Source organism: Vanacampus margaritifer, chromosome 16 (assembly GCF_051991255.1).
Source record: "Vanacampus margaritifer isolate UIUO_Vmar chromosome 16, RoL_Vmar_1.0, whole genome shotgun sequence".
Taxonomy (NCBI): domain Eukaryota; kingdom Metazoa; phylum Chordata; class Actinopteri; order Syngnathiformes; family Syngnathidae; genus Vanacampus; species Vanacampus margaritifer.
The window spans coordinates 17,423,069-17,567,247 of record NC_135447.1 but is presented as its reverse complement, the minus strand read 5'-3'; the positions used below and the strand labels follow the sequence as shown (position 1 = coordinate 17,567,247).

Genomic DNA, 144,179 nt, shown 5'->3' with positions numbered 1-144,179 from the left:
CCCCATAAAACACAATTTTCTACTAAAAAAGCTTTAAAACTACACAAAATATACCTTATTTTATGTGTAATAAATGTGCTATTGTATTGTAATTAAAGAAATACACTGTACTGTATAATAAAGTGTTTTTATTTGCAAAACTTGCAACTTGCCTTTGTGATGGTACAGTAGTTAAAGGCTTGATGGAATGGAGTGGGAGGAGGAGGGAGGGAGGGAGGGAGTTACTGTTTGGAAGGAGAGTCCTCCGGTGTGGCTTCTCTTCTTTGCTTCTTAGGAGACTCTTTATCCTTGTTGCTGACTAAAAACCTCTTAATTGACACCTGTTGCTTTCTGAGTTGTAAGGTCTTACGAAACTGAGGCATCACATTGTCATTCATCATGTTGATGATTCTCATAGCCACAGTCTTTTCTGAATGGTACTGTTCGACAAAATCCTGCACATCACTCAAATTTGCTAACATGGTCTTGATGCTCTCACTTGATGCTGACAAACGCGCACCTCGTTCGTGTTTGTCGATGATCTCCTTCTGCTCGACCGTAATTTTCTTCAATGTCTTCTTAGGCTTAACACTAGCCTTTTGTGGGGTCTTTTTCGGTCCCATGGTAGCAAAAGTACACTCCAAAAGTACTCCAAAATGATCCAAAATGTCTACCGAACACAAACCACGTCCGCACTCAAACAAAGGGGGCGACGAACTGGGACGTCGTGAGCGTGCGTCAGCTTCTCGTGATTTCTCGTGTCGCGAGATTTGGTTCGTCCGCCGAAAACTAGTTCGTCAGCCGAGACAAAATGCTCGCGAATTTAATGTTCGTGAGGCGAAAAGTTCGTGAGCTGAAGCGTTCGTGAGCCGAGGTACCACTGTAGTTGATTATTAACTCATTGGCTCAGAAAAATGTATAAATATGTTCTATTTTAAATATTTTAAGTGTCCCAAAGACGTATTTATACGTGTTTAGGGTTTTATATGCTAGAGCATCCAGAATGATTTGATGCAGCCTCTGAACTGCAGAGAGTGGGTGAAGCAATGGTGGTAATTACAAAAACGGCCAGCAGGTGACAGCAGAGTGTATGAGATCAGCCAGAGCCATGTTGCAAACAAACTAATTTACCCACAGTTCTAAACAGATTTGTGAATAATGATGAAACTTAGCTATATTCTAATTCTAATTGCTACAAAACAAAAACAGATACAAATGTATATTTTTTTCCAGATGAAAGAACAGACTCTAGTCTTTCTTTAGTTTTTTTTAGCAATAGAACACAATATTCTGTGGGGCTGCAAAATCAGTCAAAATCCAGCACAAAAAATAAATAAATAGCCAAGGAGCGAAGGGGGTTGCTTCAGTGAAAATGGCTGGAAGTCAATGAGTTAATAATGACAAATGACATAAAAAATAATGGATGTGAAATAATTTGCCAATGAATATTCAATATTGCATTTATACTAAAGAAGTTGTCCAAGCGGGTTTGAACCCAGGTACACTGATCACCACTCCTTTCTCTTAACCACTGGACCACTTCAGCCAAAAGATAGAAGTATTCATGACATTGTTTGTAATTGTAGTGAATATGTCCTTATATACTGAAAGCTTGCGTTGAATTTGAATTTTGAATATAGATCAGAATAAAAACTTAATAATGATGAATGGCATCAAAATAATATTATTCAGAATTGCATTTGTACTAAAGAGCGGTCGAAGTGGGATTTGAATCCGGGCACACCAGTCCTTTCTCTTAACCGCTGGACAACTTCAGCCTTAAAAGAATCCGTGACATCGTAATTGTAGTGAATATGTCAGTATATACTGAAAGCTAATTGTTTAATCATTTCAGTGTAATTATAATGCATTTCCTGATATGATAGTCAGTTGGTTAGCTCTCAAACCTGAGACGTGCCATGGCGTGGGTATGAACACTGAGGGTGGACACACATCCGTGACCCGCCCCCGATAAAAAGGTCAGTATCAACATAGGTAATGGAAAAAGCAGATTGGCGCATCCCTAGTCCAAAATAATAAGATACTGTCTAATTGCCATCTGCAAGTAAAAAGATATGTGAGGGTTTTTCCGCCTCCAGCTAATTTTTACGCTGCCCCCAGCCAGAGCGACTCATATCGCTCAACACAGCGCTCCAGCTGTGTTGATTGGGGGACTACAACATTGAGCTAAATCTGGTGCAGTGTTTTGATGTTACTGCACACTGTCCTTTTACTAAACTAAACTCACACTCAAATTAAAACTCATTGAGCTCAGCAGCAATACTGCTGCGATTTCTGCTAAAATACTTAACTGCAGTTGCATTGTTGCACCACTATGGAGGCGCTATAACAGCAGCAATGCACCGGAAGACCTTGAAACAACAAGTAAAGAAGAAACAGATCACGGAGCAACTCCGTTGCACATGCCCATTTCCTGGTTTCAAGCAAGGCAGAGGCACCCTCCAGCTGTCGCCAAAGTCACACAAATACAGTAAATACACAAAACATAATAGTTTTACAACAACGCTCAACTATAGGGGTGCACCGAATAATTTAAGTGGAGGAAATTTTAATGAATGTAGTAAAAAAAAAAAACATTTAAAAAAATGTGAGCGCACACCGCTCCCGGGTCGCGGCAGGGCCATCCACTTGAATGAGAGAGAGCTCCAGCCATTTGCAGCCCGTTGCCTCTTCCCCCGGCCCATGGTCATGGCTCCAGCTTCGGGAATGGCGGCTTTGGTGGCCGCTGGAGGGCTTCGGAGACGCTGGAGAGGGAGGACGGCAAGCTGACTCGGAGAGACGCTCAAATGAGACTTGAGTTCCATTCAGAAAGAATGAGCGCTCGTGGTGAGCTTCACCTGCCGGTAACGGTGGTCTATATGAAATTATAAATAAGGTTTAATGTTGTAAAATGTAACATGTTTGTAGTCTGTATATATTGTTTATTTTTGTCATGACGCTGGCCGGCCAGCGGGTTCTTGGTTGTGTCTTGCTGGAAATAGCTTTTTCGGGTCTATGTGAAAGCTTCTGTGCACTTGATGGGCTGCACTTTTCGACGTCGCTACATCATGCAATGGAAATTCATATTTTGAATCCTGGCAAAAACAGTTGCCGAGACGCCACTGCCACTCATGAAATGTTACGGCAAAACCGTCTTAATGAATTAACGCTTTAACATGATACGTCATATTCAACTCTTAAAGTATGTTGACTGTAAAAGAAAGTGAGTCAGTTGAATTCACAGAATACACGCAAGTCATGGTGCATGGTCAGGATTAGGGATGTTCGATACAACTTTGTTTTCGACTGATACATACTCAACTCTTGAGTAGTCACCAGGGTTTCATTTTGGGTTTTAGTTTTTTAAATTTAGTTTGTTTTAATTAGTTTTCAGGGCAGCTCTGTTAGTTTGTATTAGTTTTAATTATTTAAAAAATGCTTAGGTTTAGTTTAAATATAAGTTTTCATTGGAAAAAAAAGTGTATTACTTGTGTGCAAGATTTAATAAATACCATGGTGAAATAAAAAAATGAATGTACTTTCTACCTAGTGTTGCGTTTTGGCAATTCTCGAATAAACTCCACTGACTCACACTAAGGCTGTCGGAGAGCTTGTTTTCTGTACCATAAATTAAACTCCATTAGATTGCTTTTGGTCGAGCGCACCATATACAGCGTGCTGTTCCAACAGGTTGGTACATTCTGTGCCAGTTTTCTCAATGGTTTTTGCATGTCCGTTTGGTTGTTTTGAATCTTGAGGATGTTGATCTGCTGTCTAAATCAGATTCTTCACACGCTCGGATTGTTTCCATTCCTCCAATGATGAGTCGGGCTGTGCAGAAATGTTTGGTTCACCGCGCATGGTCTGTGATCAGCGTCCCAAGCCGGTGAGACTTTATCATGGCGACACAGCCAGCGCGTCACTGCTTCAACTCAGAGCAACCTAAGTCACTCCCCTCAAGTTATCTACCATTGGAGCAAGCTGACCTTGCCCAAAAAAGTCTAATCTAATGGCCATAGTTAGTCATGACAGCACTTGATCAGTTTCATGAGTGCACAGCTGGCCAAGACTTTTCGTCTGACAATTAATAATAATAAAAAAAGTAGTTTACGGGAATTCCCGTCTATGGCACTATACGTTAGGGTTGTCAGTGACTGAAATTCCCGATGACGGCAAACAAAGAGTTAATACAATGCTGACGTATCGGATCGGGACTCGGAATCGGACGATCTTCAAAATGAGAAGTGTGATCGGGACATCCCTAATCAACACATTCACTCCCAGCCCTTGTCACTGAAGCAACCCCCTTCGCTCCTAGCTGTTTTACTGGATTTTGACTGATTTTGCAAGGCCCACGGAACATTATGTTCTATTGCTATAAAAAAAAAAAGCACGGAACCTACCAAAATAAAGATTAGTCTCTTCTTTCATCAAGAAAAAAAAAGTATATTTCTATCCGTTTTCGTTTTGCAGCAATTAGCATTAGAATACAGTATAGCTAAGTTTCATCGTTATTCAAAAATCTGTTTAGAACTGTGGGTAAATTAGCTTTTTCAACATGGCCCTGGTTGATCTGTTATACTCTATTGCCATCTGCTGGCCGTTTTTGTAATCACTACCATTGCTTCACCCGTTTTCTGCAGTTCAGAGGCCTTCTGTATGCTTAGCATAAAAAAACACGTGAAAAAAAGGTATAAATATGTCTTTTGGACACTTAAAACATTTAACATAGAACGTATTTATACGTTTTTGGGAGCAAATTAGGTAATTTATAATAGCTATTTATTTGCATTTGTTTGCTCTATTTTACTCCCTAGATTACTTAGTTTTTAGATCTACACAATGATAGGTCTCAAAATAGTACTTTTGTTTTTTTTAAATCAATTTAGCTTTGCTACAGGGATGTGGCTATATTTATGCTATGTGTCAAATTTTATTACATAGAAAAAAAGTGGACATATGTTTATTGTTTACATAAAAATGCAAAATTTGAATGAAAAGAAGAGAGAAGAACAACAACAGGAAATATTGATTTTTCACATAAAAAAAAAAAACGGGATACTTCCATTATAAATTTTTCTACTTAGGTTTATATCACGATAGGTAACTTTACTGTGAGGGGATTCATTTCATACCATGATATGACAACAAATTAATAATGAATAAATAACAAAAGCCCTGACTATGAAGCACAAATATCCGTAATAGGGGTGTGCATTTTGCCAACAAAGGGTTATTTCCACCAAAGTGAAATTGAGGATTGTGATGTGACACTAATATTGTGCCAAATCAGCACTATTTTAATACTTTTAGTATGCCCACATGGTAGGTGAAAGCTGTTGGAACAGACAGACATTACTAAAGCTATGAGGATTTTCTTTTGGCTGCTCCACTTTTGGCCTAATCCTCTTCTCATTGAAAATGTACATTATTAAGAATCCTAGTCCTGATCCCCCAAAAAATTCCATTGTAATGACACAAACATGTCAAACTTTGTAGGAAATGAAACAAGAAGAAACGTGTAACACAAATTACATGTATGGAAACAACAATAATGACAACTATATAAAAAAAAAAACCACACACACACAGAAATTCCATAATTGTCACGTTATATACCACCAAGAAATAAAACAACCAGATAAGGTATGCACAAAAATATGCAAGTTCTCCCTATTACCACATCAAGGTTGTGAGATTATTCATGTGTACCAGAGAGATGTTTGATTTAAGTGTGACAGAAAGACAGACTTGCACAAACTCACGGTTCAGCGAATGTGTCCTTCCATACTTGTCATGTCTACATTAGCTTGACTCCCCTTCCTCTGATTAATGAGCCCAGAATAATGTCTTGTCTGACTGCTCTCTGTCCACATAAGTTCACTGACCAGAACTACACTCCACAATTGGTGGCATAAATCCTGTCATTTGGGCCTATTAATCCAAGAACAACCTATACACATTTTATGAAGCAGATTCCTGAGCAACCCTCTGCCATAGGGCAAAGACGTCAAATGGACATCAACTGTCATATCACTCACACCAACTGGCAACAACAATGTCAGATATGTTGAGTAAGTCATTGCTATAGCACTGTCACTTCATCAAATATTATATTACTTAGGGCTGTTCTGAACAGGGTCATATTCTACCAATACAGAAAACATGTATGAGCTCCAATTTTTTCAAATTTAGAGCTGCTCACGAGCAATTATTGAATAATCGATTCATCTGTGAGCTGCGGTGGATTGTTTTTAGTAATTTGCAATAAAACACAGTCGAAATATACCAATCATGCACTTTTCCAAGGAAATCGTTCAATCACGATCAGTGGCCGAGCTATGGAAGCACCATTAGTATTAAAAAAAATTCAAGTTAGATTGCAACCATTTCTTTGTCCGAAATAGCCTAAGCCAGGAGTTCTCTTTTTATTAGCTCCAAATAGGGCAGGACGATTAACAAAAATTTTATCATGATTTCTATATTGGCTTCTCTCGATCATTAAAACGCAATGATCGAAGAAAAACGATTAATATGCAGAATGCCACGGCGCGTTTACAAGTTCCCTCCGATGTGAAAGTACCATGCACCGTGTAGCTAGTAGCAGAGCGGAGAAAATCAGTGCGATTCTGCCGTCCTTAAGTGTCCTTTAAGCTGTTAAATGACACTCCAGTTGGAGTTAACTGTACAACTAAACACACAATAAGGAGAATAACATACAGTGTGTATTTAAATTCAAAACATGCTACGTTTTTAAAACATCCTAGCCTAGTGCTAATATTAAGGAGCTGTCAAGCATGGCGGATCCCATTCAAATGCTAACAGCAAATAGTCCCTCAAATAACGAATATTCACACACAAATGCTGCGGAAACATACCCAGTTACCCACAGGTAAGATAACACTACTCAAAGGCACAGAGTCTTCCCAATTTGTGGAAAACAAATTATTTTAATAGAATTCAATCTCAACTTTCTTCTGTTCTTAACTTCTCATTGTAATGCTATGTTCAGATTGAACCAAAAATATGGCGACGCTACGCTGGTCTTGCACGTGTTTGTTCGCGGGGTTCTCAATGGAATTTGCTTCACCGCAACGGAGGAAGAGGAGGGATTTCCGCTTTGGTAGGTGGTGCTAACTTTATTGCAGCATTGCTAGCTTGCTTCACACTTCGACAGTTAAACAAACTTATTGGATAAGCTGACCTCCATGCTTCTTCCTCCAAGCAATCACCTTATTGGCTCGGTCCCGGTACACATAGATCGCAGTGTCGTACAGCTTCAGGTGCCTGCAAACTGCGTCGGTCAAGCAATCCTCTATTGCTATGCTACACGTTCTGTACATAACCGCTTCCTGTGTTTTGTCTGCTGTGTGACGTATTTGGTGACGTGGACTCTCTCGACACCGATTGACTGTCGCGATGGTGCCAAAAGTTCAATTTAGCCAACGCCAGCGAAATGTGCAAAGTAGCAAAATGCTCACCGGAAACGTCCCAAACACGCCGCCCAGCACACCATCGCGTCCAAACCCCCCACAAGCACCCACCACGCGCGAAGTCAATTGAGTACAATGCAATCGCGCCGCCAGAAATGCCTCCCCAACTGCTCGTCTGAACGTAGCATTAGCGTGTACCCCATGGATGCACAGCACCACACTGACCCTAAAAGGCCAAAACGCATAGGAACACAAAGTATTTGTTTTCAATTGCTATTTGAGTACAGTATATTCTTGTTTTACTTTCTTACACATTTTATCACTGTCATATTTAATTCAAAGTTTTCAAGGGGTTCAAGAAATTTTCCTACACAGATTTTTTTTTATGTCATGCCAACACACATTACCCCATGACATAGCACAAAATACCATCCCTGAGGTCCCAAGTTAGCCCATTAAGTCACCAGACTTATGAAAATAACATAAATATGATAAAGAAGGTAATGTAATGCTTAAGTTTGATAATGAAGAATGCAAATGCAAGAGGCTTGAATTTCACATGATATTTACAATGTTATTTTATACTTGACAAAAAGAATAGAATAAGAATAAAGAATAAAGTGTTCAATGTGAAGAGATGAATGTTCGTAAGGCTATGATCAGAGTTGAGAGTTGAGTTTTAGTAGTTGAAAAAAATGAGTTTTAAAATCAATGAATACCGTACTTGTTTTATTAATGTGATATCAATCTAAATCAAAAAAATTATCGTGATTATTATTATTTCCATAATCGCCCAGACCTAATACTTGATCCTTTTGGGTACAAATACAGGATTCACAGACTGCAATAAGAGGCCAGGAAATATTGACCCTAATGCACCCAGCCATCATGACACCCATCAACCTAATTCACAGAATAGCAATGGGGCCATTCGAAAGTGGGTGTCCATTGAACGCATGTGTGAACAACTAGACAACTTTACAAGGCTTTGCCTGACTGGTCCTCTGATGTTTAGAGCCCTCTTCCTAGAAAGTGCCCCAAAAGGGCAGAAAAGCATTACACTGCGAGGAAAAGCATTTCAAATTACACTAGGAATTACGGGGGAAGCACCAATACCCTTGGAAAGTTTAAATTAAAAATTATCCATAAAATCTTCTAATCTCCATATAGAATTTAGAAAGGAATGTCTGTCCAGCCATCTTCAACACCGCTTATCTTATTCAGGGTTGTAGAGGGTTCTGTTCACTTCACTTTAATCCGATATTGATTAATAATAGCACATCAAGTCTTCTTCTACTTTAATAAACCTTGTGGTGCAACCTGGACACATCGTCAGTGATGTACCCGGGGTCATACGGTGTTTCAAGTCTTGCATCAGACACCCTCACCTGGGCGACCCAGCCGGGGGTGATCAGGTCCTGACTTGTGTCCAGGTAGCGCACTTTGCCACGTGTCCCCCCCCTCCTTAACCAGAGGCACCGTGAAGCTTTCTCAGCAGCCTCCAGGATGTTTTTGATGGCTCTTCGCCTGTCCAGTCCACAAATCCCTAAGGGTCCCAGGACCCGGTGTAGAGACTGTCCTGCGAAGCCCCTGCAGCCCACTTCAATAGGCTCACAGCGGGCCTTCCATCCATTCCGTCGACAGTCCGCTACCAGGTCTGCGTACTTGGCCCTCTTCCTCTCCTGGGCTTCCTCTACTCGATCTGCCCAGGGCACAGTTAGTTCAAGCAGCACCACCTACTTGCTTACCGCGGACATCAAGACCATATCTGGTTAAAGTGACGTGACTGCAATGGTGTCCGGGAATCTCAACTGTCTCACTAGGTCAATCAGGATCTGCCAGTCTTTTGCTGTAGCGAGCAGGGCCTCTTGGGTCTTTCTGGGTGGTTGAGGCTTCTCACCTGCTCGGACAAAGGCAATTCGAGTCTTGGATTGCTGTAGCTGCTTGCTGATGTTGATGCCAGAGCAGATGGTGTCTGCTACTGCCTTCAGGACCTGGTAATGGCGCCAACGATAACGCCCGTCTCCCAAGGCATTTGAGCAGCCGCTGAGGATATGCTCTAATGATCCCCTTCTCTGACAGAGTTGGTAAGCAGGTGAGTATCAGGCCCCAGGTGAACAGGTTGGCAGGGCTAGGGAGGACGTCATACGCCCAGCCACCTGCGCAGGAATCGGCTGACCTTCTGCTCAAAGCCCTCCACAGTGGTAATTGGGATTTCATAAATAAGCAGTGGCCAGAGGAGACAAGGGAGGATGACATGCTGGTAAATCCAAGCCTTAAACTTTCCAGGAAGTCCTGACTTGTCCACTACTGAGAGCCATGTGTCGAAGTCATCGCTGGTCCCCTGCATCGGTGTCCTTCATGTTGCCAGTAAAAAGCTTGCCCAAACTCTTCACTCTTCGCTTTTTTGACACTAATTGAATTGTGTCTTCCAGCATAAAGCGGAACTGATCAGAGACTTTCCCTTTCCTTAAGACTAAGGATCTAGATTTTGCAGGCTTGAAGCTCATTCCTGCCTAAGTGATGAGCTGTTAGAGGCCTTGAAGAAGCCACCTGCATCCAGGCACTGAGGTTGTGGTCACAGTGAGATCAACCATAAATGCTCTGATCGGTGATTGTCGGGTGCCCGATCTGGACAGTGGACCCCTGCAATCAACTTCTGCAGACTTAACGAGCATGTTCATGGCCAGTGCAAACAGAGACACAGAGATTGTGCAGCCAGTAATGATGCCCTTCTCGAGACGTCGAATTGTTGTAGTAGTCAAGGATGAGATTTCGAAACTTCTCTGAAACATAGTATCTACTCAGGGCCACTCCCACCAGCTTGTGTGGTATCGATCCATAAGCGTTGGTAAGGTCCAGCCACAGAACTGCCAGATCTCCTTTGCTCTCCCGTGCCTCCCTAATCAGCTGTGTCACCACCCCTGTATGCACCCTGGGACCCCTGGGACTCCTCCCTTCTGCACCGAGGTGTCTATGTAGTTTTTTAGGAGAAATCCCCTCAGGCAATTGGAAACAATCTTCTATTCATTTCTTAAATAGGACATAATAAAAACTCCACAAACATTAAATTTCAAATTAAATTTTGTAAAGGTTAAATGATTTAGTGTTATAATCACTTAAGTGTTACACAAACATTTCATTGCCCCTATGTGAAAAACACTTTTTCAATGTCAATTTTTTGCATTTTTTTGATTTTTATGTTTTTGGGATGTCTGCATTCAGTTTCATCCCAAAAAAATAAAAAAGACAAAAATGGAGATAAGTGTTTTTCCACATAGCAGCGACAATTTGCATCACCAAGGATGAAATGAAAATATTTTCATAATTCTAATTCAATAATTGTAATTAAGATTCTGAATTGCTTTAAAGTACAATAAGTCAGATCTTTCATCAATGTAACAAAATACTTTTAAATTAATGTGAACAGTAAATGTCAAGAAAAGAGTCAAATTCAACAACAAAACCTTGGCCTTTAAAATTCTATTTTCTTATAAATGTATCTATTTGTTAGCCACTCTGTAGCATTTTGCAGTATTTGTTAGCATTAAGCTAGCAGACATTTGCAAAAAGAAGCAATGTGTTTGCTCATATTTACAGTACAATGGACGCATCACTATTTTGCGGTAGTTAAATGGCTTCAAGCACGCGCAAACTATTTGTCAAACTGCACACTGCATGCTCAGGGAGAACATAGCATATGTAGAAAGGCTGGTATCATGTGTCGTGCTATCAGAGTGTTTCTAAAAGACAGCACAAGTGCAGCCGTACGGTATCGGCACACAGCATCTCTGCACAGAGCAGAGTAATTATGCCTGCATGAATGAATTTGATGACTGGTCAATTCATGTGGAATAGCAATATGACAAAGTTAGGGGAAAAAAATGGACATTTTTGAAGATTAGAATGGGAATGTTCCTGAAAAGTGTTGTCCTTTAGCACACCTCATTTCAGAAAAAGTCATGAATGGAAACCATTTGGTTGAATCCTGATCTCATTATTTACCACTGTGCCTTTGTGAGAATACTTTCACAACTTCCTAATCAGCGCCTGTGTCAATGCCAGGATTGTTTACAGGAGATTGGCAACTCGTTGGGAATGTCACGGCACCCTCTAAGGCTACAAGAAAGACAGGGGGCCACGAGGGAGATGCTTTTTCACACTAAGTTTGAAAAAGCTGTAGCTCTTTGCATGTGTAGGAGAACTTCTGAGGACAGCCTGGCTCGTACTTTGCATAATTAAAAAGTGGAGGAAAGGAAACACAATGCATGCCTGGCCTTCACAATGCAGCAGTGTCTAAAGCTTGAGGCCAAAGGTCAAGGCTGGATTTGTGCATGACCTCTAAGACAGAGACAAACAAAGAAAGATGGTAGATTGGGACATTTTGTATATGAAAGAAAGAATAGAAAACTAATCCATTTGCACTAACCCTAACCCTATTGCGATTGCAATATTATGTGCGATTATTTTTTTCAAGGTCCTTTTCAATGAATTTTTTACCCAACAAAAAGTTAATTATAATAAACAATATCAGATCTATTATAGATTACAGGATCTTAAGATAAAGGCAAATTAAGCTTTAATATCACAGTTTTTTTCTACTACAATTAGTTAGTTACAATTTACCACTTCAACATATCCAACTTTTTACATTGCATGAAACATGACAGGTAAACTTTTTGAACACTGCATTAAGTGCATTTATCAATAAATAAATTCAATATACATATTTAAAAGATAAAACTTAGCAATCTCCAGTCAGTAAACTCACACATGTTAAAGTGTAGGCAAAGTAAAATTATACCTGCATACATGACGTAACATTTTCCGATTTGATTTAAAAAACCACTAGCTTTCTGAAGCAATCTTTTTGGGTGGGTCGCAGGTTGCATAGTTTCCCATGGTCTGGATGGGCCGTGTTTTGGTAAGCTTAGCACGTTCAGACGGAGCTGTTGTGTTCTGGCGTGATTACTGCAGACAGTTACTTGCAAATTGTCATTAAAGAGTTGTTGTTTGTTCGCCGCTTGGCCCGATTAGTTCACCAACGCCACAATACATGAACATTAAAAGAGGCTGCGGCGGCGGCACCTAAATGACGGTGAGTAACGACAGGCAATAATCATTTTGTCCGTCCTAATTTTCATTCGTGAAATTGGACGACACAACATACCTATTTAGCCTCAAAATATAGGACAACTCAAATTTATCAGCAGCTGCCGCACACTTGCGTGTACACTCAGTTTACAAAACGTGCGACGCACCGGCAGCCGAAAAGTTATAACTCACAACAGTGAAGTGTTGTTTTAAAATCAAAATTAGACACTCGTCTCAAGGTCTCATGTGACAAAAAAAAACCTCACCAAAATTACGTGCACTTATGGTGTCAGGCTTTAGTTACAGCGGTGACGTTCCTGCTACCCCCCCTTTCCCTACTTCCGCTCTCTTCAAAGAGCAATGATGATGACATGTCGAATGAACAATACTGAGCTCTCCCCCCCCCCTCCCAAAATCAATGCACATTTAAATCGCAGCTTCTCACAATTACGTAATCCTGTTTAGTCAAACCGCAATTTAATTGCAAATGCAATTAATCGTTCAGCCCTAATCAAAGCAGTGTTGTAAAACAATCGTGGCGACGTCATAAACACATATTTGTATGTATGCTATGCATGCATACATAATATGGCTGCATATTTTTTTAATAGCAGTACTAGTAAATGGTGAAGCAAAGTAGAGAGCTGATGCAAGTGGATTTAAACCTCCATTTCAAAGTGACACTTAAACGGCTGAATTCAATCACATGAAACTTCCATATGCTTGGAATGCTAACATGGCTTTCAGTGCCCATATCTATTTACATTCATAAAACCCAAACACTGCCTGTTGCACGGAGTACATACCGAACCGTGACCCTGACAGCATAACAATAGCATGTAGCATGGCTCGTCAACTATTGTTGGTAATCATGGCAGAAGTAGCTATGCAATGTGATTTGGAGGTTGAAGCAAATTAGTAATTTGTCTTGTTGGCTGAGAAATGTTGCACAGGGAAGATAATTGGCAAACACTTTGTCCCCCAAGAATACTTTGCTCACACTGCCTTTAAGCAAGGCATTTCCTAATTAAATTATCAAGTAATTCACACCATTTGTGTATTTGTTTTTTTTTGTTTTTTTGTTTTTTCTCCAGGAGGGCACAGTATTGTTCATTCGATTTGACATCATCATTGCTCTCCTTTTTTTTTTAAAAAACAAATAAATTAAAAAAAAATTAATAAATGTTTTTTTTTTAAATATACAGTATATACATATATATACATATACACACAAATATATATATATATACATATATATATATATATATATATATATATACATATATATATTTATTTATTTTTTTGTATGTGGGTGAGTATGTGTGGGTGAGTATGTGTATGTGCGTGTGTGTGTGCGTGCGTGCGTGCGAGCGTGTGTGTATTCATCAGTTCACCTAAAGCCCATTAAAAAAAATCCCATACGAATAATATAATATAATAATAAATTGCCAAATGCAGAAACATCAATGTAAGTTATCACGATGTAGTGGCTCTCGCTAACAGACAGAATTAAGTAACCAGAATTAGGTTGAAAAATTCTATATACGTAGACCATGTTTCTATAAATTTTGATATTTGGTTTTTATTTGAGGCAGATATTTTTTCCATTAAAATGTGATTTATGAGGAGGTTAGACCATTGGTCGATATTCAGAGTTTGTTTATTTTTCCAGTTAACAAGAATTGTTTTTTTAGCGATAGTAAGGGCTACAAGTGTAGATTGAAATTGTTTATGTGGTAAGTCAGTTGTTGTTAGGTCACCTAGCAAACACAAGTTTGGAGATAAAGGTATCCTACAGTCCAAAATAGCGGAATGTTTTTCTAAGACTTTAGTCCAGAAATACATAACCGGAGTACATAACCATAAAGCATGAACATAAGTGTCTGTAGTGTTTTGTAAGCATTGGAGACAAATGTCGGAGTCTGAGTCCCATTTTCTTCATCATATATTGAGTAATGTATGTTCTGTGAATAATTTTATATTGGATAAGTTGTAAATTTGTGTGTTTTGTCATTTTAAATGCGTTTTCACAAACTTGAATCCAAAAGTCAGGTTCCGGTGCTATAGACAAGTCTGTCTCCCATTTCGAGATGGGTAAAGACATTTTATCAGTATATGAAAGAAACTTACATATTTTTGAAAGTTTTTTTGTTGTTGTCGGAGAAAGCTTGTTAATATCTTTAGCTAAAACAGGCGGTTGGAGCGTACCCCGAAGTGTTGGAATTTTTTTCTTTATCATATTTTTAACTTGTAGATAATGTAAAAAAATTCAGTTTTTTATATTGTATTTTTGGAGCAAGGATGTATATGATATAAACATATTATCTGAGAAGAGATGGTGGAGATGTGTAATTCCTTTCTGCTCCCACACAGCTAAATGAAACGGTTGGTTGTTAAGTTGAAAGTCGGGGTTATGCCATAGGGGAGAAAGTCCACAGGGCTCCACTTGGGCTTTTGTCGATTCTAGTGCCTTCCACCAGGCAGTCACGGTGGCGGAAATCATTGGGTTTTTAAAACAATTATGACGCTTAATCGATGTTGTAATAAAGAGTAAATCTCGAAGTCTGAGGTTATTACAATCCTTCTGTTCTAGTTCCAACCAACAGTTAGTGTCTCTGTTGGGTTGTGCCCATAGAACGATATATTGCAGCTGGTTAGCTATATAGTAGTACATAAAATTTGGTGCCTCTAGACCACCTTTGGATTTACTTTTCTGAAGAGTAGATAGACTAATCTTTGCTTTTTTTTATTCCAGTAAAATTTTGTAACGGCTGAGTCCAACAACTGGAACCATTTAGCCGTAGGTTTAAATGGAATCATTGAGAAAAAATAGTTTATTTTGGGTAAAACTTTCATTTTAATGGTGGCTATTCGTCCTATTAGAGAAATAGGAAGATTATTTCAGCGCTCCAAGTCACTATAAATGTTATCCAGAATTAGAGAAAAATTTAAATGAATTAAATCAGTTAATTTAGGTGAGATTTTTATGCCTAAGTATTTTAAATTACCTATAGGAAATGAGTAGTGTGGGTCCTGGCTTGCAGGGTTCCATGAATTTTCTGTAATAGGTAGAAGTGTTGATTTTGTCTAGTTAATAGAATAATCTGATAACTGTGAGAATTTAGTTATTAAGTTAAATACTTCCCCTAGCGAAGTAGCCGGCTTTTCTAAATAAAGTAAGATGTCATCGGCATATAGATTAATTTTATGTTCTGTTACCCCAGAGTGAATTCCTTGAATCCTTCTTTCCTGGCGTATGGCTAATGCAAGTGGCTCAATAAATATTGCAAATAATAAAGGGGATAGTGGGCAAACATGTCTTGTGCCTCTCTGTAAAGTAAAGCTCTGAGATATAATCCCATTAGTAGTAACTGTAGCTTTTGGAGAATCATATAATACTGATACCCAGTGGATAAATGATTTCCCAAAGCCAAATTTATTTAAAACAGCAAAGAGGAAGGACCAGTTAACTTTGTCGAAAGCTTTTTCTGCATCCAGTGATATAATAACTGCCTTTTTATCATGCCGCTGTGACATGCTAATAAGGTTAAAGAGTCTCCTAATATTATTAGTAGAGTGCCGATCTTTAATAAAGCCTGTTTGGTCGCTATGAATGATTGTCGAGATTACTGTTTCTAGTCTAGATGTGAAAGCCTTAGTGATAATTTTAATATCAGTGTTAATTAGTGAAATCGGACGGTAACTTGATGGAAAGGTGGGGTCTTTTTCTGGCTTTAATAAAAGTTTAATTGCTGCTGTATTCATGTGTGGGCGTATGTAACCCTTAGTTTTAATTTCTGTTACTACTCTTACGAATAGTGGAGCAAGCATTAACCAGAAGTGCTTAAAAAATATAGCCGGATAACCATCCGGGCCAGGTGCTTTGCCATTAGGCATACTATCTAGAGCACAGTACAACTCGTTTATAGTAAGTGGTGCATCTAACATGTCTTTATATTCAGTAGTTAACTGAGGTATATTTAAGCTACTGAGGAATGCCCCAATATGCTCAGGGTTAGGCTTGTTAGTTTCTAAGTATAGGTTACGGTAATAGTTATAAAAAATGTGATTAATTTCTTCTGGTGATTGTGTGCATTCACCAGTTGTCCTTTTAATAGCCGTTATTAGAGACTTTTCCCGATTGCGTTGAAGTTGGTTTGCAAGAAATTTACCTGATTTGTTATTATATTCAAAGTTGTTATATCTCAATTGTTGTATTATAAATTCTGTCTTTTTAGTTAGCATATCGTCTAACTGTATTTTTGTATTTTGTAAGTCAGTCCATATTTGGTTATTTGGGTTTATTGCGTACTCATCCGTCAGTAATTAAATTTTATCTTCCAAGTCTTTTTCTGATTTTTGATCCTGTTTCTTTTTATAAGATGAATATGATATAATTTTACCTCTAATTACTGCTTTCCCAGTTTCCCAGAGAAGAGATGGCGATAGGTCTGGAGAGTCATTTATTTCCAAAAAGTCTGCCCATTCTTTTCTTATAATTTTGTCAAACTCTGCGTCGTTTAGCAGTGAGATGTTAAACCGCCATGTCGGTGGTGGTTTAAAGGTATAATCAACTTGTAGGGAAAGGGAGACTGGTGCATGGTCGCTAATAATAATAGGATGTATTTTTGTAACAGTTTTATCAGCAATAGAGTTATTTGTAAGAAAATAATCAATTCTTGAAAAAGACCGGTGCACAGCGGAAAAGAAGGTAAATTCCTTCTTATTTGGGTTTTTAAGTCTCCAGCTGTCGACGAGGCCAAAGTCATCCATATATTCCCCTATTACTTTAGTAGATTGTAATCGCCTACATGTTGTATTATTAGAACGGTCAATTAATGGATTTAAGACTGTGTTAAAGTCTCCTCCAATAATAATATTAGAGTTCGCTGCTAAATCAAACAGCTGAGAGAAAAATTCATGGAAAAAGGCCGGATCATCATTATTAGGGGCATATAAATTACCAAGTGTATATATTTTATTAAATATAGTCACCTGAATAATAATGTATCGACCCTCTGGGTCTGTTATTGTATTATTTAAAGTAAAGAGTAAATTCTTATGTATGAGTATACAGACTCCTCTTTGTCTACTATTATAAGGGGCAGAGTACGCTTGGCTAAAATTCTTATCAATAAGTAATTTTTCTTCTGATTTTTGTAGGTGGGTTTCTTGTAGGAGGCAAATATCTGCTTTTAATTTTAAGAGATGGTTTAAAGTTTTTATTCTTTTTGCTTCTGAGCGAGCGCCACAAACATTCCAGGAAACCAGAACTAATTTATGCATACAAACAATATAGACTCAGTCCTGTGTATATATCTGCATAGGCCATTTGTCAATATTAGTATGTTATAGGATAGAATCAAAGTGGTTAGGTGGTTTATGTAATTTGTGTAAAATATAAGGTGACGAGTAAGTAAATATGACAGTGAAAAAACATTTGTGTATTTGTATCCACAGAGAAAGTTTGTGTGGCCATGTACGGTGTGCCACGAAACAGTTCTGATTAATCTGACTAGTTAAACAGGAATTAAAGGGCCTCCATGTATATCTGATTAAGACCTAATCTAATATGTGGTATGAAGCATCAGAAGCCTGAAGAACTCTGGATCAAATAACATGTGGGGGGGAAAGAGGATCTTTCCCACAGTCTCTCAGGGATTCAAGACCTTATTTAGAAGTCTGATTATTTTAAAAGAGACTGACAAAGAGAAATGTATAATATACACCATAGGTTTTTCCAAATTTAAGGTTGAACACTACGTTAGGGGTCAGTTTGTTTTTTTATTGGACTGCTGACTGTTCAAGGAATAGGCTAATCTTTATCAAGACACATTTTCTCTGGATTTTTTTTATTCATATTTTTGGGAATTAGTGTATTTGGTGTCATTTACCAATAGTTTAATCAAGTGCATACAGCACACGGGCACAGTATAACAACAGTATGGCAATGTTAATTTAGCAGAGGGATGGCTTGCAGTCAGTGCATTTCATCTAACATGTAACTCGAATGAGATAACGACGCAAAGCCCATTCCATTAAAAAACAAACATGTAACTGATGTAATTTTTAAATTTAAAAAAACATCTATTTAATTTACTGACTTATGTTCATGCCACAATTGTTTGGTAGAATTTTGTTTGAATTGTAGTAAAAACCTAAACGACTGCAAGACAAAAGTGTTTAGTTGTAGGATTTTTCCTGGCTCAAATTGAGGCAGAGGTGGTATTATCTTGACTATGATGGGTGACTACCGATACCAGGTATTAGTGCCAATACCAGTCTTATTTTAAGGTATCGGTACTCATGGCGGGGACTGATACCATTGTCGGCCGCCCTCGAGCGTCCGTTTTACGATCAGGGACAGGAAGTTAGAAATAATATGAACACAAAATTGCCATTAACTTCATGCAATTTTCAGGAAAAATAATATAGCATACCATAATAATGGTATTCGTATTTGGTATCAAGAGTTGCATATCGGTCGGGAAACATGTGGTATCGAACATCCCTAATCCTGACTATGCGCCATGACGTGCATATATTCTCTAAAATAAACTGACTCGCTTAAATTTTTTATATACAAAATATTCCATGTTTCAATAATAGTTCCAATAATAATATGACTATTATTATGTTAAAGCATTCATTCATTATCAGTCACTCAGGATGGAGATGGCGAGCAAATAAGGTGGAGGTGGCCGCCTCTGAATTTTGTGCACAGGAAAAACCCTGGTAAATTAACTCTGATTGAAGTAAACAAGCCGTCTTTGATATTTGCCTTTGTTTTAGCGTAGACCTAACCTATAAGACCAATATATCTATGTATAGTATTGTTAATTGTAATTCAGATTAATTTATTGCTTGTGTTTTTAAAACACATGAGAAAGGAACCTGGGGGGGGGGGGGTGGAATTATAGCGTATTAAATCGCAATCACAATAGTGAAGGGGAGTAAAATTGCTCAGCCTTACTGTCAACACAAATATAAAATATATACTCCTCCTACTAGCCTGTCTCACCAGACAACATGTTAGATAGCATTAATGACAGAACACAGTACGTACTTTTGTAAAGGAACATTAAACAAGACGGTAGCCGAAATAAAGGGTCCTGTCCCCATTGCTGATGGATTAGCCAAGTCAGTGCACACCACGAGTGGTGGGGTGAGAGGTTCTTTCACACATGCACGCCATTTCATTTCACATGAGCAGACTGACTCCATGTCGGGTCTAGTACACTAGCTGAAACTAATATGGAGCAATACCGTATCAGACAGAGCCCACATGACAAGCGGGCAATATGAGTATACAGAAGCAGAATTACCTCAGTTTTTCGCGTTTGACGACCACTCGTCGGATGGCGAGACAAGTTTAGCTTTCGCCGTCTGCCTCTGCTCCGTCCCTTATCACCGATTCTGTCCACATCCAGCTTTAGTCCGAAAGGGGCCGATAGAACGTATTTTGTGCTAATTTCAATGTGCTTCCCATCGAATTGCAGGAAACGGCGCCAACAACATAACACTAAACAAAAAGCCTCCCCCGGGGCTCACCGGGTTCTAGTCAAATATCTCTGTGTAGAGAATAACCTTTCAAATCACATATCTTAACGTACAACATTGGGTTTAATAGCTTTTCTTTTGCTTCACGGCTGGCTGTTTTCATATAAAAAATAAAAATTAAAAAAAATAAAAACGTGCCCGGTTGCTCCTTCCATGTGCAAGTCAACATGAGCACAAGTAGGAAAGTGATTACTAGCTGTGTGGAGCAGAGGAGCGGCGCTCCAGCAGTGTTGCGTTCGTGACAATTGGAAATATTAGCTTCGACATAATCGCCACAACCACCAGGAATACGAAGAATTGGACATTGTGCAGTATAATACAAAACAATCCTGCTTTCTTCTTCCTTTCTTTATTTTTTTTCGCATTTTCTTTCACACCACTCAAGTCCTTCTTAAATAGGTAGGCAGGGTTACTGGGGGTATGGTGCATGTCAGGTGGGGCGTGTGGCCCCAGGGAACAGGTTTTGTTTTGTAGAGTGCACAAGGAGTATTAGTTTAGACAAGTGATTTGTTTAATTGAACTGAATGATCCATTTTTATTCATTAGATTTTTTCCCAAACATTTATTTTTATAACTTACACTCCTTTTCAAATCTGAATTTTGCAGTTTCAAGTTTGAATAAATGAAATTCAATTTTGTTGACATGTACTGTATAAAATAAAGTAAAAATAATAAGAAGATTTAAAGGTACAGTGTGTAAAAGTTGACCACTAGATGCTGCTAAGTAGTCGAATGCAGCCAAAGCTCGAACATTTTGAAGCACGCGCACTACGCTAACTCAGAGAGACCAAACTTCTCAAGCCTACTACCGATTATTATCTCTTTGACTGCCAAAAACTTTAAATAATGTTTAGTAAAATCCTACGGAGGACTGCCAAAGACGTTAAAAGACGTTCACTATGTTTTTTTTTGTTGTTTTTTTTGGAAACGGGTGGAGGAAAGCCTTGGCCAGCTGTGCTGAAAGTATCAAGCAGATCTAGTTAGTATAATGCCTATTTTTGGGCACTAGATGGCAGCGATGACTCTCTTTGGACAAGATTGAGTAGGCGTCAGTAGAAGACGTGAGGAGCTAGAGTGTTGAGAGGAGAATGGCTGGGGAAGTGAAAATGGCGACCGGTTGCAAGCAGCTCACGCTTGAGCATTTTTTTCAAAGACGAAAAGCATCGACCAATGCTAAAGAGCACATTGATGTCGACGATGATGATGATGGTGACTCCGAGGTTGACGCCGAAGTTGGAAGCGTTGACGCGGCTATGATCACGTCATAAAGCCTCACCGGCTAGCGATGCTAACGCAGGAAAACGCGGAGCACAACCGAGCACTTCTGCACTGGCGGACGTTCAATCGGACGACGAAGAGTACCCCGAGTCCAATGCATATTCATCGGAGGAGTGGGTACAGTCTGATCACGGAGAAGACACTGGTTATGGTCTACGATGCCACCATGAATGGAGTGGATAAGATGGATCAGAACATCTCCTTACCACCCGGTATATGAACTGAAGGACATGAGGAAGCCAGACGTAACACCACCGTAACGTCACCGTATCATGATCCTGAGAGTAGACTTGATGGCAACATGGCCAAACACACACTGCAGTATATACTTGCTATTCCCCGGAAAAAAAAGCCGGGAAGAAAGTGTAGCGTCTGCACGCGAAGGGGCAATCGCAGTGAAACTAATCTGTTGTGGAAATCCTGCTGCGTCCCCTTGCACGCAGGGGAGTGTTACAAAAAGAAAAACTGTATTTGAAACATCCACACAATTGTAAATAGTACCACGGTTGCACACATTTGTAAATAGTTTGCCAAATTGTTTTGTCAAATTGTTACACTGTTGAATGTAAATAAACATATTTTGCTATCAAAAAAACACTTTTTCATTGTTGGTGGTAGTGTTTTACAGAAGTAAAGCACTGTTTAGGTGTTTGTGGCATCATTCATGGAAAAAAAAGGTGTCAAATTCACTAGAGTGCATGAAATAATATCATTTCACAAAAAGCTTGATTTCTCCGTATTTTGTTTCAAAACAGAGCATTTGGGTGAAACTAACCATTTTCTATTGTTGATTACTGAAAAACGGAATAAGGTAGAAACAAACTTTTTTTTCTGATGAAAGATGAGAGTCCAATCTTTCATTTGGTAGTACAGTATGTGTGTTTCCATAGTCCAAACACAAAATTTTCTGTGGACCTTGAAAGATCAGTCAAAATGCTTAAATCGGCTGGCACCCACAGCATCCCTTTTCTGAAAACGTCTGGCAGTCAAAGAGTTATTTGGCCTAAGCGAGCAAGCATCTTGACGAGTGCAGCGACTTGGCAGCCGGCGAGAACTCCGGCAAGCGACAACGAAAGACCGAACGAGCTAGAGTTAGCCGGAGCAGCTAACAAGAGCGGCTAAAGTGAGCGTTAGCCCGAGCCATAGGCTGGATTGAGCAGCTAACGAGCGGCTAGTCAAGTCAAGTCTTTTTTTTTTATATAGCAGTGGAAAAAGCTAGTAAAAGCTTGCAAGAGCAAAGCAGAGGGCGACAAGCAGCGGGAGCCCGAATCACGGGATTTAGCGATGACCAACTGCAGGCCCCAACCGTGGAAGGTAAGCAAAGATAAGTCGATCCACTGGGTCAGATACTATCAGGAAGCAGGGCTAACTACGTTCGCAAAGTTGTCCTTTGGGCATCCGTAGCAGGAAGATGACGGCGAAACATGTCAGCCTCTTGTAAGGTGAGGCTCCAGCTGTGTAATATAATTACCGGTTACTAGACCTATGATTATATATTTATATGTTATAAAAATGTACATTGATGAGGTAGCAAATATTTTTTGCACATGATTGAAATCAATAGTGTATTTTTAAAATGAATTAATTATTAGTTCACCACTAGATAGCGCTAATTATTAGGTATTTTAAAAAAACAAAAAACTAAAATGCAAAAATATATGAATTATAAACATATGTAAAGTATTTGTAAAAAAAAAAAAAAAAAAAGAAGAAGCCAGGTGGAACTGTGTTTGTGAAGTTACAGTATTCTCTGTTGGTAAAGTTATTGGCACCGTTTCAATTATAGTAGTTTAGCATGTTCTTAGCCACCTATGCTTGTTGTAAGACCCACGCTATCAACATAGCCTACAGACGAAGTTGGTCGCAACACGTTAAAGCTTCTACAAATTCCCATTTCTCAATGTGTGCGTGCATTTGCGGGCAGGTGCCTTAATGTCAGGTCTGGGGTTCATTTCGCAAACATGATCAACACCGAGACTAACCCTGAACAGCTAGTTGACATAGACTGAGAGAGGAAATTCTGCATTTTGGTTCCAGGACAGCTGATTTGAGGTAGTTATATCAACGCAGAGTAGTTTTACCTCTTTTTCTCTGGTTTCATTTACCTCCCTTTTTGAAAGGGATAATGCAGTTTCCCACCTTTCAGGGTTTCTTGACCCAGAGTTCTCACTAAACCTGCTTTCTGAAATAGACCCCAGGTGTTACTAGTAGTTATAAGTCATATATATTCCTTTAAGTAAATGGTACTTGTACTAATTTGGACTTTATGCACAGTTAAGTAGTTCAGCTAAGCAGCATTGTACAGCCAAAAAATCACTCATGTTTAATTTATATTGTATTGTATTGTATTTGTTTTACAGAAACCACCCCCACTCCACAATTAAACAACAGAAAGAGATAAGCTGGTCTGGGGTTCATTTCACAAAGCAGGTTTAGTGAGAACCCTGAGTCTGTTAACCCTGGATTTGCCATCTTTGTCAGAGGTGCTAACCGTGCTATGTTGACCTTTCCGTGACCAGTATGAGAGATGTAATACGAAATTTAACACGCCAGCTCCCTATTCAAACCTGAGACCTTGCAACACTAGCAAATCACATAACACTGTCCAGGAAAAATGACTGTACTCAATTTGGACATTTTCATTTGCGTGTGTACTCGCTTTTGTTGTTAGGAGTTTAACTGTTTTTGGCTATGCAGTATGTTGAGTTATTTTGATGTAACAATACATTTACACTGTTACATAAGCTATACACTGACTACTTTTCATTTCATCGAAATGTACTCAATTTTGTGAGATACTGTACATCACATGGCTGCCAAGGCAAGGCAATTGTATTGAATCATTTTCTTGATCAAAGTATAAAAGATGTCAAAATTAGTGTGTTAATTTTGAGTTCATTTAAAGTTCCTTTAACGCCACAATTATTTTAAGTCACGATTAATGACTGCTCCTTACTTGGAAAATCTGTACTGGGGGAATTCTAATTGCAACGCAGCAGATATGTCCATTAGATCGCTTCAAATTTTACCTTTTTGATCAAACATATGCAAACTGATATTGTTGCCATTCTCCAAGGTCTAAAATAACTAAATACACCAGTTATTTTAATTATAGACCTTGGCTATGCCTGCCTCAAGAGCCATGTAGTTTTACTGTTGAAGTTTTTTTTAAAACGTTCCAAAATTCGGGATATTATGTCCTTGTTTTCATTGTAGCTTCCCAGAGGTTGATGCTATAGCATTGTAAGTGGTACCAAATGAAAGCTAATAAAATGTTCTTCCATATGGTAGAAACACATGAGCACCTGTGTAAATTGTAACAATTTTTAATGCACACTCTAAAAACAGTTGGGTCAAAAGTAACCCAATTATGGATAATAATAAAAAAAGGCCCAATCCACTTTATGGGTAGTTTTACACAAATTGACCCTTTTTTTTTTTACCCAAGTAAAGGATATGACCAATATGTATGAGTTGTTTTACACTAAAAGACCCAATTCTTGACTCATAGTTGGGTCAAATTGACCCAAGTAGAGAATGGGTCCATTTTTGACCCATAGTTGGGTTATTTTTGACCCAACTGTTTTTAGCGTGCACAAACATACATATCTGTATGCTTGTAAAGGATGACATTATATGATGCATAAAACTTTATCTAAAAAATATTACTCTTAATGCACATATATCACATATCACTAACTATGTTTTATTTAATTAATTTATTAATTAATTTATTTTAATTAAGATTAATCTGTTGAGATTTGTAAACAGTTGACATCACGGCATCTGGAAGACAAATACGCAGCAGGAAACTGGTCAGCGGTACAAGTGAACAGGATGAACCAACTGAGAAGAGAAGAAAGGTGGCAACTACTGCCCCAAGGTAATTTAGTGATGTGTATCTCATTGGGCAACCCAGCTCCAGCTTCAGGACCTCTAAACTACCAATCGCCAGGTGTTCCAGTATTTCCTGCATTTGAGGAATGATAATCCCAACAGTGACCATAGGTCTCTAGCCCATGATACAGTGGTTGTAGTATTGCCATTCTGGAGTATGGCAAGGTTAAAAGGTAACCTTACAACAATAACAATTAAAACATTCTCTCTTTTCTTTCTTCTCTAAAGCTTTTGTCTCTAAACTTCTTCTCAAACACCTTGTCATGACCTGACGTGTGCCAGGCGAGTGGTCTGGTGGTCCAAGTAGAAATTGACATCCTCTTCCTTGGCCTCCTTTGTGAGCAGCCTGTTGCTTCTTATCTCCTCCACATCATCTTTTGCTCCAATATCAAATATCTTGGCGAGGTCCTTCAGAAAGTCAGTTTGTTTCTCAACTTGTGGTTTGTTGTCTGTCCCTTGTTTTGGACAATTTTCCTGTACTTTCATGGAGGATCATGAAGCGGTTGACTGCATTTGGTCTAGTTAGTGTTTTAATCCTTGCCATATTCCAGATTGGCAGTACTACGGCCACCGCATCATGATCTAGAGACCTATTGTTGCTGTTGGGATTCTCATTCCTCAAATGCAGGAAACAATGGAACGCCTGGCGATTGGTAGGAAGTTGAGAGCCCCTGATGCTGGAACTGGGTTGCCCAATGGGATACACATCATTGAGTGACATTGTGGCAGTAGTTGCCACCTTTGGTCTCTTCTCAGTTGGTTCATCCCCTTCACTTGTATCGCTGACCACTTTCCCGCTACGTAGTTGTCTTCCAGATGCCATGATGTCAGCAGTTCACAAATCTTAACAAATCAATCTTAACTGACCATCTGAAATGAAGAGATAAAACATAATTAGTGATAATGTGTGATATGCAGTACAGACCAAAAGTTTGGACACATCTCATTCAATGTGTTTGCTTTATTTTCATGACTATTTACATTGTAGATTCTCACTGAAGGCATCAAAACTAAGAGAGAACACATGTGGAGTTAAGTAATTGACAAAAAAAGATAAAAAAAAATGAAAACAAGTTTTATATTCTAGTTTCTTCAAAATAGCCACCTTTTGCTCTGATTACTGCTTCGCACATCCTTGGAATTCTCACATCTGGGAACTCATTCAATATTGTTGGAAAACCATTTTAAGTGACTACTCTTGAAGCTCATCGAGGGAATGCCAAAAAAATAAAAAATCAACAGAGCAAGAGTGATTATTTTGAAGAAACTACACTATAAAAGATGTTTTCAATTATTTTACCTTTTCAATTATTTCACTTTTTTTAAGTACATAACTCCACATGTATTCATTCATAGTTGTGATGCCATCAGTGAGATTCTACAATGTAAATAGTAATGAGAATAAAGCAATTAACACATTGAATGAGGTGTGTCTAAACTTTTGATCTGTACTGCATGTGCTTTAAAAGTATTTTTTTGTAGATAAAGTTATGCATCATATGATGTCATCCTTTGTAAAGATAAAAAATATGTATGTATGTGCATTAAAATTAGTTACAATGGTGTATTTAGTAGTTATTTTAGACTTTCTTGGCCTATTGGCTATTCAGTCATATATTCAGATGAGTGTCATTTACCTGCTAGGGAGCAAGCTAGCTAACACCCATGGTGCTTGTTTACCTGCTTGAGAGCTAAAGCCAAACTGGGGCAGGGTTTTTACTTTCTGGACCTGGATTTGCCACCTCTGATGAAGATAGGCCTCTTTTATTTTTCTTGACACGTTTACAGGCCTTGTTGACAAACTGCCTCAAACTGAAGATAAAAGTGAAAAGCCTCCGTAAATTCTGTCCTCAGCAACACAATGCGCCAATGTTTATATTTGACTGAATGAAAAAAATTTTTTTGATCCTTGACAATTTCCAAGACAACAGAATGTGGTCTTTATTATGAAATTTATAAGGATCTAAATAACCCTGAACTTACGTGACTTGAGTGCTTATTCACTACCCTTCACTTATTTTTCTATTTTTGTGTCTAAAGACTGGCCCAAACATCCAGGACTAAAATTATTTTTTATTGTTCTGTATTATGAATGTATTTATTCAGCTGCGACAACTGCAGTCGGCAGATAATATTGTAGTCTGTTCTCGCAGTGTAATCTCTATTTTAAAAAGGTTTAGCAGCTTACACAAAGACAATAATCATGTAGAGGGAAGATGAGTCTGCACCCAAACTAGGTTCTCTGACACTGCAGGCGCAGCTTTACCTCGTGATATGACAATATTCAAATGATCATTTTACAGGCTTTTAGTGAGGGCAACATGATGTCATAATGGTAAGCATGCCTGTACTCACATTTGAGAGGTACATTTGAATCTTCACTCCGGTCTTTCCTAGATGGAGTTTTCATGTTCTTTCCATGCTTGCGTGCGTCTTTAGCTTCCTCCCAAAACATCCATGGTAGCTTCATGAAAAAGTCAAAATTATCCGTATTTGTGAATGTTTTTTTTTTCTTCTGTATGGTTGTCTCCCCCGACTGAGTGTATCCCGCCTCTTATCAGCTGGTGTATATGCTCCAGTACATGTGCAACCCTGTATAAGTGATATAGACGATAGATGGCTCAAATGTAAGCACCATCCCATCCCACCCCACCCCTAAAAAAAAAAAAAAGACTGTTAATGGATGGTATGATATGACTTCTAAACCATGTTTGCTTTCAATAGTGTGAAAATAAGATTTTGATTTACATGGACTGCAAATGTTCTTTTGGTTCAGATCAATTATAAATGTATTGTTTAAATATGTAGTGAATATAAGTTAATTGTGGTAGAGTACCAAGGAACAGGAAACAGGTATCCACATTTTCTGGAGTGGCCTGGCCACCAGGTAGATTCACCACTGGTCAGCCATTGTTACAACTAAATGGGATATTACTAATAAGGCTAACTCCACCCAAATGACCGATGAAGCTTGCTCAGATGACAGGTCAAATGTCTTGCGTGTCGCCATGGACCTTTACGTTTTCAGATGATATTGTGATCCGTGGTGACTGTAGGAAGCAATTGGAAGATGAGGAATGAAATCAGTCGCATCAATACAGAAAGCATGTATGTAGATGAAAGGGAGGCCAGTGGAATGGTACAATAACTGCTGGGTTAAAACTGATCCAAATCGGGTGAAATAGCTAATCCAGCACTGGGTCCAAAAGGGACAGAGCCAATGGTGGGTTATTTATACCCAGCACTTTGGGTCAAGGTAGAAGAGGAAACAACCCCCCCACCCCCATCAGGTGTCACCACAGCAAGTTACCGTCCGTCCGTCCGTCCGTCTTCTTCCGCTTATCCGGGGTCGGGTCGCGGGGGCAGCAGCTTTAGCAGGGAAGCCCAGACTTCCCTCTCCCCAGCCACTTCAGCCAGCTCATCCGACGGGACCCCAAGGCGTTCCCAGGACAGCCGAGAGACATAGTCTCTCCAGCGTGTCCTGGGTCGTCCCCGGGGCCTCCTGCCGGTAGGACATGCCCGGAACACCTCCCCAGGGAGGCGTCCAGGAGGCATCCGAACCAGATGCCCGAGCCACCTCAACTGGTTCCTCTCAACGTGGAGGAGCAGCGACTCGACGCTGAGTCCCTCTCGGATGACCGAGCTTCTCACCCTATCTCTAAGGGAGAGCCCGGCTACCCTGCGGAGGAAACTCATTTCGGCCGCTTGTATCCGGGATCTTGTTCTTTCGGTCACGACCCACAGCTCGTGACCATAGGTGAGGGTAGGAACGTAGATCGACCGGTAAATCGAGAGCTTCGCCTTTCGGCTCAGCTCCTTCTTCACCACAACGGACCGATACAGCGTCCGCATCACTGCAGACGCTGCACCGATCCGCCTGTCGATCTCCCGCTCTAACCTACCCTCACTCGTGAACAAGACCCCAAGATACTTGAACTCCTCCACTTGGGGCAGGACCTCCTCCCCGACCCGGAGAGGGCACTCCACCCTTTTCCGACTGAGGACCATGGTCTCGGACTTGGAGGTGCTGATCCTCATCCCAACCGCTTCACACTCGGCTGCGAACCGCTCCAGCGAGAGCTGGAGGTCACGGCTTGAAGAAGCCAACAGCACCACATCATCTGCAAAAAGCAGAGATGCAATGCTGAGGCCACCAAACCGGACCCCCTCAACGCCTCGGCTACGCCTAGAAATTCTGTCCATAAAAGTTATGAACAGAATCGGTGACAAAGGGCAACCTTGGCGGAGTCCAACCCTCACCGGAAACAAATTCGACTTACTGCCGGCAATGCGGACCAAACTCTGACATCGGTCGTACAGGGACCGAATGGCCCGTATCAGGGGGCTCGGTAACCCATACTCCCGAAGCACCCCCCACAGAACTCCCCGAGGTACACGGTCAAACGCCTTCTCCAAGTCCACAAAGCACATGTGGACTGGTTGGGCGAATTCCCACGCACCCTCGAGGATCCTGCTGAGGGTGTAGAGCTGGTCCACTGTTCCACGGCCGGGACGAAAACCACACTGCTCCTCCTGGATCCGAGATTCGACCTCCCGACGGACCCTCCTCTCCAGCACCCCTGAATAGACCTTACCTGGGAGGCTGAGGAGTGTGATCCCTCTAAAGTTGGAACACACCCTCCGGTCCCCCTTCTTAAAAAGGGGAACCACCACCCCGGTCTGCCAATCCAGAGGCACCGTCCCCGATGTCCACGCGATGCTGCAGAGACGTGTCAACCACGACAGCCCCACAACATCCAGAGCCTTCAGGAACTCCGGGCGGATCTCATCCACCCCCGAGGCCCTGCCACCGAGAAGCTTTCCAACCACCTCGGCGACTTCGACCCCAGAGATAGGGGAGCCCACTTCAGAGTCCCCAGACCCTGCTTCCTCAAAGGAAGGCGTGTTGGTGGAATTGAGGAGGTCTTCGAAGTACTCTCCCCACCGGTTCACGACGTCCCGAGTCGAGGTCAACAGCACTCCGTCTCCACTATACACAGTGTTAACGGTGCACTGCTTTCCTCTCCTGAGACGCCGGATGGTGGACCAGAATTTCCTCGAAGCCGTCCGGAAGTCGTTTTCCATGGCCTCACCGAACTCCTCCCATGCCCGAGTTTTTGCCTCAGCGACCGCCAAAGCCGCATTCCGCTTGGCCAGCCGGTACCCGTCAGCAGCCTCCGGAGTCCCACAGGCCAAAAAGGCCCGATAGGACTCCTTCTTCAGCTTGACGGCATCCCTTACCGCTGGTGTCCACCAGCGGGTTCGAGGATTGCCGCCACGACAGGCACCAACCACCTTACGGCCACAGCTCCGATCGGCCGCCTCAACAATTGAAGCGCGGAACATGGTCCACTCGGACTCAATGTCCCCCGCCTCCCCCGGGACAATGGAGAAGCTCTGCCGGAGATGGGCGTTGAAACTCTTTCTGACAGGGGATTCTGCCAGACGTTCCCAGCAGACCCTCACAGTACGTTTGGGCCTGCCTGGTCGGACCGGCATCTTACCCCGCCATCGGAGCCAACACACCACCAGGTGGTGATCAGTTGACAGCTCCGCCCCTCTCTTAACCCGAGTGTCCAACACATACGGCCGCAAGTCCGATGACACGACTACAAAGTCGATCATCGAACTACGGCCTAGGGTGTCCTGGTGCCAGGTGCACATATGGACACTCTTGTGCTTGAACATGGTGTTCGTTATGGACAGTCCGTGGCGAGCACAGAAGTCCAGTAACAAAACACCACTCGGGTTTCGATCGGGGGGGCCATTCCTCCCAATCACGCCCCTCCAGGTCTCACTGTCATTACCCACGTGAGCGTTGAAGTCCCCCAGTAGAACGAGGGAGTCTCCAGGGGGTGCGCTCTCCAGCACACCCTCCAAGGACTCCAGAAAGGGTGGGTACTCTGAGCTGCTGTTTGGTGCATAAGCACAAACAACAGTCATGACCCGTCCCCCCACCCGAAGGCGGAGGGAGGCTACCCTCTCATTCACCGGGGTAAACCCCAACGTACAGGCGGCTAGCTGGGGGGCAATGAGTATGCCCACACCTGCTCTGCGCCTCTCACCGTGGGCAACTCCAGAGTGGAAGAGGGTCCAGCCCCTCTCGAGAGGATTGGTACCAGAACCCAAGCCGTGTGTGGAGGTGAGTCCGACTATATCTAGTCGGAACTTCTCAGCCTCGCACACCAGTTCGAGTTCCTTCCCTGTCAGAGAGGTGACATTCCATGTCCCCAGAGCTAGCTTCAGTAGCCGGGGGTCAGACCGCCAAGGCCCCCGCCTTTGGCTGCCACCCAACTCACTGCGCACCCGACCCCTTTGGCCCCTTCCACCGGTGGTGAGCCCATGGGAAGGGGGACCCACGTTGCCTTTTCGGGCTGTGCCCGGCCGGTCCCCATGGGTATAGGCCCGGCCACCAGACGCTCGCCTTCGAGCCCCACCTCCAGGCCTAGCTCCAGAGGGGGGCCCCGGTGACCCGCGTCCGGGCAAGGGAAACGAAAATCCAATGTTTGTACTCATCATTGGGGTCGTTTGAGCCATGCTTTGTCTGGTCCCTCACCTAGGACCTGTTTGCCTTGGGTGGCCCTACCAGGGGCATGAAGCCCCGGACAACATAGCTCCCAGGCTCATTGGGACACGCAAACCCCTCCACCACGATAAGGTGATGACTCACGGAGGGGCACAGCAATTGCGACAGCAACTAGTAACAGTAACAGCAAGTTACTTGCATGATATTGTAAGGTTCAGAAATGAGTAAGATTTAAGTTAATTTGTTAAAATATATATTTACTTATACATTTATGTTTCCATAATCATTATTTACGCATTTATAAATTTTGTTGTTTTTAAATACAAGTAGCTAAATTGACTGTGGAATCTGCTGTTTTGTTTGCTAGCTCCTGATTGGTTAGTGTTGGTCAGTACAGGAAATGTTGCCGCTGTAGCTGGCAGCTGCGTATGTGACGAGTAAACAACGTTGTTCCAGAAGAAATCCGTCTCCATCCTGCTTTCTTATCTTATAAAAAGTGTTCAATTAGCCACCAACGAACGCTACAATATGTTCTGACCAGGATTTGAATCCTGAGCCCTTTGCCAAAAGTTAGCAGTGAGCCTTCCAGCTACAACCAACAACCAACCATGGCGTGTCGCAAGAAAAACACCCAACTGGCCCTCATCACGTTTAACTTTGTCCAAAATGTTGTTCCATGATATTGGTATATTTCTCCTCTTCATCCTTGTTGTATCAGAGCAGGGGACATCTCAGGATGTAAGTAGATTCGAGTGTTTTAAAAATCACCAAAAAAAAAAAACGTGTTGTACAGTATGTAGTACTACAGTGTATTACACTTTTAGTAGATATTTGTTTAGTATGTAAGCTTACTACAGTGATCAGGGCCACATAAAATGTTATATGTGGAAGTTTTTACATTTTCCTTAAAATGTACTTTTAATTACGTTACCAATCGTTACTATCGCTCCAAATATGCCAGCGTGCCCAATAACCGCGTGATTGTCAACTGCTGGTCACATGACAAATAGACGCCATCTTGTTACCTTTGCCGAAAGCGAGTTGGCCAAGCTCTCTCTATACTGTATACGACTCGGGTGTACCTGATACAAACCTGCCCTCTAGTGGCGCACAAAGGAAACCTCTCCAGTATAGTGACAGTGTACTGAATCTTTTTTTTTTTCAAGTGTAATTACTAAGTTCACATCTTGAATTATAAAGATACATCGATCCATCTGTTTTTCAGATTTGTGGGTTGGAACTTGCAGGTGAGCTGGAGCCTATCCCAGCTGATTTTGGGCGAGAAGCAGCTGAACTGGTCTGTATAGGCAAACACAATCTTTCATAACATGCATGTTTGTAAGAGAAGCCAGAGCACTTGGAGAAAAACAAAAACCTCACACAGAGATTTGAAACCAAGATGCCTCAAATGTACCTGCTAGCTCAAAATATTAAATAATTTCTGCAAATATATCTTAGCTACATATAGGAAACCCTAAACAGCAGTGAACATTTATAGATTCTGTTGTTCATCCTTTGAGCATATATTGTGAGGAAAATTTCATTTACAGATATAGACATTTGTCATTTTCTACACAGAAAACTTTCCCATTGCTCCCTTTAATTCAAGGTAAACTGAAATACAAAATACTTAAAATCAGCTTTAAGAGAAAGGGGAGGAATATCATAAAAATTAACAACAGCGCATCATTAACATTGTTAATTTATAGTTTATATTTATTCAATTTCAAATTACAGGTTTTTTTTGGTTGTTAATTTTTACAAATTGCATTAGACAGGCTTTTGTCATCAGGGCTGGAAAAATAAAATATACAAATAAAGAACCCAACAAATAAACATACGTTGTATACACAGCAAAGGTGATCCATGTTTTCTAGAATGTATTTTCAAAATATATTTCAGTGAAGACTGAGAATCAATCAGCAAGTTAAACCACACACAAGTTAAAGGGATATTATGTAGAACATGGGGGTCACCAACATGCTGCTCACCGGCCACATGAGTATATGTAACCGGCGGGCACATTGAAAAACAACAAACAAAGCTCACCAGTTAGATGTGGGTAATTTTCTTTTCTTTTTTTTTTTAAACAAAAACAACAAAAGCACCACTTTTCTTTTTAAATCACACTTCCATTGGTGTAAGTTCCGGAATGACAATAGTTTATGTAAAAAATATTTCAATAGAGCCTGACCAAACCATAGCAAGAAGTAGCTCTGTTTTTAAAAGGCTGGTGACTACTAATGTATCATATCCAATGGAGATCAGTTGGCACAACATCGTGACAAAGGCACGACAATGTGCCTTTTTACTCTAATGATGAGTGTGAAATATAAAAATATATTGAACTTCAATATAATCCATAAAGAAGCTCACAGTTCAACTCACTTCCGTGCTTTTCTTTTCTGACTTGATATGTGTTCTAAAATAAATGATGACTTAAGACAGAGGTGGGCATCGAAAGCCGAAGTCCTGCAGGTTTTGCATGTTGCCCTTCTCCAACACAGCTGATATATGATCAGCTCATCAGCAAGCTCTGCATATCCGGTTATCTGGTTATCCGGCTATATTTTTTAAGCACTACTGGTTAATGCTTGCTCCGCTATTCTTAAGAGTAGTAACAGAAATTAAAACTAATGGTTACATACGTCCACACATGAATACAGCAGCAATTAAACTTTTATTAAAGCCAGAAAAAGACCCCACCCTTCCATCAAGTTACCGTCCGATTTCACTAATTAACACTGATATCAAAATTATTACTAAGGCTTTCACATCTAGATTAGAAACAGTAATCTCGACAATTATTCATAGCGACCAAACAGGCTTTATTAAAGATCGCCACTCTACTAATAATATTAGGAGGCTCTTTAACCTTATTAGCATGTCACAGCGGCATGATAAGAAGGCAGTTATTATATCGTTGGATGCAGAAAAAGCTTTTGACAAAGTTAACTGGTCCTTCCTCTTTGCTGTTTTAAATAAATTTGGCTTTGGGAAATCATTTATCCACTGGGTGTCAGTATTATATGATTCTCCCAAAGCTACAGTTACTACTAACGGGATTATATCTAAGCGCTTTATTTTACAGAGAGGCACAAGACAGGGATGCCCACTATCCCCTTTATTATTTGCAATATTTATCGAGCCACTTGCAATAGCCATACGCCAGGAAAGAAGGATTCAAGGAATTCACTCTGGGGTAACAGAACATAAAATTAATCTATATGCCGATGATATTTTACTTTATCTAGAAAACCCGGCGATTTCGTTAGGGGAAGTATTTAACTTAATAACTAAATTCTCACAGTTGTCAGATTATTCTATTAACTGGACAAAATCAACACTTCTACCTATTACAGAAAATTCATGGAACCCTGCAAGCCAGGACCCACATTACTCATTTCCTATAGGTAATTTAAAATACTTAGGCATAAAAATCTCACCTAAATTAACTGATTTAATTCATTTAAATTTTTCTCCACTTCTGGATAACATTCATAGTGACTTGGAACGCTGGAATAATCTTCCTATTTCTTTAATAGGACGAATAGCCACCGTTAAAATGAAAGTTTTACCTAAAATAAACTATTTTTTCTCAATGATTCCATTTAAACCTACGGCTAAATGGTTCCAGTTGTTGGACTCAGCCGTTACAAAATTTTACTGGAAAAAAAAAAAAGCAAAGATTAGTCTATCTACTCTTCAGAAAAGTAAATCCAAAGGTGGCCTAGAGGCACCAAATTTTATGTACTACTATATAGCTAACCAGCTACAATATATCGTTCTATGGGCACAACCCAACAGAGATACTAACTGTTGGCTGGAACTAGAACAGAAGGATTGTAATAACCTCAGACTTCTAGATTTACTCTTTATTACAACATCGATTAAGCGACATAATTGTTTTAAAAACCCAATGATCTCCGCCACCCTGACTGCTTGGTGGAAGGCATTAGAAATTACAAAAGCCCAAGTGGAGCCCTGTGGGCTTTCTCCCCTATGGCATAACCCTGACTTTCGAATTAACAACCAAACGTTTTATTTAGGTGTGTGGGAGCAGAAAGGAATCACACATCTTCACCATCTCTTCTCAGATAATATGTTTATATCATATACATCTTTGCTCCAAAAATACAAAATAACAAACGGAAATTTTTTACATTATCTGCAAGTTAAAAATATGATAAAGAAACAAATTCCAACACTTCAGGGTACGCTCCAACCGCCTGGCTTAGCTAAAGATATTACCAAGCTCTCTCCGACAACAACAAAAAAACTTTCAAAAATATATAAGTTACTTTCATATACGGATAAAATGTCTTTACCCATCTTAAAATGGGAGACAGACTTGTCTATAGCTCCGGAATCTGACTTTTGGATTCAAGTTTGTGAAAATGCATTTAAAATGACAAAACACACAAATTTACAACTTATCCAATACAAAATAATCCATAGAACATACATTACTCAATATATGATGAAGAAAATGGGCCTCTCCGACTCCGTCATTTGTCTCCAGTGTTTACAAAACACTACAGACACTTATTTTCATGCTTTATGGTTATGCACCCCGGTTATGTATTTCTGGTCTAAAGTCTTAGAAAAACTTTCCGCTATCTTGGACTATAGGATACCTTTATCTCCAAACTTGTGTTTGCTAGGTGACCTAACAACAACTGACCTACCACATAAACAATTTCAATCTACACTTGTAGCCCTTACTATCGCTAAAAAAACAATTCTTGTTAACTGGAAAAATAAACAAACTCTGAATATCGACCAATGGTCTAACCTCCTTATAAATCACATTTTAATGGAAAAAATATCGGCCTCAAATAAAAAACAAATATCAAAATTCATAGAAATATGGTCTACGTATATAGAATATTTTAACCTAATTCTGGTTATTTAATTCTGCCTGTTAGCGAGAGCCACCACATTGTGATAACTTACATTGATGTCTCTGCATTTGGCAGTTTGTTACTAATGGTTGTGTTTTTATAGTCAGGAACCCAGTTGCTGCCAACAGGATCGAACAGATTCACCTCCAATGGGCACTAAAGGCTAATATTCGGATTCACTGCATGCCAGGGGACTAACGCTACAGGTGCTGTCCCCCCTGGCTGGGCGTGGGCGGGTCTGCCCCTCTGTTGGCTGCTGGGTGGCGGCTGCGTCTTGGTCGTTCCCTGGGTCTCGTGGTGGGTGCTGTGTTGCGGGGCTCTCCCTGGTGTCCGGGGCGGCGCCGCCCCGGCGCGGTCCGTCGCTCTGGGTCCGGCGACGCGGGTCGGGGCCTGTGGGCCGCCGGGGTGCCCCGTGGTTCCCTCTCCCCTCCCCCTTCCTCCCCCTTGCTTCCTCTCCCTCTTCACCTCTCCCCGCCCGTCCTCCGCCTCCCTGTCCCTTCTCCCTCGTCGCCCTTCCTCCTCCTCTCCCCCTCTCTCTGCGGCCCTGCTGCTGCCTCCTGCCCTTCCTGTCGTCTCCTTCCCCCGTCCCCTCCCCCTCCCCTGTCCGCCCTCCTCCCCCTCCCCTAGGCCGGGGGTTCCGTCCGTGGCCCGGGTCTCGGCGCTCCGGGAGCCGGGGGAGTGGGCGGGATTGGTGTTGTGCCCGCCCCGCTCCGGTGGGCCTCCGGGCACTTCGGGCGGGCCCCGGTATCCGGGGGGCAGGCCCCGCCGGGGTCCCGGTGGGGTGGGTGGGGGTTTTGGTGGGCGGGTGCGCCTCCCCCCCCCCGCCCGGTTGGGGGGGGCCCAGCTGGTCGCTCCTCTTAACTCACTGCACTAGTTTTGCACAATACATTTTAGGGCACATAACACACTTTGGGGGGGAGTGGGGTGGGGTGGAGACACCGTCTCCGCCCTGCAGCTCCCCTCCAAATTTTAATGCACCACACAACTGGGGGGGGGGGGGCATCGGTTGGGGCGGCCGCGGTATGAAGCAGTGCTGCGGTCGCCTGTCCGTGTGCACCCCCCCCCCCCATTAATTTATTTTAATGCACCACATACGCTCATTGACATGCCTGGAGGGCGGATGGATCGGAGCAGGGGGGGATATCATTTCCCTCTGCTCCGGTTCACCTGCCCCCAATTTTAATGCACCACACACACACACTTATGTATATACACTGGGTGGGGTCACACACACGGTTTAGGGGTAGAGTTCGCCAGTCGGCGAGCTGGCGAACTTAGTAACAGGGTTAGTTTTTCACTTTGATCGTTGGGGTGACGACCGGGGCCTCTCCCCGCTGGGCCTGGGGTTCGGGGATGCCGCCCGTCCTCCGGTGCCCCCATCTCCCCTTCTGCCCCTGGTGTTCCGTCCCTCCGCGTGGTGGGGTGGGCGCGGGTGCCCTCTCCGCTCCGCTGCCCGGCCCCCTCTTCGGCGCGGATGCCTGGGTGCGGTGTGTCCCCGGGGTCTGGGGTCGGGGGCTGGGGGGCTGTCGGTTGGTGGGGGTGGGGGCGGGGGGCGGGGGCGGCTTGGTTGGTGGGGGGGTGGTGGTGGGGGTGCCGGGGTGGGGGGTGCTGGGGTGGGGAGGGTGTCTGGGGATTTGGGGACCTGGGGGCGGTTGGGGCTGGGTTGGGGTGGGTGGCGGGGGTGGGGGGCGTGGGGGTCGCGGGGGGAGCGGGGGTTGTGGGCCGGTGGGGTGCCTGGTGGGCCTGCAGTGCCCCGTCCTGCTGCGTTGGGTTGGGGGCGCGGGCCGCGTTGGGGTGGGGGGCGCTCCTGCTCCGGGGTTTGCTCTCCGGCCGGTGGCCCCTGCGGGGCCCGGGGGTCGTCCTTTGGCGCGGCCGCGGCCTGGGGGGCCCTGAGGTGTTGCGCTTGCTCTGTCCTGGCGGAGGTCGACGGCTCCCCTCTTTGGTGGAGATTTTCATGCATGCTAGATCCACCACACCAGCATCTATCGAGACTCAGACACAATTTGTTTCTCCCTCAGGTCATTGATTCGGTGGAGGCTGGTGTCTGTGGATCTCACTCTGCTTCGTCTGTCCTTTCTACCTTTCCTCAGTTTCTCCTTTGGGCCCTTGAGGTTTCCCTGATTTGTTGGAGTTGGGATGTCTTTGGGGTTGGTGAAGGTTAGTGGCCCGGTGGGTGGTGTCTGGTCGGTGCTGGGCTTCGCTTTTCTTTCTTTTCTTTGGTCCCCCTTTGGGTCTCCTGGCGGCCCCACGACTCTGGCTGGATTTTGAAGTGTTCGGTTTAGGTGAACGGTATGGGAATTCTTATTTATTTTTATTTTTTTTCGCACGCACGCACGCACGCACACACACACGCACGCACACACGCACAAACACACATACAAAAAAAAAAAAAAAAAAAGGGAGAACAATGATGATGACATTTCAAATGATCAATACTGAGATCTCCCAAAAAAAAAAAAAAAAAAAAAAAAAAAAAAAAAAAAAAAAAAAAAAAGCAAGCTCTGCATAAGCCTGATAACGATCTTGTTAATTGGAATCAGCTTGTGTTGGAAGTGAGAAACCTCCAAAACCTGCAGGACTCCGGCCCCCGAGGACCAAGATTGCCCATCTCTGACTTAGGAGGTTAGAGGGACAGTGCATTTGCGGTTGTAGCCTGGCACTGCATCCAAAACATTTTTGGCAATCAATCCTGAGGCACAAAGCAGACTAACCATCAAAGCGACGGCCGCCAATAGAGTACGACCGACAGACCCCCCCCAAAAAAGTGTCTGGGTCGGTTTAGTCAATAACACTTGTGTAACACCGTCCATAATCGATTGGAGATGGTGGTCCCAATCAGAAGAGGTTTGTTGCTGCTAGTAAAGTACAGCGAGTAGGACAAGAGATCAGAGTGCAAATAAGAGATAGGAACTTCAAAAGTAATCACAACCTAGATAAAAACGCATGAAGCAATTCTCACAGAAGAACTGCAACCAACAATTCAGCAAATGTGTGAAACATGCTCCCCTGGGAGGTGTTGTTGCTTGAGATAAAAAATAAAATTAAAAAGTCTTATGCTTTAGTTGTGTTCATGGCAAAATGGATTGCCTTAGACCCGCTGTCCCACACTTTGAAAAACCCTAAAAATTAAAGTAATTTTTGATTGTAGATTATTTATTTTAAAAACAGGAGTCATTATTTGGTCTGCAAAAGCAGGAAAGAGTATTTTTTTTCTGGCAAGGCTTTTAACACAGTGTTTCCTTCAAAGTATTTTACACACACGCACACACTTCCTTCAGCCATCAAAATGTCAACGGTTTTTTTCTTCTTGAACTCAAAAGTGTCACGTTTTTTACACAAAAGTGACTTAAGTTAGTTAAGGCATTCAGCATATATGATATGGAGGACCAAAACAAAAAATACATAAATGACTAAATAAAGAAAAGTGAAAATAAAAACTGAAATTACAACAACAGCAACAACCAAACCCAACCCAAAACACCCTTAGGACCGCCCCCTCATTTGAATAACATTTCAACCTGACAATGTCTGCAGCATGAAATAAATAAATGTGAGAGCAGAGCATTTTTAATTTTTGATTGATATTTAATTATATTTATTTTGGTATTTATTTAGACATTAATTTTTTAAATCTCATTTTATCTATTTTTTTACTTTTATTAATTTGTGTGTGTGTGTATATATATATATAGTATTTAATTTTTTAAATTATATTTTCACTTGAATTAATTTTTAATTTTGGCACCTCTGGTCCTATGATATGATGCTATTAAAAAAAGTAATTTCTGGTGGAATGTAAGAAAATATTAAAAGCAACACACCACTGAAAATGTATTGTCTATCATTCAATTAAGCGGTATCAAAAGTAATATGTAAGCTGATTATGTATATTAAAAAATATATTTCTGCATATTTCTTGAACTCAAAATGACTAAAAGTTGTTTCCAATCCAGCAATTGTAATATAGACTAGGTGCAATTTTTGTAGAAATTGCGTGGGAATGCTGAAAGCCGAATGCTGAGCTGAATGCTTATGAAGTAAATAGAAAGATAAATTATGTGAAAATTACAAAGTATTCATTGTAGTTGAAAGAATGATAATGCTTTTCAGCATTCCCACAATGATTGGTTGATAAATGGTTGACCACAGTTGCAGCACAAAGAGGCTCGAATTAAAGGCTATGTTTGAGACACGCACATACACACACTTTAAGTCAAAATGTATTTGCAAATTATATACAAAAGCATGGAGATGCTGATGTTAGCTAAGCCAATACAAACTCATTACTTAATTTGGTGTTTATTTTGTTCCGTCGAGAAAGTTATCCATCACAGTAAAATAAGTCTCTATTTGGTAAACTCCGGCCATTGGAAACCTCAAGGTGTTTGAAACAAACAAATATAATAATTTGCAAGTACAATTTGAGCTTGCCCTGTTCCCTCGACAGTCGGCACACCCTTGTACATTAAATAAGCACAGCACATTCACTCCCGACGCACACAAATGAATTTCATATTCACAACTAGCGGGCTGGGGCTTTTTAGCCGCCCTCTTCATCAGCCTGGCTTTTCTCCGGGTTGGAGGAGCCTTCGAAGCGTTGGGAGGCAAGGATGGCTTGATGAGACATGCTCTTCCTTGCAACATCGCTTTTCCTCCACAGCGTGATTTCCTGCAACATCACAAAGTTTTTTTCCCCCCCGAATAAAAATGCAACTGCTAAGTGTAATAACTCAATATATTTAACCATGACAAAAATGACTCATCAAGGTCTGTTGGATAGCATGCTAACAGAAAACAAACTCATTCATATTCGTAACATGACAATTCTAGCGGTTTTGTTGTGTGTTCAAATATGTGGATGAAAAAAATTAAATGTTCCAATCCATCAAAATCCAACTTTTTTTTTTTTATCCCACTGTTGTATGCATAACATAACCACGCATGCAGACACATGCACACACATTGGTCAATTCGACATTGAGTGCTTTCTGGATGGCCGCAAAGGGTGTCACTTAAAAAAAAAAGAAGAAATAAAAATTCAATGGATCCAACACAATGCAACGGGAGTTGTCCCCGGAGATGGCTCTGACCATGGAGGGAAAAATCTCCACTGCGTCCAATGACCACGATCAGGATACCGAGCAGAAAAGGATAACACTGTCAATTGTGACAAAAAGGGCAAAACTGAAGTCGCACAAGCGTCGCGGGAGGACGTGGATCAATATTGGAGCAGCGTGAATATTGTAGTATGTGGAAAGACCTAAGAGGATGAAACGGGACCCACAGCTTGCTAAAAAGGTAAGACCTTGTCATGAAAATGCGCAATAAACAATAAAACTACCACTAACTAACTTCTCGACACTCTGGGCATGTGCACATCACTGGCTTCTATTCCGCTTTTTGCCAGAGGGGTCACAAATCTGCAAAAACTCTGTATCTTGCAACATGCAACAGTGAAGCAATGTTAGTTATTACAAAACACGGCCAGCAGGTGGCAGCAGAGTATAAGAGATCAGCTAGGGCCATGTTGCAACAAGCTCTTTTTAACTGTTTTCACCAGGAACGTAAAGACTGATGAAACTAAGCTACATGCTAATGCTAATTGCTGCAAAACGGAAACAGATACAAATACCTTTTTTTTTCCTGATGATAGAAGAGACTGTAATCTTTCTTTTGCTAGGTTCCATGTTTTTATAGCAACAGAGCAGAATATTCTGTGGGCCTTGCAAAATCAGTCCAAATTAGTGATGCACCGAGTATTCGGCCACCGAAATAAAATTAAAGCCGAAAGAATATGGCCAAAATAGGTTGTTGTGACGCAAGCAAAAAAACGCTGCAAGCAAGCGTCTGTTTAAATTAAACAGCGAACGCGGGGGTGAGTGTCCGCCTCGCTTCTCGCTGGCTTTTCACGATGTGAGTTTGCAGCAGCTCCCGGGGTCATTGCGCACACCGGAGGAGAGGGGCGTCGCTTGGTGTACAACATTTAAGCGGATCGAAAAAAAACAGAACTGCCGTGTACTGGATGGAGTACAGGTGAGCCACTCTTTCTCCTGCAGCACCTTCCACTTTTTTTTTTTTTATACGAGCCACTCAAACGCTTCACTTTTTCACCGGTATCCCGGTGGCCGTCTTTAGCTAATGCAACATGTCTGCGGTGTGGGCACATTTCAATTTATATTGTGCTTGGTTAAAATACCAGTGCTAAATAAATATTTTATAATAATATTCTAATTTTAATTAATTATAATAAATGCAATGATAGTAAAAAATTATATAATTTTTTTACGCAGTTTCGGTTTTAGGCCAAGCATTGTTCATTTTCGGTTTCGGACAAACATTTTCATTTCGGTGCATCTCTAGTCAAAATAAAGTAAAACGGCCGGGAGCGAAGGGGGTTGCTTCAGTGAAAATGGCTGGGAGTAAATGAGTTAAGGAGTTCAAAATAACAGATGCCTAAGACCAACTAAAATAGCTTATAAAATGACATGGGCATTTCCAACCCAGATTATCTTGCAAACCTGGTAAAGTTACATCTAAGATTATAAAAGAAAAAAGTGACATGGGACCATTAAAGATTTTAGTTGTGATTTATTGACGGATATAGAGAAGACTTCGATTTCCACATGTAATTTATTAGTGCAAAGCAAACCCACAGGCTTAAAAACAGGTCCAAAATTCCGACGGGTCACAAATTTCCCCTTAACAATGTTAGCTGGCGAGGCGAACAACAATGGCAGAAACGTGTGGTCACACCAATAAGAGACAAAACAACCTAATCTTTTAACGTGATCCAGTATGAAACTGCATTTCACCTAACTGCACATTGTTCACAAGTTCAGAAAACAGCACAAGCCTCCGTAAAGCACAAAACACCCTTCACCGATGGCAGGATCATTCAAGATCTATGGCTGTGGTGGCGGAATCATTATTTTAGGACCATAAAAACAAGACAGGTCGACTTGACATCTATGCGAGTCAGCTTTTTCTGACATGAAGGTCATCAAATATAAATTCCAAACCTGACTTGGTGAAAGTTTTGAGAATGTGGCAGGCATCTGCTTGTTACATTAGTCACCATTATTTGAGTTTTTAAACAGATATGATGTTTAAAAAAGCACCAGGTAAACAAGGTATACAATTTTATTGTAAGAGTTGGTTTTGATGGAATCTATGGCATTGCATTAACAACATTTATGTATATATATATTTTAATGTATAATGGACGGTATGATGAATTTTAATGTATTGACCATTTGCACCGACGTCACGAGATCACATGACTGCCCTATGACGGACGGCGGAAGGAAATGATTGATGAATGGAAGTGGACGTGGACATGACCCGGAGCGACTTAATGACTTAGCGACTGTTATTTTACAAATTAAAAGTTACTATTGCCCATCGAGCCATGGAATCTATTACTTCAACCGAAGGTCGCCTGTCAGTCGAAGTTGCACAGTTAGTCGGTACTCACAGAGCGCGATATTTACTTAAGTTGGAGGTCGCTAGTTTGAAAACAGTCCCTTACCTTCTGCCGTCTGCTGTTTTTACCAAGTTAATCAAATCGCCTACTTTGGCGAAATTCACAGCGCACGACCTATATCATTATCATTATCATTATCATGTCAATGCCAATGTCCAACCGGCTCGCCTTACACCGGGGCTGATTTAAACGCTCGTCGCTGGCGGTCTCAGGGACGAGATGTTACGCTCGCATCGGGAGACAATATACCTCATAATGCGAAGGTAAAACTTGTTGATCATGCTAACTGACTTATTTTGACACAATCCATTCTATATTGAAACGCTGTAATGATGTTATGTTGAGCAGCAAGACTATTGTAGAGGCAAGCTATGCAGTCATTTCATGAATATGAGTCCGCCCGGCTCCAGCGTGAAAAACTCCAAGCACAAAGATGAAATCCCCCATTATTAAACAGTCAAATGCACTTAATAGTTTTAAAGAAGCTATATTTTAAAAATAAGCTGTGTGTACGTGCAGTTGGAGTGGACGCTAACTATCTGGCTTGTTAATGTGATTTGAAACATTCGACACCTCTGTTATAAGAATGTATGTTTACAAGTAAAATGTATGAACATTTATCTACTAACCTCGCAAATAGATATCGCTACAAATCCGTGAATAATATGTGGGCTGCCAGTCGTTTCTGTTGATTGTTGCTATCCATCAACGTCTTTTGTCTTCATTAGTGGGTATGCGATAAAAAAGCAATAATTGGTTTACTCCCTTGTCTATTTGTACAACCGACCGCACAGCAAGATATGACCATTTTATGAGATAATTGATAAGATGAAGGACTTTACGCTGTACCAGATTCAATGTACAGGCAAGTGGTTCTTTTGCCGTCCAGCATCCCGGAAGGGGCATTCCCATTAGAGTGGTGACGTCATGTGCAAAAGGTCAATAGTAGTTTACACATTTATAAGTAAGTTGATGACTTCCTAACATTCCTACATTTAAAATAGTTCTCACTTTAGTGAGTCAATTTAGTGGCCAAAACATGCCTAAAACTGCACTAATAAACTAACCACCAGAGGGTGCTAGAACTGCACAAATTGGAGACAACCAGACCTTTTTAACTGATTACTACTTTTAACTCATTCACTCGCAGCCATTTTCACTGAAGCAACCCACTTCACTCCCGGCTGTTTTACTGGATTTTGACTAATTTTGCATGGCCCACAGAATATTGTGTTATATTGCGATAAAAACATAGACCCTACCAAAAGAAAGATTAGAGTCACTTCTTTCAGCAGGAAAAATAGTATATTTGTACCCGTTTCCATTTTGCAGCAATTAGTATTAGAATATAGCTAAGTTTCATCAATATTCACAAACCTGTTTAAAACATTAGGAAAAAGAGCTTGTTGGAACATGGCCCGGTGTTGATCTCTTATACTCTGCTTCCACCTGTTGGCTATTTTTTGCAATAATTAACATTGCTTTAAGCCACCTCTTCAGGTCAGAAGCTACCTCAAAGCTTCCTGTAAGCTCTAGCACAAAAAATAAGTGAAGGACAAAGTATTATAAAAAACTTAGTTATAAGTTTTTGGGTTTGAATGAGTTAATATTGCAACATGACAATGCTGATATTGTTATAATTTTAACTGCGCAATATCACAATATATGATTTTACTGGTCCAGTTCACTTAAAATCGTGTCGTTTGGACAAAAACGCTCATAGTATGTAATCGGCACAAAAATAATGAAACAATGAATTGTTTTGATGTCGCCAGTAGACAAGCAAAAGTGTAGTATGTGTACCTGCTGTTTGAAATACCGTCTTTCTTCTTCATCGATGAGGACCAGGTTGAGGTAGTAGCGAACTGAAAATTTCTTGTTGATGTCCCTCATGGTGGGCGTTATCTCATAGCCTGCGAGGAACAGCCTGATGGGGATGGACTCTCCTGCGGAGGTCAAGGGCAGTGTTAGAATAAATGTACATTAGTTATCCCATATTTACTCTTATAGTATTGCAAAGCATGACTCATGCTCTTGCAGCTGCATAACAGGAACTGTGCTCTTATCACAAGATGAGGACTGAAACATTTTGTTGTTGGAACGCCCTGCAAAAAAAATTATAAGAGAGGGCTCGGAAGAGTGTGCCTCAGAGCGGGTAGGAGATTTTAACTGAGCACATCTCCATTCTCCTCTCGAACAAAAAATAATCTACGTCTTGTATTGTCTTCCTTCCTTGTCTGTTGTTCATTAAATGTTTTAGATTGATTGAACCAGACAGGCATGCGTAGTTAGAAAAGCAGAAAATAGTCATTTACAAGTGCCATGCAATCTGCCAAATTACCTCGTACTGGTGCACCATCCATGATTTCATACTTGGCTATGGTATCGTTCTCATGGTAGACGTTGGGCCCGGTGCCAGTTGTTTCCCGCTTGATGATGTCAATCTCCATATGCTTGATTTTAATGCGCACAAGCAAAAAGTAAATCTTGCCGACAATTACATCTTTTAGGTGATACCTGCAAAGGACATGATCACCCTTTATCAGTAAAAAATTAAATAAAATATACAAACGATATGCATTATCAGTGAAACATATTCATACTTGGATTTATTGTACTCAAACTCTATGTGTAGACAGTCCTCGATGCCTACTTCCATCTTGATGGAGGAGTTGATATCAGGGTAAGTGCTGAGAGTGTGAACCACAATGTCCAACTCTTTGGTGAGGTCACTCAGTCTACGGCCAACTGTGGCTCTCAGAAAATAGCTGGAAGCAAAAGATTAGTCTTGAAATCAAAATAGTTGCATGGAAAACACATTTTCCCTAGTATTTTCTATTATAAAAAATACCTAAATAATAATTTAGGTCACGCTCACACTAGGCAATCCATATTCAAAGTTGCACCATAAAATAAATAAATAAAAAAGGCTGAAATTGTTAAGTAGAAAAAAAATAAATGACATTGTTTGAGACAACACTAACTTGACCTACATTTGTTAAAATTACAAATGTGTCACTTTTACAAATCCATGTTGTAAGACAATTTTTCATATTTTACATCAGAGGTGCATTGGTTAATCAATTAATTGACGACTAATTGATTGTCAAATTCATCAAAAATTATTTTAGACAAATTGATAAATCATTTAGATAACTTTTTTAATTTAAAATGGTTTAATTTCAGTGTCTCAACAATCAAAGGTAGTCCTCAACTTATGGACACAATGGGTTCTGAGAGGTTGTTTGTAAGTCGAATTTGTTTGTAAGTTGAATGACATTAAATTTAAAGTTAAATTTTATGTTTGTTTTTTTTTTATATTAAAAATAAAAAAATGAAGCAAATTATATACCGTATGTACTGTCTATATAGTACATAAATGTATTTAAAAAATGCATATATATATATATATATATATAGTATTATTATTTTTATTTATTTATAATATTTGGTGTATGAAGAGTGCATGCACCATGGCTCTTGTGTTGCGCATCACAGAACAGAGAGGTATATGAATTGCGCAAATGACACGCTGATGCTCGGTGGGGTTGTGGCAGAGAGGGGAACTACAGTACATTACTGTACCATAATGTATGATGTGGCGCGTATTTATTAACTTGCAAGCGAAATATGTGAAACGTTGGAAAGTTTAATGTTCATAACTAGAGGACAACCTGGGTATATAGGTGAAATATACTTATTTAGTTTGTGCAGCCTTAATATATATTTTATTATTCTTTTTAACGACCTTTTATACATGTACAGTACAGTAGTCATACTACACATTACCATACCACTTTATTTATATAGCATGTTTAACTCTTTCACTGCCACTGACGTTTAAAGACGTCAAGTAAAAACCTACGCTTCACTGCCAATGACGTAAACCTACGCTTCACTGCCAATGACGTCAAAAGACGTCATCCAATGATTTTTTTTTTTTTTTTGGAAACGGGTAGAGGAAACCCTCCCGCATGTCTGGTGAAAGTTTCAAGTCTGTCTGTTGTGCCTAAGGACTATTTTTGGCCCCTAGAGGGCAGCGATGACTCTCTTTTGACAAGATCGGGTGGGCGTCAGTAGTATAAAAGGCCAGGCGGGGCTAGAGCGTCGAGGAGTAGACGAGAATTGAGGAGAGACGAAAAATGGCGACCGACGGTAAGAAGCAGACCACGCTTGATCGATTTTTTGGAAAAGGAGAAGCATCAACCAGTGCTAAAGTGCACCATTATGATGACCGCGATGATGATGGTGATAAGGAGGTTGACGCCGAAGCTGCAGCGTTGACGCGGCGGCAGCTTCGTTCACGTCCTCAGGCCTCAGAGGCTAGCGGTGCTAGCGCCGGAAAACGTCGTGCACGACCGAGCACTTCTGCACGCGAGGACGTTCAATCCGACGAAGGTGATGATGATGGCGACAATGAGGTTGATGCCGAAGTTGCAGTGTTGACGCGGCGGCAGCTTCGACCGCGTGTTAAGGCCTCGGAGGCTAGCGGTGCTAGCGCCGGAAAACGTGGTGCACGACCGAGCACTTCTCCGCACGAGGACGTTCAATCGGACGACGACGAAGAGTATCCTGAGTCCGATGGATATTCTTCGGAGGAGTGGGTACAGTCTGACCACGGAGAAAGTGATTCGGACAGTATTTCATCCGCAGAAGACGTCGAAGGTAAGCACAAACTTGCTATGAGATACTTTTCCAGCACGCTGCTAGCACCTCGTGTAACGTGAATGTGCATTCATAGATCGTGGATCGTGCTCACAGCGACGTCCCACTGCAAAGACGACAAAGAGAGGTATAAAAAAAGTGTTTTCAATACACCGCAACAACAAAAGAAAACGCTCTTTCGATATTATTGTAATTGTATATATTTCTTTCAGCTGCAGCTCAGAGTGACGCTCCTCAGAGTGAGCAGAATAAAGGTCCATCAACCAGTGGATCCAAGAAAAAACGTAAATATATATATTTATATATATATATATTGCATCACACTGATCTAAAATGAATATTATATGATATTGAAATGTATATTTGCAGATCCCCAAAAATCTGGCTGGCATGAAGCAGGCTGTCAGCCAAACTCATTCCCCTTTACTGTGGAGCCAGGACCAAGAGGTGCCGCAGCAGAGCTGAATTCAACCCGGCCAGTTGACTTCCTGCAGCTCTTCATCACAGACGAACTTCTGCAGCACATTGCTGATCAGACAAACTTATTTGCACGTCAGTCAATGCAAAAACGGGCTGAAAGTCTGCCACACTGCAGGAGTCGTGCTTGGAAGCCAGTGTCTGTGTCTGAGCTCAAAACGTTTTTTGCACTCCAATTCCTTACTGGGTATATAAACAAGCCCAGTATCGAAATGTATTGGACTCAGGACGAAATAGAGACGACACCATTCTTCAGTCGCGCAATGCCTCGAAACCGCTTCCAGCTCATCTGGAGTTTCCTGCACTTCAACGACAACGAGACGGCACACAGTTCAGACGACAAACTATTTAAAATTCGTCCTGTGTTCAATCACGTTGTAAACAAGTTCAAGGAACTGTTTCAACCGGGCAGGAATATTTGTATTGATGAGGGAATGATGAGTTTCCAGGGACGTCTTTCGTTCAAAGTGTACAACCCCCAAAAGCCGGTCAAATATGGGATCAAATCATACATTTTGTGTGACTCCCAAACCGGCTATTGTTTCAATATGCAAACCTATGTTGGCATTAGTTGTTCTCTCCCCGATACAGTGTTCAACTTACTGGATCGTCTGCCAGGAAATGGGTACACACTATTCATGGACAATTTTTATAACTCGATTGCTTTGTGTGAACGTCTCCTGGCAGCGCGCACCAATGTTTGTGGAACGCTGAGGAAGAACAGGGGTGAACCCAGTGAGATAACGTGCCTAACCAACACTGGCCTTGGGGTGGGGGGGAAACTGGTAAGGCACAACACAAATGTTTTGATTGTGGCATGGCAGGACAAACGTTTGTTGAGGATGGTGACAACGTTTCACAAAGATGAAATGCGGACAGTGGAGGTGTGGCGGAAGGCACAAAAAAAAAAGTGCCTTTCGAAAAACCAATTTGTGTTGTGGACTACAATTCCAAGATGAATGGAGTGGACAAGATGGATCAAAACATCTCGTACCACCCATTCACACGGAAAACGTTGAAGTGGCACAAAAAGTTTGTTGCCTATCTTTTCCAAATATGCATGTTCAATGCTTACATATTGTACAAAAAAAAAATCCTGGCAGTGAAAGAGTTAAAAGACAACAGAAGTTGACACCAAACATATTAAAAAAATATATATATTAACTCTTTCACTGCCAGACGTTTTCAGAAACGGGTTGTCCCCACTGCCAGCCGATTTAAGCATTTTGAGTGATCTTTCAAGGTCCACAGAAAATGTTGTGTTTGGACTATGGAAACACACATACTACCAAATGAAAGATTAGACTCTCAGCTTTCATCAGAAAAAAAAGTTTGTTTCTACCTTATTCCGTTCTTCAGTAATCAACAATAGAAAATGGTTACTTTCACCGAAATTCTCTCTTTTGAAACAAAAAACGGAGAAAAAGCTTTTTGTGAAACAATGTTATTTCATGCACTCTAGTGAATTGTACACTTCTTTTTGTTCATGAATGATGCCACAAACACCTAAATAGTGCTTTACTTCTGTAAAACGCTTTCACCAACAATGAAAAAGTGTTTTTTGATTGCAAAATACCTTTATTTCCATTCAACAGCGTAACAATTTGACAAAACAATTTCGCAAACTATTTACAAATGTGTGCAACTGTGGTACTACTTACAATTATGTGGATGTTTCAAATACAGTTTTTCCTTTTGTAACGCTCTCCTGCGTGCAAGGAGACGCCAGGACTCGCACAACAGTTTACTTTCACTTTCACATTGGTCCGTTTTGCGTGCAAACGTTACACTTTCTTGACGGCCTTTTTTTCCGGGGAATAAAAAGCAAGTAGCAGACTGTACACACTTCCTCCGATGAATATGCATTGGACTCGGGGCACTCTCCGTCGTCCGATCGAACGTCCGCCTGTGCGTGCTCGGTTGCGCTCCGCGTTACGACACCGTCATAGCCGCCGCGTCAGCGGTTCCAATTTCGCCGTCAAGCTCGGATTCACCTTCATCATCATCGAGGATGATCACCGTCGTCATCAATGTACTATTTTAGCGTTGGTCGATGCCTTTCGTCTTGTAAGTGTAGAGCTGCTTGCAAACGCTCGCCATTGCCCGTTCCCTCCTCGATCTAGCTCCATCTAACGTCTTCTACTGCCGCGTCAATGCTTCTCAACCACGGAGTCACCACCCTCATCTTCATCATCGATGATGATCATCGTCGTCAACAATGTGCTTTTTCAGCGATGCTTTTGGTCTTTGAAAAAAACGTCTCGGGCGTGAGCTCCTCGCGACCGGCCGCCATTTTTCCTTTGTCTTCCATTCTCATCTCCTGCTCGACGCTCTAGCTCCGCCTCTACTGACGCCCACCCGATCTTGTCAAAAGAGAGTCATCGCTGCCCTCTAGGGGCCAAAAATAGTCATTAGGCACAACAGACAGACTTGAAACTTTCACCAGACATGCGGAAGGGTTTCCTCTACCCGTTTCAAAAAAAAAAAATAATAATCATTGGATGACGTCTTTTGACGTCATTGGCAGTGAAGCGTAGGTTTTTACTTGACGTCTTTTAACGTCAGTGGCAGTGAAAGAGTTAAAGTAGAAAAAGACATATCTGTGAGAAAGTATTTGCGGTTGGCCAAGTATTGAAAATATTTGCCACACGATAGCCTAAAGCAGTTAAATGGAGCTCACCGTAATTTGACGTTCTGGCCCGTGTAAGCCTCATAGGGCTTTTCCACATGTGTGAACTCAAAGTCAAACGTCTGCGACTGCATGAGGTCCCCTGGCCGCGCCAAGTCTTTCACCAGAGACACAAACTCATGGTGGTTTCCCCTGTCGTAGTAGAGCTCTGGAAGAGATTAATTAATACCATCAGACAGCTGCAGTGGAGAATCTTCATACCTTCTAGTTTGTGCATGCTTGTCATTCACTTCTGACAACTGCTACCTGCTCATTGCTGAAGTCTAACCTGACATGAAAAGACAAGTTCAACACTCTGTATTAACCTTGACAGTGGTTTACATCTTTTATAACATTTTTTCTGGACTCATTTAAGACAATTGATTTAAAAACTGAGTGTATACAAAATAATCCTGAATACTATAAGGTGGTGAATCTAGTGATGGACAAATGAAGCTTCATGAAGCACTTGTGATATTTTTTTGACTCCACTAGTTGGCACTTAGTTTAAAGATGCAGTGGAAATTTCTTAAATTTCCATCACACTGACTACTACTAGCCTGTATCTTTAAGCCAAGACCACCATCTAGAGGAGTACAAAAATATTGCAAATGCCTCATGAAGCTTCATTATTGGGCGTACGACATGAGAGAATATATATATATATATATATATATATATATATATATATATATATATATATATATATATATATATATATATGTGTGTGTGTGTGTGAGTGTGTGTGTGTGTGTGTACAGTAGATATTTAAAAAAAACAACAACCAAAAAACAGTGAAGATCCCGAGACAAGTGGAACAGTTTGTTCATTGAAGAGTTGGCCAAAATACCTTCTGAGAAGTGCAGAAGTCTCATAACAAAACTTGATTACTGTTATTGCCTAAGGTTGAGCAACAAAACATTAAGGGGATCATCGTTTTTCTTCAGGCCTGTTTCACGAGTTTATCTTTTAAATAATTCAAGTTGAACCATAACACAATTCAAAAGCAATGTCTGATTTTCATTGGTTATTGTTTTTTTTAAAGATATTTGTATTTATTATTGCTTTTGGCAGATTCAAGTTATTTCTGCATCCACTGTAGATGGCTCTTTCATTAAGAAAGGCTCCCGTGTGGAATTGGTGAAATGGAATTGGTGAAACAGTAACGAAAGTTGATCATGCAATAATAAATACCTGCAGATCAAAAATCAAAATACAAATAATGAGAGCTGTGTAGCTCAGTGTAACAAAGTAAATGTAGTGTTTTTTCTTAATAAACAATACTAAAGTATAAGTAAATATATGTTGAATTAAAACTACTCTTGACATGTACACTTGATAGAGTGAAGTTACATTAACAGAGTAAATATAGCTCGTAACTTACTACCCACCGCGGGTATATGTAAATTCAAGCATAAAAAAAAAAGAAATAGTTGATAGTGTGAATAAGAATATTCGCAGTACCTCGTCATGACCTCGCGTTGACGGCTAGCCAATCAATGGCTGCTGTGTCAGCTGACCTGCGAGCTCGTACGACCTGTCACGAGACCTGACACTTGCGCACAATTTTGAAAGCTCGTGTGAGGGAACGTGCCGGTATTTTAATCCAGGGTTTAATGAATTCTACTGTAAAGTCATGCACTTTTACTCTGTGAGTGATAGCAAGCGACTATTCGCCATCGCCCGTCAGACGTCTACTTCTGCTGCTACTTCTCGACCAGGCTGAGTGTCGTGCAGACGGTGCAGGCCCCCGCCAGTCGCTTACCTATCTGGCCAATAAACTCGATCTTGATTCCGTTGTGCTCCAGCCTCTTGCCAGGGTATTTGAGCGTGACGTTGACCTTCCCCGACACTGTTTCCCCGTCGTAGAAGAGGAAATATTTGTCCTTCCTGCCGTCCTCGCTTTTATGTTCAGCTTTCTTCCTTGTTTCGGCATCATTGAGAACTATATCGATGTCCGCACTTTGGCCAAAACCAAAAAAGTTCATCGCTGCTGGGCAGGTTTTTTCTCTCCCGCAAATGGAACCTGTAAAAAAAAATGCGCCTCCTTGACCTAAAGAAAGAAAGATGATCGCTTATTTGTGTAGTGCAAGCAGCTTCCCAGTTAGTTTACCAGCCGTAGTTTCAACTGAGTAACTGCGCATGCGTCAAAAGCAATGCCGCCTACTCGCCGACCGGTAGCAGGAAGTGAAGCCACCGGCAGCCATCTTGCGTTGCCACTCCTTGACAACTCCGAGCCTACTTCACAAGTCAAAATGGCGGTCTTACTCGGTGAAATGACTCTCCGTCCGTTGAGAAGCTTTTGATTTTGGATCACTGTAATTTGATTTGTGAGGATTATTTTGATTTCAAAATGTGATGTAATGTCGACTTGTTTGATTACTAAAACAACTACTATAACTATCTGCCTGTTTTGTATGCAAGTCGCAGGCAAAGACTTTGGCGACATTTGTTTTCACTGTGTAAAGGAAGCATTTGCATTGTGTTGCATTGCGGAAATATAAAAAAATGCCCGGATGTTGGGAATTGTCAATTTACTGAATTATTTGCTGCGCTTTTTCGGTGTCCATGGCGAAAATGCTATAGTGCATGCCGGACAGTTGTACCAATACATCTGGGAGAAAAACTACGTGTATATTTCAGGAGTAAAAATGGGATGATATTATCTTGTAATCTTCGAGTGCTACTCAAAGATTCATCTGTATCATTTTGTCAGAACCATCAATAATGAAATGTAAGCAAAGCTCATTTGAAAAAAATAAATAAAAATACACCTGTCAAAAATAAACCTGTTTTGTCTGTAACCCGTAAATCACAACTAAAATACTAACGGTCGATGCAAACAGTAAAGTCCATTCTTTGAGTGACTTTCATGGTCTCATGACTCCACACCGTGTTCTCGGCATAAAACACGAAATGATAACAGCATTTTCAGCGAAAATTGAACAGATGTTGTCAGTAGCAGTGGCAACGCAAGATGGCTGCCCTCTGACTTTAGCAGCGAGAGGCGGATTGGATTCCATCATCCGCCTGTTTGCGGAATCTTATCATTAACAAGAGTAGTTCTCCCCCACCCTTTTCTGTTCCCCTCGTCAAACAGTGTATTGTAATAAAATGATGTAAATATGTAATGTGTTGCGTTTTACAAAAAACAAGTCTTTGTTGTTTTTTTAATATAATGTTTCTGCGCTTTTCTTGCGCAATATAATTAGTTTGTATTTATTTCCATCTATAATATATATATATTTTTTATATATAAATATAATATATATATATATATATATATATATATATATATATATATATATTAAATTTTGAATAGTATTTTATTTATTTATCTTTGTATTTATTTATTTAGTAGTAGTAGTAGTAGTAGTAGTAGTAGTAGTAGGAGCAGCAGCAGCAGCAGCAGCAGCAGCGTACTAGAAACTACTAGCAGTATTGGTATATTATTTAGAAGTACCGTGACCCACCTCTCGGTGTACTTGTATAATTGTAAACTAAACTCTGTGAAGGCCGATTTTAATTTCTCATACTGGATCTTACATCTGCAAAATTATTAGGCACAAATGCTCATTAGGTCCAGGAAATGTTTGTTATCGTTGAATAGGCTACATATATAGCAAAAAATCGTTGAATATTGTGTACAAAAGGCCGCAGTAAGCCAATTCTGCATAGTTGAATTATTAAAGCTGTAGACACTCCCAAGTGAGATGTTCAATTGATTTAATGGTGGAACTAAAGGTTTGCGTGTAATTGCACACTAGCGCCTGTAGAGGTCCAACTTGAACAGGCAATGTGTGACAACATGGAGGTCTTTAGTTCAATCGCAGTATATTGTAATGAAAACGGAGACGCAACTTCGTTTCCGCAGAAGGTGGTCAGTTATATCACCGTGTTTATGGATTTTCGTTTACGTAATTATATCCCCCACACAACACCGTATTCATTCAGAATATTATAAGTTTTGATTATTTCTCCCCACTTTCATTTCATTTTTTAAAATAATTAAACGAACGGTAAAAACAACAACAACAAAAAAAAAACATCAGTATGTGTGTCGTATCATAATTACTATAAAGTATTTTATTAGATGCCCTTGCAAGCATGTCCTTGTCATATGGTGAAATTCCACAAGTCATTTCCAAATTGTAAGAAAGTGCCCTTTAGCTCTTCAGATATGGCTGAGGATGTTATTTATGATGGGATGCCAGCAGTAGACAAATCTTGTCAATGTGTCAGCTCATCATAGCATGCTGGAATATTTTGTAAATAGGTTTCATCCTTGTGTCAAGTATGATTTTCTCCTTAGTTTTCCCTCTTCACTTGCTTTCCCACTCACGCTATTCTGTCCTGATCATTGCATGTGCTGAAAAAAGTGTACTGTCTATTCAGAACCTAAATCTCCATGTCAGCCCTCTACACAACGTTGTCGTACGAGTATGACCATACAAAATAGTTTGTAATACGCACACATGCACAGAACAAAAAAACACAGGAATCGTTACTAATATTAGAAGTGAGTTTTATTAATCACAAATAGAGTGGTTCTAGAACAGATAAATCCCCCCAGAAAGCCCTCAAAAACATGAGTGAGATGACAGCATTTTTTTCATGTCATAGTGAAAAACAAACAAAAATAAGCGCAGTGCTGCTTGACAGCTCAGTTAGATTGCCCTTGAATATATTAAAAAAAACAGTTAACAGCGTGATGATAGAACCTTTAACACTGTTGCCTCCTACATCAATTGACATGTAATTGTCATACATGATACAATATGAGTTGTTGTTTGTGAAATTAAAAAGCTTCATTTGCAACATTGCGGCAATAGTTTGTACAAACCACAGCCAATACAAGCCAGTAGTATCCTTTTGCCTAATAGTGTGTTCTTACCAAAAATATTTTCCACTATATTTAGGCACTACAGTACTTTTATATTTACGCTAGTCTAGTGTAATCTAAGGGAAAACAAATATATACAAATTTGCAGATATGTAAAGATGGAAAGCTGAAATTTGTGGTTACATCATTCCTCTCAAACGCCGTTGCTTGTGGATAATTGAATGAACAACATGAAACCTCAGGCAGAATAACAAGTGAGCGAGAGAAACTGATCTATTTTAATAGCAGAAGGCACTTGGGAGGAATAAATTTGTAAAAAGGGGGAGTCTTGCATGACTCCTTTACCTCAGTTTGGATCCATTAGTGATCTCAAATGAGTTTGCCCTAAACTCATTTTGGTTAGCAAGTTGACTGTCTTCATATTTGAACAAAGCGGCACAAACAAATTCCATGTGCAAACACTTGGGCAGATTTTCTCTACCATGATTGATATTTGGTGAACATTTCTCACACATTCATGGATAAAGTGATCATAAAGGAAATATGGAGGTTCATTCTTCAAAGTATGACAAGAAAAATGACGAAAGTAAATTGCTCAGCTGTTAAAGAACAGTCAAGGCCCGGCAGTGTAGTGGAGAGACGGTGTGACATTATGTAATGCTTTAATGTTGCCTTTTATCAGTCATATAATTGGAAAGAGTTTCATATTGCCTTCTAATATGATCTTTTTTCCATTATCGTGAAAGGAATTAAACAACACAAAGTACCTTTACACAATCAGTAAATATGTTAACCTTCCAGAGCCCTAAGAGGAATGAATATGATATCTAAGATGATACATTCCCCCGCCCGCAGTATTTGCAAATAAATATGTGAAATGTTAAATGTACGGAAACATATTGCATTCACTTGGGAAAAAAAAAAAATCTTGACAATTTTTTGGGGGAGACCTTTGTTTTTTGTGTGTTTTTCTGAATATTTTTTTTCTGACATAAAAAATATTCATAAAAACAAAAGGAAAAATTACTCAGAAAAAAATATTCATAAAAACTGGGGAAACAGTTATTTTAAGAAACGGGAAAAAATATTCGGGAAAAACAGAGCACCAGCTTCTGTTTTTCAAACAAATTTTTAAAATATATTTTTTTAAACCTCTGAACTCCAAGTGCAGACTCGCAAATCACTGACACTTTCCCGCATACCTCCAACATACCTTCAACTATATGACTTACTGGCTCAGTTAAAGTAAGGCATATGCCATAATTAGTAACACACACAGTATTGGTAATGTTTTGTGCTTTTTTTTTTAACTGTAAAGGATATCGCTTTATGTAGCATGTAAGTATATGAACATGTCAATTGATCGGCATGATTTTAGTAAGCTAACAGTTAAGTTTCTATGGAAATGTATTGCATGGGGAAGTGTCCGCCATTAGTGAGTCTGCAAAAAGTCACTTGGAGTTCCGAGGTAAAAATAAATAAATATATATATATATTTTTTTACTCCAAATTATATATTTTTTCCAGTTTTTTTTAAATATATATTTTTTGAATAATTAACCCCCCCCCCCCCAGGAAAAAAACCTGTAAAATAGAAAAAAATTGTCAGAAAATCAAAAATAAAAAATTGGGGGGAAAAAGCCAATTGACATGAGAATAATAAAATTTTATGGGAATAACACACCTACTTGATAGTGATTTACCGTCAGTAAACTACAACTCAACCTGCCAAGTTAAATGTTGTTAAAGATGAACAATTGAGAGTTTCTAGAAGAATATTCTAAGTCAATCCAAATTTGCGAGTTGAAATCCCAATTTACAAAATTAAGTCCACAATCATGGTGCAAAATAAAATATTCCAGCATGTTTTTTCTTCTTCTAAGGAGCAAGGGGTCTAGACGGAAGGCTAACTCACACACCCAGCCAAACTTGTACTGTATTCGGATAATGTAATACTGAACGCACATTATGTATGACAGCAACAGGGCAGCAAATTCAATATATACAAGATAAACAGCAAGCTGAGAAGGACACTTGAAAATCAAGACAACGCAGCACTGATCGTTGACAGTGTTTCACAGCATTTGACTGGCACTCTTCAAAACCTCATTCTAAGACTACAAACAAAACAGAGGCTTTTTGTTTTTTGACAACAGACCCTGGCCGATCCCAGCGGAGAGTTCGTTATGCAATGAACCACATGTTGATATGTTGACACAAGTCTGATTTGATTCATTGTTCTTTCTTTCGGACAAATGCTTAAAGGTTGATGCAAAGTGGTTAAAGTAACATATTTCAACCCACAGCCAAATAATAATTACAATAAAAAAACAGTTAGTATTTTACAAATATTTAAAAAAGTAAACCTTTATCTATAAGCATTTAAATATATCCCATCAAAAATAGTCTTGACAAATTTCAACAGTAGAAAATAAACGTAATACAAATGACAAACGGTTTGAAGAGTCATGTAGAAATGTGTCATGCTCGACTGAATTTGGTGGGATGTGTTGTCAAATATTTCATCCAAGTTGATTTGATTTTGAACCAGGAAATAACTTTCACGTCCACGCTTTAGTACAGCAATTCAAGAAAACAGTCCCCTTTGTACTGATTATGAGAATATCTTTGCAAACTGTTGTCTTTGTCACCTTTGGCAAACTTGAAAAAGTTGATTTCAGTCATGGCGAGAGCTCAGAGCATAAACTGTGGCAGCTCTGTGATGAGACTGCGAAGACTGCAGCCGCACATGTCACTTGTTTCACTTGGCACTTTCCCACTGTCGTCATGGCGTCACCTTCAGATCACAAATGACGACTTATGTCGAAAGTCTCCCTACAAGAGCATAAAAGACAGCATTTTAACTCATTCAAACCCAAAAACCTGTAAATACGTTTTTTAATACTTTGTCCATCACTCCCCAAACGTTTTTTTTAGGGGTGTCCAAAATAATCCGTTAATTTTGAGTTCCTTTAATGCCATTCATTTTTTTAAACGCGCGATTAATTACTTGGAAATCGTCTACTGGGGAAATTCCAGTCGCAAAGCAGCAGACACGTCAAAATTTAGCAGTAAATACATTTAATAATAATGCATATATTTGTGGAGACTAGGGACAAGTTGTATTTTTGCAATTTAAAAAATCTGCAGAATTTCACAAAGGATTAAGGATTAGATAGCTCTTAATATGAAAAAAAAGCGAAAATGACCTCAACACAAATCAATATCACACTCGTTTTTTCACAGAACAGTACATCTTTTTAATTTGAATTTAATTTCATGAATTATTATGAAATTACTGTATCAATGACTAAACAATGCAGCCATAGTTCTATTAGTTTAAAGGGATACATGACTACGACCAATCATGGCTTACCAGGTGAGCTATGATTGGTCGTTACCTACTTGCTCAGCGCAGGTGATGTCATCATCAGTCAACAGCAAGTGGAAAAAATAGTTTTTAAAGGTATTAATTGTCCATGAAAAATAATTAAGTTATCAAATTAATTCTGGACAAAATATTAACTTTTCACTGCTGAAAATGGCTCAATGAGTCAAGTATCCCTTTAACATTTTCCCCACTTTTTTGTTGAGTATGAAAACTTAAGGCTTAAACTTAGAAAAAATATTTTATTGTACATTTAAAACAGATATAAAATTTGCGATTAATCGTGAGTTAACTATTGAAGTCATGCGATTGATTACGATTAAAATATATAATTGCCCCTAAAATATATATATATATATATATATATATATATATATATTTTTTTTTTTTCTTCTTTTCATTTTCAACTTTAGATGAATATACGTACTTCATCCTCCGTCCTGACATAGTCCACCCCATCTCCTTTCGCTGGAACTTTGTAGCTACAACACACAGGTCACATGGAAGTCAAAACGTGTACAACGTGTAGTAGCCTTTGATCATCTGTGTGGGATGATGGGCCGACATCTTACTTGTTCCCCGTCTGCTTTTGACTTGCGAAGTAACCTCGCTTATATGCACAGCAGATTCCGGCCGATATACAAATAAGTACTGCAACCACCACCACCACTCCCAGTATGATCCCCACAACGTCAATATCATCTGGGGAGATGAAACATGATAATGCAACAACGACATATGGTTCAGAAAGACAGTGCAGCGTATTATATACTGTACAGATACAGTAGATCTATGTAGTTTATGAACCCTGATGAACTATTGGGATCTTGATTTAAATTATGTGTTGATGCAGCACTTACAGACTTCCATCTTCTGAGGCGCACACTCAGCATATCCTGCATCGTTTCTCGCTCGACAGTAGTACTCGCCAGCGTCCTCTTTAATGACAGAGATGAACTTCTGCATTGGGGAAAGAACAAAAGAGCCAGTCAGTCAGTGTTCTCGAGTGTATAGCCGTCTCGCTTGTCAGACTGAATGATGCCAATCTTTGGTAGCACTCAGATGTCATACAAGATTTTACCCAAACACATTGAGAAAAATCTTTACTGAAAACAAATTAAACTCAACAGTGACTTTGTGTTTGACTCCAAACAGTAAATGTGATTAGAATGTCAAAGTTTTACACTCACTTTGTGCAGCCTATGAAAGTGTACACCATTTGTGGAGCAGTCAACCTTTACACCAACATACCAACCTTGGGGTGCAATATTACATTGGCCTTTAAAAAAAACTTGCGCAAATGCTCACTAAGTAAAACGAATAACAAATGTGTTGATTTAAGTAAATCTTTCCAAATATTTTATTTTATATATCATGATTATTTTATATACTGTTATTTCACATATACCCTTCAGAGGTGGCAAATCCAGGTCTGGAAAGTAAAAACCCTGCCACAGTTTGGCTTTAGCCCCTAGTGCTAGCTAGCTAGCTTGCTAGCAGGTAAACGAGCACCATGGGAGCTAGCTAGGAGCTAATTAGCACCTAAGGCTAAAGTCAAATTGTGGCGGGATTTTTACTTTCTGGACCTGGATTTGGCACCTCTGGTCCCCTTCAAAAGTATTGGAATGGCAAGATCAATTCCTTGGTTTCTGTTGTAGGAAGACATTTGGGTTTCAGATCAAGTGAAATAAAAGTTCAGAATTCCAGCTTTCATTTCATGGTATTTAAATATACAGTAGATGTGTTAAACAACTCAGAACAGAGCACCTTCTGTTTGAACCCAGCCACTTTTCAATTAAGCAAAAGTATTGCAACAGACATTATTAAGTTAATTTAACCCCTGGCCGTTATTTGACCATTTTTGGCTTTTTGTTGGTTCTGACCAAGCCATTTCAAAATAAAATAACGCCCAGGGGTTAAAGTGAATAACATGTCATATTTGGTGGCAAAACCCTGACGCAGTAACTGTACCGAGCCTGCGAGCCATTGACTTCACCAGACTGTTGCGTTCTTCATTGGAAATGCTTTTCCAGGCCTTTATTGCAGTCTCTGTCACTTGTTTGTTTCTGCTTTCAGTCTCCTCTTCAGGAGCTGCATGCTCTATTGGGTTTAGGTCTGGTGATTTACTTGGCCAGTTTAAGACCTAGCATAGGTGGAAGGTGGTCCAGTCAATCATTGTCAAGTCAATCTCTTTGATACAATACAGCCTGCATTTCACCTCCTGAAGGGAGAAAGCCCCAGAAACAAACAAAATCAGAAAGAGGCTGCATGATGGCCTGGAAAAGCATTTCAAATGAAGAATTTAACAGTCTGGTGAAGTCAATGGATCACAGGGTTGATGCAGTCATTGCAAATAAGGATTATGCCACCAAGTATTAACGATAAATGTTCTTCATTTTAAGTTAATGTCTGTTCCAAAACATGAGTGGGTACAAACAAAAGGTACTCTGTCTCGAGTTGTTCAATATCTAGGTCTAAATAACATGAAATAAAAATTGAATTCTGAACTTTTGTCTCATATTCATCTATTGATGTAAAACCCAAATGGCTTCAGTATAAAACAAAAACAAAGGAATTGATGTCCTAACGGAACTGTACATGCAGCATTAAAAGCTACAAATATGTAGTATATTGTCGCTGCTATGTGAAAGACATGTACATTTTTTCATAGAATTTTAAATTTTTTTGATTTTACATTTTTGGGATGTCTGCATTCAGTTTCATTTCAAAAACAATAAAAGTGTAAAAAAAAAAAGAAGAAGATAAAAATAGACTTAAGTGTTTTTCACATAGCAGCAACGATATGTGAGTATGTTTTTAAAAGTATGTTTTTAATGATTATTTTATTCTATTATTTTATAACTATATACAGCCTTTTTCGCTGCACACGTGCAATGTGTGAATGTTTTATGGTATGTTTTTTACCTAAAAAAGTGCCATTTTGTTAATTTTTACAATTATGATATAAAAACACCAAGTAATTTCTTCCAAATATTGTAATCCAAACCACCATACAGTTAACTAGTTCCACGTTATCCGTCCGTTAGTGTGCATTACTTTCCCACGAGGAGAGCTATAAAAATAAATAAATAAATAAATAAATAGCTGTCCGACGGTTATAAGCGCAGGTGCAGAAGAAAGATCATCCAAACCTCATTAGTTTACAGCTGGTACTTTAAAATGCTGTCCCAAGTTAACACTTGCTCTGGAGTTTCACACAAAGGCGAAGAGTGCAGTACGGTGTAATATTTCACATCCAAGAAGCCAGCATGGAGGCTGGCAAGAGGGCCTTTGGTGGTGGAGTTTGTGGAATTGAGCAGCGTCCTCCAAAGCGAGTCCATTGAGGAATGTGCAAGCGAGGGCAGTGGATTCCCCTTGTGGCTCGAGCCCTCCTGCACCATTAACTGTCTACCCAAAATATCTGGCCCACCCCTGGGTGTCAGGCCACCGTCCTTGCCCCACCCGACTCGCTCATGCGTGCACTTGTCCAAACACATGCACACATACTAACCAGAATTCCTGTTTCCGAGTTGAGCGTGTACGACGAGTTGAAGAACTTTGTGCTGCTTTTGGGGTCATCAGGAATTTCCTCTTTGTTCTTGAACCACTGGTACTGAGACTTGGGGAAGCCCTCTTCCTCCACACAACTCAGCTCAGCTGACTTGCCAAAAGGGACCGATTTGGGGACGTTGCATTTTGGAACAACTGGCTTTACTGTAGTGTAAAAAAAAAAACTAAAGAATATTGTGACAATACTGAAGCATCCAATGACATGAGAAGTACACTCTTTCGAAAAGTAGATGCAGTGTGATGCTGCTGGGCCTTATTCGCAACTAGGATGCCCTCGTAAGAAAAGTCTCAAATTTTTGGCTTTTTGCTTTTTATTAATATGAAATTGCACCCAATGGGCCAAAACATGTTGAAGTTCAAAATAGCACCGTCCAAAATTTCAAAATTATTATTGTCATTATTATGTGTGGGAAACAAATTGTTATAGTACACGTGATTAAAAATGTCAACATTTTGGCCCATTGACTCCCATTCTAAATCCAAATTTTTCATGCTTTTTGATGCACTGTACACCTGGTGTGTTATAGTGCATTTCCCGCGATTACAGTAATTTCTGGACAAGGCGCACCTGACTATAAGGCGCACCAGCTAAATTTGGGGAATACTACACATATAAGTCGCACCCGACTGTAAGCCACAAGTCTTTTTAGTGCTACCGCATCGGGTTCCCGCGACATTTCCATAATGAGGGTGCAAATTGTCTCGTTCTCGTTCTGTCTCTCCTACTGTATTTGGGCTTGCTTGGTTTGTTTTGCTCTGCTTGTTGCTCTTGCGCTTCCTTTATAGTGCGCCCCCTTGTGATCTGATGGATAAGCCACACCTCTGTATTAGCCGCAGGGTTGAACACAAGTGAAAAAAGTAGCGGCTTGTAGTCCAGAAATTACAGTACCCAATTTATCCCTTCACTGGGGCATCAACTAAACCAGAAGTGGGCAATCTCGGTCCTCGAGAGTCCTGCAGGTTTTGGAGGTTTCTCACTTCCAACACAAGCTGATTCCAATCAACAGGATTGTTATCAGGCTTATGCAGAGCTTGCTGATGAGCTGATCATAGATCAGCTGTGTTGGAGAAGGGCAACATGCAAAACCTGGCTCCGGCCCTCGATGCCCACCTCTGAACTAAACGTAGACATTTTATTTATTTCATAAAAGCCATAATACACAAGGTGGCCCTAGAGAGCTAATTATCATTTTTGGTTGAGCTGACTTATGTGCTTCTTATGTCCCACCATACCAAAAACAACAAAGTACGGCCCAGGCCTGTGTGTGTGTGTGGACGCAGTAACTAGGGTTGTCACGAGAACCGAAACTTCGGTACCAAGTCGATGCCAATATTATGAAAATGTGACAATACTGCCTTTTCTACAATACCCGAAGTACCATTGGTACCGAGGCGGCAGAGCTGGCCGCGTCTTTTGTGTTGTTTTGGGGGTGTAAATGAGCGGCTATCTGGCAACCCACGCAACGTCTAATGACGTCACGTGACTACACTGCCGCTGCGACAATAAGGAAAGAGAGCAACAGTCAATGCATGCAACATGGCAGTAGCCCGCACATCTGCGTCGTCTTCAACTGCAGCGACAGCTGCCCCTCTATTAGTTGAGAAGAAAAATGCCAAAAGTCACGTATGGTAGTACATTGGATTTGAGGTTGATAAGCAGGGATTAATAATCAATCCTCAAATACCTGTATGCAAAAGATGCCGAAACAGTTTCCAGTCGTAAGGGGGAAACACATCCAATTTAGTGAAACATCTAAAAGATCGACATCCAGACTTGTACAAAGAATTCAAGGTGAGTGCATTTGAATTCCTGTGTTATCATTGTTTCCCATATCTAATAACGTTAGTATGATGACCTCTACACTAAATGAGCTGCCTGGCGAAATAACGTTAACGTTATGTTCAGCCTCGTCTGTCCCGCATAATAAAGTTAGGTCATGTTACCAGGCAGCTAATTTACTGAATCACCTAAAGTAACATTAAACAACCCTGAAATAATATATCAAACGTTATTTGTTATTTTGTTTGTGTGTGTGTGACTGTGGGTGTGGGCAAGACTGACCCAAGAAAACATTGATATATGTTGGTGTTCCTTGCCAAAAACCTTGAATTGGCAAAGAAAGAGTTCAATCAGCCAAGAAAAGTGACGCCATCCTTATAAGAATCAGGCATCTCCACAAAATGGTAGCAATAGCACATAATCATTTTGTATTTTGATGCACATTATTTTTCTGTTTAAAACTTGAAGAAGGCTACGTGCTGCAACTGGTTGGTAAATAAGCACAGTATTATATATATATATATATATATATATATATATATATTTTAATGCTGCATGCACTGTGATGCACAGTATTGTTTTTTTTATTTAAGTGTTTAATACTTAAAGCTAGCCTGCTTGCTATACATGCACAGTATTTTATTTAATTGTTTATCATAATGCACAGTATTTTATTTTAATGCTTTAAAGCTACATGACAATTGTTCTGTTTAAGAACACAGTTGTTTGTTGTTCACTTCTAATAAAGGAGTGTACGTTGAAGTACATGGGATTTATTATTTATTTTTTATTTTTACCGTGGTATCGAAATGGCATAGAGAATCGTGGAATTTCAATGGTATCAGCATCAACTACTAAATTTCTGATATTGTGACATCCCTAGCAGTAACAGTGACGTGCACACGCGTATGAGTGTGTGATTATGTATACTGTGTATGTGCGCGTACGTGAATATTTCAATTTGAATATGTTTTATATATATATATATATATATATATATATATATATATATATATATATATATATATATATTTATATATACTGTATATATATATAAAGATGATAGTTGCTCTTAGGACATGGCATGAAAAACAAATAAATAAATACAAACTATATACGTATGGATAGGTCTGATATCACACTTCCAATAGTGAGACAAATTTTGGCTCATTTTACTTTTGTGCGAGGTATAGTGGGGTAAGAGGGTATAGTGATACCACCCAGGCCCATGCTGATTGTTCATGGTTTAGATGGGAACATGATTTTTGAGCGATGCCAAAAAATGCTACCAAAACATGTGGCGCTTGCTTTCTTTAGCACTGCGATTCCGAGCAGATGCAGTTTCAGAGGTTTCCCCTTATAGCCCGGAACATGCCTTTGCAGCTGGGTAGGTCTAGTCTGGTCACAAACACATCCTCACATGTATGCGAAAGGCTTGGTGCGACCTATAAGACGGTGTCATTTTACTGCATCCAAAGTGTGAACTCAACGGGCAAGGTCTCTCTTTTAAGGGCAAAATAATCATGTTATTATTAGCCGAAATTCTGAATAATATTGTGCTGTCATTTATATCACTTGGACTCTATACATAACAGAAAAATAAAGGGCAGGTCATTTAGAGCAGTGTTTTACAACCAGGGGTACGTGGAAACATTTAACAATTAATTTCTAAGATCAATAACGTGTGGGACATTGGTGCCAAAATCAAAATATGTCAGCTCAAGTGTCTCATTAATGCTTAGATGACTGATGAAAAGAACTGCTATAGTGGGTCTGAAGATTATTCTTAAGGGTTTTGTTCATGATATGTAAAGTTTAAATATTTAAAGGGGACTAACTCAAAAGGTCTTAAATATTGCATTTATGCATCTTTTACTTTTCATTCTTTTTTCCCCATTTATATTATTGAAAAATCCTGTGAATACCCCCCCCCCCAAAAAAAAAAACTGACCAAAAAAAAACATATCAAGGGTGAGTATTGGCTTAATAAGAAACTGACATTTTTCACATTGTGAATTTTTTTTTTTAAATCACTGATTTATAGCGCCTTTTATACACAACTTAACTCAATATGTCACATACTGTAATTAAAAGTCCAATATTTAAAAACAGTTACAGTGTTAAAGTGATTTAAAAGCAAATTAAAGAAATTTAAAAAACGCTTGATAAAATTACTAAAAGAGCATACAGTGCAAGAACAGAAAAATACTTTGAAAAACCTTAATCATACGTATGAGATAAAAGCATAGTTTTTAAGCATTTATGTGTTATTAGTATGTTTTGTATCTTTATTTATTCATATTATTCACTCTGATAATAAAGGGCACCAGCAAAGTAGTGCTTTTGCAGTGTCATTTTGGAGGGTGTTTTATACACGGGATTTTAGGGTACTTATTTATTTTCAAGGCAACATATTCTTAGGTTTAATTTGTGTTAAAACACATACACACACACACGCACACACACACACACACACACACACACACACACACACACACACACACACCCTAACCCTAACCCCTAAAATGAAATTGTCAAATTAAAGATATATATATATTTTTTAAATCCCTTAATCTGCTGTGTTACAGTACGTTCATCTTTTGCATAATCAACATGTATGAGTGAGGGAGTACTCATGGTATGACCCAAAAGACTTGGGGGTGCACAAGTCAAAAAATATTGGAAACCACTGATTTAGAGTGCTGTACCTCGAACAACAAGGTCAATCACTATCTCGTCAAAGGACCTCTGGTCGTCTGCAGCTGTGACCTCACAGCGATATTTCGCCGTGTCCATTCGAGTCGCATTGGTTATCACTAACGTGGCTGGTTCTCTGATCACTGCTCGGTTCTCCAAGTCACCTGCACAAACAACATCAAGACCATAGTGAATAAACAGTGAGACAGTCGCCTAGTTTTGTTTGTGTATGACTAATTTACCTGAAACCTTCTGGTTAAAGTACACATAGATTGGTCCCTCCTCTTTAATCTTCTTCCACTCAATTCTAGGATTATTTGTGGAAATTGAGTCGATCAAACATGATAATTCAATTCCTACCGAGTAGACAAGAAGATGTGATGTCACGACAAGTAGTGAATACAAGACAATTCATTTTTGCCATGGTACTTACTGTCAAACTCATCCGTCCACGGTGAATTGTTTTCTGTCCTCAATACAACTGCCAACACGCTGAAGTAGCCTGCAAATCAAAGAGACAAGGGAATGCAAAATAAGAATTTACGCTGCATTAATCTTCGAGATAGTGATGATCTCACGCTAATTTGCACAATACCAGCTGACATGCGCCGATGTGCTCTGTTCATTTGAAGACTCTCCTTGGGGATACTTGAGCATATGCTTTTCTGAAATACCGTAAACTCGGTTGGAGGAGATAAATGTCAATCCCGTATCAGTGACATGATTTTACATTCTGGCACTCTTTGGCCTAATTTTGTTTTTGTTCATCTTTCATTTATAGTTGTGTTGGTCAAACTATTGTCTGTGTGTGTTGAGGGTGGGGGAGTTGTTTCCATACAGTGGATAATTGTGCACAGAGGCATGTGCTCTTTCAGGGCAAGCTCACCATGCCAGTAGTTCAATTGGCTGTCGAGCCCTTTTCTCCCCCCCCCCCCCCTTTTGTGGGCCTGATGCTATTGCCTGTGCGGGCCTGATGGTTGAAAAAACACTGGCCTGAGTAGGGAGCGCCAACTGAATCATCCTGACAGCCATTAGTCCGCATGCAAATTCATGCAAAATCCCTTCCACAATAATGGGAAACAAGGAGCACACTCAAAGCTTATGATCACACTTTCAAGGATGACTGTCTGAATGTTCTCAGATCCCAAGGTCAAGGTCAAAAATGAAAATCTATGGGACTGTAGATTGAATTTAAAAGCTATGTGAAAGGGACCATCTTGCCCACGGAAGATGATTAGGGCCAATGAAGAGGAAAAAAAGGGTTTGCAAGATTTTCACTTTATTCTCAAAATTCTCACTTTAGAATTCTTACTTTAATCTCATCATTCTCACTTTATATCACTTTAATCTCAGAATTCTCAGAATTTTCACTTTAATCTCAGAATTCTCACTTTAAAGTGAGAATTCTGACTTTGTGACGTAGAGCTATGAATTGTGGGGGGAAGTCAAAATTCTAAGAATAAAGTGAGAATTCTCACTTTAACTCTTTGACTGCCAGACGTTTTCAGAAACGGGATGTCGCCAGTGCCAGCCGATTTAAGCATTTTGACTGATCTTTCAAGGTCCACAGAAAATGTTGTGTTTGGACCATGGAAACACACATACTACCAAAGGAAAGATTGAGCTCTCATCTTTCATCAGAAAAAAAAGTTTGTTTCTACCTTATTCCGTTCTTCAGTAATCAACAATAGAAAATGGTTAGTTTCACCGAAATGCTCTGTTTTGAAACAAAAACCGGAGAAAAAGAGCTTTTTGTGAAACGATGTTATATCATGCACTCTAGTGAATTGTACACTTCTTTTTGTCCATGAATGATGCCACAAACACCTAAATAGTGCTTTACTTCTGTAAAACGCTATCACCAACAATGAAAAAGTGTTTTTTGGTTGCAAAATACGTTTATTTCCATTCAACAGTGTAACAATTTGACAAAACAATTTCGCAAACTACAGTATTTACAAATGTGTGCAACTGTGGTACTATTTACAATTATGTGGATGCTTCAAATACAGTTTTTCTTTTTGTAACGCTCCCATGCGTGCAAGGAGACGCAGCAGGATTTGCACAACAGATTAGTTTCACTTGCGATGGCTCCTTTCGCGTGCAGACGTTACACTTTCTTGACGGCCTTTTTTTCCGGGGAATAGCAAGTAGCAGACTGTACCCACTCCTCCGATGAATATGCATTGGACTCGGGGCACTCTTCGTCGTCCGATTGAACGTCCGCCTGAGCGTGCTCGGTTGGGCTCCGCGTTTTCCGGTGTTAGCATCGCTAGCCGGTGAACCTTTATGACGTCGTCATAGCCGCCGCGTCAACGCTTGCAACTTCAGCGTCAACCTCGGAGTCACCATCATCATCATCGACGATGATCATCGTCATCATCAATGTGCTCTTTAGCGTTGGTCGATGCCTTTCGTCTTTGAAAAAAATTCCCAAGTGTGAGCTTCTTGCAACCGGTCGCCATTGTTCGCTTCTTCAGCCATCTAGCTCCGCCTCACGTCTTCTACTGCCGCGTCAATGCTTCCAACCTCGGAGTCACCATCATCATCATTGATGATGATCATCGTCGTCATCAATGTGCTCTTTAGCGTTGGTCGATGCTTTTCGTCTTTGAAAAAAACTGCTCGAGCGTGAGCAACCGGTCGCCATGTTCTCTTCCCTTCCCCAGCCATTGTCCCCTCTAGCTCCGCCTCACGTCTTCTACTGACGCCTACCCAATCTTGTCAAAAGAGAGTCATTGCTGCCATCTAGGGGCCAAAAATAGTCATTAGGCTAACTAGATCTGCTTGAAACTTTCACCACAGCTGGCCAAGGCTTTCCTCCACCCGTTTCAAAAAAAATAAAAATAATAATTGGATGACGTCTTTTAACGTCATTGGCAGGTCTCCGTAGGTTTTTACTTGACGTCTTTTAACGTCCATGGCAGTCAAAGAGTTAAAGTCAGAATTCTGAGATTAAAATCTGTATCCTGCCAACCTTTTTTTTTCTCTTCAATGGCCTTAATCCTCTTCTGTACTTGCCAGAATGGCCCATTTTTCCACTCTAAAACTGTATAAAAAAGATAAAAAAAGAAACTGGCTTCCATTTTAAATGTTATCAATTTGTTTGGAAACTAGCTTCCATTTTCAATTTTATCTATTTGTTTGGGAGAAATCTGTAAATTAACTACACAATTTCAAAATTCTACTTTCTAGTCTAAAACATAGCTACACCCCCTCCCTCTTCCCATGTCTTGGCGAGTCTGTGGAGGAACCGGACACAATTTGTCCATTCAACGTCATTGCACGTACACATTCAAAAACAGTGAACAATCTGCACCAAAATGTATGTGGACATCTTTCCTTATGCCCACATAAAACTCTGAAACTATTGCAACAATAAACCTCTCCATGACTATTATATGAAAATGACGAAATGAAGTGGACACAAGTAAGGATATGCATATGAATTTTGGTGGCGATTGGTCATGGGTTTAAGACACTGGGTGACATGAATCGTTTTTATACCTGCACAGATTTAGTGGTGACAGTTCGCTGCTGGAGTCGCTTCAGCCTTAGCGAGACAAGAAAGTCGGAACAATCGTACGGAGACAATGAGCATGTTTACATGCAGCCGGCAACCTTTTTAAATATTCAGGTTTTGAAAGGCCACGTAAACACACGAAACCCCCCCAATGTAGTTTCAATTGGGTTTTGAGCGCAATGACCATGTATACGGAAGTAACTGTCCGCTCACGCCTATAAACGAATTATCTTTAATGCTTCAGAAACCGGGATTTAGCCCTTCACCCAAATATTGACTGCATGTAAAGTTGTAAACATAGTCAATGATGCCAGTGGAACGAGTGAGGTGTCTGACAGCAGAATCCATGGACCCGCTTGGATGTTAAAGGCAGCGCTGCTGTTTAAGCAGGAAAGAAGGTATTGATGCGGAGGGGTGGGGCTGTCTGTTTAAAGTAAGCCATTTATTTTCAAACTTCGTCTTGCACGTCAGAATAATTAAAATACACAATAAAATTACACTCATCTTGCTAGGTCCATCCCAAGATTTTGAGACTGAATTTCACTGACACTTGAGAGGTCCAAAATTTTCTCAAACCCTCTTTTGGCATGTTGCTATGTGCATTGATCCATGTATAAATGCTCAAAATTTGTTCGGGAAGCGGACTAATAAGCAAGCCAGGAAATACGCCAGGAAACGCTAGAAATGCTGCTGCCGTCCTTTCACTGACATCATCAGGCTGGTGTGTCAATCGAGCAGTCCCCACCCAATTTGTGGGAGTCCTAACATGCTGAAAGCTGTTACAAAAAAACAACAACACTTTTTAGCGCTGACATCATTTTTACATACAGACCATTACATAAGTGTCTATATTCATTCAGCCCATTCAACGGCCTCTTTAATTAAGGTAAGACACACAATCAGCAGTGACGCCATGTATGCAGTCTCAAACAAAAAGAGGATAGGATAACGTGACCTGGACACATGGATATGCGCAAGTGTCTAGGCTCTAGGGTCACCAGCTAAAGCAGACAATCTAAGCTGATTAGCCCACTGTCTTTTTGGAGATCATGACAAGACGGCAGCTTGTTTAGTACAGACAATAGCAACATGACAAAATAGGTCACACTTCTATTTGAAAATATTTTGGAGTAACTTTCAAAAAACTTATTAAAAATGTCTGAATGAAGGATCAACTTGTTTTCAACGTGTTTCCATATCAAATTTATGCTTTGGAAAAGGTAATGTAAAAATGAAAGCTAGTGGCCCAAAACAGTTCTGTGAATGGGAAACAATTAGGGCTGGGTTTAAATTTTTTGGGGAATCTTTTATTTTATTTTTCGAGCCTAATATTGATTTATAAAACCACAAAACAATTATTTTAATATCGCCCCCATAAATTAGTAGGAAAATAGAATTTTAAAATCCCAATTTTTTTTTGTATGTTACCATTTTCTTGAAATTTACTGTTGACATGAATTTAAAAGTATTTTCTTACATTTATGAAAGACCTGACTTATTTCTGACTTACACTTCAAGACAATTCAGAATTCTCTTGCCAATGTCAGTGTTTGAGTAACACTTATGTAGGTTATGTTACTTTCATTAATAAAGTAAATCATTGTACGAGTTACTGCCTACACAAAATCTAATTTGTAATTTAATGTTAGTACAGTTTTTATCATGTCCTTGATATGTAAGAACAATTGATGTTCCTTAATTAATCAATATCGGATTGAAATGAATCACATGAATCACATTAGGAAAAATCGAAATCGAATTGAACTGAACTCTTGAGAATCCATATCAAATTGATTGAGGAAATTTAGAATCTATACCCATCCCTAGAAACAACTGAAGGGGGGAAAAAGGATCAAGTTTTTTAAATTTACTCCATCTGATATCTCCGAGTGGTGCACTTAAATACTCACAAAAACGCAATTTAATTTTCTTGACACAAAATATACTGGGGTCTAATATTTTTAGTTTGGGAAACTGCATTTCTTGACACAAAATATACTGTGCTCTGCAGCATGTTTTTAGTTTTGAAAAAGCCTCTTTTTTTGGGCCAAAATATGCCTTTTTAGTCTTTTGACAAAAGCCTGCGCATGTGACACATGACTGCACTTTATTCTAAGATTGAATATCAAATGCACTCCATGTACTGTGTAACTCTATACCAAATAACTAGGCCAGGCATGCTTAAGTCCAAAATATCAGAATATGCCTGCTGAAATAGAAACCAAACAAGATGACACTAAATTATTCCACGTGATTAATTTAGTACAAAAACTTTCTATTAAATGTAGAATTTTGGTTGCCTCTTTGGACTGAAAAAGTGTGGCCAGTTTACCCTCTGTCCTCATCACTAATTCGGTGGGTATTAGTACAGATTAGGTGCCTAAGTGTGCTTGACGCGGAGATAAAAAGCTTGAGAGCTCTGCCATGGAAACAGCTGTCCAGGAAAACACATGAAAGCCATGCACAAAAGGATAGGTCACTGAACTTATGAATGACGGGAAAAATATACGTACCAGTAATGAATGTGACTTTAGGCAACTATTTCAGTCTGATAAGCATGATGTTTCAAGGTATAAGACTACCATTATAGTTAGCAGACAAAAATATATTACTATATAATTCCTGGCACTTGTGTGCTCGACTAGTGTTAATTTCGTCAACGAAGACTAAACAAAAATAATTTCTTCAACACACATTTTTCACCAGACTAAAACTAGACTAGATTTGACTAAAACCCTCATTAATAAACAGTAACTGGGACTAAAATTTTCGTCAACAAGTGAAGACGAGACGAAAATGCACTTCACTTAATAAAAACTGGACTGAAATCTGTGGACATTTTGTTCATAAACAAAATCAAGACCAAAATTATTTGATTTTGTAAAATCTTGTCTCTGCTAATCTGTGACTGTGACACTATCATGTGACACACAGTGACACAACCCCTTTCAAATCTGCAGCTAACGAGTGCAACATGCACAAACACATGGGACAGACAGGAGGTGGATTCATGGTTAAAGGTTAAAAAAAAAAAGAGTATAGTGTAACATTAATCAAACAAACGGCTATAACGTTCCAACAATAATGTTAATGCGACCGCTAACTAATGCTGGCTAACTTACTAGCTTGTAGCATTGAGCCATAGTAGCCACTTGTTGATACACTGTAATTGTGTGTGGAGTTGTTTTTCTTCAAAAAGATGAGAACATTTTACGTGAATTAGTTTTAGAATCCGAAATGTTCAACATAAAATACAGGGGTTAAATAATTGTCCTGACTAAAACTAGTCTAAAACGTTGACAGTTTTTGTTTACTTAATTAAACTAGACAAATTAAATTATGTTTTCTTGGACTAAAATAAAGGCTGAAATGCTAGATTTATAGTTGACTAAAAATGTACTAAATAAAAACGGGATGAGGTTAATTATGATTAAAAACTAACAAACATGATTGAAAATTGACCAAAACTGAGACTTAATCTAAAAATAAATAAATAATAAAAATAAATCACAGATCCACCACCAAACACAACAATGGGAAGCAAACAAACTATGTGCAGTAGTAAAGCATAAACAAAATTAACAAATGCAGTAAATATGTACTAACCACTGCACAGAATTCTGAGAATAATTACACCATGATTGGTGTCCGGGTGGGATCAAAATCTTTTTGAGAGATCAATTGAGAGAGACTTTATTACAAGCATCCCAATGATTATAAAGGTTTTTAAGGTAAAATTAGCTCATACTAGGCTATTGCTCTAATGATATGCAGCCCTCATTACGTTTTTAGTCATGATTTACTGCAGTCTATAAACTCTTAACCTTAATGTTTGAGCTGTCTTCAGATGTTGATGCGATAGTTTCAGACTTCTCTAAGATGTTGACACGCACATTTCAGACTACTGTATCTTTTCTCTGCTATACTACCAGCTACTACTATTCTAACTATGGTTGTTACTCTGTGTAGCTCCTCCCAGAAGGCATTCCATTTTATAAAGAAATATGAGATTCAATCATCAGTGAGTCTTTCGATTTCTAGACCAAGACGGTGTCAGTATTTATGGTTGTTTATTCCGAAACTAAGTTGTGTTGACAGATGCACGGAAGACAATTGCTGACTCGGATGAGTTTCGATAAGTCCCAAAAAACTTGATGAAGGTTGAAGAAGTTCTGACTTTTTTATGGTAGAGGTGTTTTCCATCTTTTTAGAGTGTGTGACACATATTCTGCTGATCATGCCAGACTCACCCTGTCTTGTCTCATTGGAAGGAAATGTAACACCCTCTTTTTCATACTAACAGTGCCAAGGATAGGTCAATAGGGCCCAACACAGCCCCCCACCTACATCCTACTGAGTTGCTTGCTTACCAAAGACATTTAGGTCAATTGAAACATTGAAGAAGCGGTTTGGGGAAGGATCTTTCTGACCTGGAGGTGCATTTACTATTCTTAGTTCCAGGTGACTAAAACAAAAAACAAAAAAAAATTGTTTTCTACATTTTTGCCTCGGCCTGAGGCACTACTAACCAGCACTACTCTTCCAGTCAAGTAGGTGGTAGTAACAAGCAGACATAAGCTATTCAGCAACAGCGATGCCATTATAATGACAACATCGTAAACCATTTGCTGTTTCTGCTCTAGTTGGAATCACTGCAGACATTCAAGTATCTAATCGTTATCCAATCAGGTAATAATTAAAATCACGTTTAGGACAATTGTTTTTTTGGTTACAAACAAGAAAATGTAAACACTATAATTATGCGTGTTCCTTTTGGACCAAACAATATTAGTATTAATTAATATTAATAATCTTTTATTTTTGCTTACGATTATGCCGATTTTGTAATTGTGGGGTGTAATAATTGAAATTGTAATTGAATTTTCAGCCCTAGTTGGGAAAAGTACTTGCAATTGAAATTCACAATGTAATACATGACAAAACACCTTTTGGACAAACTGCAAAAGTTGCTTGTGAATCAAGCGCTCTAATCCAACATCAATGTTTGACCTAAAAAAATACTCTTTTGGACAACAGTGGGGAAAAGTGTCTGTGGCAAGCACCATGGGAGCTAGCTAGCTCCCATGGTGCTTGTTCACCATTTAGGGAGCTAGCTAGCTAGCATCAGGGGCTAAAGCCAAACTGTGGCAGGGTTTTTACTTTCTGGACCTGAATTTGCCACCTCTAATCAGGTATCATCTGTTTTACAGATGATGTACATCATGAGCCTGGTAGCAATGTGGATCTCCAGTGACCTATATTTCGGATCACATTCTTTTCTCTGCTGAGTGAGATCTGGCAGTCAACAAATGTGTATCAAAGTTATTTTCTAATCCTTCTTGCCAACCCCACCATGGGCACAGGGTTTTCTCTGTAATCTTCTTGTCTAATTCCTTTCTAAACCCCGCCTCCAAGTTTTACATCACTGAATAATACAATGAGCTGGGGTTTTCTTGATTTCTGCACTGTGTAATAAATCCCTCCTTGTTCTGTTGTTCCTCTTGGGGAAAATGCTCTCATTCGCTGTAGAGTTACGTGTTGAATTCAGAGAGGTGAGGTCGTTATCATAAATAGAAAGGTTTAATTAAGCAACCTAGTGATATTCCCTGTGAAGCATCTCTGCCTCGTGCATGCAAAGACTATTCCCACGCCCTTTCAAAGCACCAACATCAAAGTATAAACACACACATAGACAGACACACACTTCCACTAATATCAACCAGTTGCTGTTTCTAAGTGAGCAGTGCACTGCTCATCTACAATGAAATGAGCTCTTGTTATGACCAAATATGGAGCAGTTTGGGATTTTATGTTTTAATCCACTATATTATTCATCCAGCTGAGTACAGTCAGTTCAATAAATGTACACAGAAGATTAATTTTCTCTACTAGTCTAACAAAAATCCGTGTACATTCCACTGACTGCTGCTCTTCCCTGATCACCCTGCCAGACGACGCACTCACATCTCCAAGGCTGTGTCCTCCAACTGATATATTCTGTAACAGTTTATAAAAATGACAACATGACATACTGCATGGGTCTAAAAATGTCTGACCTTGTTTGAACTTATCAAAGGTCAGCAGAGGTTTTACCACCTTTTCGCATGAGAGGTAAAAGGAGCATGTGCATTCAGCAACACGTTGCAGGCCAGGTGCATGTACAGCGCACCAACGGCACATGTCCTGCATAACCCATAATTATTCAGTGCTGCACTCCCAATTTAAACACAGCTAAACAGGCAAACGTGAATTCAAACTGCAGGCCAAGGACACATTTTTGGGTCTAGTCTGTTCAACATAATAAAAAGGTTTTCATTTTTTTCCATTCTACACCTTTTCTTGTTAGTGTTCACCAGTTAGCAAACAGTGGTAATCCCAGAATAAACCGGATGAATTATACAAGTGATTCCCAAACACTATGCTGCAGCACATTAGTGTGTTTTGTGGGATATCATTGAGTGTATTGCGGAAAATGATCCTATTTGACTTCATTTGTCTGAAAGCTATTCATGTATAAATAACATACAATATCTGTGCCTGCAGCGTATAATCCGACATGGCTGAGCTAGACAGAACTGGACGATCGCAAACCAATTCCAAACTACAACTGACCCTCACACCCGTACCTACTTAATATCAGAAACTAATGTTTTGAAGCACCACCTGTATTGTTTTTAGGATTGGGTTTAGAAAATATAATCAAATAATCAACATCGAATCGATTTTTGTTTTCAACCCTGATATCGATTCATAAAACCATGAATTAAGAGAAGATAAGATAAGATCCACTGATTGTCACAATTGATTATTTTAATATCTCTTTTTCGCATACATTCATAAGATAAGAGAATTTTAAAAGCCAAAATGTTTTTGTATTGTAGGGTTTTCTTGAAGTTTACGGTTCACATGAATTTAAAAGTATTTTCTTACATTTATGAAAGACCTGATTTATTGCATTTAAAGACAATTCAGAATCTTTTTAATTCCTACTTAGTTATTGAATTAGAATTAGGAAAATATTTTGTCCTTGCTGTTGTCAATATTTGAGTAACACTTAAGTGATTATAACGTGTTACTTTCATCCGTCCGTCCGTCCGTCTTCTTCCGCTTATCCGGGGTCGGGTCGCGGGGGCAGCAGCTTTAGCAGGGAAGCCCAGACTTCCCTCTCCCCAGCCACTTCAGCCAGCTCATCCGACGGGACCCCAAGGCGTTCCCAGGACAGCCGAGAGACATAGTCTCTCCAGCGTGTCCTGGGTCGTCCCCGGGGCCTCCTGCCGGTAGGACATGCCCGGAACACCTCCCCAGGGAGGCGTCCAGGAGGCATTCGAACCAGATGCCCGAGCCACCTCAACTGGTTCCTCTCAACGTGGAGGAGCAGCGACTCGACGCTGAGTCCCTCTCGGATGACCGAGCTTCTCACCCTATCTCTAAGGGAGAGCCCGGCTACCCTGCAGAGGAAACTCATTTCGGCCACTTGCATCCGGGATCTTGTTCTTTCGGTTCTTTCCACAGCTCGTGACCATAGGTGAGGGTAGGAACATAGATCGACCGGTAAATCGAGAGCTTTGCCTTTCGGCTCAGCTCCTTCTTCACCACAACGGACCAATACAGCGTCCGCATCACTGCAGACGCTGCACCGATCCGCCTGTCGATCTCCCGCTCTAACCTACCCTCACTCGTGAACAAGACCCCAAGATACTTGAACTCCTCCACTTGGGGCAGGACCTCCTCCCCGACCCGGAGAGGGCACTCCACCCTTTTCCGACTGAGGACCATGGTCTCGGATTTGGAGGTGCTGATCCTCATCCCAACCGCTTCACACTCGGCTGCGAACCGCTCCAGTGAGAGCTGGAGGTCACGGCTTGAAGAAGCCAACAGCACCACATCATCTGCAAAAAGCAGAGATGCAATGCTGAGGCCACCAAACCGGACCCCCTCAACGCCTCGGCTACGCCTAGAAATTCTGTCCATAAAAGTTATGAACAGAATCGGTGACAAAGGGCAACCTTGGCGGAGTCCAACCCTCACCGGAAACAAATTCGACTTACTGCCGGCAATGCGGACCAGACTCTGACATCGGTCGTACAGGGACCGAATAGCCCGTATCAGGGGGCTCGGTAACCCATACTCCCGAAGCACCCCCCACAGAACTCCCCGAGGGACACGGTCAAACGCCTTCTCCAAGTCCACAAAGCACATGTGGACTGGTTGGGCGAATTCCCACGCACCCTCGAGGACCCTGCTGAGGGTGTAGAGCTGGTCCACTGTTCCACGGCCGGGACGAAAACCACACTGCTCCTCCTGGATCCGAGATTCGACCTCCCGACGGACTCTCCTCTCCAGCACCCCTGAATAGACCTTACCTGGGAGGCTGAGGAGTGTGATCCCTCTAAAGTTGGAACACACCCTCCGGTCTCCCTTCTTAAAAAGGGGAACCACCACCCCGGTCTGCCAATCCAGAGGCACCGTCCCCGATGTCCACGCGATGCTGCAGAGACGTGTCAACCACGACAGCCCCACAACATCCAGAGCCTTTAGGAACTCCGGGCGGATCTCATCCACCCCCGAGGCCCTGCCACCGAGAAGCTTTCCAACCACCTCGGCGACTTCGACCCCAGAGATAGGGGAGCCCACCTCAGAATCCCCAGACCCTGCTTCCTCAAAGGAAGGCGTGTTGGTGGAATTGAGGAGGTCTTCGAAGTACTCTCCCCACCGGTTCACGACGTCCCGAGTCGAGGTCAACAGCACTCCGTCTCCACTATACACAGTGTTAATGGTGCACTGCTTTTCCTCTCCTGAGACGCCGTCCGGAAGTCGTTTTCCATGGCCTCACCGAACTCCTCCCATGCCTGAGTTTTTGCCTCAGCGACCACCAAAGCCGCATTCCGCTTGGCCAACTGGTACCCGTGTGCAGCCTCCGGAGTCCTACAGGCCAAAAAGGCCCGATAGGACTCCTTCTTCAGCTTGACGGCATCCCTTACCGCTGGTGTCCACCAGCGGGTTCGAGGATTGCCGCCACGACAGGCACCAACCACCTTATAGCCACAGCTCCGATCGGCCGCCTCAACAATTGAAGCGCGGAACAATGGTCCACTCGGACTCAATGTCCCCCGCCTCTCCCGGGACAATGGAGAAGCTCTGCCGGAGATGGGCGTTGAAACTCTTTCTGACAGGGGATTCTGCCAGACGTTCCCAGCAGACCCTCACAGTACGTTTGGGCCTGCCTGGTCGGACCGGCATCTTACCCCGCCATCGGAGCCAACACACCACCAGGTGGTGATCAGTTGACAGCTCCGCCCCTCTCTTAACCCGAGTGTCCAACACATACGGCCGCAAGTCCGATGACACGACTACAAAGTCGATCATCGAACTACGGCCTAGGGTGTCCTGGTGCCAGGTGCACATATGGACACTCTTGTGCTTGAACATGGTGTTCGTTATGGACAGTCCGTGGCGAGCACAGAAGTCCAATAACAAAACACCACTCGGGTTTTGATCGGGGGGGCCATTCCTCCCAATCACGCCCCTCCAGGTCTCACTGTCATTACCCACGTGAGCGTTGAAGTTCCCCAGTAGAGGGAGGGAGGCCCCTTCCACCGGTGGTGAGCCCATGGGAAGGGGGACCCACGTTGCCTTTTCGGGCTGTGCCCGGCCGGTCCCCATGGGTATAGGCCCGGCCACCAGACGCTCGCCTTCGAGCCCCACCTCCAGGGTTACTTTCATTAATAAACTAAATCATTTAAAGAGTTACTGCCTACGCAAAATTTAATTTGGAATTGAATGTTTGTGGAGTTTTTATCATGTCCTTGATTTTAAAGAAGAATTTATGTTCTATAATTAATCAATATTGATTGAACTTAAGTGAATCAAAACAGAAAACAACAAACTCGAATCAAACTGAACTCTTGTGAATTGAAATCGAATCAATCGAGGAAATTAGAATCGGTACCCAGTCCTAATTATTTTTGTTCAATATATTGGTTTGTTGATTTGTTAAAGTTCAGTAATGGTTATTAATACACCAGCATGAACTAGCTCTTCAATCAAATATAGAAAATTTAAAGAAACCAAATCGGTCTATCACTAATCTCTGGCTATGACCAAAGACCCACAGTTGGCTTCCTTTCTACTGAGAAGCTAAGATATGATAACAAATATACATCAAAATAAGATGTAAACAATAATGATGACAAACGAAGGTGGAAATCAAAAGCTAATATTGCTTATTAGCATGTTAAATGTGATCAAGATGACGTGATCAGTGTATGGCTGCTCCATAAGTATTGTTCGCATCTTCAGCGTCTTTCCAGTCAACAATTTATATAAACAGAACAGATACACTTTTCCAATGCGTTTAAGAATACGTTTTAAATAAAGACTAGCTTGAAATAAAGAAAGTCACAAAAAGTTAATTATAAATTCAGTAATGTGTCACACTGTCACTAGCGCTAGGTACACATGTAGAACTATTAGTGAAGGCAGATACTGTAAAAAAATAAATAAAAACAAAATCACTGATTTCTAAATATATATATACCAGAGAATTTAATTGTGTGATTCAGAGATGGATGAGACAGTGTGACTTTGCTGTCACGACTTCAAGTGGTTGTTGGGGCTTTTATGGGGTAACGTTCATGCCAACTATCAATCCACTTAGACAATTTTGCTCAAAGTACATGCAACACCTTTTAAGTGAATGTTTATATCTTACAAAAATCATGTTACACTTTTGGGCACTGCATTCATGACTGCTCAGTTTATGGAGCACAAAAGGTGAATGCTGGCCTCAAGCGAAATGTATGACCAAAGCAGGAACGAGGGTAGGACAAAACTGTTTGGAGGCAGCATACAAACAAGACAGTCACATCGCTGTCAGCACTTCAACAGTTAGTGCGAGTGATAATGTTGTAGTCTTGACCCTAATAAATACAGAAAAGACACACCCAAATCCAATTATTTTACCATCAAGCTTTGAGTCTCCATATAAATCGTATATGCACATCTCTGTTGAAAATGTGTTCTAGTCCATTTAATCTGTTCCACTCTAAACCTTGATAAGCACCATAGTTGTGTTTTTGTTTTTTACAGAAAGAGAAGCACACACGTACAGACTCCCACACAGTGGATTCCGTCCACTTGTGAGATGGCAGGATCCCACCTGTTCCAAGTATCTGTGGGAGAAAGTGAGTGTGACCACACTCTTCCATACAAATAATAACCTTGTGACACACCAACAGCGATGGGAAGGTTTAAGGGCAGAGTTTGCAAAGGGAATGACCACATTGAGTATTGCCTCGAGGTTCTTTTGTCACAGCTGTGGTCCCCTTCCCAACATAAGTATGTCTTCAACTAGCTCACACCTTCTTGGATAATAGAACATGTGACCACAGACTATAAACCAATCCTGAGAATGAATATAATGCTGTGTGGCATACTGTAAATACTATACTTTGAAGTATTACTCTTCTGAAAGGAATAAACCAAAACAAACGGGCTTTATTTCTAGCACAAAGTGCAGTCTAATTGTGCGCATGGGTGTAGTTTTCTTTCTTTTAGTATTTTCGCATAGGAGTGCAGTTAGAAACTAGACTAATTTCTGCAGAAATTGCGTGGGAATGCTGGAAGCTGAATGCTAATAGCTGAATGCTTATGAAGGAAATTGAAAGATAAATTATGTGAAAATTACAGTTTTTTAATTGTAGTTAAATGACGAATGAATAAAAAGAAAATTTTAACTGCAATCTGTCTAAAGTGGGATTTAATCATTTCAGAGAAATTATAATCCATTTCCTGATATGATAGTTAAGTCAGTTGGTATCGAATGTACTAAAATGTGGCCCAAGCAGGAATTGAACTCAGGCACTACGTAGTGGTGGTAGGCACTCGCTCTAAGCACTGGGCTAATTAGACTTGTTTGAAATTATGGCTAATGGCGCATTTATTTTAAAAAGGGTCTGTTGGAGCCATCTCTAAAGGGAATTAGAATTACAAAGTTATTGATTTCATAGAGAAGATTAGTTAAATTGAAATAAGCAAGTATGCAAGTTGTACTTTTTGTGTTACTTTTGCTTTGTTTTTGAAGTCTTAACCATTGTGTGGTAATTTGTTTTGTATGCCCCCTACTGGCCAGGTATGGCTACTACATTTAGATGTGTACATTTCCTTCTGGGAAAAGGTTTAAAAAGCAAGATTGCTGCCTTAGCTCTGGTGGTGTGTGTATGTGTGGGAGGGGAGACAAACTAAGGATATTCAAGCGTTATTAGCATTATTTATGATATTCTACAATATTTCAAGCTGAACTGATTCATTTTGTTTATGAATCAACTCCTCAAACTACCCAACATCCATAACCCGGTTCCTGACATCATCGCCTGAGCAAACAATTAGTAAGTCAAATGCATTGAAGCCCTACTGAGACCTGCACTTGTCTTTGAATTAAGAACGTGGAAATCTTTGAAAAATGGCCCAAAGGGGGTCATCTGATGCTGAAAGTTAACATGCATTTAATCATTTCAGTTAAATTATATCAATTTCCGGATATAATAGTCAGTTGGTATCGAACCATCGAATGTACTAAAATGTGGTGCAAGCAGAATACGAACCCGCTACCTCCTGGTTACTGGACAATGCACTTTGTAATGATGGTAAGTTGTATGTATGGAAGTGGGCGTGGAAAGTGGGACTTAGGGGGAAAAATTGCAATGTCTGTCCCATTGAAAATTTAAGGGGAAAAGTTGATATTTAACGTTAAATTGTGCTAATATTCTAAGTAATGTGAAATCAGACGATATATACCCCACCCCGGAAGGCATGAATTTTTGAAGCAAGTTGAAATTTGAACGGTGTAAATCGGAAGTATTATGTGGGAGTTGTTACACGGCAAAAAAAAGTGAGAATAAAAATGACAATCACATATTTGGTAATGCTTACAGCGTTCCCACAATAAGTGCACCGTTGTGGGCGTGAACATAGCTGATTAGCTGCAAAGCCAGTGGAAGTGGCTCCTCTCATTCCGTTTAAAATCAGCTTTAGAGGTGTCTTGCAGAAAATCAAAGCACACAAAGTACATTTTGATGAACTGCAAGCAGACCTTCATGGGTGGATGATGAAAAGTTCGACAAGGCGATGACTGATCACTGCTGGCACTTCCAACCTGATCATTCGTGTCGCGATTGTGACGAGATGACCTCTACAATTACAAGAGGAGCTCAAAATGGTCACCATTAGCTTCCAGATATTTATGCGTATGGTTAACTACTGCTTGGGTAACGTTTGCCCCAAGTGTCCAATCAGATTGCTGCACATGTGTCTTGTCTATGGGCCAACAATGCAGTCGGTTTCGTGTGATTCACAACATCTTGCTCAAAGACACTTCGACATGGTCACCAGAAGTGATGCATGAATATTTGGCAACTGAAAATTTTCAGCCGAAAATGGCAGATTTTTGCCATTAATTTTATTTGGGCATTCGGCCGAAATCAAATTAAAGCCGAAAGAATAGGCCGAAATAGGTTGTGGTGATGTAGGCAAAAAAAACGCAAGCAAGCGTCTGTTTGAATTAAACAGCGAACGCGGAGGTGAGTGTCCACTTCTCTTCTCGCTGGCTTTTCACCGTGAGTTTGCACGGGTCGGTCGCAGCAGCTCCCGGGGTCATTACGCATACCGGAGGAGAGGGCGTCGCTTGGTGTACAACATTTAAGAAGGTAAAAAAAAGACAGAAGTGCCGTGTACTGGTGAGCCACTCTTTCTCCTGCACCGCCTTCTATTTTCCCCCCTTTTTTTTAATGAGAGCCCCTCGATCGCTTCCACTTTTTCACCGGCATCCAGGTGGCCGTGCTAAATACTTTAGCTAATGCTAGCACTATTGCTATCAACAGTTTTAAACACGGAAACACTTACCGCTATCTGGCGGCAGACCTGTACAGGACGCTGTGTGTGACTTTGCAGTGAGTTCCCGAAGCCGATTAGCTGTTGCAAACAAATATATTTCTTTATATTTAAACGTTGGTGGGTATGGGAATGTGCCGATTTTAAGTGCGCCGCACATTGTCCCGCCGCACGCATTCGTCCCCGCCTGTGCAAACTACATTGACTATAAAAAAAATGCTTAACCCTCGTTTGGTGCTTAATGTACCATTAGCCAACATGTCTGCGGTGTGGGCACATTTCAATTTATATTGTGCTTTGCTAAAATGCCAGTATTAAATAAATATTTTATAATAATATTATAATTTTAATTAATTATAATAAATGCAATGATACGGCGTTTCGGTTTTCGGCCAAGCATTTTTCATTTTCGGTTTTGGCCAAACATTTTCATTTCGGTGCAATCCTAGTCACCAGGGGTGAGAAATGAACCCACAACCTCACAGATGGGAGATGACCACTCCCTGAGTCATGCCGCCCCTTACACATGACTAAATAATCAAAAGAGGTTGCAACGTAACCTATTAATTTATTTCCAATTTTCTAAATACATGTTCATACTAACTGACTCACAAGTGACTCACAACCAAACTAGAAAAGTCTAACAGATGGAGGCTAGTACCAGCAGGTAATTCAAATTTCTTTCATGTTATCCAGGTGTCGACTAACAAGGTGCAGTTTTCTGCCACCAGGCCTCTTTGTGTATTCATTTATGCCACATTTACATTATACTACTGGAGGCCCTTATCTGGGAGCCAATTTAGGCCAGGCCAGGGTGTTTGCCTTACTGCTGGTCAGCCCTCTGATGGCGGCAGGGTCAAATACTCCGCCAAAGCCAATGAGGGGAGTTGGGGGGAGGCGATGGTGTCACTGAATGCCTAGGAACCTGTCACATTGAGTCAGTGTTAGAGTCTGCATGTGGCCTACTCCAGCTTTGACTTCCAACAATTACAACAAGTTCACAGGGGTGGATTAAGGGGAGGCAACTTCTACTACGCTTCCACCTTTCACAAAGTGATTTTCCCCTCAGATCATTAACATTGTGCTCAGAAAAAAATGTGTATTGTCTATACTCTGAAACATCCAAAGTCAAACACCCAGTTTTTAATTCAACCCACAAATCTCTGGAGATGTGTCGCTCTTTCATGGAGATTTTAGGTTTAGTTTGTTTTTTGCAATGTCACTAAAAGGGTACTAGTTATTAGGAAAAGTGTGATTTTAACGAGAGAACCAAAAATGGCTGCAACGTAAGGAAAGCCAAACATATGGTCAGGGCAATAAATTATAGAATAAATTAAAGCAAACATACACTGGAAAAAAAATCCCTTTTAATTTGAATACAAATTGTTGGGTCTCTGGAGTGCATGGCTAGCCAAACATGCATTTTCTCCTATTCACAAACAACATGGACATAAGCATTCACAAAGCACACATGATTTTACACAGAGACTGACAAACCGTAGGACTTGCAAAGGTTGACTCGCCGTCAGCAAGCCTCCTCCTGGCAGACCTTTAGAGGCTTTCCTGCACTTAAATTTGTCTGTCAGAGAAGTTTTCCCAATCACAGTAATACAGTCTGACAATCCATGCACATTGATATCAAGTTGTAGTGAATAAAATTTTAGCGTTCCTGATTGTGTAACTGTACAGGCTGACTGCTGATGGCTGATGGAACTAAACCCACAAAAAACTATATTTTTTGCAATATGTGCCAGTACTACTCAAAACAGCACTGTATAAATTATAGGGATGTGAATTGCCTAGTACCTGGCGATTCGATTCGTATCACGATTCATAGATCACGATTTGATTCAATACCGATTAATTCCGAAACAAATCTATTAATTGATTATTGCGATTTTTTTTAAACTCAAATATAGAAAATACAAATCAGTAAACTTGTACATGTACACTGTAAGATTTGTATGAAAATGTATTGATTTATCTGAAAATTCCATCTTATAACTGAGCCACTGCATTTAACAAACAGGTTGCAGTCTGTTTCATGTTTGAACAGCACTGAAATAAAATATTAAGGCTTAATAGTCCATTAATATAACATTCTTCCATGTTTAATGTGTGAATCCTAACCCTAAGTAAGACGTTTTGTTGAATAGTTCCATAAAAAATTGATGTTTAAAAATCGATTCGGCCTCATATTGAATCGATTTTTTTCTAACACCCCTAGTAAATTATGTGAAATAATATTGTGTTTGTGGAATAAGAATTAAATGTTACTCATCAATGGACAAGCACCATTTTTGGGGAAAATGTCATAAGTAAGTCCAAAATGAGTGATATCACCATTACTGTAGCTTGTCGCTGTGATTACTTGTTTGAGTAAGTGTTCAATAAATAATAACAATAAAGTTTGTAAAAAAAATAATAAAGAAAAACATAAGATAAGACATTCTCGTGATTTCACATACGTAATGACTTAAATATGGTGTCCCAACCCCATAGATAAGTAGATAGTGTTATTTACATTTTATCTTTTTTTTTATTTTTTGAATAAATGCTTATTCGGTTTAAAGTCAAAATCAAGACAAAAATGGTATTTACAATATTGTTACATATTCCCCCATTAGTCTAAACACGGCATTCTGATTTATATTCCATTTGTGGACTATGAATTAAGCAGCAAAATCCACCTATTTTTTATCATCAGCTCTCTGCTATTTGGCGTTGACTGAAAATGACATCACAGTGCTCAAGGTTCAGGTAAGGACTAATCCTGGCTCACCTGTTTTCTGGCTTTGGTCATATGATGTTCGCATGCTGAGCCTTTCAGCACTGTGATGTCATTTTCGGTCAACAGCAAGTGGCAAAATGGCTGCCCCCTGAGATGGATAAAATTTAGTTGCAAATGCAATATTAATAAGAATACTGTGTTTAGACTAGTGGAGCTAAAAAATCTGACCTGCCAATTTTTGCCGATTACATTTTTTTTCTAACCCTAACCCTTCAGAGTTCTAATCTTATTTAATTGGAAAATATTTTACAATATCTGTGAAAAAATACAAACGGGTTGTTTTAAAAAGTAAGTAGTTCTCTGAAATAAAAAGCCTATTAATCATCACTGCAGAAGAGCACAGTGGCTGACTTTTTCAGACCTCTGAGGAGGGAGATGCGATCGGTGGAAAAGATCAGTTTTTATTTAAGGGATCGGTCGACCACCGGTCCCCCAAAACTAAGGAAATTGGGGCTGATAAATCGGCTGGCCGAACGATCGGTGCACCCCTAAAGTAAACAGCATCAGATTAAAAAGAAGGCACATTTAAAAACAACAGAGTTTTGACATCTTGGGTTGAGTTTCCTTTTTTTTATATATATATTGTACTCTTAATTTTTTTTTAAATAAAGCAAATGCACTCTTTAAAGACAAAGTTTCCATTAGCCCAAATAAAACACTTTTGTGAAATTGTTTTACCAAATTAAATATTTTTGGAATAATAGATTTTCACAGACTGATTTTTGAATGCCAAAATGACTCATTCATCAAGTCATGTGAAGTATCTTGGTGCAGAGCTTATCAGATCCTGGATGCTGTGTAAGAATAGTAGTGTTGTCACACTGCTGCTTCACATGGTCTCAATGCAGACCTTTGTTCTGTGACACAGTTTTAGACTGTAGGAGTAAATAAATGCTTAATTAAACAGAACAACATTAGCTTCTGGTTATTCTGATCGAATGGTCTATGGTTATTTAAAATACATGATGAGAAAAAGGCACTGCATGACCATTTTCAGAAAACATGATCTGTCATGTTATACAGTATTTAAACTTATTCAACTTTAAGTATTGCACTCAACATTGTCCTTGTGACTTAACACTGTCCTTGTTATTATTTATTTAACCTGAAAGGTGACATAAAGCCATAATTGATGACAATTTTCCTCTCTGTCAGTCCAGTCCGTGCAAGGCCAGTTATTGCTGATAACAAAAAAACTCTGATGAGAGCAGGACAGGTCTATATATAGACTATCAGCAGCACCACAGCGAGCTCCCACAGCCTGCTAATTGGGATCCGTAGGAAGTACAAAGTTGAAGACTTTCACAGTGTTTCTGACAATCTAATAATTAAATAATTGGTTGCTCATTTTGAGCCCAGGTCTGACACTTGAAGGAGACAGTGAAAGCCTTGTCAAAACAGATTCGGGCAAAAGGCCAACCGTGTGAGCAGGCCTCCCCTGGCGCAGCAGTTCAGTTATGCGAACAATCTGACATGCCACACATGTTGGATGTCCACATGAATTGGGGAGCTCCGTGGCATCATCTTAAAAAAGATCTTATAGCCATGGGCGGGGTTGGTCGTTGGAGAATTCAACTCATTGCAACAGTTTTTCCGCTTTAGTATAAATATGTCAAATGCCACGCTTGATTCAGGGCTGCTATCATGAAAATTTGTGCTCAATCACACCAACACTCGGTGCCAAAATTAGCTCCTCACCACACTGCACAGATGGCATCACTCGCACTCATTACAAATGCTTCACATTCTAGTCCGGGCTGCCCGACCCCTTTCTTAATCCTAATTAGGAATGCAATTTCCACGCAGGCCTTTTTCCAGCATGATGAAAATAAATTTGTATGACTGCAGTGTGGGATTATGGGTAACAAACATTGCATCACAAAAATTTCACTGATATTTGTATGGCATGACATTTCTGTCGTAGAATGTTGTTAAAGGGATACAGTAGGAAGATAATATTTTGCCTATAAATTACTGTACACTTCATTATTTTTCATGAAAAACTTGCTGTCGACTGAAAATGACATCACCTGTGGTGAGGAAATTGGTAACGATCATGGCTCAGTTTGATGATCAAACCCAGAAAACAGGTGAGACGTGATTGGTCGTTACCTATTTCCTCAGCACAGGTGATGTCATCTACAGTCGACAGCCAGTGGAAAAGTAGGTTTTTAAACGTAGTAATTGTACATGAAAAATCATGAAGTTATCAAAACAATTCTTAACAAAATATTAACTTTTTACTGCTGAAAATGGCTCAATGAGTCAAGTATTCCTTTAAATCCCTGGATAACTTTCTGCTGTTTCTCCCTTCGAAATCTCTCCTAAGTATATACTAACACAAACTTTAATTGAAACGTTCACCCTTAAAGCTTGAAATCAGCATGGTCACTGTGAATTAACCAAGAATTTTAGTCCAGCATCACAAAGGTCTGCCAAAACAATGCAGCTAACAAGCTAATATGGATAGTAATGTGGGTTGTTTAGCCAAGTATTTTATTTGTTTTACCTTAAAATGGCCTACTTGGATGGAAAATTGACATGCCAGCATGGCCAGTGAGTGTAGACAGCCACGATGAGCTAATGCTCAACTAACAACTGAACAATACCACACAAAGGCACGCAACAGAGACATGTTGACTTAGTGGGTCCAAAATGCTTAATCTGCCTCACTTCCTGCATGGGTTAAGAGCGCCCGTTGAGGACTGAACTGAAAGGGTGCTTTTGTCAACAACTGTTCACACAAGTCTGCTGACTTTTAATTCTGTTTTCATTAGTTGTGCTTTTGGCTCCATCAGATTCAGTAATTCATTGATTTAATTTGTCTGCATGTGCAGTTATCTCACGTCGTCTCATTTAAACTAAATGCAATCGAGTCAACAGTAATGTAACACATGGCACCAAATCCCAATGAGCACTCAAGACTTTAGCGAAATCAACAATGTTAACTGATTTGCTCCCAAAATCGTTAAAATGTTTTATTTTTAATATTACCATGCTCCCAAAGACATATTTATAAGTTTTATGTTTTTTTATGCGAGAGCATACTGAAGGCTTTGACTCAGACTCTGAACTAAAGAGAATGCTTGAAGAAATTGTAATTATTACAAAAATGGCAGAGTATAAGAGATCAACCAGGGACTTGTTGAAAAAAGCTAATTTTTGTGAATAATGATGAAACTTATCTATATTCTAATGCTAATTGCTGCAAAACAGAAACAGATAGAAATATATTTTTTTCTTGATAAAAGAAGAGACTCTAATCTTTCTTTTGGTAGGTTCCAGGTTTTTATAGCAAAATAACACAATATTCTGTGGGCCTTGCAAAATCAGTCAAATTCCAGTAAAACACCCGGGAGCAAAGGGGGCTGCTTCAGTGAAAATGGCTAGGAGTGAATGAGTTAATTAACAGTAACATTAGTTGGCTTATTTTTTTTAAATGTAACTTTTAAAAATTAATGGAGAATATTTAACACAGTCATCACTGATTTTTGTGAATCATGTACTGGTTAAGCAGACTCCATTCAAAATAAACACATGTTCATGTTTTTGTTCTCCTAGCTTTTAACAATAGTAGGCTTTTACTAACTTTTTTTCCCCAAGCTCCTCCCGCTAGCCGCTCTTGTTAGCCACTCCAGCCTATAGCTTCGACATGTCCAGCTAGTTGCTCTTGTTAGCTGCTCCGGCAAATTCCGTCTCGCTCAGTCTTTTGGCGTCGCTCGCTGGACTTCACAACGGCTGCCAAGTCGCTGCCACTCGCCGAGATGCTCGTTTGCTCACGCAAAATAAGAATTGGTGGTAGGCTTGCGAAATGTGGTCTCTCTGAGCCACCATAGTGTGCATGCTCCTGCGTGCTTCTAATGCTATTCTTTGAACACTAGATGGCACTAGGGATCACCAAAATGTCCCTTTAAAATTATGTCATTACGGCTATCCATGAGTTTTTAAATATTTTATCACAAAATTGAATAACAGTTGTTCGAGTGTCTGTAACTTCTTAAATCAATTTTTGCCCATGACACGGTTGAAAGTCCTTGCATATAACGTAAACAGCGACTTGGTTCATCTCTGCGTGGATAGAGCTTGGCGACAGTTTGCAGACAACAAAATCCAAATGAGCCTAAATGTCAAATTTAAAAGTCGGTGTGCTACTGCTTGCTTCTGTCGCCATGGTGTTATTTTATCCGTCCATACAAGGCAAATCACAAACACTGGTGGTGAATCAATTTTGAGGATTTGTTGAATCGATATGGACTTGTGGGGGGAAGTTAAGTAATCAATATTGAATTGCAAGAGGAAGTATTGCAATGCATCAATGAACAGGTATGTTTAGCCATCCTATTTCTTAGATGCATTGTTATGCAATTAAATTATTCTGAATTCATTAATACAGTTCAATAATCACTTTAAAAATGATTACGTGTCACACCCGCTGGACAGTCAATAGCTACATAGAACAAATGGTGCCCGTAGTGAAAATAATAAAAAAATATACAGAAGATTAGTCAACTGCATTTGATATCTTGATTGGTTAAGTTTTCAGGTGAGATCTTGGGGTCTTAAGGCCTCGATACACCAATCCGACGTCAGAAGTCAAAAAGTGTCTGGTGGTCAGTGTCAGTATGTGGCTATGCGCCGTCTGATTAATGTAGGGGGACAGGCATTGTATAACATTACTGTACTGTTAATTTTATGTCGATCGAGTGATGAAAGCCAAACTATGGCAAGACATGGAGAAACAACTGGATATACCAGGTAGGATTTACTTTTATATTACGTGATACTTTGTAAAGAGCCTGTGTCATGTTTTGGGTTTGTTAATTTTTGTTGTCTCGTTTCCTTTTGTTTGTGTCATGATGTTTTTTTTTTTTCTTGTGTCGTCTTCTGTCTCATCAAGTGTAATCACGTCAACCTGTGTAAGTCCACCTCCTGAACCCTTCCTGTCCAACCTCTACCTGGGCACTCGGTTGGCCTTCTATCGGTGACTATACTTTATGTCCATTAACAAAATGGTTATCTTATCTGATTACTTTATGGCTATCTATATCCACTACTGTATGTGAAGTTCAGTTTAGACTTTTTTGGGAATTATTCAGCATGGTCGGTAAAAAAGTTATTAAAAAGGTCAAATGCATTAATGCAGCCAAGATTTCTTTGAACAGACCATTTACAAGCTAGCCTGCTTGCTGTAAAATATGGTGATGCTCATTATGAACATCTATAATTATTACCATTATTTCAAAATGTTAACATTAACCATTTGAAATGTTTTATAAGTTTTAAACCGTAAACCACTTTATTCCCAGTGCTGTGGGAAACAGAATGTTTCATTCATCCTAACAAAGCAGTCGAGTGGAGAATTTGAGGTTGGCAAAAAAAAAAGAGCAACTCCATGGGCTGAGTGGTCACAGGTGATATGAGCTTTGACATGCACTCATGCTCTGGTGATCACTTAAAGCTCCAACTTAGTCAAATGATGAATATAAATGATGCAAGGCATACTGATAAAAGCAGTAACTGTTTGAGTAGACAATGCCAAATTCAATGTTGAAAGACACAACTCAGACTAAATCAGGAATGTTACTCGTTTCAAAACAAGGCCCCCTCAGACAACAAATGTGCATACAAAGACTTAAATAGTAAATAGTTTGTGAAGGCTTGCTGAGTTGTGGAAGAGGGAATGTAACTTCAACAACAGCTGGGGAGGGAAACCATCTGAGGCTTCTGCTGCTGCACACCAACCTCCCCAGAACCACCCCTCCTGGAGCTATGCTTCCATCACCTGCTCAGAGTGGAATCCTTGATGGGTTTCCCTTTGAAATACCAGGGCTGCCGAATTGCCAAATCATGCCACCCAGTCGGTTTTCAGGTTGTATTGTCAACTACGTTACCTTGCGTACAGTTCCACAGCAAAGGTACACTGTACAAACAAATTGGTGTGGTAAACTATGAACACTTGAATGCAATAGAGGACAGCTGGCAACCTTAGTCAACTGCTGTCTTGTGCCAAATTACTGTACTGTGTGTACTGCCATGTAGAATTTGACACTGACCATATATCCTACTTAGTTTTTTTTTTTTTTTTTTTAGAATTGGGCATTTCCCACAATAATTATACATTATGTCACTTCAAGGGCAAGTAAACTCAAAATGTGTCTTTACATTAATTATGTTCTATGTAGCCACACTACTCTAAACATCGCATTCTGATTAGTGATGCATCGAATATTCAGCCACCGAAAATATTCGGCCAAAAATGAGAAAAATATGCATTTTCGGCATTCGGCCGAAATAAAATTGGAGCCGAAAAAATATTGCCATAATAGGATGTTGTGGTAACGCAAGCAAAAAAACTGCTGCAAGCAAGCATATGTATGAATTAAACGCCGGGGTGAGCGTTCTCATTGAGCCGCCTCAATGTCGATTCATGAGCCACCGCAATGTCAATTCATGAACAGTAGCATAAAGCTAGCATCTCAAATCAGCGGCAAGGAATAATGGCAATGGAACAAAGTGTTAGTGGAAAGCAGTATCGTGATCTCTGTATGATGTGTGCGCCAGAGATTGAAGAGGACGCGAAAAACAATACAAGGCAAGTGTGTGCGTGTAGCAGCTATGCGCTAGTTTACGGCGATCAAACTACTTATTCTGCAACTGAAGTGTCGTAGCAAATTGTTTGCTGCTGAAATGCAAATAAAGCTCCTGTTGAATAAGCAACACAACGCCAGGTTCCTTTACATGATAAATGAATTTATTTCACATGACCGAGACGAGAGCTGCGTTATCAGCAGCGACCCAAATCAATTGAGATTGATGAGTAACGACACTCAAAAGCTTCATCTCCAGATTATAACGTCCAACAATGTGGAGAAAAGCACTGTGTCTGTGGGCTAACGATAACTTTATATACCATAGAGTAACAAACGCAATGACATGACACTGCACTGTGTTTACTGTATGCTTGTGGTTATTCTCATTCATCCACCTCATTTATTTCTCAATCATTACTGTAGTAATATGTGTTGAAAATGTGGAGTGGACTGTAGCTAATGGTGAATCTGATTGTTATTAAACATCGTTTTTTATTTTTATAATTTTTTAATTATTTTATTTTTATTATTTTTATTTTTTTCGGTTTTCGGCCGAGGGTTAGGGTTTCTCATTTTCGGTTATAGCCCAAAAAATTAATTTCGGTGTAACCCAAATTCTGATTAATGTTGTTCTTAGAGGTGGCCATTTTGCCACTTGCTGTTGACTGAAAATGACATCACAATTGCTGAGGGCTCAAGTATCGACCAATCACAGCTCACCTGTTTTCTGAAGCTAGGTTAGACTGCAATTTTTAATTTTTTTTAAGTCGTTAAAACTGACATTTTACGGCAGCTGGGGGCGCCAGAAAAATACTAAAAATAACAGAAAATTACTTTCTCGTAAAACCCCCAAAACAAAAAAATCAATTCACAATGAAATTATGGTAAAATTATGAATGTTTTTATTGTTAATTTCTCAGTAGATAGTTTTTCTCTATTTTTTTTAGGGTTTTAAAGTTGAATTGTACATTTTATTCCATTAAATAACAGACAAATATTTGTGAAATTACGATACATTTGTGAACATATTTTAACAGAGATAGATACTTTTATTGTCATTGCATAAAATATACAACAAAAGTGCACGTGCTCCCTCAAACATCAAAACTACAAACAAACAATCATATGTATTCCTAATGGAGGTTATTTTTTTTGTAAAATAACAGATATATTGTGTTATTTCAGTTACAGTGATTTTATGTTATTTTACATTTGACATGTAAAATCAGAGTTTATTTTTGTAAATTATTAATTAAAATTAAGTAATATTTTTAAAATACAGAACAAAACTGTGAAATTCTGTTACTGTTACATTACAGGTTTATTATATTATTTTTTTTTTACAGTGTATGACTGGTCATAACTTGAGCCCTGAGCAACTATGATGTCATTTTCAAAGTTGATTGAAAGTGGCAAAATGGCTGCCTTCTGAGCTGGATAAAAATGGAGTTTTTTTTGGTAAAAGAACAGAAATATTGTCTGTTTTTACAGTTACAGTTATTTCATGTTATTTTACATTTGACATGTAAAATTCGAGATAATTTTTGTAAATTAAATTATATTTTTAACTCTTTTACTGCCAAAGACATTAAATGACGTTCTGCAAAAACCTACGGAGGAGCGCCAAAGACGTTAAAAGACGTCCACCCATTTTTTTTTTTTTTTTTTTGAAACGGGTAGAGGGAACCCTTTCGCATCTGTGGTGAAAGTTTCCAGCAAGTCTGTTGTGCCTAATGACTATTTTTGGCACCTAGAGGGCAGCGATGACTCTCTTTTGACAAGATTGGGTGGGCGTCAGTAGAAGACATGAGGCGGGGCTAGAGTGTTGAGGGGACATTGGCTGAAGAAGCCATAATGGCGGCCGCTTGCAAGCAGCTCACGGTCGAGCCGTTTTTTTCAAAGACATCGACCAACGATAAAGAGCACATTGATGACGACGATGATCATCATTGATGATGATGATGGTGACTCCGAGGTTGACGCCGAAGTTGGAAGCGCTGACGCGGCGGCTATGACGACGTTATAAAGGTTCACGGGCGAGCGATGCTGACACCGGAAAACACGGAGCACAACGCTCAGGCGGACGTTCAATCGGACGACGAAGAGTGCCCCAAGTCCAATGCATATTCATCGGAGGAGTGTGTACAGTCTGCTACTTGCTATTTATTCCCCGGAAAAAAAGGCCGTCAAGAAAGTGTAACGTTTGCACGCGAAACGGACAAATGCGAAAGTGAAAGTAAATTGTTGTGCGAGTCCAGCGGCGTCTCCTTGCACGCAGGAGAGCGTTACAAAAAGAAAAACTGTATTTGAAACATCCACATAATTGTAAGTAGTACCACAGTTGCACACATTTGTTAATAGTTTGCGAAATTGTTTTGTCAAATTGTTACACTGTTGAATGGAAATAAACATATTTTGCAAACTAAAAACACTTTTTCATTGTTGGTGAAAACGTTTTACAGAAGTAAAGCACTATTTAGGTGTTTGTGGCATCATTCATGGACAAAAAGAAGTGTACAATTCACTAGAGTGCATGAAATAACAGTTTCACAAAAAGCTCTTTTTCTCCGCTTTTTGTTTCAAAACAGAGAATTTCGGTGAAAGTAACCATTTTCTATTGTTGATTACTGAAGAACGGAATAAGGTAGAAACAAACTTTTTTCTGATGAAAGATGAGAGTCCAATCTTTCATTTGATATTATGTGTGTTTCCATAGTCCAAACACAACATTTTCTGTGGACCTTGAAAGATCAGTCAAAATGCTTAAATCGGCTGGCACTGGCGACAACCCGTTTCTGAAAACGTCTGGCAGTCAAAGAGTTAAAATACAGAAAAAAGTGTAAAATAAAAAGTAAAATTCTGTTGTTACAGTTTTTTTTTAGTGTATGACTGGTCAAACTGGAGCCCTGAGCAACTGTTAAGTAATTTTCAAAAGTTGATTGCAAGTGGCAAAATGGCCACCCTGTGAGATGTATAAAAACGGGTGGCTTTTGCTGCATAACTCATATTCCAAAAACAATCATCAGAATGCCGTGTTTAGACCAGTAGGGGCACATATGCCATGCTATTGTCAAGAACATTTTTGGGTAGACTTCCTCTTTAAATTACAGTGTAAAAAAAAAAAAAAAAAAAGTTAATTGTTCATCGTAATAGCACCTTGCACATTACAGCGTGTAGAATCCCATCTGTTAGCAATGAGTCACAAGTCAGTGGGATGGGCCTGCAACGAATATTCTGACTGCATAGAATTCTTTAAGAGTGTGCTCAACACGCCCAGCCCAAATAAGCCATGACTAACACTAAAATGCACAAACATGATCTTAAGTTTCTTAGTTGCATCACTGACTCAGTTGGGACTTGGACCTTAAGTTTGGATCCGAGAAAATCACGGCTTCTCCTCTCTTACAGGGGATCATCAAACACGCTCAACTGAAGGAAGTTGCCCAAAGATGTTGACACAAATTATCTATCTCTGTTGAGAATAAGAGTTTAAACTAGTTACTCGTTCTGTACAAATAAACATTGTGGAGAGAAGGGCGGGTTGCTGAAGGAGGGTGGATGGTGGGTTACAATCACATCCATCAACAGCACAGAGATACAGATTCAGTAAAATTCAGGTGAAAAGCCATCTCAAACCAGTATGTGCAAGAAATAACTGCAAACTTTGATGTGGGGAGCAGAGAAAGTAAGTGTAGGCAGCAGGTTATTTTTCTCTGTGATTCATTTTCCACAAAAAGCACACACGCAATCTCAGTTTTTGGTACATGCCCCAAAAAGTTAACCTTTCTGCTAAATGGTCTTAATCTTGTGTTTTCTGCTGTTTATGTTCTCAATAAATTACTGGTTGTTTTCTGATGTAGGATCCTTAATAATTTAGGAATTTTCTAAACTAAATATCAATAATCTCTGTACTTTCTGTAGAACTGACAACATCTCATAAAGAATTGGCAAACATGAAATACAGTGATCCAAGAGTAACAGTTTTGCAGCACTTTTGAGCATTCATATGATTTCAGTTTACATAGAAACTCGATTTGGCACACATTACCAATGCAGTGAAGGGAGTGAACAATAAGGATTATTTTTTTTTAATCTGATTTGTTCAAGTCAACAAAAAATAAAATTAGATAAAGTGTGGCTTAAGCTTCTGATAGTAACAAATTGCAAAACTTGTAAACTAAAACACATCACGAGTAGTTATATCTGAAGCTGTATGGTACGTAATGAATATTTTAAGTCTTGGGAGGTCCTTGATACTAATGTGCTGTGATAATTATGGCTCTCAGAGGAAGCATCTCCCTGCTGTTGACCAGTTTTTTAAGGTCATATGTTTACGCTTTGCTAATGACCGTGGAATTTATGTTGATGAAGACTGAGAGAGGAAATGGCATACGTGATAACGTTGGTCATTTGGACAATTACTCAAAATTTCAGGATATGAAGGTTAATGTTTGGAATTGTTTTGTAATAACCACAATTACAACCTTTACAGCAAACATAAAAAATGCAATAAAATCAGGAAATCCCTTCGCACAGATGTAGAATGTTCACTGTTTCGTGCTCAGTTCCTTCTTTCTGTTTTTCCAGTTAAGTTCTATATAGGGCGGAAATCTGGACAACTCAAGAATTATTAATTACAGTGATGACACAGGATAAACTGATAAACATAGGCTGGTAAAACCAACTCAAATAACTTCTATTTCACTTTTGGTTTCTGACACAGAAAGAGAGCAGGCCCACATGCAAAGCCCTACATTTTATTGGAGCTCAGACAGAGGCCAACCACCATGCTACAAACGCATGGCCTATGCCTGGCATCCTCACAACTATTTGAGGCACTTACTTACCCCAAACTATGCGCTCACATATCCACGTGGCAACAGCCCTGTGTGTGAGCATGTGTGAGCTGCATCTGAGCTTCTAATTGTGCATGAACTCCAGCACTGAATAAAAGGCACAGGCCATTCAGATACAGGTGATATTTTAAGTCCATTAATGCTGCTAGCTATCAAGAATTTCATCTTTATTAACAGGGATGTGATTTGACCAAAGTGAAATTATCTGAAAATTTAGCCGGGGGTCTGGGTGCTCATGGGTTTTCCGTGTTTTTAAGTACTTTCAATGCACTCACATGACAAAGAAATAGACAAAACAACAGCATAAATTTTCAATGTATATTGAACTATCCCATATAAAATGGCAGTTTTAGTCAACTCGAAATCAGTCACATTCAAAAACATTGGACTGCCTTTGCTTTTAAAAACTATCACTGAGAATATCATCATATCTAACTAATGTGATTACTAAGTTAACACATAAATAATGTTGAAGAGTTCAAATTTCATGAACAAATAATTGTATCATGACCAAATGAAAAGTAACTCATATTAGAGCATACCACAAATGTCTTTGTTATAGCAGAAGATGTTATCTGTCGGAGTCATGTGCATACACAATGAACTACTAAAAAAAATAAAAATAAAAAAATCTGAATTTTTTTGGGGGGGGGTGAGATAAAAAAGCGGAATTCCGCGAATTAGCGGAAAAATCACATCCCTGTATTAAGTATTTATTCCTGTTCTATTCAACAAGTCTATGAATACAACGTTTTGTTTTTTCCAGAAGATTAGAATGGTTTAAAAAAAAGAGAAAAATAAAATAAAAAGACAACAACAGCTTGAGGGGCTAAATGGTCTAATTTTCTTGAATGGTTTAATTATTTGACGAAAGTAACAATAGTACAAGGGAAAGATACAATTCTGTCTCAGTGAGAGCAGTTTGCTTCACTATTAAGCAATTCACATGATGGAAATCCACAACCAAATTCAGTCCAACCCCTGTCCATTTTGATTTTTGGGGCCAATATGCGACATATATCAGATATTTCATGCAGTGTGAAAGATTTTGTCAAATCCGACCTGGGCCTCTTTTGTATGTGGATATACATGATGAACGCTCATCTGTACTAGCGATAGACCGAAATGTTTTATTTTCAGGGCCGATACTGATGCTGATTATTAGTATTTAAGTAGGCCGATTACCGATATTTGAAGCCGATATTAGTTTTCGTTTTAAAAAAGGGAGGAGGGGGGGTACTTGCGCAAATTTCTTGTAAATGTCTTAAAGCATGTTTATCAAACAATTTTACAGACTTTTCAAAAATGTAGTTTTTTAAATTTTTATCTTAGACAATTGACATCCTTTTAAATTTCTAACAAAACGTTCAGGGAGCTCCCAAGATTTATTCGTCTTAAAAAGTAAAATGGAAACTTAAGCAAGTAAATACCATAGCTCTCTATGGTTTTCTACATTAAATATATATTTTTTAAATTTAAAAATACCTGAAATTTTAAACTTTCACATTTCTTTGTTTTAATGTCGAACAAAATCAAATGTTTCAGAAGGTTCCCAGGGTCAGTAGCATTTCTTATAAACTTAAATGCAAATTTAAATAGCTCCCTGAGATTAAAATGGTTTTAGATTTACACTTTATATTGGCCGTCAGATTTGAAAAAAGGCTAATACCGAAATTCGTCAAAATGCCCAACATCGGCGCAGATAATCGACCTGTCTATCCCTAATCCGTACACATTCAACCTATACGTCATCAAAAGCCAAACTTGTACTCTGCAAAGGCAGGGGACAACAGTCATTCTTAAATCTAAAAAATTTAATCCTACTTGAAAAGTGAAGCATGAAGTGGAGATTTGTAACAAAATCCCTGAATTGGGCATCACACGATGTAGTGTGAAAGAAAAACAACAACATTCCCTTGCAGACTGAACTACTCCCAAAATGCATCGGACTTTAGGATTCAAGCGTACTCAAACATTGCAAAGATTTCCTGGTGTGAGTGATTTGGTATTGTGACTCACACACTAAAATGAGTCAGTCATTCAAGATCAAAGCATGAGTTTGTCCTGCTCCATTTAAAAAAACAGAAAACAAAAAACAGGTCACACACCTCCCTAGTCACTGTCCTGTGCCTCGCAGTCTGAGAATCACTGGTTTATAGCAATCTATTGTTTGTTGCTCAACGCTTCCATCATATGGGATTATGTGCTCTACAGTGCATCTTTTACCACAAATAGAAGCTCGCATCCGGTTTCTCATCACGTTGGAAATACTGTCGAACACGTTTCGTACTCCAACAACAACCAAATTGTCATTATTGGCATAATTACTCTGCTAAGCTGTGCACTCTTGTTTCAATACTTGACCTATTCTGCTTGCAAGCTGAACCTGAGTTATTGTTACAAAGTAGTGCTAAGTGTGGCCTTATTTTATCTTGGACACGCACGCACGCACGCACGCACACGCAGACACACACACACACACACACACACACACACACACACACACACACTTGTACTTATATAATAGACATAATGCATTTCCTAGCCCCTTCACCTAACCCCAACCATCAAAAATGATTGCCTACCCCCATTCCTTACCCTAACCTCAACCATAACCCAATTCAAACCTAAAAAATAAAACCAAGTCAAAAACCTCAAAAAGAGGTCTTGAGTTGTGAGGACCGGCCAAAATGTCCTCACTTCACAAAAATGTCCTCAATTTGTTGGTTAAACACGCATTTTGGTCCTCACAATGTAGTATACACACACACGCACGCAGGCACGCACGCACGCACGCACGCACGCACGCACGCACGCACACACACACACACACACACACACACACACTACTAATAACTCATTTAAATGGGCACCAAGATTTGTGCATCATGCTTTACCCCAAGCACTGAACTACACAGTCATTGCCAAGTGTGGATGTACTAAGTTATTCATTTGTGCAATGAAGTCAGCAATGATGCTTTGAACATATAATTTCAGCCCCTCAGGATCTCTCTCTTATTACTATTATAAAAAATGTAGCTTGATAATGTTGCAAAGAAGCGATATATTCTAAATGATTCATCGTTAATTAATACGGTTGTCACAGCATGCACTCGATATCTGATTGTTATGATCAAAGACCATAAAGACAAATGACATATGGCCATCAGTGTATGTGTTGTTTTTCTTTGCGTTCTAGTTTTTTATTAAGTTCGCAGGGTCATTAATATCTGTGTTGTTTTTCTTCTGAATTCTGGTTTTGTCATTAACATGTTTTAATTTGTTTACAGGAAAATTTAAGTGAAAATGGTTGGTTGTCTATAGGGGTGGTGTTACGGTGTGGTCACGGAGCGGCGTGGTGTCTGTAGGTGTGTGAAGTGGAGGACCCAAAATGCAGGGAGGCAGGAGTACCACAGCAGGAGTGCGGGCGAGACTGGCGTGCTTTATTTTACAGAAAACACTAACCAGGGTACTGGTTAATGCTAACTAAACAAGGAACTGAAAAGATACAAAATCAAAGGGACAGACAGAACTCCGGGGGTGACCGTGACAAGCGGCAATGATCCCCGCCGAACTAAATACACCCACACTAATGGGGTAACTAGCCACACCTGGGGCCAGGCACAAGTGGCTGAGGGCAGGAACCCACTCAGGACCAATCGAGACCCTCAACCAAAACCAGACCTTCCCAGACATGACAGGTGGGTGATATGGCCTAAAAATTTTATCACGATATTTCAATGAAATTTGCGGTGACGATATTGGTAATAATTACCGAACAATAGGTTTGTGATTGGTGCTTTGGAATAATAGAACGTTTATTGCAGCACAATATTTAAGCCATCTTTTTTCCACAATTGAAATGTAAACAAAGTGGAAATATAGCAACCGCAATGGAATGAAATGGGAATAAAAACAGGCCAGGTAGTGTTTACCGTGCAAGGTCTAATTGTAACATAACTGCTTAAATCATATAAAGCACATTTACAAAGAAAACACAAACCTTCAGAAGTCGGTGGCAAATTGCATGAGTTAAGAAAGTCCATTATTTTCTTCTGTGTGGTTGATACTAGGCAAAAAAAAAATACAATTATACGGTAGCAGCCAGTCTGTGGCGTCATGCTCTGACCATCGCAGGCAAGTGTATTGTTGGAAAATGTTTTCCCCTGCGATTGTTTAAGCAGTGATTATTTTGCCGTAACCGGCAACTATCCTGTGAGCGTTATTTTGCCATGAATGTCTGTGATTGGTCAATAAAAGGAGCTAGAAAATGCCGTGATTGCTTGTAGACATCACTAGCGGGTATCAATAATGCAAATGTGCATGTTTACGCTGCTGCGCAACAGCAAAGCGCACGCCGTCTTGTCGAGAGCACGTTAGCTTAGCGGACGGTTTGAATAACAAAGTCACGTCAACTATGAGGAGAGCTACCGGTCACAGTAAAATAACCACGGCAGATTGTTTATAGCTTAGTGGACGGTTTGAATAACAAAGTCACGTCAACTATGAGGGGAGTTACCGGTCACGGTAAAATAACCACGGCAGATTGTTTATCTTGGCCAAACAATACGCAACCGCTTTAGTATTATCCAACCACCGTCTGTTTTTCTTCATAAGGAGTGGGTCTAATCAAGAGTGTTCTAGTAATGAACTTTTGTTCACGCCAAACAACACGAGCTGTTTCCAATCTTTCCATATACTCCTTGCGGGTCTTTAGCCTGTGCATCCTCTTAACTTTATCAGCAACATTTGTCTTGCACAATTTGCAAACGATTGTATTTTTTGCATCATATCTGACCTCTTGTAACCAAACAGCACCCACACGACGGAGGTAGCAAACAGAACTGGTTGCAGCTCACAGCCTCACACGCTCCGAAACAGTTTTTATGCAGCAGCGATCGACGCATGTACGTCCAAATAGACACGAAGGCGTATGATGTTATGCATTACGTCATCACGTCAATTTTGCGATATTTCACATTTTTATCACCCAAAAAAATACACTGATAATATCTATCATAGAAGGTATGATATGGAACACCCCTAGTTGTCTACGTTTGTCTATACTAGACCAGACAAGGATCTACCTCGCCTCTTGCCCTAAGTTGGCTGAGAAAACACACACGACCGTAATGACAATAAGCGACATAGAAAATGATGGATGTCATTTGAAAGAAGTCATTTTCCAGAAGTATTATCAAAGACCCCTTTTCCAGGTGCACCAATTGGTTTGAAATAAACTTGTGACAAACACCTTAGCTTGTCAGAGATCTACTTTGCAGCTATTTTTAGACAGTAATTGCCCCTTACTTTACAGCCTGGTAAACAAAAGATGACTCCAGTGCCATTATCTGGTTATGGCTGCTAGTGTGAAAGTCTTTCAGGGCAACTCTGGCTAAGCTCCCTGTAGTTCATTGCCTCAGTCTTGTCTTAATGAAAGTGCTAATTGGTTTACTAACCAACAGCTTCCCAATGTTTGATCAGTGGTGGTCTCATTTGACCTATTGATGTACTGTCAGTATCCAGTAAACACACAAGCAGGATGACTGTACTTCTCCCCTTAAGGTAACATGTGACCCCCGATAAATATCATCAAACAGGAAGTAATTTGTGTGCATTTCTTGCATCCATATTGTCACGGGCTGTGTCCGAAAGTGCGCACTGCTCCCCATATAGGGCACTACTAAGGGGTCAAGCCATTTTGTAGGGGTGCCCCAATTTTTTTATTTTATTTTACTTATCTACTTTTAATTTCAAACAAAGATAGAAGGTGCAGAGAGTTCCTAGGGTCAGAAGCATCTATAAAATTGTAAATAATTAGTTCCCTGATTTTTTTTCCCCTGAACACTTTTTTTTAAATGGATTTATAATCGCCCTTATGACTCTTCAAAATGTCCGATGCCGATAGTCAAAATGCTGAAAATCAGCGCAGATAATCGGCCCATTAAAATCATTCTGATTAAAGGTCTGTGATCACCTGTTTTTACATGTGACGTGATCCATTCCGATCTGCCGTTGCATGTTCCGCTCTAAAAAATATACATAACAATGTATGTATGATGAGTGGTTACATTGCCAGCTCCATTTGCAAATGCTGTGATTAGCTCTGTGAAATACATACAAGACAACAAAACAAAAAACTGCATAGAGAGATAAATACAGACGTGAGGGGAAAAATGACAAGCAAGCTTGACAGGAGGGCAGTTGTCTCCTAATAGGTTGTCACTGAAATTAACACTTTTTGAAACGCATTCTATAACTTTGTACAATGTTGCTTTTCAACATTATCATCTGCTGTATGTTACATTGAATGTAATATTGTGACAAAAGCAGGACACAGCGGAATCCTTGTCTGTGTCATGTTAACATTAAGTTCTGCCTCAGGATGTACATGATCAAACCAAACATGTTTTCCAAAAGCCTTTATCTAGCAACATGGCTGAGCTTTCTTCAAAGCTACCCCTCCTTTATATATAAGCAAACTAATCAACAGGGCTGCCTTTTATCTTCCAGCAAACAGGTGGCTAGCTAAGATTGTTACACATAATAGAGAAGGTTTTCAGGCTCCATGTGTTATCTATTTGGAATGTTACATTTGCTTGCATGGTCACTCAGGTTTGGGAGGGACGCTGTAGATATTTCTGGTGACGCCTGACCATGCCACTACTTGAAACACCTCCACCCACTCCTGCTCAGCTGTTTCAGGCAATTCCAGAGTAAGCAGCCATGTGCGGCATTGACTTTATACTGTGTCGGGGCCACAATAGTCTATAGAACAATATTTATAACAGCCTGTAAGGGATTTATATGATCAGTCACAAATCATCAATCAGCAAGATTGTAAAAATTTGAGTGAGCAGTACTCTGAAAAAAAGTCCCCAAATATCATTCCTTCCTCTCGCTGTGACATCTGAGCCGAGAGCAAAATGTCAATATGCCACAGCCAACTCTCACTCAGCGGTTTCTGATATGAATAACTTCTGACTTGTAACAAACAAATGCAGAGCATCAAGGGACTTCTGTTTGTCTGCTGCCTAGAACTGCTTGTCTATTACTCCCTTACAGTGAAATGTCAGACTGTATGTGACTTGCCCATAGCGGGCATTACGTGCCATTCAGTGTGTCCTCCAAACATTTGCTCACAAGCGTTGGGTGCGTCAGGAAACATCTGACAACATACGGCTCCTAAGGGAGCGACTATCAGCAGTTAGCTTAAGGGATATTGACTCCTGTCTCGCCAAACGGCTGCACCACACATGCCAAACAATGAGCGAAGCATCAACCTTTGGCATTATTTTAGACAAATGTTTTAAGAGTACGCTTGCGTAGTGGCATCTGAAGAGAACTACAGTTATGTGTAGGTTTGAGAGGGTCTAAATCTCTGTCGAGTGATGAAATGGCTTATCAGTGGAGTACATACAAACAACCATCTAATAGACAGCTCCCTCACTTATCTTATCACTCAGATAATGAGATGGCTCCACTAGGACTTAGTTGTTATCCATGAGTGGAAACACAGACAGTCATAGATCAAATATAATCAAATGCTAGTGTAAAATATTTAAGCGTAATTATGCTCCATCATGCTACTCACAACCTCTTGAGTCAAAGTATTAAACTAATAGGAAACTTAGGTGTTTCCTATAGACAGAGTCCAAGTGCGTATTTGATCAATAATAATCCACTTTGAGCATCTTCTAGGATCTCACATATTTTGCTCCACTCTTGGCCAGGATAGTTAGAGTAGATGCTTTTCGTTGGAATAATAGAAGTGAAACTCCTCAGATGAAGCCAACAATGTAAAATGTCAATGCATTCCATTAGGTCAGATTGGAAAGTCTGCTGTAAGCATGTGCACTTAAAATAACAATGGCCTGTGTCTTAGGTTCCATTGACAGATGACTAGGATGATATTTGTAGCTATGTCCAGTCACGTTGGCATTAGCCTTCACTTGGAATAGTGGCTGTGTGACCATTAAGAGGATAGCAGCACACATATTGAAAATGCAATACATCTGTCAAGAAACTAATATAACAGATTGGGTGACCTGAAGAAAAATACAACCATGTGAAAGCAACATTTGAAGCAGTGTGAAACAAAAAATTTCGCATTTCAATTAGTGGTATTATCATGGCCTATCAGTGGCTATTAGTATTTTACAACACAGCCTTTAGCCAGCTTCAATTTAGCCAGATTAATGCTGTTTCTAAAGACACAGGCAGTCGACCACATGGCTAAGCCCCTGTCCAAGCAAGACAAAATAAATTCTTAAATCTTCACCAGCTCACTGCTCTCTCTGAAAAATGTCAATTGTGCTCCTGCCATGCTTTGTCACAGATTTACTTGGGAAAAACGCTATCAAAAGTACTGAGTAACACCCCATAGCCTCATGTTATATAGTATGCTGTAAATTCAATTGTGGACCACAAATTTTTTTGCAAGTTATATCTCTTTCCCTCTCCACACATAATTTTACACAGTAAGAAGAACTCTACTCTTTCAACCATTTCATCTTTCATCCCTTTATCTCTGACACAACAAGAAGAAATTTACTCTTTTAACCGTTTCATGTCTTTCATCCCTTTATCTCCCCCTTGTGTGTCGCCACAAAATAATATTTAAAAAAGGCTGCACTGTAATTACGATTAAACCATTTATACACATGAACGATCCCTGGAGGTTCTCATGTCTGTACTTTGATTGCTATTTTGGTCACACTCATGCCTCCAAATTTGTGTCCAAAGGTTAAGGCAGAGAAATTGTAATTGTAAAATGTAATTAATGGCAAACCATGGGAATTTTTTTTACTGCTATGTAGGCCTATCCACTAGGAAGGAAAACTAAGTGTTTAATAAAATCTTTAAAATACAACTTTTGGTATTGCCATTTATTGAGGGTATTTAACCGCTAAACACAAATTACTTCATTTGTTAAGTGTCTATATATGTATATATTTATAAAAAATAAAAATAAAATAAAAATACACGCACCTGTTGTTGATTTGCGTGCTTGGTCACAACTAAAATCAGCGCTCGAAGAAAAAAGGTCACATAATCCCGATGTCAAAATGGCTGCACACGGCAACAAGTGGCTCATTTAACGATGAGTCATTATAAAAACCACGAGGCTACTGGGAATATTAGTTTCCAGTAATCTTTCAAAACACGCCTCATCGTTATGGCGTGAACCGTTCCATTTAAATTCAGCGCTCCCCTCCACAGGTGTGTGTTCATCATTTCCAGCTGTATGCTGATAAAACAGCGATAACAGAGACAATTCTGTTAGGCCGTTCGGTTGTGTTGCACTTTGAAAGAGTTCACATATAGAAGAGCGGTGAAAGGAAGGTGCAGAGGACGCTGACTCCTCCCGCGGACAGCTTGTTTTATTCAGCCGGCAGGAAAAACCGTTATCTCGCATCACTACTTCGAACATCGCGGTGGCCCCACAGCCACGCTAAATAGTTAACGGCACGTCCACAAATCATGTTTAATTCACAAGTACTGAGGCGTCCTTTGAACTTAAAAGACGGAAACTTTTCGAAAAAGTAAGCACAACGCGATGGGGTGCGCACGCGATGCGAACGCGGGGATGCATAATACCACGAAACGGTAGACTGCGAAGTAAACGATGGTTTTATTGAACTGGTCAAAGCAGCTTAAAAACACTCGACATGCTTACTTGGTATTCTGTTAGTAGATTGTACCAAAATGGCGACTATTTTTGTCATATATTTCGTAAAAACACAAGTCAGGCAGTCTCTTTTCGGACATAAAAGAGGTTCGTCGTTCTGGTATGAGTTTATATTGTTAAACGAACCTTCTAAGACGGGATCTCTTTTATGTCAACCACTGAACTGAAATCACCACCAAACAGGGTCAGAAGTAGCTGTACGTAAGTAACGTGCTTCTAGATGAGTAAAAGGAACAAATGTCAGCCTGCTGTGTTGATTTTTGTACTTACAGTGAGTTGAGAGGAGAGTCAGGAGGCAAGCCAGACGTGCTTTCGCCATCTTGGAGTCGAAGCTATGCTCGCTTTGACCGGCAGTACAAGCGCAAAGTAGCCTAAACAGATTTGGCATGGGACTGAGTGAGGGAGGGTTAGGAGGGGGCGGGGGCAAGGGGGGGGGGAGAGAGAGAGAGAGAGAGAGAGAGAGAGAGAGAGAGAGAGAGAGAGAGAGAGAGAGAGAGGAGGGGGTGGCTGGAGCTCGCGCGCGCACGAGAGAGAAAGGGAGGGGTGCTGGAGAGGCGTTCTAGTAGGTTTCCATAGCTACCGAAAGCATCAGTTAAGTTGCCAAGAATTTATAGTTGATACAAAGTGGGAGGCTTTTGTTTTATTTTACTACTGTGGCCTTGTGCTACCTTGCAGTTGCGCTGGGTGTGAGCAGAGTCCAATGGAAAAAAGAGTGACTGGAACTCATCTTGACTGAGATTTCCAACCCGCGTAACCCCTGACGCAGAAGAGTGTCTGCTATCCATCCAAAGAGACCAAAATAAAGTGGAATGTAAATGCAAGCAAAACAGTGCAGTCAAGTTACACAAACACAATGCAATAATCTAATACTATCTATCTATCTATCTATCTATCTATCTATCTATCTATCTATCTATCTATCTATCTATCTATCTATCTATCTATCTATCTCTCTCTCTCTCTCTCTCTATATATATATATATATATATATATATATATATATATATATATATATATATATATATATATATATATATATATATATATATATATATATACACTTTAACTTGTCTGACAGTGTGGAAGAAGAAATTTATTATGTTACAAAGAAGCAATAAAAACATATTCTCACACACCCACTTTCTCTCACATTGGTCAAAATTGATACCTAGGTAGTGTTTCTGTTTACCCAAGTCTTTCATCTTGAATTTTGCTGTCATTTCTTTCACCTTTTTATTGCTTGCAGAAATAATCAATAATAATAATAATCAAGTCCCGAACCTATATTATTTCTCGCAAGATTTTGAAATTGTCGGCCAACTTTCAAACTGTGAGAGACCCCACGTGTGATGAGAAAAAAATCCCGGGAGTCACAAGTTTTGAACATACTGTGTGTGGTGTGCAGCGAGCTACACGGCACAATCAACACACAACCTATTTCATTCATGAATGTTTCCTGGTTAGACGGGAAATCTCGCAAAACCTCTTGAGATTAAACGTGACTTCAGCGTAAGCAAAGATGGAGGACCAGTCGCGATACTTCGTGGTGGCACTATCTAAAGAAAAGACGTTTAAAGGTGTGTAAACAGCGCAAGCACTGACTTTTTGTTGGACCATGACTGCTTTGATTTAGGATTCCCCACTGTCTTCCTCACTTTCTGATTGGCTTCACGTCACCGACAACCAACTTTCGTTTGGATGTCGGCCCATCCTTATGTCGGGAGGGAAGATTTGGGTTCTAAAATTGGGCATATCCGCTGCCGTGTGAACCCAGCTTTTATGTGGCCAAGGCGGGTACCCAAGAAAGAGCAGCGCAATGGCTATTCAATTGATGTGGTTTGACAAAAATGATCTAATTATTTAATATTCAATTTTATTATGTCATTAATGCATGTTTTTATTAAGTACAATATTACAGAGTACTATTTTTACATAAAACGTTACAAAATCTTTGTTGCTTTTTGGCGGAAAATGAAATGGATTAATGTCATTTCAATTCATTTAAAGCTGCCCATTGCAGTAAAATTTTATTTCGAATTGCTACTGTCACGTGTGCCGAAAAATGAAACTGCACACCCCCTTCTCACGTACACAATGCACGCATTGCATCACATTCAAACCCGAATCCAGTCTGAAAAATATTGGCCAGAGGCTTGCAGGAGAACCCATTGTTTGGTTCGTAAATGGTCAAATAAAACAGCTACTGTAAAAATATTTTTGGGCAAATTGCTACATGGGGCAGCTTTAAATAGCGAAAGCTGATTTGATATACAAGTTTTGAGTTACGAGCGTGGTCACATTACGAAACAAATTAAACTTGGATCTCAAGGCACCTCTATCCAGAGGCGTAAATATCAGCGATGCAGCCAGTGCGCCACAACAGGGCTTAGCGTCTACCATCCCTTTCCCACCGGAGTCGAGCAGTAGCTTGCCAGCTAGCTCGATCGCAGAAGCGACATTGACCCTCCAGCCGCGTCACACCTCTCCCGGTGGTCAAAAGACGTTTTCTCCGCCCAGAGGTGGCAAATCCAGGTCCACGTCACCTGTGCTTATCAACCCGGTCCCTTGAGTTATCCAATTATCTCCCTCTTGTCCAGGTGTTTTTCGCAACTTGGATTTTCTCAGTTCTGACTTCAAAGCGTCTGAGGTGACTGTAAACAACAAAAATGGCTGATTCCATTAAATTGTTTGTTGTGGTTAATGCAGCCAGTCCAAATCACCTTGGGTTCAGAGGTGGCAAATCCAGGTCCAAAAAGTAAAAGTCCTGCCACAGTTTGGCTTTAGCCCCTTGTGCTAGCTAGCTAGCTCCCTAGCAGGTAACCGAGCACAAGGGCAGCTGGCTATGGAGCTCACTAGAAGCATCTGGGGCTAAAGTTAAACTGTGGTGGGGTTTTTACTTTCTGGACCTGGATTTGAAACCTCTGTCCCCGCCGACTGCGCAGCCTCAGGAGATAAATTTGGTAGATTTGGCTATGCCCACACGTTGACCTGTTACACCAACTATTTTGTCTACGGATACTGTACAATTTTACCCTGCCTCCTGATGCCAATACAAAAAGCCGTATGATATAGCAATTGGCTCATGTCGGCTCACTGGACCAAAGTTGTGTGGATGTGTACCCAAGCGCAGGGAAGCAAGGCGATGAGGGCAGTCTAAAAAAAACAAAAAATCATTTAATTGAAAAATAATAAAACAGCAAACAAGGTCCAAAAGTACTGGATAAATGAGGTCCAAACAACAAGGATCAAAGCAGAACAAACACTACGAAAACTAGACATGACAAGGTAATTGGGTAGAGACGTGACAAGGACATGACATGGACAATGAACCAATGAACAATGAAGGACTGAAAGCAGGGAACTATTGCTGCATTTGAGGAAGGTGGGAAGTCGGATGCTCCCACTTCATACGAGGAAATGTAGATGGGAATGCCCACTTGAACTCTGAGATCCAAGTTGCGATGTCGGAAAAAACAGGACCCTGACATCATCACCGAACTGCTTCAATCTGACGTCACCCGACAATGGCGACCGCCAGCCGTAGATACAAAGACTGTGAATGGCAAAACATAATATGCACGATTATAAACACATGTGGCCGGCAGGGTGGCTGACTGGTTAGCACGCCCGCCTCCCAGTGCAGAGGATGTGAGATCGAGTCCGGGCTTCGGCCTTCCTGGGTGGAGATTGCATGTTCTCCCCGTGCTTGCGTGGGTTTTCTCCGGGTACTCCAGTTTCCTCCCACATTCCAAAGACATGCATGGCAGGTTAATTGAACACTCCAAATTGTCCATAGGTGTGATTGTGAGTGTGGATGGTTGTTCGTCTTCGTGTGCCCTGCGATTGGCTGGCAAACAGTTCAGGGTGTACACTGCCTGAAGCCAGCTGGGATAGGCTCCAGTGCGACCCTTGTGAGGAAAAGCGGTTGAGAAAATGGATGGATGGATAAACAAATGTATTTATTTATTATAACATTAATTTAGTTATTCAAAATACTGTAAGTAACGTCACGTAACCCAAGCAGAGGCGGCAAATCCAGGTCCAGAAAGTAAAAACCCTGCCACAGTTTGACTTTAGCCCCAGGTGTTAGCCAACTAACTCCCATATTTTGTCTGTGTTTTTGCACTCACTTACTCACACAAACACGCACACATACAAACATGGTCTCCCAGGCAGGGAAGCTAACCCACGCCAACCTGCATTGTAGGCAAGTAACAGTACCACTCTGCCACCTGGAGCCCAGCTAGCTCCCATGGTGCTTGTTTACCTGCTAGGGAGCTAGCTAGCTAGCATCAGGGGTTAAAGCCAAACTCTGGCAGGGATTTTACTTTCTGGACCTGGATTTGCCACCTCTGAACCCAGGGTGATTTGGATTGGCTGCGTCAACCAGAACAACAAACAATTTAATGGAATCAGCCATTTTTGTTGTTTTTCAGTCACCTCAGACGCTTTGAGGTCAGAACTGGGAAAATCCAAGTGGCGAAAGACACCTTGACAAGAGGGAGCTAATTGGATAACTCAAGGGACCGGGTTGATAAGCACAGGTGACATGATAAAAAATTATGAGACAGACAAAATGACAACAGGGACACAAGGAAAACATGACAACTCCAATCTAACTAAATCTAAACCAAATCAACAAAAACACAACATTACACATTGCTTTTGAATTATGTTTCAACGTAATTTATTATTATTTATAAAGGGACATTCAGTGATCCCCAGCGCCATCTATTGGTGAACTAATAATTAATTCATTTTAAAAACGGACTGTTTATGCCAATAGTATGCAAAAAAATTGTTGTTTTTTTAATTTTAATTTTAAATATAATCGTAGGTCTAGTAATCACTAATCATATTACATGGCTGTAGTCTCACCTTACGAGAGTTTCGCCGCCATCTTCCTGCTATGGACAACTTCGCAAATGTAGTTAGCCCAGGTGGTGCTTGCATCAAGTGTCGGACCCAATGGGTCGACTGCAGCTTACCTTCCACAGCTGGGTCCTGCAGGTGGTCGTCACTAAATCCGCAGATTCGGGTCCGTCGCTTGTCACTTTCTGCTTTGCTCTCGCAAGCTTTTACTCGCCTTTTTTTTTTTTACTAGCTCCTCCCGCTAGCAACTTCCGCTAGCCGCTCTTGTTAGCTGCTCGGGTCAATTCCGTCTCGCTCGGTCTTTTGATCTCGCTCGCCGGGCTTCACACATCTGCTAAGTCGCTGTCGCTTGCTGAGATGCTCGTTTGCTCACGCCAAAAATAAGTGGTGGTAGGCTTGCGAAATGTGGTCTCGCTGAGCCAACGTAGTGTGCATGCTCCTGTGTGCGTCTAATGCTATTCTTTGACCACTAAATGGTGCTAAGCACTACACACTGGCCTGAGTTAGTTATTTGATTAAAAACAGGTGGAAAATTGGTGACAAATTGAAGAGATGGATAATGTGATTTGTAACAAAAGAGCACAGAACAACCTCCAAAGAAATTAAAGGTGAACTCCAAGCTTAAGGATGGCATCTATTGGACTGGTTAATATGCATTTTGAAGTTGTGCATAAATATGCTTTTTGAAAAGCACAAATTAAATGGTCTCTTCTTACAACTGGCTCCAGTAGTGTATTCCAAGCTCTCTATAAAATGGTCACTTAACCATTTTTCATAGCCATGATCTATAGTGCTTTTGAAGACTGTGGATCCACTCATATTGGACTCCTCTGACAGGCACTACATCAGATTTTTTTCAAGAGCTCTCCCGGCCTTATTCTCAAAGACAGCTTTCAAAGTACTGTAAAATCTGATTGAGTCCATAATTGTGGAAGTCTGCTTGAGGTTCCATTGACTTAGTAATAATGGCAGTTTTTTTTTTTTTTTACTCACGGACCCTTATAAACTCCCACTGAACAGTTTGTTGACACCAAATCCCTGCAAGACATAGAGCGCCGCATATTTTCACAATATGCATCATTATCTCCAACCATGCATGCAATGCAGAGATGCATCCATCTGTCAGTTTGTCAATATTCTCACTGACATCTGAGATTGCAATGTCCACTGCACACTTCACTACTGTGAAAATTACATGTTTAAAAATAGATCTATTTCTAATTATGCTTGCATGCATTTGACCCTGAAATGAATCAGGTGCAGTCATTTTAACAGCATTGTTCCCTTAAGGCCCCGCTATCTAGGTTTGAATTACAAGTCACTGATGACCAGCCTTTTAAAAAATATTGCAGTTTGTTTGTTTTTTAAATCATGCAAGACCAGCCTTTTTAAATATAGTGTATTTCAAAAAAATCTATTAACATGCATGACATTTGGATATCACACAATAATAATAATAATAATAACAAAAATACTGCATAATTAATATCAGGTTATTTTTATTTTCATTAACTGATGAAACAGATATCAGTTTGGCAAATAAATGTTATATCAAGTTTTATATATTAAATTATTGTCATGTTACTTCTATGATAAATCCAAAACATACCTGCTATTAGGTAAGACAACCTGTATGTCCTTGATTAATAAAACTCGGAAGGATCTACACATCAATATAGACCATACTTTTGTGGGGGTTTAAGATATTACTTCTAATTTCCCCATACTTGGTATCTCAAATTCCTGCTCAGAGGCCATCTTCTACTATGTAAATACGAACATTCAAAATAAATATATTAAGTACACAATACTCAAAGTTTTATAAACACTCCTACTACTAACTTAACTTTTTGAAGTTGGTGTGACTTTGTATGCTTATGAGTAATTTGTACTATGCATTTTTGATTAAATTGAACTACAGTATACTACTTATACTTATATACTTAGTATAACATAAATTAGCTGTAACTTAAAATGTTATTTTGTGATTTTCTATTGTTTCAAACAAGGTAATGTTTACAAATAAAATAAATTTTATATAGTAAATACTAAAAATACAACTTAATATATGTAATGTATTATTCTATGCTTTGTTTTATGTTTTGTGTATGTTTCAAAATTTATTTTACTGGTTAATTCGTAGGGTGGCACGGTGGCTGACTGGTTAGCACGTCCGACTCCCAGTGCAGAGGATGTGAGATCGAGTCCGGGCTTTGGCCTTCCTGGGTGGAGTTTGCATGTTCTCCCCGTGCTTGTGTGGGTTTTCTCCAGGTGCTCCGGTTTCCTCCCACATTCCAAATACATGCATGGCAGGTTTATTGGACTCTCCAAATTGTCCATAGGTGTAATTGTGAGTATGGTTGTTCGTCTCTGTGTGCCCTGCAATTGGCTGGCAACCAGTTCAGGGTGTACCCCGCCTACTGCCCGAAGCCGGCTGGGTTAGGCTCCAGCAACCCTATGAGACCCTTGTGAGGACAAGCGGTAAAGAAAATGGATGGAGGGTTAATTCGTAATCTTTTTTAGCCTTATTTTTCTATACTTACCAGAGGTGGAAAATCCAGGTCCAGAAAGTAAAAACCCTGCCACAGTTTGGCTTTAGCCCCTGATGCTAGCTAGCTAGCTCCTGAAATGTATCTTCTGCCCAGATTTATAACTGTTTTAATTTCCTCATTTCCTCAGTAGAGCTTTGTTCTGCGGATGTATCCTTGTGAGTGTTATCACAATTTCTGCCAGGTGCAGTCATGACTGAATAACTTCCTCTATTCCTCAAATGGGTTTTGTTCTGTGTTTGAATGATGTCCTTGAGTTTTATCTCATGTCGGGTCAACTTTGTGAACTGTTTCCTGGAAACTGTGTGGTACTGCCCTTCAAGATAGTATAAGAATATTATAAGTCCTCTGTAATCTTCGCACTTGTGAGAGGCTACAGCCATTGTCTGTAACTCACTTGTGCCCGGAATGTTCTGTAGAAATAAAAGCTTTGAAGGAACGGTTCATCGATCTCCAGCCTGTATTCAGATAACCAACAATCTCACTACCCAAAAGAAAACGAACACGCGGAGGAAAAGATCTACTCCGCAACAGTCCCTAGCAGATTATTATGATATTTGTGAAGCATTTGCATGCTTATAAATATCATTACAAGCATTATAGTGACATTCTCCTGCCTTGTTTTTCCTCTTGGTCATGATTTATCGGACAGTTAGAATATATAAACAGGAAACGAGATAATAGATTTTGGCATCATAGCAGATCATAACGCTTTACTTGGCATGCAGTCAAATTATTCTGAAGTGTCTTCCCTCACAGGCTCACACTTTCTGCACTGTATTGTAAATCCGTCAAGTAATCAAAAACGTGATGTTTAACATCATGGTGTAGCATTATATTTGGACACTAAGGATGTTAAGAGAGTTTTGCCTTTGAGACAGAATCTGCCTTGATAACTCTTACGTGTTATCACGCAAATAGTTTGTTCTTTGTTTCGAAGGGAAATAGAATTAGACCAAAGGGCTTTCATGTACTCTGCACCCATGGGCCGTCGGCTAGAGTTGTACAATTGAAAATGTGTCCGTGTGTGTGTGTGTGTGTGTGTGCGTGTGTGTGTGAAATTATTATAAAGGATTTCAGGGTAGAGTCAATAAGAATATGATTATTCTTTGGTAAGCTTTAATCTATTTCATGTGTTTGCTGCTGCTGCTCATGTACTGTTGTTGACAATTTACACAATGGCATTAGACTAAATCAGTGGTGTCCAAACTCGGTCCTCGGGGGCCGGTATTCCCGCAGGTTTTGGATATTTCTCTCCTCCAACACAGCTGAAGCTCATCAGCAAGCTCTGCATAAGCATGATAACGACCTTGTTGATTGGAACAGGTGCGTTGGAGCAGGGAAACCTCAAAAACCTGCAGGACTACCGGCCCTCGAGGACCGAGTTTGGACACCACTGGACTAAATGAACTACAGTATATGCAAGTTAAAATGTGTCTGTGCTCATCATGAATGTGTGCAGTTTTCTCAGCTGAGCTTTTTGCAGTCACGCTTAAAATATATTTTTTAATTGTGGGAAGGATGAAGCATATGTTATTGTGAGTTTTATTCTCCACACATTTTTTTCTTTTTTTTTTTTTTACCGTGAAACAACTTCCACATAATACTTCCAATTTACACCGTTCAAATTTACCTCACTTCAAAAATTCCTGCATCCCGGAGTATATATCGCCTGATTCTACATTACTTACAGTATTTGCACAATTTAACGTTAAATATAAACTTTTCCCCATTCATTTTCAATGGGACTGACATTGAACTTTTTTTAAGTACCACTTTCCACGCCCACTTCTGTACATACAACTGGTCATCATTGCCAGGTGTCTGATCCTGCTCGTTGGCGCAGTTGGTAAAGTTTATTGTCCAGTAATCAGGAGGCTGCAGGTTTAAATCCCACCTCTGACTGTACATTACAAATATATCCATGGGAGAGAACCTGGGTTCAAACCCCTCTTGGACCACATTTTAGTACATTCGATGGTTTGATACTAACTGACTATCAGATCAGGAAATGGATTATAATTTCACTGAAATGATTAAATGCACATTAGCGCTCAGCATCAGATGACACTTTTCAAAATAAATACGCCATTAGCCAGGACCTTGAACAAGTCAAGTTAGTTCAGTGCTTAGAGCAATTGCCTCCCACCACGGAGAACCTGGATTCAAACCCCGCTTGGACTGCATTTTAGAACATTCGATGTTTTGATACTAACTACCTATCATATTAGGAAAGGGATTATAATTTCTCTGAAATGATTATATCCCACCTTAGACCGGTTGCAGTTTGAGTTTTCTTTTAATTAATTAATTTTCACATAATTTATCTTTCAATTTACTTCATAAGCACATGTATTCAAATCTTAGCATTCAGCTAATAGCATTCAGCTTTTCAGCATTCCTACGCAATTTCTGCAGAAATTGCACTTTGTCTAGTTAAAATGTCAACATTCCATCCGTACTGACAATGAAAGACTAAACAGCACATATGTTTAGTTTTTGTTCTCTGATTGAATTATATGCAGGGAGTATGTACTGTACTGTAGATGGGATTTAAAAAAAATATTCCTATTATATCTTGAATGTTTGATGTATGGAAAGTCTTTATACATGAGTCATCCGTGAATCAACAAGCCAGATGGCAATAGGCGATGACATCCCAATGGACCTGAAATTCCATCCTTGTCTGTTAATACTGTCATGCCAAGATAATCCTTCACCAGCAACAAAGCAGCCTGGCACCTACCTGGGACCAAACTACAACTAGTACAACTTATATTTATTTATATGGTGCATGATAAAATATGTCATCAATGTGCCAATCATTTACTGTATGGAGGATATGTTTTATTGGATTCCTAAACATGTATCAAATAATGGAGTGAAGGCTGAACACCCTAAGGTGGTTGTCGTGCAAATGGAAGTCAGCTAAAGGTCAGAGACTTCAATGCAGATGCTGCAGGCATCATTGCTATCGGCTGGACCCATTATACAGTATTTCTCAACATGCAATGAATACAGTTTTATAGTAATACATCAGAAAATCACACAGCAAAATTAGTTAAGACAACATTCAAAACATTCTGATGATAACAAGGAATGATTCACAATTTTAGTAAAAACACTAAAAATGAATATATACCGAATGTGTTGCTTGGTTGTGTCTTTTCTAATTTAAACTAGGCTCTGCTTCAAATAGTCTCTTCATTCTATCAGCCTTTTGGGAAATACTTCCCTACAGTGGACACATGTATACTATACTATACAGTATATATATATATATATATATATATATATATATATATATAGAGTGCTATCAAAGTTACAGCGTTAACTAGTTAATTAATCACAAAAAATTATCGCATTAATCATATATTAACGCAGATTAATCGCACTATTATCATATAATGAGATTATTGTATTCAAAATTCAGATTAGTCTAGAACACTGATTTATACATATGGTTTGATATAAACCCACTTGAGATTAGGAGTAATTATGTAGTCCAGACTCCATACAAAAAGTGTATTTCCTGTCACATTAAAAGCCTCATAAACGTGTCTTTGTGTTTGGGATGACTCATGATCAGATTTGATATTAGGGGCACTATATTTCAAGTTTTTTTTTTTAAATCATCATTTAAGTAGTTGTTGGATTGTTTTCATTTTTAACTGTGGACATTGTGTATTGTGGTATGACTTTTGAAATGTAGTAATTTTTAGTTTAAGTGTGTGTTAATTTGAGGTCGGGATTTGTCTGAAAATATGATGTGTTTAATCACTCATTATTGTAAACTGAGGCTATATAATTGTTTAAACAGTTTACACATTTACACAATTTTAAGTGATCCGTGGCACCCATTTTATACTAGAAAAATCTCACACCAGGCCAACTGATAACTGTAAAAAAATAAATTAATGATGATCTCGTCATAGTTTACAAACAAAATGACTCACTCAGTGTAAAATCTGGGCCTATTTTATTGAACACAAAACTGATCAAATCACAGGAAGCCATGACTTATTCTGTTATATGAATGGCAACAGGTTTATTGTACTCCCTGCCATCAAATGGAAGAGAGGAAATTTCCCATGGCACCGTTGATGATCTCTCAGTACACTACTCTGCCATGGCACCCAGGCTGGGAATCACTGCTAAAAGCAATTAGTTGACTCTTGCAGCATGGTCTAATTGATTTGCAATGATACCAAAACTGTCCACTGCATATGTTGCTTACATTTCTAAGCACGCACACCTAGCATGTTATTTTCACAAGATCGAGACATGCAAAACACAAATACATATCTTTGTCATAAAAAATATATTACTAGTAGCTCTCCATGTAATGTTTTAAGTAACATTGTAACATTTCAAATTAGGAGAAGTTTAAATGTAATGTATATATAAAAAAAGAATATAGTATAGTGTATAAAACAATAATATGTGTACTCACCCATACCTCTGATGATGTGCGTCAAATGCAGTGATGTGGAGGGGGGAGGATGGAGTCGCCTCACATACACACGGCTCACTTAGCATGGTACATCCCATTCTTCTTTTATTATTACTGTTCACTTGTTGATGAGTTCGCTGTGTTGTGATGTATGTACCAAAATACCGAGCATGTGATTCATCTGAATAAGAGACCAAGCCAACTATTTTTCTAGGTCAACAATGGCAACCTGTCCTAGATGCAAATTTTGGGTTATGTCAAAAATAGACATACGAAAAGATCAGATGCAGTTCACTCTTTAGTGTCCATCCAGTTTTTATTTTTTGCATTATTTTGCTGCGCAACAGACTCAGACAGTACAGAGATGTGTGTAACGCAATCCCATGTTGTAATGTCTATTTCCATTTCCTCAATATTAATGACATTTACAGTATCACCTTTGACATCACTGACACCGTTCTGTGGTTTTCGTTCCCAGCGCAAGATTTCATAATCATATTTTGTGCAAGATTTTTCTTTCGTCCATTTGTCTCCATGAGCTCATTTATACCCACAACAAATGGACACAACTCCTTTTGAGCTGCGTGCGGAGTGGCCGGCATTTTGAAACAGGAGTCTCGCAACGTTCCTGCCCCTCCACTTCATTTATTTCCATGGAGACCATATCGACATGAGCACAATTTATATATATATATATATATATATATATACATATATATATGTTGTTTGTCTCTGTGTGCCCTGTGATTGGCTGGCAACCAGTTCAGGGTGTACCCTGCCTACTGCCCGAAGCCAGCTGGGATAGGCTCCAGCACCCCCGCGACCCTTGTGAGGAAAAGCGGTCAAGAAAATGGATGGATGGATATATATATATATATATATATATATATATATATATATATATATATATATATATATATATATATATATATATATTTATATTTAGCTTGTAGAATACTAAACAAATCATGTTGTCTTTACTGAAGTATTACGTTTTCCTAATCAGATAAGTTTTGTTGCATTTACTTAATGGCTAAATTGGAATAACTTAAAAAGATACAAATTGTTACCTCAATACCTCAATCAATGTTTGTACTAAAATAATTTTGTGGCATTTACACAATGGCAGCTGAGTTGAAATAGCTTAAAAAGATGCATGCAAATTGTTACCTCAATTTTTCAAGTTGAGTCAATATTTCAGTTTTTAGACTACATCATCTGCAAGGGGATATCTTGCAGTTTACCTGTAAAACTGATAACATAATTAGGTCCTGTTTACACGTAGCCGGAGTTTTTACAAACGGGAGTTATTTTTCTGCGTGCGGTGCCTATAGGATATACAGTAGTGTGCTCGCGAGATGGCCGCCCTGTTGTGTCAACGGCTAGCACGGGCGTGTAGCCTATGGGCTACAAGCTATCCAGATTTTTTTACTTACATGCTTGTGTGACATATGGTGGAAGTGACATCAAGAGACGAGCAGTATTTGGCTAACTACTGCCGCCTAGAGGCTTGGCATGCATCTCATTTTCTGTTCAATTTGTGGAAGTGATGTCGCCAGACAGAAGTTTACTCTAATTGGATAGGATTTGGGGAACTGCTGCCACCTTAAGGTCTGGCATGAATGTAATTGAAAAACGTAATAATGCGGTTAGCTGTGGATGTTTTCTTTTCTACAAACGTGGTGGTGTGAACGGAATTTTTTTCTACGTGGGGAGTGAGGAAATCAGTTTTTAAAAATACCCTACTTACATGTGTACAAGGCCTCAGACCTGTTTTTTTCAAGTCTAAAATATATTCTACTTTTTGTCACCAAATTGCCAGATGTGTCAGGGGGCGAACATGTAAGACTCGACTTGCCCCAGCACAAAATGCAGATTGCCTATTTTTATGCCAAGCGCATGTCTACAAAAATAGGGTCTTTCGGGTCACTTTGGAGATTTCATTGTATTCAATATGTGACTGCTCCATTGCCTTTGCCCGATATATAACCATATTTTTAGATGTACAGCATATGAAGGACAGAATGGTGTAAGCATGGTCAAGCTCTATTTTGAGTGTAGTTGAATGAACAGGTACACTATGAGACATCTACCCTGTGAGTAACATAGCTGCACATGTACTTTATGCAGTTCAGCTATTTCCATGGAACAATGATGTTACATCCCCCAGAGCATAGACAGATACAACACAGCTAAATTATGCACCAAATGCATCAAGCTTTCTACTTCGCGAGGTTGATGGAAAGAAACAGAACTTTGCAGACGCACAAACACGCACGCACGCACAAACACACATGAACACACACATTGCCTCTTGTTTTCATTGTTTCTTGTCTTTTGAATAATAGAAGTGACTTGAGATGTATTGAATTCTCAGATTTACTTCCAGCACTAAAAACAACATTAAAAAAGCAGTCTGCCTCAAGCCTAAATTGTATTTGGAAATCTTTCTTTTCTTACCTCTCTCTTTTGTTCTTTTGTGGCTTTTAGTACTGAGAAGTCGAATTACGGATTTGAGTCACGGATCGGATCGTTTTTCGGATCAGCCACAAAAAAAAGAAGATAAATAGCACTTTGTCTTCATTTACTTCATTTTTTTGGTAAAGCGCTTTTTTTTGGTAAACTTTATTTTGAAGTTGGGCTTACCGTGTTACGTTGAAGTTTCAGCTTCCTTGTCATGTCATACCAGAATGGTATCGAGTCGACTGTGAATCCGCACTTTGATTTGATCCATATATATATATATATATATATATATATATATATATATATATATATATATATATATATATCCATCCATCATCTACTGTACCGCCGATGGGACATACGTGAGCAATTCGCCTGACTATTAGTGTTAATTTTATCAGCCATTTTTAAATTTAATCTCAGTTTTAGTCCAGTTTCAATCACGCTTGTTATTATCATAGTTTTTATCATAGTTAGTCAACCTCATCCCATTTTTATTTAGTCAGCTAAACATTTAGCATTTTAGTCTTTATTTTAGTCCAAAGTAACATAATTTTATACGTCTAGTTTTAGTCAACAAAAACTGTAATTTTAGTCTAGTTTTAGTCAGGAGACTAAAGGACAATCATTTATATTTTTTTGTAAGCAGATGAAAAACAATTTCACACACAATTACAGTCTATCAATAAGTGGCTACTAAGCTCCATGCTATGAGCTAGTAAGTTAGCCAGCATTAGTTAGCGGTCGGATTAACATAATTGTTGGAACGTTATAGCCGTTTGATTAAGTTATAAACAAAGCACTTTCTAGCCCTCCATGAGGTGAATACTAAGACAGGGAAGGCCCCCCGAGAAGTAGCAGTTAAAGTAGAGAGCTGTTCAGTTAGTTCCAACTCTCTCTACCTCGATCGGCCAGGCGTAGGGAACCGAATCATGTTAAAGGTGGTCCCCATCTTCATCAACTACGGGGCATGGACTCTGAACACTTTTGCGATCCTAGATGATGAATCGGAAAGATCAATGGCAACGAAAGCTTTGGGCATAAAAGGCATTCCTCTAGATCTTCCTCTGCACACAGTAAGACAGGATGTTGAAGTGCTTCCTGGATACACAGTGTCCTGCCGTGTCTTCTCAGTCACAAATCCTCACACAAGCTACAAGATTGAAGGGGCATTCACAGCCACCCATCTCATCTTAGCCAAGCACACCTATCCTGTTGACCGCCTTCAGCAGAAGTTCAGACACCTCCGTGGCTTGCCCATCCCTGCCTTCAAAGAAGCTGAGCTGTCACTCCTGATTGGCTCAAATCAGCCTCATATGTTACACCAGTTGGATCTGTCAGGCTGGGTGCTCCTGGTAGTCCTGCCGCTGTCCACACGAGGTTAGCGTGGACCCTCCAAGGCCCAGTTCAGCTCATGGGGCGGCCCGACAGCCCTGTTCAGTGTCTGTTCACCTCTTTCCCTCCACTGCTTGAGAAGCTATCCAAACACGTTGAGAGGCTGTGGGAATTGGACTCTGTCCCTCATCATCCAAAAAAGAAAGTAGTACGGTCTAAGCAAGACCAGTTGCCAGTAACTATGCTTAAAGCTAAGACCCTTCGCATCGACGTGAATGGCACCCAAAGGTACGCTACACCGCTCCTTCGCCATCTTGACATGCTGCTGTTTGTAGCCCCCAAAGATTATTTTATGCCGCTGCTACGCAACACCAAGAGATGCCTCCTGAAGAATCCTAAACAGGCAGAAAACTATAAGGCAGAGCTACAGAAGCTCATAGATTCTGGTGCAGTGCATGAAGTCACATCCGAGATTCCCCATCAGGAGGAATGGTACATTCCCCACCATCTTGTCAACCATAATGGGAAGTTGCGCCTCGTCTTCAACTGCTCCCACGAGTACCTCGGACAGTCCTTGAACCAATACCTTCTTGCTGGCCCAACTCTAGGGGCTTCTTTGTTATGAGTCTTTTTGAGGTTCCACGAGTGCCCCATGGCAGTAAGCGGGGATATAAACGGGATGTTTCATCAGGTACACCTTCCTGAGGATCGCTCCATACTCAGATTCCTGTGGCGCGACTTGGACAAACCCCCCAGCGTATTTGAGTCGCAGGTTCTTCTATTTGGCACAGCCTCCAGCACGTGCTGTGCAACCTATGCCCTACAATGCCATGCAGCAGATAGTAGTCAAACTGATGGAGACTGAAGGAATTAAGGAATTTTGTCCTCTTTGCGTGTTCCAAAAATGAAGATAGATTTAATGTAAGAAAAATACACCTTTGCAAAAATGATTTTTAATCAATCAGAGATCTCTGGACAGATAACAGCCTCTATCATCACTTAAACATCGTGGGATTCAGAGCGTCAAATGTGTCTCTTCCGGGTGGCGGACGGCTTTTATTGTTTAAGGACCTCCTCTCTTTTATTTGTACACAAAACATATCTCTGAGTACTTTTCCAGAGCAGATGGCGTAAACAAGGTCAGATTCGGGTGTGTGTTCGGGACTGAATATGTTATATAGTTGAAGGTTCTATTTTTCCCCATAACAAAATCTCACAAACAAGTTGAACCAAATTTACGGTGGCCGTGACTGATGAAGAAAGTAAAGAGTGTGAATGTGTGTTATTTCAAAGCAAATTTTGTTTTCAAGACCGAAATGTGCGTGTACAAAATAAAACAAGGAATTTTGGACCAATCAATGTGCACCAGCCTAAGGTCAGACCATACAGAGATCAACACCTTCTGCTCTACTAAGGACACAAAACATTTCGACAAGGTTAATATAAAGAATTGAGATGTTCATAGTGTGTAACAATGGTTAATAAAATAAAATGAAGAATTAAAAATGCTACAATATCTAACAAGACCTCAAGTCCTTAGTGGAGAAGCGTTTCTATGTAGATAATTGTCTCCAAGGCCTGCACACTCCAGAAGAAGCCAAGACATTAGCCGATCATCTCGGAGCCCTACTAGCCTCAGCAGGGTTCGACATGCGTCAAAGCAAACGTCCTGAGCCACTTGCGAGAAGCTCGGTCCAAAAGCCTGGACAATTGGTTGTCTCAAGATGAGTCCAACTCCCAAGAAGATGGTGAGGGTCGGGTGCATGTATCCTTCGTCCTTGCCCTATCAAGTGTAGCTCCTAAAGGCACGAAGTTCATCGCATGCTTGGAGCTGTGTGTGGCCCTTGTAGCTGTGCAGCTCGCCCAGCTCCTCGAGAAAGAGCTGACCCTGTCAGTGACCCGAATGGTGTTGTGGTCTGACTCCACGACAGTCTTGACCTGGCTACAATCCCCGTCATGCCGTTGCAAGGTCTTTGTGGGGACATGAGTGGCCAAGATTCAAGAGCTCACACAGAACTATCGACCTGACGCGAAACAAATCCCTGAGAGAACTTACCAAACAAAATAAATGGTCCCAGGGACCTCCCTTCCTCCTTCAAAGCCAAATACACTGGGCAGAAAAGGCCAATACAGAGCCAACCGAGGACCCGGCTGAGCTACGCAAGATTACCTTCTGTGCCCTGACAGCTACCTCGATGACAAGCTCAAGTGACCCAGTGTACAAGTCTCAGGAGCTTCATGGACAGAGCTCCTCAGACTCCTCCAAGTCTGAAAGAGCACGTGCACGTTTCCTGAGGACTATAAGTTGCTAGCCAAGGGGAAGCTTGCCTTATCCAAGAGTTGTTTACTGACCTTATCCCATGAACTTGATAGAGCATCTGGCCTGATTAGAGTAAGTGGTCGTCTACGGCGTTCAGAAGGCCGTAGTGACCCGGTTGTTCTCGACCCATCACATTCAGTCAACCAGCTGCTTATCCAGAAGTACGACAGTGAACTGCAGCATCCCGGTCCAGAGCGTCTCTACGCTGAGTTGCGGAGGTCGTTCTGGATCCTCAGAGGGAGAGAAGCAGTCCGCAGACACCAGAATTCCTGTGCTGAATGCCAACACTGGAGAGCTCTACCCTCAGATTATTCAAGCCAGTCTTCTACTCCACGGGTGTGGACTGTTTTGGGCCGATGTTGGTCAAGGTGGCCCAACGTCAAGAGAAGCGCTGGGGAATCATCTTTAAGTGCCTAACAACCCGGACGGTCCATCTAGACCTTTTGAGGACCATGGACGCAGACGCATACCTGATGGCTCTATGCAGGTTCATAGCCAGACGTGGAACCCCTGCAGAGTTGTGGTCCGACCAAAGTACTAACTTCAAGGGTGGAGAACGTGAACTGCAAGAGGCATGTTGGCGAAGGCCAACATGACACAGACTCTACAGCAACAGCTTGCACGTCAGAAAATTACGTTCAACATAACATACACACTGGAAGATGTGCATCCAAAAGACATACTTTGAAATAGATAATAGACAGTTGGAAATATATGAATACAGTTTAATGTGCTTCCAGCTCTACAGCAGTCAGGTGTGCTCCAGTGGGGTTTCCCGCCAACCAGAGATCCTGAACATCTGCGATTTCCCCCTCCTTTGATGGCCATCTGCGATGGCCTCCTCTTCTAATAAGCAGAGGTGGAAAATCCAGATCCAGAAGGTAAAAACCTTGCCACAGTTTGGCTTTAGCCCTCACTAGCAGGTAAACAAGCACCATGGAAGCTAGGTAGGGAGCTAGCTAACTAGCACCTGAGGCTAAAGCCAAACTATGGCAGGGTTTTTACTTTCAGGACCTGGATTTGCCAACTCTGCTTAGAAGCGGACACATGACACATGCCCGTCTGCGAGCAACACAATCTGTGACACTCGGTCCACGCTGGATTGACTTTATGGCGGGTCTTCCACCATCTGACAGCTACAAAACTCTCCTCGCCGTTGTCGACTGTTTCAGCAAGATGGGTCACTTTGTGCCCTTGTCTAAGCGCCGCATGGCCAAGGTGACAGCATAGGAAGACCTGTACTAACTCTTCCACCACCAGGGTCTGCCCACTAATGTGGTCTCTGGCTAGGGACCCGACTTCACATCAGTTTTCTCACCAGGAAGTCCTGCAGCCTCGTTGAAGCCACCGCCAGTCTGCCTTTCGGGTTCCATCCCCAGTCCAATGACCAGACTGACAGAAAGAACCAGAAAATGGAGATGGCTAAAACTCCAGCTCGGTCCTCCTATACTGTTTTTGCTAATAAGTAGGTGGTATCTAGGGCATTGTACAAAGTAGACTGTAGGGATAGACCTATTATCGGCCTGGCCGATTATCGCCGCTGATATTGGGCATTTTGACAAATATCGGTATTGGCCTTTTTTCAAAATCTGACAACCGATAAAAGGTAAAGCTATCTATTTAAAATTTCAGTTAACATTATGAGATGTTGCTGACCCTGGGAACCTTCTTAACCTTTTGTTTTTGTTTGACATTAAAACAAATAAATGTGTTTTTAGGATCCATTTGACTTTTTAAGGCGTTCTAATAACCTTGGGAGGTCACTGAATTTTTTTTTTCAATTAAAAATAAAGTATATCTAAGATTTAAAAAAGTAAAACTACATTTTGAAAGTCTGAAAAAATTATCAAAAAGCATTATTGCTTTAAAAAATTTAACAAAAAAGTCAAGATTGACATTTGTATTTTCAAAAATTTTGACGCCAATATTTTTTCCTCTTTTTTTCACTGAAAATGAATATCATCTTCAAATATCGGTTATCGGCCTCCCTGACTACTAATAATCGGAATCTGTATCAGCCCTGAAAAAAACATATCGGTCTATCTCTAGTTCTTATATTTTCTCAGGTCGTTTGTGATTTCACTAACAATTTTTAGGGGGCCTTTGCAGGTCTCACAATGTTGAAATTCTGATGTTCTGCTTGATTCCACCTGGTAGTGCTCCAGTTGTTTCTTTCTTTAAAACATTCCACATGGTTGTACTGGCCACGCTTAATGTTTTTGGAATAGCTCTGATATGTTTTTCATCCTGCTCAGTTTCACAATTGCTTGTTTTCCCACTCGTAAATGTCACCCTGCTTTTCGTGTTGACAAAACCCAAGGCCGAAACTCAGCAAAATCATAAAGCACTGAAAATACACCTGTCAGTCACTACAATTAAAACAATACATTTGCTCACGTGAAAATTAGTTGACTTTCTTTACCAGACCCAGATGTAAAACCTAAGGAAAACAAAACTGAACTGGCGATCTTGTCTGATATTCAGCTTTTCAGTCTACAGCAAAATTATGTATTTGAACTCAGAGTTCTGTGACTTTTGCAGGGGAGTGTATGTATGACCTTGAGGGGCACCAGGCACTGTAAACAATGTGAACTGTGGCACAGTGGTGTCCTCATTACAGCAAACCAAGGCATGTGTGCCACCAGGCTGCACATGAGCAAAGCCTTCTGCTGCATTCTCTCCCCAGGCAAGCCATTTGTCATTCCTCTCGCACAAGCATACATCTCCAGTTACCACTTGTAATTGTTCCCACAGTAATCAAACACATATTGCAAATTTGTGACTGCAACCACAACATGGATGCGCAGTTTACTGAACACCAGATGGGACGACTAGCATTTTAACAAGGTGACGAAATCGCCCATCAGTTCTCTTGGATGAATGAATTCTGATATTAGATCACAAGGATAATCATAAAACGACAGCAATCTGCACATGGAAAAAAAAGCCTATGAATAAAGACCGGGTAATAACACTGATTCTCTAGACAGGCACATTAAGTCAAGTTGGCCGAAAAACAGCCATTTAGAAATGTGTCCATGCTGATGGAATTATTGTCATCCACGTGTCATCCAAAAAACATCAATATCTTGAGAATCCATTAGTGTCTTATGGATTAAACATGATCACCAAGAAAAGCATTCATTGCCACTCTTTTCTTCCAATAAAGCTGCTGATATTGTTTTTGTTTTGGCATTATAATACCTGTCTGGATTGGTTTGGGTGAATTTTAATCCATTGTTGTTTGCTCCCAACAATATCAATGTTGGTAGTAATATGTTACAAAACTAAGACAATCACAACAATTATCATAGTCTGAATTTCTAATAACATAAATGTAGCCTAGTAGTGACTAGATACTAGGGTCCGATTGATATGCATTTTTTGAGGCCGATACCGATTTTTGGCAGAAAAAAATACAGATTAACGATTTGCCACCTTAACTGGCCTCAACGTGGAGGAGCAGCGGCTCTACTCCAAATACCTCCCGGATGACCGAGCTTCTCACCCTATCTCTAAGGGAGAGCCCGGACACCCTGCGAAGGAAACTCATTTCATCCACTTGTATCCGGGATCTTGTTTTTTCTGTAACGACCCACAGCTCGTGACCATAGGTGAAGGTAGGAACGTAGATCGACCAGTAAATCGAGAGCTTTGCCTTTCGACTCAGCTCCTTCTTCACCACAACGGACCGATACAGAGTCCGCATCACTGCAGACGCTGCACCGATCCGCTTGTCGATCTCCCGCACCATCCTGCCCTCACTCGTGAACAAGACTCCAAGATACTTACTTACATACTGCTCCACTTGGGGCAGGATCTCATCCCTGACCTGGAAAAGGCACGCCACCCTTTTCCGACTGAGGACCATGATCTCGGATTTGGAGGTGCTGATCTTCATCCCAACTGCTTCACACTTGGCTGCGAACCGCTCCAGTGAGAGTTGGAGATCACAGCCTGATGAAGCTAACAGCACGACATCCTCTGCAAAAAGCAGAGCTGCATTGCTGAGGCCACCAAACTGGACCCAGTCAACGCCTCGGCTGGGCCTATAACTTCTGTCCATAAAGGTTATGAACAGAATCTGTGATAAAAGGCAGCCCTGGAGGAGTCCAACCTTCACTGGAAACAAATCCGGCAATGCGGACCAAACTCTGATACCGGTAGTACAGGGACAAACAGCCCGTATCAGGGCGCTCGGTACCCCGTACTCCCGAAGTACCCCCCACAGGTTTCCCTGAGGGACACGGTCAAACGCCTTCTCCAAATCTACAAAACACATGTAGACTGGTTGGTCAAATTCCCATGCACCCTAGGACCCTGCCGAGGGTGTAGAGCTGGTCCACTGTTCCACACCGGGATGAAAACCACACTGCTCCTCCTGAATCCGAGATTCGACTTCCCGACGGACCCTGCTATCCAGCACCCCTGAATAGACCTTACCAGGGAGGTTGAGGAGTGTGATTCCTCTATAGTTGTAACACACCCTTCGGACCAGAGCAGACCAAGGTGGTGGTCTCCCTTTATAAAAAGGGGGACCACCACCTTGGTCTGCCAATTCAGAGGCACTGTCCCCGATGTCCATGCGATGTTGTAGAGGCGTGTCAACCACGACAGCCCCACAAAATCCAGAGCCTTTAGGAACTCCAGGGCGGATCTCATCTACCCCCGGGTCCCTACCACCGAGGAGCTTTCCAACCACATCAGTGATTTCGAACCCAGAGATAGGAGAGCCCACCTCAGAGTCCCCAGACTCTGCTTCCTCAAAGGAAGACGTGTGGGTGGAATTGAGGAGGACTTCAAAGTATTCTCCCCAAAGGCTCACGACATCCCGAGTCGAGGTGAGCAGCACCCCATCTCCAATATACATAGTGTTGATGGTGGACTGCTTTCCTCTTCTGAGATGCTGGATGGTGGACTAGAATTTCCTTGGAGCCGTCCGGAAGTCGTTTTCAATGGCTTCACCGAACTCCTTCCATGTCAGAGTTTTTGCCTCAGCGACCACTGAAGCCGCGTTCCGCTTGGCCACCCAGTACCTGCCAGCTGCCTCGGGAGCCCCACAGGCCAAAAAGGCCAGATGAGATTCCACCAGCGGGTTCGAGGATTGCTGACACGACAGGCACCGACCACCTTACGCCCACAGCTCCAATCGGCCACCTCAACAATGGAGGCGCTGAACATGGCCCACTCGGACTCAATGTCCCCGCCTTCACTGAGACAAGGGAGAAGTTCTGCCGGAGGAGGGCATTGAAACTCCTTCTGACAGGGGATTCCGCCAAACATTCCCAGCAACGACTGCCAGGTCTGATCGGCATCTTCCCCCACCATCGGAGCCAACACACCACCAGGTGTTGATTAGTTGACATCTCCGCCCCTCTCTTCACCCAAATTGAACTGCGGCCAAGGGTGTCCTGGTGCCAAGTGCACATATGGACGCCCTTATGTTTGAACATGGTGTTTGTTATGGACAATTCATGGCGAGCACAGAAGTCCAATAACAGAACACTACTTGGGTTCTCATCGGGGGGACCGTACCTCCCAATCACGCCCCTCCAGGTCTCACTGTCATTGCCCACGTGAGCGTTGAAGTCCCCCAGCAGAATGAGGGGGTCCCCAGAGGAAGCGCTCTCCAGCACACCCTCCAAGGACTCCAAAAAGGGTGGGTACTCTTAACTGCTGTTTGAGCACAAACAACAGTCAGGACCCATCCCCCCCACCCGAAGGCAAAGGGAGGCTACCCTCTCGTCTACCGGGGTGAACTCCAAAGTACAGGCGCCAAGCTGGGGGACAATCAGTATGCCCACACCTGCTCTGCGCCTCTCACCACCTCTCGAGAGGATTGGTACCAGAGCCCAAGCCGTGTGTGGAGGAGAGTCCGACTATATCTAGTCGGAATTTCTCTTCCTCACACACCAGTTCGAGCTCTTTCCCCGCCAAAGAGGGGACATTCCATGTCCCAAGAGCTAGCTTCTGTAGACGGGGATCAGACCGCCAAGGTCTTCGCCCTTGGCTGCCGCACAAGCCCATTAAGCACCTGACCCCTTTGGCCCCTCCCACCGGTGGTGAGCCCTTGGGAAGGGGGACCCACATTGCCTCTTCGGGCTGTGCCCGGCCAGGCCCCATGGGTGCAGGCCCGCCTTCGAGCCCCACCTCCGTGCCTGGCTCCAGATGGGGGCCCTGGTGACCCGCGTTCGGGCAAGGGAAATGTAAGACCATTTGTTGCATTCATCATTAGGGGTCTTTGAACCGTGCTTTGTCTGGCCCCCCACCTAGAACCTGTTTTCCGTGGGTGACCCTGCCAGGGGCATAAAGCCCCAGACAACATAGCTCCTAGGATCAAATATATGTAAATGCAAAAAATTAACCACCCCTTTCCTTTTCAATGGGCGTCACTTATACACAAACTTTCACTATTAAGATTTACCCTGCTTTGAATGACAAGTCCATAGTATGACCTTATCCACAAATTTCATGAAATATACAAGATTATTGTATAGATTTATGTGTCAATAATAAAGCCATTTTTACTTGTTTACAACTGCTGTACTGTATATGGCTAGAGTATATAATTGTGTAGGAAAAATAGCAATCACGATTATTTGATTGAGATTGAAATCATGATTAAAACAATTTCTGATTTCAAAATTTAGTATTTATTCAACTACTAAAGCGGCTCAGCTACTTAAAAGTGTCATTGTAGCGTCTTGCCCATTCATCCCTGCACTTTGTTTTTTTCAAGTACAAATTATGTTGTAAATATTATGTGAAATTCAATTTTAATTTTATCTTGTGTTATCTTCACAAGTCTTGGGACTTACCAGGCTAACCTGGGACCTTGGGGATTGTATTTCGTGCCATGTCATGTGGAAATATGTGTTAAGACTAAAAAATCCTTGGATGTTTGCATAACTATAATAATGCATCAGATTTATATAGCGCTTTTCTAGACACTCAAAGTTGCTTAACAATGGAATGGATACATAATTCACTCACACATTCACACTGTGGTGGCAGTAAGCTACTTAAGTAGCCACAGCTGCCCTGGGGCAGGCTGTTGAAAATGTGGCTGCCAGTGTGCGCCTACGGCTCCTCTGACCACCACCACCAAACGTTCACACCTTCCATACACCAGTGTGAGTAGCACTGGAGTCAATGTGTGTGAAGTGCCTTGCCCAAGGACACGACACATGATTTAGGGCGAGCAGGGATTGAACAACCGACCTTCTGGTTAGTGAACGACCGTCTCTACACCCTCCATGAATCCATGAATTTTGAGAAAAGGAAGTATATTTGAATCCTTGCAATATCAACTCATAACTTGAAAGTACAATGGCAAAATAAAATAATAAGAAAGGGAAATAAAAAGAGAATAAAGTAAAATAATAGCAACCGAAAAAACAATAAGAACAAATACTGACTTTTCCTGAGCGTTTTCACTTTTTAGGGGCAGTGTGGTGCTGTGTATTCATGCTGTTTAGGTGAGTACAGAAGAAAGTTACGATTGAATTATATTAAAATCACCTCACCTAAATTAACTAATTTAATTCATTTAAACTTTACTCCACTTCTGGATAGCATTTAAAGTGACTTGGAGCGCTGGAATAATCTTCCCATTTCTAGGGCGAATAGCCACCATTAAAATGAAAGTTTTACCCCAAATAAATTATTTTTTCTCAATGATTCCATTTAAACCTACGTCTAACCGGTTCCAGTTGTTGGACTCGGCCGTTACAAAATTTCACTGGAATAAAAAAAAAAGCAAAGATTAGTCTATCTACTCTTCAGAAAAGTAAATCCAAAGGAGGTCTAGAGGCACCACATTTTATGCACTACTATATAGCTAACCAGCTACAATATATCATTCTATGGGTACAACCCAACAGAGATACTAACTGTTGGCTGGAACTAGAACAGAAGGATTGTAATAACCTCAAACTTTTAGATTTACTCTTTATTACAACATCGATTAAGCAACACAATTGTTTTAAAAACCCAATAATTTCCGCCACCCTGACCGCCTGGTGGAAGGCACTAGCAATTACAAAAGCCCAATTGGAGCCCTGCGGTCTTTCTCTCATATAGTAATAGCCCCGACTTTCAACTTAACAACCAATTGTTTTATTTAGGTGTGTGGGAGCAGAAAGGAATTACACATCTCCACCATCTTTTCTCAGATAATATGTTTATATCATATACATCCTTGCTCCAAAAATATAAAATAAAAAACGGAATTTTTTTACATGAGCTGCAAGTTAAAAGTATGATAAAGAAACTAATTTCAACACTTCGGGGTACGCTCCAATCGCCTGTTTGAGCTAAAGATATTACCAAGCTTTCTCCGACAACAACAAAAAAACTCTCAAAAATATATAAGTTATTTTCTCCAAAAATACAAAATAAAAAACTGAAATTTTTTACATTATCTGCAAGTTAAAAGTATGGTAAACAAACTAATTCCAACACTTCGGGGTACGCTCCAACCGCCTGTTTTAGCTAAAGATATTACCAAGCTTTCTCCGACAACAACAAAAAAACTCTCAAAAATATATAAGTTATTTTTGTATACTGATAAAATGTCTTTACCCATCTCGAAATGGGAGACAGACTTGTCTATAGCTCCGAAATCTGACTTTTGGATTTAAGTTTGTGAAAACGTATTTAAAATGACAAAACACACAAATTTAAAACTTATCCAATATAAAATTATTCATAGAACATACATTACTCAATATATGATGACGAAAATGGGACTCTCAGACTCCGACAGTTGTCTTGACACTTACTTTCATGCTTTATGGTCATACACTCCGGTTATGTATTTCTGGACTAAATTCTTAGAAAAACTTTCCGCTATCTTGGACTGTAGGATACCTTGATCTCCAAGCTTGTGTTTGCTTGGTGACCTAACAACTGACTTACCACGTAAACAATTTCAATCGACACTTGTAGCCCTTACTATTGCTAAAAAAACACAATTCTTGTTAACTAGAAAAATAAACCAACTCTGAATATCGACCAATGGTCTAACCTCCTCATAAATCACATTTTAATGGAAAAAGATATCTGCCTCGAATAAAAACCAAATATCAAAATTTATAGAAACATGGTATCTAAATCTGGTTACTTAACTCTGCCTGTTAGCGAGAGCAACCACATCGCGATAACTTATATTGCTCTTTCTGTATTTGGGAATTTGTAACTAATGGTGGTGTTTTCATAGTCAGGAACCCAGTTGCTGCCAGCAGGATTGAGCAGACTACATCAAATGACACCTTACAGTCACCAACTCCTCAAGATTCACTTCCAATGGGCACTAAGGGTTAATATTCGGAATCACTGCATGCCAGTGGGTTAACTCTACAGGTGCTGTCCCCCCTGGCTGAGTGTGGGCAGCTCTGCCCCTCTGTTGGCTGCTGGGTGACGGCTGTGTCTTGGCCGTTCCCTGGGTCCTTTGGGGGGTGCTGCGTTGCCGTGCTCTCCCTGGTGTCCGGGGCGGCGCCGCCCCGGCGCGGTCTGTCGCTCCGGGCCCGGCGACGTGGTTCGGGGCGGGGGGGTCTGGGAGTTTGGGGGCGGCTGGGGCTGGGTTGTGGTGGGTGGGGGGCCAGGGGTTGTCCCTTGGCGCTGCCGTGGCCTGGGGGGCCCTGGGGGGTTGTACTTGCTCTGTCCTGGCCGGGGTCATGCATGCCAGATCCACCACACCAGCATCTGTCGAAATTCAAATACAATCTGCTTCTTCCTCTGGTCGTTGAATCGGTGGAAGCTGATGTCTGTGGATCTCACTCTGCTTCATCTATCCTTCCTTCCTTTCCTTAGTCTTTCCTTTGGTCTCTTGAGGTCTCCCTAATATGTTGGAATTTAGATGTTTCTGGGGTTGGTGAAAGACTCTGGTTGGTAACCTGGTGGGTAGAAGGTGATGTCTGGTTGGTGCTGGATTTCACTTATCTTTCTTTTCTTTGATCCTTCCTCGGGTCTCCTGACAACCTCACGACTCTAGCTGGATTCTGAAGTATTCATTTTAGGTGAACGGTATGGGATTTTGAATAGGTTTTCAGGTGAACTAATGAGTACACACTCACACGCACGCACACATGCACACACACATGCACACGCACGTGCACATACTCACGCACATACCCCCCCCCCCACCCTCAAAAAAAAGAGAGAGAGAGCAATGATGATGACGTCGAATCGGTAAAATTACCGAATGAACAATACTGAGGTCTCTCAAGAAAAAAGAAAAATAAATAAAATGAATTATATTAAAATAACTAATTTTTGACACATTAGAAAGAATTTGTGCTTTTGCTTAGTGTTATCTTACCTGTGGTTATGTGTTCCCACAGCAATTGTGTGTGAATATTTGTTATTTGAAGGAAAAAGACTCCCAAAGTCGATGCTAACTTCCGGTTAGCATTTGAAAGGGATCCTCCCTTTGCTTTTAGCATTAGCGCTAGGCTAGCGATGTTTTAAAAAATTAAGCATGTTTTGTATTTAAATATACAGTGGATGTAATTCTTAACGTTGTGTGTTTAGTTTTACAGTTAACTCCAATTGGGATGTCATTAAACAGCTTAAAGAATGCTTTAAACACAATAACCAGAATAACATATACTACACACTTGCTAGTTGCTAATGCTACCGATGAAAATGCTGCATTTAGGGTAATTTCACAGCGTCGGAAACTTCGGTTTTCTTTGATAACGTTTATAACGTTTCAAGGAGAAAATAGTCGGCCATTTGGCCCACTTGGCCGATTGTTTTGGCAGATGTTTGAAGGATAATAATCGGTCGATTATAATCGATTATTATAAAACCAATTAATTGGTCGGGCCCTACTAGATACTAGTGCTGTCAAAGTTAAAGCAACTAAGTAACAAATTAATTAATCACAAAAAATATCGCATTCATTATGTATTAACGCAGATTAATCACACTATTAATTCTGACTGCTGATAATCCTTTTGCTGACAGCATATGGTTACGTTAATGCCTTGGTCAGTCTACAAGAAAATAGCCCGATTTTGGCCTGACAGACGCGTCGCAGACAAACGACGCATGTCGTTAAAGATTTTGAGCTGACGTAGTGTCGCCCGCGTAGTGTGACCTGATTGGTCGCCTAGTGTCTGGGACGCTTCACGACCATCACCACGAAAGTCTAGCATGTCAGAATTTTTGCTCGTCTTGTCGCACAATGTGACATAGCTACGTCGTCGTTCTTTTGATTCCACACCATTGACCAACAACGAGAGCGAGCGAATGCAAATGCAAATGCACCATATTAAAACAATTCAAATAAGATTACATATATAAGCAGTATAGCAAATTATGTACTCAAACACAATAAAGGCCTAATATTTTAGTATTTAATAAAATAATAAAACAATATCCTATGACACCTCCAAATGAATTCACAAAATAGGCTATATTACCCCAACACATGTAAATAAATAAAAATACAGTACTAATTGTACAAAATCATATTTTAAACAGCTACCGAGCAGGGAGCGTGAGCCAAGCACTCATCCTTATGTAGAGTGGCACGGCCGCACTTGTCCGCGTGCTCCATTCACACAAACACTCCCTGCTCTGCCTTTTTTGTTGTTGTCCCGCCTCCCTGAGTGCCAGATGTGCTCTTGGCATCACAGCATGCGATGATCGGGTGGGATCTTGTCGATATCAGACTTGTAGTGTGGCTACACGTCCGGTCCACGACACAGAGCGAATTTATCGGGCAATCTGACAGCACGACTGTCATGAAAGACAAAAATGGTCAAAATATTAGGGTCATCCCCCCACCCCCCCATTTTAAATTATGCAAGTAATTAACTGATTAGAAAAAGAGGAGGGTGAGCGTGTGCAGTGGATAATTTTTTTTGAAGATTTCCTCATAACATGAAATGTTAAAAAAATGAACACATAACAGGTGCTCTTTAAACGATGCAAAAAAATGATGATAAAAAAAGCCTTTTTAATTAAGCGATTAATAAAAAAATACAAAGATGTGATTAATCGGATTAAAAATGTTTGATCGTTTGACAGCTCTACTCGATACCCAACATTCTGCATGTCAACTATCCTTACCGTGCTCAAACCATAAAAAGTAAAGTCAAACGACCATGCACAGAAAGACATGGAAACTATAGGCAGAAATATATTTTTAGATAACAACAGCGTACTATATTTACAGCCCAAAAACACAATGCTGGCCACCAAACAGTCTAGTCAGAGGGAATCGCAAGACTTTCAACACTGTGTAGCCTGCTCGTTGCCATGCTGATATGATTCCTTCTCTTTTCCTGACACATTATCAAGACCTCAGGATGCAATGTCTAGTGCAATTTCTGTAGAAATTGCGTGGGAAATCTGAAAGCTAGTAGCTGAATGCTTATGATGGAAGTTGAATGCTTATGAAGGAAATTGAAAGATAAATTATGTGAACATTACAAAGTATTAATTGTAGATAAATGAATAAAAATGACACGTGAACTGCAATCTGTCAAAGGTGGGATTCAAACCATCGCCTCCTGTTCACCAGTAATAGCTCCACTGCACTAACTGAAGAGTTGTCCAAGCGGGGTTTGAACCAAGGTCTTCCAGTGTGTCAGGCTCAAACCACTGTTCCACTACTGCCGTAGAAGAATCAGTGACACTGTATATCATTGTAGTGAATACGTCAGTATATACTGCGCTTGCGTTGAATTTTACTATTGAATATAGAATGGAGTAAAAACTTAATAATGACAAATGACATCAAAAGTAATGTGTCATGTTGCGGTTTTGTAGCGGGGTTTATTATAGGTGTGTTTTTTTTTCTTTCTGTGATTGGTGTTTGTCATGTGTGTTCCTAGTCTCTCCAATTCCCACGTTAAGTCTGATCCCATCCACCTGTGTGTTTCTTCCCTTCCCAGTGTGTGTGACCAATCAGTAACCTCAGCCTGTCAAGTTTTTTACCGTTCAGGCCGTTTGTCCACATGATGGTGCGGTTTCGGAGTTTGAAACCGATCACTTTTGAAAGCGTGCTCCAGAGTGGGAAGATTTCAAAACGCGCCCCGTACGTGTCCGTCTGGACACCATATGCAGGATACTCCTCCAGTGATGACATAATGGTCACAGTTTGATGACGACGCATTGTTACACATTGATGACGTATGCGCCAATTCTCGCGTGACTGCGTGCGAACCATCAGTCTGTCAACAACAATGGCGGATAGCCGTGTCGTAGTCGTTTTGGGCAGCCTCCTTAGCTTGCTTATGCTTTTGCAGCAAACTATTTTGCTTCTTTATTCCCACGTTCAACAAGCGGTGTTGTACTTGAATCACCCGCCATTATCACGTCTCCTGTGTTCGTCTTTTTCCATGTTGTTTTGATACATGCAAAGCCATGTTTGTTCTGTAGATTGCAATAAAGTTAGGGAAAAAAAGTGTTCGTCTTCTTCGCTGATTCTTCTGCTACGCTTTACGTTAACTTCCTGTGGCTGCGCTACAGCGCCACTCCAGACTTGGCATATACATTACAGCCGTTAAACGTCCTAAGCATCTTCTTTTGGACACACGCAAGTCTTAAAATGCTTCTGTGTGTACGAGATTTGTTCGAGGAACGAAGCCGGCTTTGCTTCCGTCTGGACGGGGCCTCAGTCTGTTGTGTTTGTCCAGTCTGTGTGGGAACATTGTCGATGTCGACGTTATGTTTGGGAGTCTGTGTTTCGCGTCGTGTCAAGCTAAGCCCTCGTCACAGTTAAGTTGTCTTTGTCTCAGTCTAGTCGTCCTCATCACAGTCAAGCCAGCCTACTCTCGTCAAGTCTAGTCATGGCGACCAGCCTCCTCTCTTCCAGTCCAGTCAGGGCGACCAGCCTCCTCTCATCCGGTCAAGTATTGGCGACCAGTCCTATCATGTCCCGTCCAGTCCTTGTCCCATCACATTACTTTTTATGTTTTAATAAAGTTCCTCACATTGCCCTTCATCCCTTCTGTGTTTCCCTGCATTTGGGTCCACCCTCATTTACGCAAGCCTTATGACATAATGGAGGTGAAATAATTTGACAATGATTAGTATTCAATATTGCATTTGTTCTAAAGAGTTGTACAAATGGGGTTTGGACCCTGGTCTTCCGGTGTGGCAGGCAATTACTCAAACCACTGAGCTAACTTGTCATGTTCAAAATCAGGGCAAATGGCGTATTTCTATAGAAAAGTCTTATCTGTGTTATCAATGTTTAATCATTTTAGTGAAATTATAATGCTCTTCCCGATATGATAGTCAGTTGATTAGCATGTAAACGCTTTGCATAATTGCCATGGATACATTTACTACGTACAGTCGGAGGTTGGATTTGCACTTGCGGCTTCCTGGTCAATGGACAATGTAATTTACCAAGTGCGCCACTGAGCAGTATGAGAGAGCTGGTAATGATGATCAGTTGTATGGATGGAGGTGGGCGCGTAAAGTGAGACTTAGAAAAAGTTCAATCTCTGTGCCATTGAAAATGAATGGAGAAACGTTTAGATTTAACGGTAAATTGTGCGAATACTGTAAGTAATATGGAATCACTCAATATATACTCCGGGAGGCATGAATTTTTGAACCAAGTTGAAATTTCAAGTGTACATGTAAATCGGAAGTGTGTGGGAGTTAAAAAGTGAGGTAAATAAAAATCACAATAATATATGTTTCCAGCATTCCCACAATTAGAATTTCTACTTTAGTAAATTTACCTGGATGTGTGTGGATATAGAATGTATCATTTAAGCTGTGTCTGCTGACTGCAAAACCACTAGTCACCCTATATCCGGAGGAAGAGGCACATATCTGCAGCCAGGACCACCAAGTTGCTTATTTGCCTTTTGGGATCACAGAGCTGTCCAAGCAAAACAGAATAGTTCCTACAGAAAGAGGTCATTTATGAGTACATTTCAAATAGAAATACGGATTTAGTCACGACTTTGGTTGCAAAGCTAAAAATACATTCAAGTACACCATGTTGACACTGATTATGTTGCTGATTTGCTCCCACATTTGTCTCCCCCGCTGATTTCATAGATCTTTATTCTGTGTTTGCAAAGGAGAATGTCCCACCAAATTAATTTTCATATGAATGCAAAATGTTTAATTTCCCGAAGGTGCATACATGGCTGTCAAATTAGGAATGGTTGCAGGCACTATTAGCATTAAACCTAATGCAATGTTGACATGCTCACCAACTGTGTAGAATCTAAAGTTCTTAGCAGGTACATTCCATTTATTCATTTAATAGTGCATACACATGCTGAAATGATGACACATTCACTGCTATCAAATTTCAGAATTCTCATCCACTTCCTATGTATGCATTGTAATGAATTTATAAATAGATGCAATTAAAGGCTGATTGGGGAAAATACATAATAAGTCATGTGTTAACCTAGTTTTGTAGCAGGGCTGGTGAGACTCCTGCTGAAAGAAGAGCAATCTCAATTTGAATGACTTTAACCATTACCCACCAGTAACAATTACATCTGATGACATCATAGAGTGAGCACCCGCTCATTTTCTTGCGTTGGGAGGGGCTGGTGCTTGGAGAGTAGAATGACCTCGAATTTCTCATGCACTCTAATTTAAAAAGAACCCGGACTGTACTGACAAGTTTGCTCTATATTATTTATTTGGTTGTTACTAACATAACTAAGAGATTCATTTTTCAAAAATCATTTCAAGTTCAATACATTTTGTAGAAACTTTATTTGGACGTACGCTGCCATTGTTATTTACATTGCAACGCATTCACTGCGTAGTGATGTAGAATGGCGGCAGGCTCTCTGCCTAGCAATGTGAAACGCCTATAAAGATGAAAATCCTTTGCACTGGTTAGGGGGTACTTAGCTGAAAAAAATATTTCACAGGGGTACATCAATGAAAAAAGGTTGAGAACCACTGTTCTAAACTATATGTTAGAAAACTTTGTTTTTGTTTTCTGAGTAGGGTCATGTGACATTTGTAAGCTGAGATGTGATTGGTTGTTACCTGAGCCCTAAGAAACTGTGAGGTAATTTTCACTCGGCAGCAAATGGAAAAATGGAATGTGTGGATTTTGCTGCTAAATTCATATTCCACAAACGCAATATTAATCAAAATGCCGTGTTTAGACTCTGCATATAACATATTATTGTAAAGAATTTGTGGGGGTTTTGACTTCTGCTCTAAGATGCTTTGCCAGACCGTCACTGTCAGCATTCTCTGTTTCTGCTTGTTTGTGTTTCTCATCCTTCAGGAAGTAAAATGCATGTTCTATTGGGTTGAAATCAGGCCACTGTCTTAGTCATGAAAGAAGATTCTGCTTCTTGTGTTGGGGTGATTTTCCATCTGCATTGGAAAAGTACTTTAATTCAAAACATTTTTTATTTATATTTATTAAATTTTAATTCCTCAAAGGAAAAATAAATTTGCTAACTTGGTGCTGTCCTATTAGTTCTATGGTGTATAGTTTCTTGTACCGGGATGTGAGTATGGATCAATACACCTCATCTTGTCACTTCTGCCAGCAGTCACATCATCGATCAGTAGCACATTTTTGAATCCCTGTCAGTTACACTTGATAAAACATTCAGAATTAATTTAGCAATTAAAGAGCC

At 40.4% G+C, this 144,179-nt stretch overlaps 3 protein-coding genes, 1 long non-coding RNA gene and 1 pseudogene across 10 annotated transcripts in view; 1 reads left to right on the top strand and 4 right to left on the bottom strand.

Annotated features, from left to right (window-relative positions):
* arhgap32b (Rho GTPase activating protein 32b) overlaps positions 1-20,233 on the bottom strand; it is a 138,344-nt gene extending 118,111 nt beyond the window's left edge. For all 5 annotated transcript variants that reach the window (XM_077546439.1, XM_077546441.1, XM_077546440.1 and 2 more), the window contains exon 1: positions 19,832-20,233. The gene's annotated coding sequence lies outside the window, so the exon portion shown is untranslated. The remainder of the gene's footprint in view (positions 1-19,831) is intronic.
* On the bottom strand, positions 8,787-25,727 carry LOC144036532 (uncharacterized; annotated as a pseudogene).
* Positions 25,728-27,449: 1,722 nt separating this feature from the next.
* Positions 27,450-33,871, top strand: LOC144036558 (uncharacterized). Its single transcript, XR_013288668.1, has 2 exons — positions 27,450-27,576; positions 32,993-33,871. It is a non-coding gene; the product is annotated as an uncharacterized LOC144036558 (long non-coding RNA).
* A 5,932-nt stretch (positions 33,872-39,803) lies between these two features.
* On the bottom strand, positions 39,804-54,102 carry vps26bl (vacuolar protein sorting 26 homolog B, like). Of its 3 annotated transcripts, none has more exons than XM_077546620.1 (6): positions 53,730-54,102; positions 51,977-52,133; positions 46,758-46,922; positions 46,496-46,671; positions 45,958-46,100; positions 39,804-41,828 (listed from the first exon to the last, which is right to left on the bottom strand). In XM_077546620.1, the coding sequence occupies exons 1-6, from the start codon at positions 53,950-53,952 to the stop codon at positions 41,472-41,474; spliced, it is 1,221 nt and encodes a 406-aa protein (XP_077402746.1). In that variant the 5' UTR covers positions 53,953-54,102; the 3' UTR covers positions 39,804-41,471. The 3 variants fall into 3 exon arrangements, with proteins under 3 accessions (XP_077402746.1, XP_077402747.1, XP_077402748.1); XM_077546621.1 differs by having other exon boundaries at positions 39,804-41,340; XM_077546622.1 differs by having other exon boundaries at positions 41,563-41,781.
* Positions 54,103-56,472: 2,370 nt separating this feature from the next.
* On the bottom strand, positions 56,473-109,987 carry LOC144036288 (junctional adhesion molecule 3B-like). Its single transcript, XM_077546809.1, has 9 exons — positions 109,851-109,987; positions 68,676-68,744; positions 68,485-68,598; positions 68,254-68,406; positions 63,707-63,909; positions 61,056-61,155; positions 60,768-60,897; positions 60,623-60,677; positions 56,473-59,642 (listed from the first exon to the last, which is right to left on the bottom strand). The coding sequence occupies exons 1-9, from the start codon at positions 109,966-109,968 to the stop codon at positions 59,607-59,609; spliced, it is 978 nt and encodes a 325-aa protein (XP_077402935.1). The 5' UTR covers positions 109,969-109,987; the 3' UTR covers positions 56,473-59,606.
* Between the last annotated feature and the right edge of the window lie 34,192 nt (positions 109,988-144,179).

Excerpts from the sequence above, each read along its gene's own strand:
- vps26bl (XM_077546620.1), bottom strand. The coding sequence starts at position 53,952 with ATGAACTTTTTTGGTTTTGGCCAAAGTGCGGACATCGATATAGTTCTC. Across the intron at positions 46,923-51,976 it reads GGCCAGAACGTCAAATTACG|CTATTTTCTGAGAGCCACAG; the intron begins GTGAGCTCCATT and ends TTTTGCTTCCAG. Across the intron at positions 46,101-46,495 it reads GGATGGTGCACCAGTACGAG|GAGAGTCCATCCCCATCAGG; the intron begins GTAATTTGGCAG and ends TGACCTCCGCAG.
- LOC144036288 (XM_077546809.1), bottom strand. The coding sequence starts at position 109,968 with ATGCCAAATCTGTTTAGGCTACTTTGCGCTTGTACTGCCGGTCAAAGC. Across the intron at positions 68,745-109,850 it reads GACTCTCCTCTCAACTCACT|GCTACTTCAGCGTGTTGGCA; the intron begins GTAAGTACAAAA and ends TTTGATTTGCAG. Across the intron at positions 68,599-68,675 it reads GTGGACGGATGAGTTTGACA|GAATTGAATTATCATGTTTG; the intron begins GTAAGTACCATG and ends TCTACTCGGTAG.